The sequence below is a fragment of the Helianthus annuus genome, chromosome 17 (genome assembly GCF_002127325.2).
Source record: "Helianthus annuus cultivar XRQ/B chromosome 17, HanXRQr2.0-SUNRISE, whole genome shotgun sequence".
Lineage (NCBI taxonomy): Eukaryota > Viridiplantae > Streptophyta > Magnoliopsida > Asterales > Asteraceae > Helianthus > Helianthus annuus.
The window spans coordinates 40,479,182-40,623,360 of record NC_035449.2 but is presented as its reverse complement, the minus strand read 5'-3'; the positions used below and the strand labels follow the sequence as shown (position 1 = coordinate 40,623,360).

Genomic DNA, 144,179 nt, shown 5'->3' with positions numbered 1-144,179 from the left:
ACAATTTTTTTATCTTTCATTCGAGTATATTTGAGCATATTTTTATGACATAAAAAAAGATTTAAGATGTCGTACTTTTTTCAATACTACTATTTATTACTATACATGTGTAACATTACGAAAAACCTAAACCCCCCAATCCCACCCCGCAAAAACCTAACCCCCCCCCCCCCATCCATGTTAAGTCTCTCGCCTTTGACCGATTTTTTAACCATAAAAAGCTTTGTGCCTTTATATCTTCTGGTGTCCTTCCAAGGTGAGGTTGGATGTGCTAACAACTTAATTCTTATCCACTAAAACTAATATCAATCTCTACTCCTCCTACACCTTCAAAATTTCCTCCATCTCTCTCTCTCTCTCTCTGAAAATCATAAACCACCATCCTACACCTTCAATCTCTCTTAAAATATCACCAAGATTAAGAACAATCAACCACGGTAACTATTTTCTTCATAAACTCTAATCTCATCCATTAGAAGCAACGAGTTCGTTTAGAGAACCATCAACCAACGAAAATCGCAGTTAAACGTCTTACTAGCCTTGATCAGAGATAAACTTACTATTTAGTATGAATTGAAAATTAAAACCTTAGGCGTACCTTACTATTCATAGAAACTTTTAGGTCTTGATGAGCATTGATGAATATCCGGTAATTGTCAAAATATGGAAATTACAACCAACATTACCTAAAACATATCAAATTATACTATTGACACCCAATCAAACTCAAAACAACAAAAGTTTCCTTGAATGGGTGCTTTAGTTGCAAAACCGACGAAAATGTTACACATGTAACACATTTGGCAACCTAAGACAAATTAATTATAAAAAAATATGTTTAATTAATTAAACAATAGTATTAATAACAATAACAATAACAATAACAATAATAATAATAATAATAATAATAATATTATTTCCAAAAATTAATTAATAAACCTAATAAATCATTTTTTTCTATTTAAAACCCCATATTTACAAACTATAAATTAGCAACAAAATGTTGCTTTGTGGAGTTGTACCATATGCATGGGGAGATTTTAAAAAAAAAGTTGATTTTTCATTTCTAACTCATTGCTTTTCTTCTTTTCCAATTTAATCCTAACACATTTTTATTTTCATCTTTGGCCCCTCGTAAGTTCATCTTTCACAAATCATTCGTTTTACGTTTCGTTCTATATTTTGTAAGTTAACACGACACAACATGTGCATGGGGTTCACCGTTTTCTGGTATATTTTCTTCCTATTTGACATGTTCGTCGCAACACATTATTTTTCCCCGTTTGACTTAGTTATTCTTTTCTACGTTTTACGTTTTGGTCTAATTTCTTGATGCGTGGTTCAACGATTTTACGTCTGCTTTTCATTCGATGTTATTTTTTCCTTTTTTATTTATTTTATTTTTATGAACTTTTCCGGTGTTGGTGTCGCTGGCAATGGTATAGCATTGGTGCTACTTGGCATGGTTTTACGAACCTTTTTAACCTATTAAGTTTTTTTTATCTATAATTTGTTTCGAGTTTACCTCTGTACTTCCTTTACTTAAAAAACACTATTTTTTACGTCCGTGTTTTTATTTACGTGTCGGTATAAATATGATTTGCTCTATGTTTCAAAGTAGACATAAACTTTTTTTGGAAAACGAGTCAGGTCAAATATAATATTTTTTCATTCAAAAAAACCATTTTTACGTGCATATTTTTATGTAATGTAAATTTGAGTTGGTCTACGTTCCGATTGGGAGATGAGTCCGGACAAATATAATATGTATTCGTGCGTATTTTATGTATGTTTCGTAAATTTTGTTTCAAAACATGTGGAGTCAAACTGTAGTTTCCTTTCAATGTATGAGTCAGGTCACATATAAATTTGATTTACTTTATGTTTTGATCCAATCGCAATACTTATATAGGTTACTTCAGGTTTAATCTGATACGTCAAAACGCGCCTTTTCATACGGTTAACCCATCACACGACGTTTGGACTAATCCATTCGATATTTGCGATGTTCTCGCACCGCATCACGCGTGAGTATTATTGCTAGTTTATCTTTATTTCAAACACAACTTGTCCCCTAAGCTAACAACTTAATCCTTATCCCTTAAAACTAATAAATCAATCTCCTCTCCTCCCACACCCTCAAAATTTCCTCCATCTCTCCCTTTAAAAACCATAAACCACCATCCTACACCTTCAATCTCTCTGAAAACATCACCAAGATCAAGAACAATCAACCACGGTAACCATTTTCTTCTTAAACTCTTGGTAAATCTTGTTTCTTATGAATCGAGATCTAAAACTAATCAAATAATGTTCTTGAATATCTAATTTGATCCATTAGAACAAAGAGTTCGTTTGGAGGATCATCAAGCAACAAAATTCGCAATTAAACGTCTTATTAGTTGCTATGCTTTCTTTTCGTTTCTAAAATTCACACACATATTAAAGCTATAATTAATATGTTATAACATGAAGTTACACTTTATTAGTTGTTTATATGTTCATTAGATTCAAAAAGTTTGGTTAAAACACATTTTTGTATGCAATGAACACAGATTGTAATCTGCTTCTAAAACCGATTTTCAATAAATCATTATTTGATGAAAACTAAACCAGTTAGATAGATTTTTGAGTCTAAGTTGTATTTCAAAGAGTTCATTATCCAAAAATATTAGTTTCATAATTTTTCGATGAGATTAAGTCAGCCAAAAACAATTTTATAAAAACTAATGTCAAAGTTGACTTCGGGACACAAACTTTGGGTTATCATACAGAAGGCATAATTCACTCAATATTGGTCCAAACGACCTAAAACCTATACAAAACATAGTTCTATGAGTCCTTGAAATGTTCCAACTAGTCTTGCATTTGTTCCATAAAAATTCGATTCTTAATAATATTTGGCGTAACTTGTCGCTAAAAACCGTTATTACTACCTTTTAGTGTTCCATGTTTTTTCGCAATTTTTATACACACTGGAAAGATATAATAAAATGTAACGCCTCGCTTTTGTAACTTTCCTTATTTAGACCATGTGTAGTGGTTAAGACAAATAATGCCCCTACCATGGGGCGTTTTGCCACACGTGGCAGTCCAGTCAGCATGGGGCATTATTGAAAAAGTGGCGTAGTGAGAATAATGCCCAATAACGCCCATTCAATCATTTCACAATTATTTTTTTTTAATTTAAAACATAAATAACTTCATTAATTTAAAATAAATATTACACTTATTGAAATAAAAAAAACAGAAAATAAAACAGAAAATCAAAACAGAAAATAAAGAAACCGAAAAAAAATAAAGTTAAACAAAAAGAAGATGATCTAGAGTCCATATTTTTCTCGAATTTTTTGGCGATGCATTTGCGCAAGGATCAACGCGTCGCCTTGGAGGTGGTCGATCGGTTTGGACAAAAACTCAATGTCCTTTTCCATTTGCCTCGCCTCTTGCATCTCGTTAAACTTTTTTGTTTCGGCCACTCGTTCTTTCATAATCTCATAACGTTGGTGGCCGAGGTCGCGAATGTCTTGGAGACGACGGTTCATCTCCTCGAAATCTTCCTTCAACTCGAGATCGGAAGACGACTCCACCGTTTTTTTCCTGGTTCGCTTATCCTTTCTTCTACCGGGCAGTCGGGTCAACTCTTCTTCAAGTTCCTCGTCAATGTCCACCACCTCATTTAGATCGACATTGCGGGCATCCGATGTCGGTGTTTCAGGGTCAACGGAAGATGATGTTTTTGACCGTTTAGCTCGACGTCTACTACTAGACGTCATGGTACCTACTAGCGCCCACTTTGGACTTTTTCGTAGTAGATCCCAACACTTATAGTATGGAAAAGGGCATTTCGTTTTCTCGAACTCGTCCAAAGTCTTCGTTAAAACCCCGACGTCACCTTCACCGCTCGGGCGATTATCGTAGTTACGTTGGTACACTTCTTGGAAGGCATGACACTTGTTGTTGATGTCGGTCCATTTGCTAGAAATGGAATCTTTGTCCCGATGTTCGCCCAAAGGGGGGTCGGAATGGATGCATATTTGTATAAAATATAGAAGAAGTAGGAGAGAAAGTGTGATTTTTTTTATAAAAAATAGGAAGAAGTGGGTATTATTTATATAGTGGGTAAATTTTAGAATTAAAAAAAATAAAATTATTAAACAATTGACCGTTGTCAACGGTCATCTCTTGGCCCAAAGCAATTTTCAGCGTTTTTTTTAAAACGCCAAGTTCATTTTTTTTCAAAAATCACGCCAAATAATGCCTACCGTAATGGGGGGCGTTTTTGGGCGTTTTTTTTTTTTGAATTTTTTTTAAAATACCGCCCCACTACGGGTGGTCTTAGAAAGTTTGTCTGTATTCCTATTTATAGAAACTTGAATCATAATAAAAGCTTGATCTTTTTATACATCTTGTTATACATAATTCGTAACTACTTGTTATACATTCATTATACGTGCATACTTGATACAATTATACGCAAATCCATACTTGTTTATACATGCAAAATTCATTTATACATTCATTTATTCATACATTACACTTATGCGTTGCGCTTACACGTCTAAAACGCTTAAAACCGACAAAACGCGCGAAATAAACAAACTTGAATCTTCATGCAACAGGGAATACCCCTCTCGTGCGAAAGGATTCCCTTCCGCACGAAAGGACCCTGTCGCTCGAAATCCCATTCGTTCCAAACTCACTTCCAGCCTATAAATACGAACCCACAACTTCATTTCTCACCTTCCACAACTCCGAAATTCTCTCTAGAATACTGAATTCGAGCATTTCAGTTGAGCACTTTCCATCAACTTTCTAAGTGCGTTTGCAACTCACTGACACTCTAATTTCATCTAATTTCTTCTACTTATTCCATCTTTTTACAAATCTTCATACCAAAACAGCTTGGTTTCTCAGATTGCTTGGGCAATCTGATAACAACACTCAACCATATTGAGGACCAAGCTAAGGATCGAAGTTCAACTTTCAAACTTTTTATAAAATAAACTTTCTGATTTCGAACTTGGCAGAATCATGGACTCACCAAGCTCACAAGCTAGGTTCATAGCTGCGGGTTAAGTGTTAGGGTCGATTCCAGCCAAGAAGATGAACAGTTTAAACAAAACCGAACTGTTTCCATCTCGAAGCAGAGCCTCTCGCACGAAAGGCAGTCCAGTGGCACGAAAGGATACCCCTTTCGCGCGATAGGGACATCCTCTCGCATGAAAGGTGTTGTTTCACCTTAAGCGTTGAATGTTAATCAGATCCTCATTTCCAATATGAACGATTCTGAGATAACAGTGTGTGTGTGAGCCATGGACGCCTTGGCTTCCAATCTAGTTCCACCTCCTCACTTGAATTTGTAAAACGAACACCCAAACAATCTCCCAGACCTGGAATAAGTTAACCTCGTCTAGCCTCCAACACTTGGTTCACTCCTTCCATGTTGAGACGACACACCCAGGTTGTTCTTGTTCGGCTGTTTGGTTATTTACTTTATGTCCTTTACATTCTGTATTCATGACCAACCAGTTACTTAACTTAGTTAACTAACTTGTGCTTTGGTGAACTCTAACGAGGTTATTACCTCCATGCATGACTTCTATGAACTCTTTGACATTTTGGACTGTTACTATACTATATCTATAACTAAATAACTTAACTGGACTCATAAAATAGTCGATTAATGGTTAAAACGTTTGGAACAAAGTTCAGTTCGCACAAAACAAGTCCCAATCGCACGAAAAGATACCCCTTTCGCGCGAAAGGTTCCCAATCGTGCGAACTGTCCAGTTGCCCGAACAGTTTGTGTTGTTTCAGTTTCCGTTTATTCTGTTTCCGTGTTCCTCGTTACTGATTCTGACGGGCAAATCAGGACCCGTAAAATCACAGAAACTCAGTGTCTTAAAGATTGCCTAGACAGAATATATTTTCTGTTTAAGTTATACTTTTACACTATATACTTACGTACTTTGATTCCGAATCCAAAATCCTCCATTCAACTCCAACACTCACACATTCGTTTACACCTGTAGGGTAACCTCGGTGTTCCAAGCACTCTCGTCACCAAGTCAACTCTCGCGGGATTAACTAAAGAAGATTTAGCAAAACCGTGAGTATACTCGAACGCCCTTTTCTATTTTACACTTTGGGTGCAATATGTTTACCTATAAACCTACATAGTTACACTTAGACTTTTATTCAAATGCACAAACAATTCAATACATGCATGCTAATATGTTATACTTGATTCGTGTTTCTAGAGCATTCTTATGTGATAAACTTGTCATTAGCTTCGTACCGGCCTCCCCTTAACATGTATAGCGCTATAGGAGTAACGCACCGCCTTTAGTCTTGTGGTCATGTTAAGTCTTTTATACTTGTGGTAATCAGAGGATTGACTTGAATATTCGCATGCCAGTTTTACGTTAATCTTGATAACTAAGTTTGCCACGTGGATTCGTTTAAACCATTTTTATATTTATGTTATGTATCAAGCTTGTATACTCGCCAATACTTTGTATTAAACCATGTATTTTAAACAAATTGCAGGTTGATGATGTTGAGATGGATGAAATCTACTAGGGATACCTTAGATACCCATTTTGAAATACTAGATTAGGTTGTTGTATTTGATGTATCATATTGAACAATATTGTATTTTACTCCTTGTATTGCTGTTGTATTTTGAAAACAATGTTGTATTTGATTTCGTATGTTGTAATGTGACAATTTGTTATCAATGAATGAAATTAGTTTTTGAGTTAAATATTGGCGCAATAGTGTTATGAAGTCTTGAGCAATCTCGTTTTCGTCTCACTCCGATGTTCCGCCATCGGTTGGAGTGTGACATAAAAACATATTTAAAGACCAAACATATTAGGGACTTGTCATATAATTTTCATAATTTATTTCAACTGTCTGGTCAGTTAATAAAATTTGTGAACATGGCCTTCAAAATTGATCCGAAAATAACACGCTGATCTTGTTTGTTTAATCATTATCGTTAATCAATACAACCCTAATTAGCATATAGTGTTAATACCCTATTACCCTTAGTAACATTAATTAGTCATAAAACATAACATGTAATCTCATAATTTGATATTTAAATACATAACAAATCGTCGTTAAATTCACACCATGATATTTGTGAACGTTGTGTTGTACGTCAACAACACTATCGGGTGAGTTCTTAGCCCATTTTACTATTCTTTTATAAACTATGACGTGGAAAACGTGCAAAATTCTTTTACAACATTCAAGCCATGCTTATTTATTTGTAGTCCAAAACGATTTTCACATACTAGTAATCAAGTAAGTTGATATGTGCATTCAAACAGTTTACAAACGACAAGTCATCCTTATCAAGCTGCACAACCATTAAATTTACGAAGCGCATGGTGGTACATTAATAGATCTATTGGTCAGACAAGCCCATTCAGGATTCCCGGGTAGGGATCTGGGTGTTCAAAACCGACAAGCCAATATCATTACAGTTTGATCTCCCTGTGTCAAGGGGTTACACATTAGGAGGCACATCATTGATGTCATTCAGGGTTGGCAATGAACTTCTTGTATGAGATTTGTTTTACTATTAAGTCTTAAATTTGTTTTGTGATTTAGAACATCCAAATGCTATTTAATTTTTTTTTTATCAAAAAACTAACTTCTCACCAACTATTTTTTAGTTGATGCATTTTAGCATGCTTTTCAGGTGAGGAAAACTAGAGATAGTGACTATTGAACGCTCTCACGTAGATGCATGAAAAGACCGAGTTATTTAAAACTTGAGAACTTACTTTTTTTGTGTTTGTGTTTGATGTTTGAAATATTTGAGTTTTAATAAAATGAGTATTTCTTTATCCCAAGTGCTACGCAATTCGTCGTGCCCTGGCGTTTCTGCCTTAGGCTAGGGTGTGAGAGTACCGTTATTAATTTTTATGGTTTTTGATTTCGACAACGAGTTGGTTTTGATATTAAGAAAATGGGAGTGTTCGTTCATGTTCGTTCGTTTAAAACCTAAACGAGTGGTTCACGAACGTAAACGAACATAGTTGAACAACCATAAATGAACACAATTGAACATTAATTAGTTTTTTATATATAAATTAGTGATCACTTATGATAAGTTTTGTTAGAAAGTTTATGTTTTTATTAATAGAAAGTCCAACTATATATACTATATTATAATGCATGAGGGAGGGGTATTTTAAGATACCAAAGAAATAAGAACTTTCCCCCCTTTATTTATAGAAAGACCCCTAAAATGAGGATAGTTTGGTCTTTAAAACACTATTTATTTTTTAGCCCCTAAACTTATTACACTTAAATCCCTTAGGTTTTAACAAAATTATAGATAATTAGTTACAATTCACCGCTTCACAACAAACTTATAATTTTTTACGTATTCTTGACATATATTATAAACTATACTGCTTAAAAAAATCCAAAGATAACATGACGACCTACACATTTTTTTCGATATTTCGGTAGTTGTCTTGTTCAATATCGACGCACGGATTAAAAGGTACAAGTCGATAATGATTTAATGTACAAGTAATTAATACTTGTGATCTAATACGCCTAATCTACAAAGATGGGCTCCATCTATGCAAACAAAAACAAAAACAAAAAGAATTAAAAGTATCGTAACATAAAATGAAGATATTATGTGTCACATTTTATTTTATTAAAACTGCCTAATATCTATACTTAGATATATATTATAAAATCTTAAAACTAATCACAACAAACTTCCTAAATAAAGGGGTGACAAATCTAAAATTAAACCCTAATGCACTTCCATAAATACATAGCAGGACACCCCTATATCTATTGCTAAACAAAGTTAAAAAAATGGATCCAGTTCTAAATTCAATTGTTGCGAAAAACCAAGCATGCGAGATTGAAAATTCTAATGTCAGTTCTGTTATATCGCAGCAGTGAATAACTGTTTTCTTTTATTTACTTTTATGTGAATGTTAACTTACTTGATTTTTCAGATTCATTTGCATGATGAACATGCCAATTTAAACAACCCAGTTGCCGAACAAGTTTCTAAGGTATTGATTTTGCTGGTTTTTTAAGTATTATTTTTGTGTATATATTTCATATTAACATGTTCGTTATGTTATTATATGTGTGTTTTATTGTAGGATGACGGTGATAAAAGTGTTTATATTATTTCTTATGGTGCAATGTTTAGTCCATACAAGTCTAATCTTCAACGTGAATTTAGTGAAGATGTAATTTTAAGGTTTATTTAATCTTTTTTTAACTTTTGTATTCTATTTTTGTCCTTTTTAAGGATCGGAAGTTTAAGACTCAAAGGAAGAGATCTAAAAGACTATCTGAATGGTAATGGAGTGGGGTTATTAATTTAGACGATTTCGAGGACAATGACAAAGAAGAGGAATTAGATGAAACTGCCGATTCAAGCACAAACCAGAAAACCCGATTAAAAAAATACGTTGGGTGTCAATTCAAAAGCGGAACATATTTCATGCAATCTAATATGAAATCTATCAAGTGTTTTTATGTTTTTTTTTTCATTTTCAGTTGTTATCTTTGATCTAGACGTATGAATAAAGTTTTATTTTATATTTGACCTTTATTTTTGGTGTTAATATAATGCAGTTATTGACCATATTAATAAAGTTCAAAATAAAGTTAGTATCCTAAGTTTACAAGTCAACCGAACTTATATAAGTTAATATCCTAAAGTTGCAATAAATAGATATTGCAGTTAGATACTTAGATATAGTCAAGCTAAAATTATAAAATATTGCAGTTATTCTTGGATATTAATCTAATAATTTGTATTTCTTAATTAAAAAATAATAAAGTAGTAAACTTTAAAGCTAAACTAAAAAACTAAACTTATGATATAAAGTTAATAAAGATATAAACTCTTAACATCCTATTTTTATATATATAAAAACTAAATTTAACAATTAAAGTTAAAGGTGTAAAACGTACTTACGAGTCAACTACTATTTTTTATTTTTATAAAAACAAAAAATTTAAAGTTAAAGTTTATTGGATGAGTACCATGTGGATATTTAAAAAAAAGTTATGAACTTTAAATAATAAAATTATAAACTTTATCATTTAATCAACAAAATAAACTTACTTTACAACTATAACAACTTATCTTTTATTTTTTGTCATTTGATTATTATTTTTTTATTAAAAAAGAAACTTTACATGAGTAAAACAGTTTTTTTACTTTATTTATAAACAAAACATTTTGTTTATATAAAAAAATAATTCTTTTATAAACATTTTTTGTAACAAGTAATATAAATAAAATATTCCAGAAATTTACAATCTTTATTTGATAAATACTAAATTGTATTGCAAATTTTTAGGAATTATAAGTTCAACTATATTTAAAGTTATGAACTTTAAAGAATAAAATTATAAACTTTATCATTTAACCAACAAAATAAACTTACTTTACAACTATAACAACTTATCTTTTATTTTTTGTTATTTGATTATTATGTTTTTATTAAAAAAAAGAAACTTTACATGTGTAAAACAGTTTTTTTTTACTTTATTTATAAACAAAACACTTTGTTTTTATAAAAAAATAATTCTTTTATAAACACTTTTTTGTAATAAGTAATATAAATAAAATACTCCAGAAATTTACAATCTTTATTTGATAAATACTAAATTGTGTTGCAAATTTTTAGGAATTATAACTTCAACTATATTGTTATAGATAATATTAGTCAGTTTCGAAAGAATTCTTTACCAACTTGGCTAGATACATAGTATATCGTGTTGCATATTTTTGGGGATTATACGTTAAAAGTAGACTTATATAAGTAAGATTAGTTAGGAACTAAAAATCTGAACTTAATATGAAATAAAGTTAATAAAGATATAAATTCTTAACATTCTATTTGAAATTGTATAAAAAATATAAATTTTTTATATCTTTAAAAAACGAAATTTAACAATTTAAGTTAAAGGTCTAAAACGTACTTACGAGTCAAATACTATTTTTTATTTTTATAAAAATAAAAATTTTAAACTTAAAGTTTATTAGATGAGTACTATGTGGATATTTAAAAAAGTTATAAACTTTAAAAAATAAAATTATACTTTATAATTTAACCAATAAAATAAACATACTTTACAATTATAACAACTTATCTTTTATTTTTTGTCTTTTGTTTATTAAATTTTATTAAAAAAACAAAATTTTATGTCTTTTAATTATTAAATTTTACAAAAAAACAAAAATTTACATAATTTACATATGTGTAACACTTATGACGTATATCCATCACAATAATATTATCATAATTATTATACGAATAAAAAAACAACAAGAAACAAATGCCGTAATTCAAAGTGTCACCCTCGTCACTTCGCGAGGCACCATACTAGTATATATAATGACTTATGAATTAATTACAATTCATACAAACATACACGCAGATAAACGAACTCAAACGAATGAATATAAAGATACGTTCAAACATAAAAGAACGAATAAAACATACTTTTATGTTCACATGAGAAAAAAAAAAACTGTTCATGTTCACCACCATTCAGCTTACCATTCAATCTTGGTTCAAATGGTTCTTCACTTACTTTTCATGTCCATGATGATTATTCTTCAGATGGGGTTCAACTTTCACCCTTTGCTTTATTGTCTTTTTTTTAATAATTGATTATTAATTAGTTAATGCTGGTTTAAATGATTCTCTATTCTCTACTTTCCATGTCCATGATGATTCTATGGGTTCTATTCGATTTATTCTCATAAGTTGGTCTAGTGATTAGTTATTTGATTTCTCTATTTAAGGTCTCAAGTTTAACTCCTACTAGCATCATTTTAAAGGACATTGGTGGTGACAATGAAGTTTAGAACTAGGCCTCTCTGGAGGTCGCCAGTTCGAAACCGAGCCGAACCGGGTTTTACCGGGCTTTTGGGAGGGCAGATTTTCCCCGGAACTGGTGGCTTGGTGGCTCGGATATGCATCCAACTCTGACCGTTATGGAGGAGATGATGCATTTGCTCGATTAGTGACATCTCAGGATACTTATCCGATGATTTAGTTGGTCGTTCAAAAAGAAAACTATTCGCTTTATTGTTTGATTTTTTTTATAATTAGACAATTCATCTTTAATTAGTGTCATTATTATTTTTTTTTATTATTAATTAGTGAATTAAATTCTTTGAATATTTATTTCATTATCTGCTTAATTATTTGAATGTTATGTGTGTATTTGGAATATTTTAGTCTCCTTTTAGAAAGTGTAATGTTAGCTTAAAGTTTTTTGATTGATCATTTAATTTGGGTTTAAAATTGTAAAATTGATGGAATACGAATATATCGGAATGATTAATAAAAAAAGTGGTATTTTCATCGTCAAAAGACTTCTAAACATATTAACAACTAGGTTTCAAAGAGCGAAAACTGGTATTACGATCGCATATTAATAAAAAGAGGTGTGTGTTTTTCATCGTCAATACTAGACAACAATACAATCATCTTAAGATCACATATATTAATAAAAACAGGTATGTGTTTTCTTTTTAAGATCTCTCATTTATGTTTCTAAGTTGTAGATTATGACTTATTCTAGATGTACTGCATAATAAGGTATTAGTTCATTTATCTGTTTTAAAAAGAAGTCGAAAAACTAGAACAAAGTCGGTGCTTTTCCGCTAAGTAAGTTATTCTCTTTTTCTTTTGTTTTCTACTTTATATGTAAATTTTTGTTGATATGTATTTTACGGCAAGGGCCCCAAATTTCTCATTCGCTTTGGGCCTCTAAAAGGCTTCGGCCGGCCTAACTCGTAAAGAGCAATTGTAAAGAAGAAGAAATTGACTCCGCCCAAGCCAGAACCAGACCGAAAAAACTTAAATTTAACGATAAACAATCAACCTCGATTCAATCGTCCTGAATCGTTTACCGTACAAACGATGAGAGTCAAACACATCAGCCAAAAAAAATGAATTTTGTTTCTCTTTGACTTCAACCTCTAAGACTAGAAGGAGTGGGGGCCGGCTGAGGCCCGGCTAGGACCGGCGCCGGTCCCCCACACCGCCCCCCTCCATCCCACCCGTCCTCACCAGTAAACCCAAGCCGGGCTCGCCGGGCCACCTTTGAAGCATATAGCCGTTAATAACGGCTAGTTTTAAAAAAAAAAAAAACCTTTTTCAATTTAAATATATACCCATTCTTTATACCATTTCTTCAATATTTCACCCATTCTTCTCCCATTCTCATCCATTTTTATAAAAAAACACTCCCATTTTTATACCAATCTTTTATAAAAAAATATCTCTTCATCCACAATGGCATCTAATCCTTGGTGGTCCGCCTCTTCTTCGGATGAAGAGGAGATGTTTTTCGCAACGTTAATGTAACGGACGGTGCCGAAGAGGAAGACGAAGACGAGTAGTTTAGTGTTTTTTTTTAGGAAATGTAATATTTTTTTTATTTTTAGGAAATGTAATTTTTTTTTTATGTTATGAAATGAATTTATTTATGTTGTATTTGTTAATTTTTATAAAGTTTTTATTAAGTTAATAAAGTTAAACTTAGAAAATTATAAAATAATGAGGTGGGGTAGCCCCATCCTCCATCCCCCTCAATTATGAAGGAGGCCCATCCCCCACGTGACGCCTACGTGGAGGCTCATCCGTGGGGATGGGCCAAACCATACCCTTTAGTGTAACTCACACTTTGCTTGATCACATACAATTTTTTCACTTTAGTAGTACTTGATTTTTTTAATTTTTTTGGAACAAGACAAAAATAAAAAGTATTCCCTGAACCGTCCACATCATACACGGAACCACCACTTTTTTTAAGCACCACAATACCATCTTTTCCGTAACCGTCACCTCCTCCACCATCTCAAACTCCACTTTCAAATTACTCTTCAAATTCAAATTACGTTAACGAGGAGTAAACAATTCACCACGAAACAACATCCATAACAACAAACAATTCACTCAATTTTACCTCAAATCAAACGTTTAATCACAACCACAATTCTATTCAATATTCATAGCGAACGACTGAAATCAAAACATAAAATCAACAAACTACGAAAAACAGATAAACAGATACACAAACTCCGATCCGATCCGGTCATGATCACTTTGTGATGGCATAAATCGCGTAAATCACTCCAGGAATCCATCCGAACAGCGTCAGCAACACGCATATCCAAAACTCCACCTGCAAGCAATCAAACACACAAATCAATTCTCACATGCATAAAACGATTCACATATTTTGTAATTCAAAAGCCGCTTCAGATCGTTCTAACTTCGAACATAAGAAATCGATCGAACGATGAGAAAAAGGAGACTTACATGACAACCGAACTTGAAGAAAACACCGAGAGGAGGAAGGATGATGGCGAGGATGATGTCGATGCAGTTAAGAGTACCTTCAGACGGCATCTTCTTCTCTTTGAATTCAGTTACTGTGTGTATTTGTGTGTGTGATTTTGATTCCAGAAGGCTCTATAGGTTTGCTTGTGATATTTTGAAAGTTAGGTGTGGCAATACAACATTTATAGGCTGGAGTGGGAGACTGGGACACGTGTCCTCTCGTTGATGTATTAATTAATGTAAAAGATATTTCAATTTTTGTAAGAAAAAAAAACACGGAAACCCAACGATTTCAAAATTTGAATACGTGGTTTTGAGTTAGCGTAAGCGAGCGAATTGTATTGTGAGATAGATAAAGAGGGATTGACTTTTGCATATTTTTTTTTTATTCTATTTGGTTTACATTCTCTTGAACATGTTTAAAGGTATTGCCGCTAAAAAAAAAGAAAGAGGGATTAACTTTTTTTTTTTTTTTTTGAAAATGTAACTTTTATTAAAACACAGGGACCGAACCAACAGGCCGACCCACTACAACAAAACTACAACATGTACAAAGGAAAATTACACCATTCAACTCAATTTAATCCTTTATGATTCGATCTATTCCTCAACCATAAAAAACCGAATGACTTTAAATCTCCCACTATGTCTTCGAACCTGCCTCTACCGTTAGAAAAAAAAATTTTCGTTTCTCGCCTTCCAAATGCACCAACACCCAACCATAACCAAACCTTTAATCACCTTCCTCTTCTCCTTATCGAGATTGCGAGACAAATGGAATTCAGTGACGTCTTTGAACTCAAACGCAAATAAAGGTGGAAGCCGCACCCATTCGCTGAAGGTCTGCCAAACTCTAATCGCCACCGAGCAGCCCGTGAAAATATGATCCGTAGTCTCCTCGTAATCGCCACAAAAACAGCAGCTCGAGATAGCAACAGGAATGTTACGGTGAATCAAAGCCATCCTAGTCGGGATTTTATTTTGAAGAGCTCTCCAAAAAAATATACCACACTTCGCCGGCACCCAAGACACCCACTCCGAAATGTTGCCGAACCTGGGATCATTATCTTCAACTAAAATCTTTCTAACTGCAGCCGCTGAGAAGAGAGCCTCCTGATTCCCTGTCCACTTCCATTTGTCGGGGCGGTCCGTAATGCAAACATCCTTAATCAGATGTTCCAACTCGACGAGATCCGAACGGTCCCTATCGGTGGACAACTGAACTGACCAGCCCCACACACACTCTAGACGCTGCTCCACCATCTTCAGCCGATCCGCAATGAGACAGAATTTATCGCTTTCCTTATCATATAAATTTGGCCACACATTCATTAACGGTCTATCTCCAATCCAGCAATCCGACCAAAAACGAGTGTGCTTCCCATTTCCCGGATTGCTATTAAAAAAGGACGATAATCTGCTCCCTTTGAATACAGTTACCTCTTCCAGTTTCACAATGTTCCTCCAAACACTAAAAATGGCGGCGTTCAACGGCAATGAAGCCCACTTCTTGCCCGGTCCGTGAATAGCCTTAACCACTAATTTCCACAGGCTGTCTTCTTCGGTTTTGAACCTCTAAATCCATTTCGCCAAAAGAGAAAAATTAATATGCTTAAGTTTACATAACCCTAACCCCCAAGCTTTTTCGGTAACGCCACCCGGTCCCAAGACACCCAATGCATTTTCTTGACATTGTCATTGCCAGCCCAAAGGAATCTTCTCATAAGCGATTCAAGTTTCTCCGTCACTTTAACCGGGATCTTAAACAAGGACATGTAGTATATAGGCAAACTCTCCAGCACCGCTTTAATCAAAGTGAGTCTACCTCCAATAGAAAGAGAAGTAGCCTTCCAAGAAGAAAGTCTCTTTTGAAAAGTCTCCACAACCGGGTACCAATTGTTTATCCGATTCATATTAGCTCCAACCGAAATACCAAGATATTTGAAAGGGAACGAACCTGTCATACATCCCAAGATAGAAGCCATCTCTTCTGTATCTGCTTCATTGACCCCGAGCCCAAACAAATTAGACTTATGGAAATTAATTTTCAATCCAGAACAGATATGAAAAATCCTTAAAATTCTAGCAACTGTTTGAGTATTCTCCTTGCTCCACTCCCCCAGAATGAGAGCATCATCCGCATAAAGAAAGTGCGAGACCACCGGGCCTCCATTGGGGGTGTTAACCCCTTTGAAAAACCCGAGGTTGCTAGCGTTGGTAATAAGGCGCGAAAGAATTTCCATGACAATCAGGAAGAGAAAAGGGGAAATAGGATCTCCTTGTCTCAAACCTTTTTGGCATTTAAATTCAAAAGTGGGAGAGCCGTTGACCAACACCGCTGATCTAGCAGACCAAAGAATCCCCTCCATCTAGCCGGGAACCCCATCTGACCCAAGATATCAATAAGGAACTTCCAATTTACGTTATCATAGGCCTTCTCGAAGTCGATTTTAAAAAGAAAAGCTTTCTTCTTTCGTTGATTAAGCCAAGCCATAACCTCGTTGAACATAAACGGACTATCAAGAATGTACCTGTCTCTAACAAACGCCGACTGAGAGGTAGAAATAACTTTGCCGATAACCTTTTTAAGTCTGTTGGCAGTGACTTTGGAGATTGTTTTGCTGATAACTCCTATTAGATTAATAGGCCTGTAATTTTTGAGATTCGTAGGGTCCTTAACTTTAGGGATCAGAGAGATGAAAGACGACCCACTCCCTTGATTTATCTTCCCAAATTCGAAAAAGCTACTCATAATCTCCCTAAAATCTTGCTCAAAAAGACACCAAAATTTCTTAATGAATATAAAATTCACACCATCCGGACCCGGAGCCCTGTCCGACCCACATTCAAAAACAGCCTCTTTAATTTCGTCCACCGAAAACTGCCGAGTTAATTCCCGAGCGTCATCCACCGAAATGCAATTTAAACCTAAACCACTGACGAGAGGCCTATTAACCCTTTCCTCACTGAACAGCTTCCTGAAAAAAGAGAGGATTTCTTTTTTAATCTTTTTTGGATCTTGAGTCCAAATACCTTCCACGGACAAGCCGTGAATTCAGTTCGAGGCCTTCCTTCTATTAATTGTACCGTGAAAAAAAGCTGTATTGTCATCTCCATCTATCGCCCAACGAATTCTAGATCTCTGTTTTAAATCTTTTGCTTTGTTATCACTTATCACCCCCAAACCTTTTTTGCATTCGGTCTTGATCCATTGTTCTTCATCGTTAAGATTCCTAGACTCCAAAATTTGATCCATTTTTTCCAACTCCTCCCCTAGAGTCGCCTCCTCTTTTGATTCCTTTGCTATCATTTCATCCCTCCATTCCTTTATTCTATTTCTCATAAATTTCAACTTTTTCATCAACCTAACATCAGGCAGGCATCTCAAAGTCAGCATTTGCTTTCAACACCACTTCTTCGAACCCATCTTTATCCAGCCATGAGTTGAATATTCTAAACGGTTTCCTCCCAAAGTTAGTATTGACAGTAGAAAGGAGAAGAGGATTATGGTCCGACAGTTCTCGCGGAAGAGCTCTAAGGCAAGCTTCAGGCCAGTCGTTGAAAAAGTTGTTGCAAACTAAGAACCTGTCAATTTTGCTGAGTTTCGATCCGTTTTCCCCCAAATAGGTGAACTTGCTACCTTTCATGCTATATTCCGATAAGCCTATCTCTTCAATAAAATCATTAAAATCTCTAGAGCTAACCGCATTGAACTTAGAGTTTTTTCTTTCTTCTGGGCCCCTAACAGCATTGAAATCCCCCATCATTATCCATTGACCCGAAGAACTAGAAACAGTTTCCCCTATATCTCTCCAGAGAGCCCTTTTATCAACAGTTTTGTGTGGCGCATAGACGTTTAACACGTTTAACTGGTTAAAAAGTTAGTGGGTGCTTGGTTCACGAAATGTTTTAGAATTAGAATTTGTAATGCACGTTTGGAAACTCGAATTGAGTCGACGTTATTTTTTTCTGTTTTTATTTATTTTGTTTTTATGAGTTTTTTTGTAGTGTAAAAAATATAATAAATACATATTGTATATGTAGTTATGATATATAATAGATATGTGTTATATGATATACACACATATAATTACATTGCAACATACAACTTTATAAGTATATATAAAAGTAATCATATATGTTATATGATTTTCCGAGTGTGTTATACTTTCGTTTTATATGATTAAATTAAAGAAAATAATATCTGCAACCATGAAGCATGTACATGTAAAAATGTATTTACATATAATTAACAATATATAAATTATAAATAAATTAGTGATACTCGTTATCGTGTATAGTAAACTGAAGGCTATTATTTCTGCCTCAAATACATGAAATAAGCGAGTTCATTTTCATGTATATAATATATGATTTTTGTCAGAGGAATATACATTCACTAGTGATGTGCATGTGAAAATTTAATACGTGAGTCCTATTCGCTACCACATGATTTAAATTCCAAAGTCTGTTGCAAAAGTAAAACTATATCATCAAAAAGTCTCGTACATTATAGTTACTGAGATGATATTATCTTATACGAATATATATATATACGGATGGGTCAAGTTATTCTACAAAGGCTTCTAATTGTAAGAAGTGTAAGAAGATTTATAAAGTGACAAGTGTCCAATAACCTAAAACTAAATCCACTACATCACCATCAAAAACCTAAACACCCACCCCCACCACCCAAAAACCTAACCCCCCCCCCCACCCCGCGGCAAAAAAAAAAAAAAAAAAAAAACTATACCTCACCAAAAAACCCCCAAAAACCTAACCCCCCCCCCCACCCCCCAAAAACCTAAAAAAAACCTAACCCCCCCCCCACCCCACCCCCAAAAACCTAAAAAAAAAACTAAACACCCACCCCACCCAAAAACCTAAACCCCCACCCCCTCGGCAAAAAAAAAAAAAAAAAAAAAAAAAAAAAAAAAAAAAAATTAGGGTGGGTGATGTGGGGTGGGGTGGGGGGTTTAGGTTTTTGGTAGTGGTGGATGTTTAAGGTTTTTTTTTTTGTAGTGGGTTTTTTTGTGTAGTGGGTTTTTTTAGGTTATTGGACACTTGTCACTCTATAAATCCTTCTTACACTTCTTACAATTAGGATCCTTTGTATTTGATCCTAATCCATATACGGATAAGCCATGAGAATTCTCGTGATCCATTTAACTATTTTTCTAACTGGAATTCGTTATAGGGTTATCGAAATTTGAAGATTTCTTGATTTCTTATGCGTTCTAGTCTTCTGAATCTCGCACTCAGGACTTTCAATTGTTCTGTAATCGTCTCTGTTTTAATAAATATTAAAGAGATTTTTATAGGTTCAAAAAAAATGTTCTCATTTGAAAAAAAGATAAAAGAAGCACCTGAAGATGATAGCAGAAGGTGAAAACACGTTGCAAGACACGTGGAATCTGAGAAGGAAAAAGACGAGGGAACGATTAGTAAATACCTAAGAGAGATGTAATGTGTAAAAGACACTGACTTTGTGCTTTAAGTTATAGGATAATATTTATCTTTTCACAATTGATATGAAATGTAACTATTACTTTTTAAGATAACTAAAGAAATAATCTATTTAGTTTATTCAAAATATAAATCACAAATAGGGATGATAATGGGTCAGGTTTGGGACGGGTTTAGGTAATCTCAAACCCTGTTAGATAAGGTTGTCCCAAACTCATCCCAAAACCCGTCGGGTTTCTAGCGGGTAAATACCCATCGGGTACACTTGCAGGTTTTGGATAAACCCTTTAATTTAAAAAAAAAATACCTATTTGGGTATATCCGACCCAAAATTCATCGGGTAACTACTAAACAGTTACATTTAATATTATCACTATAGAAATATATCAAATACCTACAATTTATATGAAATAAAATATCTATATGTATAAAAAAATGAATGTATCATATCTATACATATAATAAAGTAAATCATATGGGGTACACATGGCGCTCTATAAGGTGATCTCAATAGTTTTTTCCCGCCTAAATAAATAGATATAGATAATATTTGTTAATAAGATTTAAATAAAAAATATATTATTTTAATCCATAAATTTTATCTTTTTATCTTTTACCCTAAACAAATTGATATAAATAATATTTGTTATTAAGATTCAAATAAAGAATGTATCCTAAACAAATAGATATAGATAATATTTGTTAGTAAGATTTAAATAAAGAATATATTATTTTAATCTATGAATTTTGTATTTTACTATTTTTGTTCTATTTATATTTATCCTGTCTTTACTTTATAATAGGTATTAATTAATAAAACTGAATTATAATAAAATAAGCATAGGTAACTCATGGCATCTACTAATTTTTAGATTTTTAATGTAAAAATATAAATGAAAATACATGTAATAATTTTATCTTTTTATCTTTTACTGTTTTGTTTTCCATTTATATTTATCCATTTTATTATTTGGTATATAAAATTAAATTTATTCAACACGTCCAATACACAGGTTTTTTTTAAAGATAATTTTTTTATTATTTAGTATATGAAATTACATATATTCAAACTGTGCAAGACACAGGTTTTTAAAGATGTAACTTTTTTTATATATATATAATTTTATTTATTCAACACGTACAACACACGTGATTTTTAAAGGTATAACTTTTTTTTATTATTTAATATATAAAAGTACATTTATTCAACCTGTGTAATACACGAGACTTTTTAAAGATATACAAACTTACACTTATTATTTGACATACAAAATTACATTTATTCAGTCCCTGCTTCAACATGTACAATAAACGAGTGATTTTTTAGTGATATAACTTTTTTATTATTTGGTATACAAAATTACATTTATTCAACCTGCATAATACATAGGGTTTTTAAAGATATAACTTTTTTTATTATTTGGTAAATAAAATTATATTTATTCAACCCGTACAATACACGAGGTTATATAATAAAAGAAATAAAATGGGGACATTTTCCATTGGGTTGAGATGCATGTATTGATACCAAGACTTTTCTTTTGAATAAGTAACGCACACAAAATAGAAAAACTGAGTAAAAAATTTTAAAATAGTTGCATGTTTCTTTAGGGAATATTGGATTTCAATAATAACAACTATTCGTCGTTGGCCACCAACAGTCTCAACTTAAAAAATAACCACTGTCCGTCCCAACTATTAACATATTGGCGATCAGACCTTAGATCGGACCTTTAGGAACCTTTTTCCGGCGATCAGAGACTAACAACATTAGGTTTTCGTTAGTCAGAGTCCATTGGATGTTAACAGTTGTGATAACCAGTAGTTATTTTTGAAATTGGAACTGTTAGCGACCAACGGCGAATACTTGAGATTATTAAAATCCAATATTCCTTTCTTTAGTTCAACTTTCCCAAGTTTTGTTGGTGTGAATCTAGATGACTTTGTTTTTTATTTTATAATTTTAGGAGGTTTATCCCCATGAAATTCAATGTTATTAAAGGTTTGTCCCCTGAAATTCAATGTTATTAATGACAACCGATGAATTTATTATATATGTTCAATCAAAACTATCAAGAGTAGATTAAAATTAATAAGTATTTACAAATAATAAATTATATCGTTTTCATTAATCAACCCGTGTAACACACGGGACCATAACCTAGTATATACATATTTAAAAATATAAAAGAAATTATGTCAGATATACAATCGGTTAAACGACTACACTTTATCGGGTCGGGTAAACGAGGATATATCACCAAATCCTAAACCCGTGAAAAAAATTCAAACTAGTCCCAAACCTGATTATCCAACCTTAAATCAGTCTCAAATGTGCCGATTTCGAGTTTACGATCCCTAATGACAAATAGTGTCTAAAATCAAAATTAGCATCAACTTTCTTAGAATAGACGTTGGTTTAGAAAGAGACGTTAAATGTAGTGGTTGGCATCTGGCATGTGGGCCGGTGGATGGGTCTGGTGGGTGGCATGTCGGCCGGATCCGAATTCAAGGAGAAGTTTTCGTTAGTAAAACGCAAACACATGCTTTTGTGCTCTTTCTTTTTTTAATATCCAAATATACTTTTAATAGACTCATCACCCTCGTTAAGTTTAGAATATTATGGTTACGTGTTTTCATATGTTTTGTAGGAATAATAATAATAATAATAATAATAATAATAATAATAATAATAATAATAATAACAATAATAATATTACTAGTATTAAGCCCCTGCGTTGCAGCGGTTGTTATAAAATTGTGTTAGGTAGTAGCAATACTATACCATTGTCAGCAATCACCAACACCGAAAAAGCTCGTAAAAACAAAATAAATAAAAACGAGAAAAAATAACGTCGATCGAAAAGCAGACGTAAAATCTTTTAATCACGCACGCTTGTTGCTGGGAAATTAAACCGAAACGTAAAACATATAAAAAATAACTAAGTCCATCCGGGACCCGCGTATTGGACGAACTTGTCAAACGCAGAAAAATAGATGTGACGTGTGGGCCAGTCAAACGGGAAAAAATATACGAAAAAATGTTGAACCCCAACTCAAATTTAGAACGAAACGAAAAACTTGGGAAAAGTGAAAGTTATGGTGGACCAAAATTAAAAATAAAAAAGAGTTGGGATTAAATTGCAAAATATAAAAAACTTTGGGTTAAAAGTAAAAAAAACAAAGGGTCTAAATTGCAAAGTTGAAGTTATTTATTAATTTTAGATAAAGATAAGGATAAAAATAAGTGATATCTATATATTGGTTATTAATTAATATTAATATTAAAAGAAATTTATTAAACAAATATAAATAAAATTTATGAGGTTGAAGGAGAGAATGTCATGTGTCATTATTTGGAGTCTTTTATTATATGTTAGATATTAGATATACTATTATTTTGTAATATTGTTATGCTTATAGTTGTTGTAAGCTATGCATTAAGGGTTTTACATGCTATTTTTTATTGTGAGTTCTTATGTTTTGTTTGTACTTTGACATAAGGCTTAGGATTTGTACATTCGGCTTTGTATAATTATACCTATCATATAAGGTTTTGTGTTGTGTGATTGGGTAAATTGGACGGTGAATGACTCATATGGCCATTAATCCACGCGTCATTAATCATCACTCCATACGAAAACCTGAAGTATTTAATGGTTACGTGTTTTCATATGTTTTGTAGGAATAATAATAATAATAATAATAATAATAATAATAATAATAATAATAATAATAATAATAATAATAACAATAATAATATTACTAGTATTAAGCCCCTGCGTTGCAGCGGTTGTTATAAAATTGTGTTAGGTAGTAGCAATACTATACCATTGTCAGCAATCACCAACACCGAAAAAGCTCGTAAAAACAAAATAAATAAAAACGAGAAAAATTTATGCTTTAGTTGTTTGTATGGTTAGTCTAGATGATTGTACATTGATATTTACATAATACAAATTGTATACTATTATTTTGTAACATAAGTATGCAGCTAGGAGTTGTACATCTTGCTTAAATGATGCTTTATGCTTTAGTTGTTTGTATGGTTAGTCTAGGTGATTGTACATTGATATTTACATAACTATAATTTATTTTATATAAAAGTACAACTTACATTTATGATACTAAGGGTGAAGGGAGTGGTTAGACACTTGAAATAGGTAAACTCTCAAATCACGCAATCAAACAATGCCACGTCATTTTACGTATTTTGTTTACCTATTGCTCAAAAACGTTGACGGCGTTTAGACATTTGGAATAGGTAAACTATTTTTTTATTTTTATTTTTTAAATTAGTTATAATATATGTAGTAACATTTTTTAATATGGCTTTTTAATTATCTTATAACTCACACTTAAACTTTGAAAAATGTGAATTTCTTATACACCGTGAAGTTAATATAAATTTTACGGGGTTGGATTTAACCGAAACGAGTTCAAGTTAGTTTCGCCTTAAACACATTTTAATAGATGAACCCGCTATAAAATCTAAATACAAACCTTTAAAAAAATTGTTTTTATGGGTTAACAAGTTAACGCATTTATATGGTTGTTTTATAATATAAAGGGTTTTAAAAATAATAAGGGTAAGAACCCACTATAAAGTAACAAATGTTTTAAGAGGAATCAAGTGAGAGTGATAATTTTGCCCGAAAGAGAAAAAATTAAGAGGAATCAAGTGAGAGTGATAATTTTGCCCCAAAGAGAAAAAAAATATACACATGGAAGTCACATTCCTAGACAAGTGCACATATAAGTCACATATATTGTTATCCTTTTCAAAAGAAAAACTCAAAAACCGAGTTGTGTATTACACAATGGACATAACATAAAATACAATAAGTATCAAACTAAAAACTCAATGGAAAGTAGATAAAAAATACAATCAATGACAACAGATAAAAGACACAACGGACAATCAACTTAAGCACAATGGACACTTAACCCTGACGGTTCTCTACATTGTCTGAAAGCTCGTTTGGTAGCTAAGGGCTACTACCAGGCTTATGGTATTGATTATGACGAGACTTTCTCCCCATTTGCCAAAATGCCTTCTGTTCGCATTTGTATTGCACTTGCTGCCATTCATCATTGGCCGCTCCACCAGCTTGATGTCAAGAACGCCTTTCTTAATGGTGTTCTTGAGGAGGAGGTTTATATGGAGCAACCACTAGAGTTCATTATTGAGGAGGAGGCATCCTAAGTATGTAAACCACGTCCTTCTCTGTATGGCCTTAAACAATCTCCCAGATTATGGTTTGGTCGGTTTTCTAGTGTTATGGGAGAATTTGGAATGGTTCGTGTAAGGTCTAAAATTCTTGTATTTAAAACATAATGATTCGACGATAAAATAACCAAACGGGTCGAATAATCAACTTGTAAATTTCTACATTTAACTTCATCATAACTATTTGAAATAGTTTACAAAAGAGTTTATAACCTAGAAGTTTCTTAAAAACTAACATAGTCTATAAACTACAATGGTTTCAACATCAACTAGCTTCCAAGTTAAATTACTTACAAAAGACCCAATTAACAAAAACCATTCAACAAAAGTTTAGACCTATTATCTAGCATCATTGCGGAAGCGCGCGACATGGGTGTGTCCGTTCCAATCAGCGCGAACTATCACGATAATTTACCTACATTCAATATAAATGATTAGTCATTTAAACTCAACAATCTTATAATTTGAACTTCTATTCGGACTTGTTAGAATCACTTCAAGTATTCGTTTAAAGTTCTTACTAACAGAAATTGGACATCATTCTTCTACATTGATTCGTACTTAATTAAACATAAACATTTCCAACTCGACATATTACCCAATTCTACTCATTCGACCCATAGTCATGATACAACCTTGGCATAAGCTCATTGATATGTATAAATTACGAAACTAGGATAACAAATATCATAAACGTTACATACTACTAAAACTCGTAAGCGTAAGAACTTACCTTTATCGTTCTTCGTTTGTGACCCGGATTGGCTTGAGCTTTCTTCCTTAATTCCTACAATCCACAATCACATACTTTAAACTCATGTCGTTCTTTTCATTCCGTTATTAACAACTTCAAATTAACAATCAACAAACTCCCAATTCTAACCATTTAACTTTGTAAAATCATTTGGTCACCTCATTCAAGCATTTTAACAAACACTTAGCGTGTGTACTACTAATTAAGCATAGTGTACAAGTATTATATGCACAACATGGCTAGTTCATATCAATAACATCAAGATCATCAATTTCAATCAAAATTTCATACTACCTTCATCCTAATTCGATTCCACATAGCAACATCTTATTAAGAACATCATCTTACAACATCCTCATGCTAATTTACACCAAAATTTCATGTTACATATCACTACCATTTTACTCTAAGGGGAGTGGGGGTGGCATCACTTGCAAAAATTTCATCACTCACAAACATCCAATCAAGTTCCGCCATGTCATCAACCATTATTCCATCACTCACAAGCTTTTTTTAGTGGCGATGGTTATCACTGGTGATGGAATTCCATCTCTCACAACTTTTTTTAATTATTTTTTTAATTAGAAATTAACAATAAAACACTAAAATTATAAATTTCATTAAAATTAAAACATACTAGTTCAATTAACATACTAGAAATATTTTAGGCTACAATTTAAAAAAAATACTAAAAAAACTCTACTCCTCGTCCGACTCATGAAACTCCAAACCTAAAGAACCTACTAGTTCGATTAAATCGTATCTCAACCGAAAGTGAGTTTCTTCATCACGCAAGTCTTGTTGGATATTTTCTAGAACTTCAACTTGTGTAGGAGGATCCGACACCCAATCCGGAGATATTGCACGTCCGTCTTCTTTGATTATAATAGGAAACTCGACGAATCCGTAGGAAACTCCATTTGAGAAAGATGTAGATTGTGTGAAATGTGTTTGTGTTTTGGTGTTGGTGAAATGGTTTAAAATTGAGAAGTATATATAAAAGGTTTAAAGGTTTTTTTAATTAAAACTTACCGTTAAAAAACGGTCCAAAATGCCAAATGGTCACATTTTGCACAATTACAACGCGTGAACTTTTCCACGTGTTTTAAGTTTAACGAGTGATGAACATAGGTGGCAGCGGGGTGCATTTTGTTTTCACGAGTGATGGTGGTCCATCACGAAACCACCCCCAGTCCCTGTTAGAGCTTATGAGATCGTTGATACTTGTGCTGGATTAGTTTAAATAGTAGTTTGTAGGTATTTTGAATGTTTAGGGGCTTATTTTGTAATTGTTTAGAAGTAGTAATCCTGACTTGGTGTAGTTAAGATTCCAGCAAATTTATAAATTTGCTGGCAAGTCAGGAGTTCACTATAAATACCCCAAGCATTGTAACCTAGCCAAGCTTTTGGCTCTTTGATGAATATTAGTGTTGTTACCTTCTCTTGTTGATCTAGTGCTCAAATCTGATATCCAAGGTTGTTTATTGTTATATCTTATTGTTTGGATTCAATACAACACTTGTTGTATTCATTAATCCATTAGCTTCACCTTCATCTTTGTTTCTTCTTGACTTTACATAACTCAAACACCTAATCAATAGGTGTTGTGGGTTAAAACAACCAACCACTGTGATCCGGATACGTTTTGGGATCTACAATTTGGTATCAGAGCCTTTGTGCTCTTGGTTGTTGTGTTCTTGTTGAGATTTTTCATTGTTTTGAAGGTTTTTCAAAGTTTCAAGGTTTTTCAAATTTTTGAGCTTAAAATGGATTGATTTGGTGTGTTTAATCGATTGGCTGTTGTTAATACTTGATTAGGGAGTCATTTTGGACATTTTGTTGCATCAAAACATGGTTTTTGAGTGATTAGAGGGTTTTAGTTCGTGTTAAACCCTCTGTCCAGCGAAATTAACTTGAAGCCAGCGAACAATATTTGAATGTGGCGAAATTATTTGTTGAAGGCAGCGAACTCAGCGTTGAATATAGCGAAGTAAACCTAATCGTTGAGAGTCTTATCGCATAATCATCAATTTCGCTGACCATTGTTCGAGCGAAATTGTTGATCATTAGCGAAATAGTGTCAATCGTCCCTTGAGCGAAATTATCGAAGGCGACTTCGAGAGCCGTGATAGCGAACCACAGCGTTCTTATCACGGTATTAACCTAACATCTGTCTGTGTTTTGATTTATCAGCGAAGTTACGTGATCGCTCGTGCAGGATTGCATAACTCTCCAGCGAAGGTAGCGGATTAGCTAGCAAAGGTCTTCAATCATCATCGATCATCGGCGAACTTAAGTCTCCTGTCAGCGAATTTAAGATCTGATCAGCTCACATTTGTCTAAAACAAGCAAAGATGTCGCTAAATCAACTAAGTCCAATTGCTCAAGCGGAACTTGAAACTGGAACTACCACTCGCCCACCAAAGTTGAAAGGGGCGGAAGACTTTAGCACTTGGAAAACTCGCATTCAATCGTTCTTCGAGTACACGGACTACAATCTGTGGCTCTCTGTTACCGCTGGACCTCACATTCCAACGGTAGTTCGAGGAGATGCAGTAGTTGCTAACAATGATGCTACTACCTTCACTAATGAAGACAAGGCTCTCATTCAACGTGATCGTCGCGCACACGCTGCTCTAACCATGGCTCTATCAACCAACGATTGCAACATGTTTGAAGAACACCGAACTGCAAATGCACTCTGGAATGCATTAATCGAGTACTATGAAGGAAATGAAGAACTGATCGAAAGCAAGAGAGATATGGTGCAGAAACAATACGACATGTTTTGCGGAGTTCGTGGAGAAAGTCTTTCTGATCACATTAGTCTCTTCTTGAACATGATGACCAAAATGAAGAAGGCAGGAAATCCTGTTACAAATCGTGCTGCAATAAAGAAGCTGCTTGATTCACTCCCCAAGGAATGGAGCCTACAATGCATGATGATCAAGAAGGATTTCCTCAACAATCCTAATCCTGTCACTCTGTCAGATCTGATCAACACCCTAAGAGCCTTTGAAATGGATGTTAACAAAAGAGAGATGAACACTGCTGGATATCAACCTAAGTCAACTCAACCTTCAGCTGGATTGAAGAATGTGGCATTTCTCGCTTCAGGGGGCATCACTCCACAAGCTTCTGACTTAATTTACACGAACGCTTCCGCAAGCGCATCAAAAGCCCCACAACTTGTTGAGAAAACCATCACTGTTGATACTCAAGCGTTGAAAGTATCCACTGAAAATGTGGCACTCTTCAACACATTCCTGAGCAGCTACGAAGCCCTAATGTCTGGGGAACTGAAAAAGGAGATGTTCACTGCTGAAGACATGTATCAAGTTGATCCAGATGATATGGAAGAAATGGATCTGAAATGGCAAATGGCCATGATCACTCTGAGGTTAAAGAAATTTCAAGACAAGACAGGCAAGCGTTTGGGTCTTGGAAAAGCTGGCTTTGACAAATCTAAGCTGAGGTGCTACAACTGCAAGAATCTAGGACACTTCAAGCGCGATTATCCTCTGTTGAAAGAAGGAAACAGTGAAACTACTCCTGCTGTTAAGCAAATCACAGTTGAAGAGAACAAAAACAATGCGTCTCCCAGCACGCCAAAAGCTTTAGTCGTTGAAGACTATGATTGGAGTGAAGAAATCACTGAAGCAAAGGAGCAAGTTAACAAAGCCCTGATGGCCAAGATCTCAGGTGGATCATCTGCCAGGCAGTTTGAGAAGCAGACAGCTGGAATTCCGACTGGAGACAATGCTGCTGACAAGGGATTGAAAAGCATTCTTACTCCTGTGGAGACTTGTGATCAAGCAGAAAAGCATGTTGCTAAAGAAACATCTGAGAAAGGCAAGGATAAGGTCCAAGCAGCAGCCATGAAGGCAGACTCATCAAAAGAAAAGGCTGACAAGGACTTGGTAAATAGTATTCCACTTAGTTTTAAAGAAAAATTATGCTCACCAGCATGCATTGATGTCGTGGCACATTACAAATTCTTAAACCTTGAATTTGAAAGGCAAAAAGACAAAGCTTTAAAATTTAACAACGAGCTTAAACAAAACGAGGCTGCATATCAGAGAAAGTTGAACTCAACTTTGGCTGAAATGCAAACCTTTAAAGAATTTGTGTTTAGAAAAGATTTTATCATTAATGATCTTACAGAAAGGTTAGAAAAAGCTTTGAACGAAAAGAACAAACTTCAAATTATAATAGATAAATGGAATGTCAGTCAAAAGGCCTTTACTGACATTAAAAATTGCCAACGACCAACGTTTGTGAAAGACGGGATTGGATATAAGGATAGGCACGGAAATGAAAGAAAACTTTTCTTCCACCTCACAGTAAAAACTACGTGCCTATGCCGACTCCTCATCCCGAAAATGATCTCATAAATGAAAAGGCCTCAATTGAACAAAATGAAGTTTATGAAAATGAGACAACCGCTAACTGTTCTAAAAGCAATGCAGATCCCATTGAGTGTAAAGAAGATGTGTGCGATGAGGATGGAGACTGCGGCGGGTCAAAAATAGGAATTGGATATTCAGGCGACAGTTATTCCACCGTTAACTGGTTCGTCTGGAATTGTTCTAAGAAAAATAATGTTAAGGATGAATGTAATAATTTAAGTAGGATGGATGACTGTAATGGCCAAGTGCCTAAATTTAAATCCTTGGATGACTGTAAGGGCCATGTGCCTACATTTGAGACCTGTGATCGTGAACCTTATGTGTCTGATTGTCATGATTTGAATTATGCATGTTGTGATGATAAAGTTGCTTGTGAATCTCCTGTATTTGTGCCAGAATTAAAAAGGAATAGCTTTGGAAAATTCCTTACAAAGGAAATTCCCGAATTTATTCCTTCTAGAACAGGTATGACAGAATCAGAAAGGAGCGTCACTGAAAACCAAGATAAAGAAGATTCAAGCGTCACTACCACAGAAGACGAACAAACATCAGAAAGTTCAACTGAAGATCAAACAACTGGTGATGAAAGCTTCGAGTGTTCAAGTTATGAAGCAAGTGAAGAACAAAGTTCGAGCGAGGACAACACGTCTGAAAGCTCACTCGATTCAGACAGTGATGAAGAACATCAAGAAGATGAAAGCAGAGTGGACAAGAAAATGAAGAAAGCAGAAAGCTCAAGACTCTCATCACATACATCATCTTCTCACACCAAAAGACCCAGACATAAAAGATGCTTTCGCTGTGGTCATTTAGGACATACAACGAAACATTGTAAAACCCAAAAGTTTCCTAAACCAGAGCATGATTTTATTACAAACGTCACACATCAACTAAATTATCTTAAGAAATCTGTTAAAAATCTGGTTGAGTCAACTGCGTATCTTTGGAAACAAAAAGAGGTCAAAGTTGGTCAAAACCACGATAGATTTGAAATGAAGCAGATCTGGGTTCCCAAATCAAACTAATTTGTATATTTGTATATTTGTGAATATCAGAATAAACTTCAGAAATGGCTTCGAATGCTCATGGAATACATCTGGCACGTCGACAGCGGATGTTCAAGACACATAACTGGATTGAAGGAACTGCTGAAAAACTTCCGCTTTATTGATGGTGATTTCGTGTCTTTTGCTGGCGACGAAAAGGGAGGAAAGATTGTTGGAGTAGGAGATGTGGTGTCCGAAGCCCTTACGTTAGAGAATGTCAACTATGTTCCTGAGCTGTGCTATAATCTCATGAGTGTCTCTCAAGTCTGCGATAAAGGAATCTCAGTGCTCTTCAATGATATGGAATGCTTGTTCCTGAAGCCCGGTTATGTTGTTCCTGCAGAAATGATCATGCTCACTGCTCCAAGACAGAACAACACATACGTGCTCAACATGAAAAATGCCAAGACAAATGACAACTTGACATGCTTAATCTCCAAAGCTTCAGAATCGGAGTCACTGCTTTGGCATAGACGACTGGGCCATGTTAATTTCAAAAATATGAACAAACTCTCTAAGTTAAACTTAGTTAGAGGTCTTCCAATTAAAGAATTTCCATTTTCTGAAAAATGTATTGCATGCGCCCAGGGAAAGCAGCATAAGAAACCACACAAGTCCAAAGCAGTGAACACGATTTCTGCACCACTTCAATTGTTGCACATGGATCTTTTCGGTCCTATCAGTGTTAAAAGTCTTGCTAAAAGCTCTTATTGTTTGGTTGTAACAGATGATTACTCTCGGTTTTCATGGGTATATTTTCTTGAAGCAAAGAGCGAGACAGCTGAAGTGTTAAAATCATTCATTCCCCTGATTGAGAACATGACCAAGCTGAAAGTGAAGTCTATAAGAAGCGACAACGGGTCTGAGTTCAAAAATCAGACCTTCATATCATTCTGTGTAGAAAAAGGAATTCATCTTCAATCTAGTGCAGCCAGAACTCCCCAACAAAATGGAGTTGCTGAGCGCAAGAATAGAACGCTAATCGAAGCTGCAAGAACCATGCTGGTGGACTCCAAGCTTCTAATTATCTTCTGGGCAGAAGCAGTTAATACGGCATGCTACGTTCTAAACAGGGTGCTCATCGTGAAACCTCATGGAAAGACAGCATATGAGCTTCTCTTCAAAAGAAAACCACTTATAGATTTCTTCAGACCATTCGGCTGTTCATGCACTCTTCTAAACACTCAAGAAAATCTCGTCAAATTTGAAGCAGTGGGTGATATCTGCTACTTTATGGGGTATTCATCCACACAGAAGGCCTACCGTGTTTATAACAAACGAACAAAGATGGTGATTGAATCTTACTACGTGGACTTTCAAGAAGGAAATACACCAACACTGGTAGTACTCCTGATTGGTTCTATGATGTGGGTGTGATCTTCAACAACTTTGAAATTCCGGAGATTGTACCAGACCCTGAGCCAGTCGAAGACACTCAAGTTGAACCATTGTTTGACTCGTCTGACATTGGTTTGACTCCTTTCACCACCCGCTTATCTCCATCATCCGCTGATCCGATTCTGGCTGTAAATGAAACATCTGGTGACACTTCGCCTGAGAACACCCAAGACAATGGTGCTTCTTCTTCACAGGCGAATGTGAATGAGCCAACTCAAGAAGATGATCCACCAGTGATTTACGTAGATGAACACTTCACCAACCTTCCGCAGCAGATTGAATCTCTGACAAATGTCGGATACAAGACAAACAGAAATCATCCTCTTGAAAACGTCATCGGCGCCGTAGAAGAAGGAGTACGTACACGCGGGCAGTCGTCAAGCATCAACAAAGGTCTCTTCGCAGCTTTTCTATCCCAATCAGTTCCACGTGACATCGAAGACGCTATTCAAGACTCCAGCTGGGTTCAGGCAATGCAAGAAGAATTATCTCAATTCAGGAAGCTCAAAGTGTGGGAACTTGTAGATCTGCCTGAAAGAAAGTTTCCAATTGGCACTAAATGGGTCTTTCGAAATAAGATGGATGATCGTGGGGTGGTTATCAAGAACAAGGCTCGATTAGTAGTGCAGGGTTTTCGACAAGAAGAAGGGATTGACTACGAAGAAGTCTTTGCTCCAGTCGCACGATTGGAGGCAATCAGAATATTCCTGGCATACGCCTCATATAGAAACTTCAAAGTTTTTCAAATGGATGTTAAAAGTGTGTTTCTGTATGGAAAAGTAAAGGAAGAAGTTTACGTATGTCAGCCTCCAGGGTTCGAAGATCCACACTTTCCAGGTCGTTACTTCAAGCTAGATAAAGCACTGTATGGTCTTCATCAAGCTCCACGCGCTTGGTACGAGACCTTGTCCACTTATTTGTTGGAATGTGGATATACCAGAGGAAAGATCGACATGACTTTATTTACCAAAAAGATCGGAGAGGATGTAATGCTCATGCAAATCTACGTCGACGATATCATCTTTGGGTCAACCAACGAAGCTCTGTGCAGAGAATTCGAAACAGTCATGAAGGCGAAATTCGAGATGAGCATGATGGGAGAGCTGAATTTCTTCTTGGGGCTAGAAGTGAAGCAAAAGGAGGATGGGATTCTTATTCATCAAGCAAAGTACATTCGAGACATTCTCACGAAGTACAACATGAACGACTGTAAAGTTGCAAGCACGCCATTCGCCTCTCAAACAGAACTCACTCTAGATCCTCAGGGAAAACCAGTAAACAAATCCTTTTATCGCTCAATGATCGGTTCCCTGATGTACTTGACGGCCAGTAGACCAGACATCATGTGGGCAGTTTGTATTTGTGCTCGTTTCCAAACAAATCCCAAGGAATCTCATGAAATTGCTGTAAAGCGCATCTTCCGCTATCTCAAAGGAACTCCGAAACTAGGGCTCTGGTATCCTAAAGATAGTAATTTTGATTTAATTGCATATTCTGACAGTGATCATGCAGGTTGCAAAGTAGATCGCAGGTCTGTATCAGGAGGATGTCAATTTCTGGGAAACCGTTTGATTTCATGGCAGAGCAAGAAGCAAACAACAGTATCCACCTCAACCGCTCAAGCAGAATACACCGCGGCCTACAGTTGCTGTTCACAAGTTCTTTGGATACAAAATCAGTTGCTGGATTACGGAATCAACATCATGAAGACTCCTATATTCATCGACAATGAAGCGTGTCTAGGAATTGTGAAGAACCCCATACACCACTCAAGAACAAAGCACATCGAAATTCGTATTCACGCAATTCGAGATGCTTATGAAAAGGGATATATTCAAGTGGTGCCAGTGGATACAACGCAGCAACGGGCCGACATCTTCACGAAAGCTTTCGACAAAACTCGTTTCAATCAGTTGGTAACCTGGTTGGAAATGGTCAATTTCCTTGACTGGAAATGAATCTTGTGTTGATAAAAAAAAAAACGTTTGTTGAAAGTAAAACAAGTATCGGAAAGCGTTGCTCACCAAAAAGATTTTCTTATTAAAATTTTATTTTCGGGAAAATGGACTCACAAAAATAAAGATTTTAGGTGGGATACATTCAGCAAATCCAAACGATTGCTTATATCTGACTCCTGCGAGAGGAAGTGATAGAAAATTGCTAACACTCTGTCATTTCTTGCTATCACAGAAAACAAAAAGAAATCGGGGTACCAAGCAACGACGTGTCGGTAGATTCAGCAACACCGACGAGTAAACTGCTGTTAGGGAGCAAAACATAATGTCTACACAAGAATTCTGGCTTTTCTCAGGCATTACGCATCTCAGTGGGTAACACGTTGCGGCATATGGCTTAATGGTCTTGAATCTTGCGTTGACAGATTGCCAAAGTCTGAGATTTCGGGTCTTTATATTGGTATTTCATTCGGAGGATATCATAGTTGCTCTTCTGCTGCATCCAGATACATGCTGACCTAGACGCTATGATATTCTTTTAATAATAAGTGCCTTAAAAAAAAGGCCTAACCCTTTCTAATAAGCGCCATTTTTGGCCAAAATCCTTAATAAGTGCCATCTTTGGCCAAATACTTTGATAGATCAGTTTGGTAACTCTGCTGTACGGTGGTACTGACCTGTTCACCGAACTATCTATCTTAACCCTCGATAGCTCCTGGAATCTCTGTTGTACGAAAGTACAGACCTGATCTCCGTTCTATCGTTGAAGAGAATGAAACCAATATACTCACCCGTTATGAGGAATCTTTGTGCATAACTTGATCGCGGGGGTATGTCCTAATGTGGGACTCACGAGGGCGTAATGATTCTATTTTCAGTAGCTTGTGTGGGGGCCATCGAAGACTTGTCAATATTACCGAAAACATGATAAACACGCTCTCCGAAGGTATGTTGAAAGAAGGATGCATGGATTTAAGCGGACAAACATACTGACAGTCTTTCTTGTGCCCTGGTTAGTAACATAATAATAATATTATATAAAGAATTTGACGAGTTTTGGCAATGTGATCTTCTGCAGGTAAGTTCGGTAAGCATCAGATATGTCAAGAAAATCTGAGTTAATGGGAATTTCCCAAAGCAAGAAATTTGAAGTTCGGAGTCAAAATGGCCCAATTTTTGGCATTGTTGTAAATATTTCAAAATAAACAGCTTTTCAAACAAAAATGGGCACGTTTTACGAGAAAGTTTGAAATCAACGAGCGAAATTGAAATTGGTTGAAAACTATCACATGGCGGCGAAATTAAGATACCAGCGAATTTATAAGTTCGCTGGTTATCCTAATTCGTACATATATATAATTTTTTTTTTACCGACAGTTAAAAAAAAATTTCAAATTCATTTCACATCTTCTCAAAAACCGTTCACTTCATCTTCTCTTTCAAACTCCGATCTGTTTCATAAACTCAACACAAGATTTATAACCTATCAAGAATTTCAGGTAGTCTTCTTCTCAAAATTCCGGTTTTCCATTTCTTGATTAAAGTCATCAACTACCAGATCTGTTGGGTTTGTCGAATCGATTCACTGTGGGTTTCTAAGTTTTGATCTCATGAAGTTTTTGTTAGTTTGTAAATATGTGGGTTATGATGTTTTTTTTATTGATGATTCAAGTAACAAATAGAGTTTTATCCGACATTGTTGCAAACACTTTCGCTCAAAATCTGTGCTGAATCAATGTCTGGTCATATGATTGTCAACTGTTAGGGTTTTTGAAAGGGTTTTTCAAGAAAAATATGAGTACAGCGAATTTGCTGATGAATATGGCGAAGTCAGCGATTTTAGGTGGGAGAAGATCAAAAGCCTCGAACGCGAGTTCGAGCAACCAGCGAACGATCTATTTCGCTCGAGTAGCGATCTAGATCGATACCTTCGCTGGTAAATCGTTTCCGGACGACAAGAACTTGTACATCGTTTAAATTCGCCAGCGAAATAAAACCCTAATCAGAATGTGACTAACCGGATAGCTGGCGAATTTGGCGAAGACACGAGCTCGATGCCTGAGCGATGATAGCGAAAATCACAAGTCTCGAACGCGAGTTCGAGCATCCTGCCACATAATCTAAATCGCCCGGATGTCGATACAGGTTATGGTCTTCGCTGGCAAGTCGTTTCGGAAACAAGACCTTGTCATCGCTATGTTCGCTAGCGAACTTAGTATGTTGTCTCGATGACTAGGGTCAGCGAAGACATCTCTTGACCTGGCAGCGAAATTATCATGCATTTGTTTTTTTTAATTCTTTTAATATAATTATGTATATTTCTTGTAAATTCTATTCTATGTACAGTTTATCGGGTAATTACCCATTCTAACTTGCCTCGTTTTCCGTGTACTGTGCAGTATGGTGAAGAATCTGGAATGGGATAAAACGCTAAAGCATAATCAAAGCATAAATCTAGATGAAGTGCCTACTGATTTTGAAGACGTAACCAGATGGGTACGTATCAGCAGGATCGGATACACTGTGGAGACATCTGTTACAGTCTACCCCATACACATTCAAGACTTCTGGCAAAACGTGAAGCTGGAATCCATCAACAACAAACCAGGAATAGTTTCAACCGTTCGTAACAAGAGAGTGGAGGTGACTGAAGACAGGATTCGCCGAGTTTTGAAGTTCCAAGACAGTGATCAGGATCCGTTAAGTCTAAGTCAAGATGATATCCTCGATGGTTTTAAAGGAATGGGGTATGCTGGAGACTTCCGCAGTAAGAAAGAAATCAAGAGAGGTGGACTCACCCGAGATTGGAGATTCATTGTTCATGTGATCTCTATGAGTCTAGCTCATCGAAAAGGTGGATATGATGGATTGAACCTAGAATGGTCGGCGGCCATGTTGAATTTATGCCTAAATCAGAAGTTCAACTTCTCGGGCTTAATATTCAACTACATGCGTGGAAATGCAAACGGAGCTACGTGGGCGATGTACCCTAGATTCATTCAATTGCTTATCAACGATCAACACAAGGATCTCCCGAATGATGGAAATGTTTACAAGTTTCATGTCCCGACTAGCCGACAGTATACTGAAATAAAGACCAATGAATGGGTGTTACTGCACGATTGGATGTACCGAGCAGAAAGAATACAAATTGTCAAGGCAGCTTATCAGAAGTACAAAGAGGGAGTAAAAGAAAAACAGCAGAAAGCTGCTCAAGCTCAAGCAGAAGCAGCTGCAAGAGAAGAACGAAGTAAAGGGAAAAGAAAAGAAAAACAACCTGCTGAAGGGGAACTGCCCAAGAAGAAAAAGACAACAGAAAGCTCTGAACGTTTCATGGGTGCAGCCATAAGGGCAGCTGAATCTGAAGAGCAGCACCGCCAACACATCAAAGATCTGAAAGCAATTCACGCTCTGCAAGAAAAGGAGAAAAGAGAGAAGAGTTTAAAGCGTAAAGAAATATCTCCCACAGAAAGGCCCGAAACGATACCTGAAGAGATTCAAACAATGAATGATTTTGTTGACACCATACTTGTTGATCCCGATGAAGCTCAAGCAAGTCAAGGCCCATCAAATGTGTCACCAGTAAAACCTACAAGGATTTCAAGGCCTCCGGTTGCTCCGCAAAGGCTCCGTCCCTTCCAAGAGTTGTACGACAAATTAATCAAAGACTCCGGGCCGTCAGTGGCAAAAGAAATCTGCTTGTTAAAGAATCAAGTGAATGATACCAACATCCTCAGGGAAAAGATTAAAGACCAGAGGAAGAAAAACAAAGATATGACTGCGTACATGGCGAAGCAGTCCAAATTTATCAGATTCCAGCAAGCAGGGCTGGAGAAAATGTACAGGATGATGCAAGGGATGTGTGAGAAAATGAAAATCGAGCCAATGTTCACGTTCGACGAGATCTTTGACTTTGATGCTTTTATTGAAGAAGAAACATCCCGAAAAGAAAAAGAGGCTGAAGCAAAGAAGAAGCGGTTAGAGTCGGTTGACAAAATATCGGAAGGTGATGAAAGTGATGAAGAAGAGGTAGATCGGGAAGACATGCCATCAAAGTTTATTGAATGGGGGCTCGAGGATGAAGTTCTATACGAGCAAGAAAATGGAAAAACATTCGCTCCGGAGCACCCTGAATGGTTCAAAAAGGAAAGAGAACGACTTCCTGATTTTCATCAAGTTATAAAAGTTGAAAAATCTGAGACTACTGATAAGATTATCAGTTGGATGTATGATAATCTTAGAGGAATGTTCGTGGTAAAGAGACGCGGTGGAGTAATTCAGTACTTTGAAACTGGATTTGATCTCTTCTCTCTTCCAAGGTGGGATCTACGAGAACTTGGGTGTCTAGATCTACTAAACCATGAAGACAGAGGAATTGGGAGGGATTTTGAACGAATAATCGCCAAAGAATGTAACAAAGGTTTTCAAAATCACACTCCGCAGCGCCCTAGACGCAGAGTATCAAAAACCACCATCGATCCTGTTACAGGCAAAGGAAAAGTGACGTGGGTAATCAACCCAGCTAAAGTTGTCACTAGAATTAAGCTTCCAGAAGAAATCTCTGTCGCTCTAAAGGATTTCAAGAAATGGTTTTACGACAGTAAAACCGGTGAAGCTGTAATCAGGTCGAATGACAATGTGGATATTCGCATTTTGGATCCGATGGATGTGTTTAAGTTCGGGCTCTCAGATCTAACCATGTTGAACGCCAGCCGTATTAATGTCGGAGCAGGAAATGCTAACCTGGAAGAGGCATCGTTATTTCAACGAGCGGTAGAACGCGCCTGGAGATTGAAGAGAGAAATGCTTGATATGGTAGATAAAATGGAGAAAAGAAAGGAAAAGGAGCAGAAGAAGAAAGAAGCAAGAAAGAAAAAGAAGCACGAGCAAACAAAGGAAGGAAGTTCTGCTTCAACAGCTGATCCAACCACCACAACCTCACAAACAACACCAACACCTCCGGCCTCATCCACATATGAGGCCACTAAGGAGGACCAACCAACGTGTGAAGCTAATATTACTCAAGAAACTCCGGAAGCACCGACAGAGACCGTGGCACCACCAGAAACAATAGTTATTGAAGAAAATCCAACCGAGCCCGAAAAGCAAGCTACTGAGAATCCAGCGGTTACTACCGAAGAATGAGAAGACAAGTACGCAACGATCTAGGGGGGATATTGTTAGAGCTTATGAGATCGTTGATACTTGTGCTGGATTAGTTTAAATTGTAGTTTGTAGGTTTTTTGAATGTTTAGGGGCTTATTTTGTAATTGTCTAGAAGTAGTAATCCTGACTTGGTGTAGTTAAGATTCCAGCAAATTTATAAATTTGCTGGCAAGTTAGGAGTTCACTATAAATACCCCAAGCATTGTAACCTAGCCAAGCTTTTGGCTCTTTGATGAATATTAGTGTTGTTACCTTCTCTTGTTGATCTAGTGCTCAAATCTGATATCCAAGGTTGTTTATTGTTATATCTTATTGTTTGGATTCAATACAACACTTGTTGTATTCATTAATTCATTAGCTTCACCTTCATCTTTGTTTCTTCTTGACTTTACATAACTCAAACACCTAATCAATAGGTGTTGTGGGTTAAAACAACCAACCACTGTGATCCGGATACGTTTTGGGATCTACAGTCCCCTAAGTGGGTTTTTCACTTCTAACATCAATTTAATACATTTCAAGCAATCATCATGTTCTAAATGGTGATCCTAGTTCATTATCATACTAATTTCATATAAACTCAAAGATTTCTTGAAACCCCATATATCCAAGATCACCAAAACATAAAATTCTTGTTACCTTGTGCTTTAGTAGGCCTAGATAATCAAGAATTCATTAACATGCAAGAGTTATGGCCATGATTAGGGCTTCAATTTGCTCAATTTTGTGCAGATGAGGGTAGTTCTTTCTCCTTCTTGCTCCTGGCGACCCAAACACGCACATATGTGTGTGTTGTGTGTTTTTAGTGTATTTAATAATTTAACTTTCATTATTTACACATTTCACCCCTCATATATGCACACTTAGTTTTAAATGGCCAAAACTTATTTCTTTTAGTTAAAATTCTAATTCACATTCTAGCTAGGTTCATCTCCTAGTTATTTCTTATAACATACTATAGCAAGTTTATATATAAACGCATATAATTAAATTCTGGGGCGTTACAGTTCGTAGTACATATGATCACTCCGTATTCTTCAGACAACATCAAGGACGAAGGATCGTCTTGGTTGTTTATGTGGATGATATCATAGTTACATGGGATGATGAAGAAAGGATTACCGAGCTCAAATAGTTCCTTCAGACTCAGTTTCAGATTAGCGACTCGGGTCGACTTCGGTACTTCCTTAGCATAGAAGTATCTCGTTCCCCACAAGTAATACTTCTCTGTCGACGAAAGTATGTCCTTGATATGATAACTGAGTATGGCTTACTAGGTTGCAAACCGGTTGACAGTCCTATGCTTCTTATGAGGAAGCTCTTTCCAGAGGACGGAAGTCCAATGAAAGATACTGAGCGATACAGACGATTGGTCGGAAAACTTAACTACTTAACTGTCACCCGACCAGATATCTCCTTTGTCGTCAGTGTCCTATGTCAGTTCATGGCCACTCCGTACACGTGACACTGGGATGTTGTTCTCCATGTCTTAAGATATCTCAAGACCACACCAGGCCTAGGGATCTTATATTCTGATCAGGGTCATTGTCGTGTGGGTGCTTTCACATAAGATGGAGATGGACGTATACCTGGATTCTCGGACGCAGATTGGGCAGGTTGTTCTATTTCTTGTCGATCCACCACTGGGTATTGTGTTTTTGTTGGAGGAAACCTTGTGTCCTGGAAGAGTAAGAAACAACACACCATATTCAGATCAAGTGATGAATCAGAATACAAAGCTATGACAGATGTTACATCAGAGATGATATGGGTTCGTCGTCTTCTCAGAGAACTTGGGGTTATCTCTGAGGACTTGATGCGATTGTACTGTGATAATCAATCAGCTATACGTATAGCCAATAATCAAGTATTCCATGAGAGAACTAAACACATTGAGGTTGGTTGTCACCTAATCATAGATCAGATAGTCGGTACTCAAAATGATCCCTCATCGATTCAGCCAATCCATGTTAGGACGAAATTACAACTAGCGAATATATTCACAAAACCACTCCAGAAGGCACAAATAGACTCCGTTTGTAACAAGTTGGGCATGATTAATATCTATGCCCCAACTTAAGGAGGAGTGTTAGTTGTAAATAGTACAAGGACCTAGTTGTTAACTAGAGATCCCTACATGTAATTCTAGATGTCCTTATGCAATTATAAGTGTACCCAAGGTTGGAGAACTCATTAGTCACTACTCGGCCGGTGAGGTGGGGACTAGCGACTACTCGGGATTAATCGGATCGGGTTTTTTTATATGTAATTTTCAGTTTTATGTATACATATACACATTTTTATAGGTAAATATTTTAAGTAGCTAGGTTTTTAACTCTTACTCAACTCATTTTTTAAGTATAGAAGATTAATTGTTGGAATTCACATGGTTTGATTGGAAACTGACCTGAATTTAGAGGTTTTGCCAGGAATATACAGTTTTTTGCCGGAATCTGATCGGAATCGCCGATTTTTGGCTTGTCCGACTAGGTCCAACTAGCGATTAATGGACTGGTTAACGAAAAATTACTCAGTTATTGGCCGACTAGCGATTAATTGCCGACTAGCGATTAATTGCCGACTAGTCGCGATTTTTACAACACTGGGTGTACCCACATGTAATTAGTTATTTCTTTTTGGTTCCTCTTCCTCCCTACATACAGAGGGATCATTTTCTTGTTATGACCATTGTTGCAAAAATTGCGTCGCCGATTAATCGGAAATCAGACCTCTACTGAGTAAATTTTCACTAACCAGTCAATTACTCGCTAATCGATCTAAGCCGGAGCTAGTCGCTCCTAGTCGGCCCAAATCGGGCAACTCGCCCCTACTCGGCCCACCAAAAAAACCTTATGAAATTGGCCCAATTAAAAACTTTTAGCCCATTTTTCTCTCCCTACCCCAATTTCATTACGTCATATGCTGCCTCCTCCTCCAGACTCCAGCAAATCAGCCGCTACATATCCCTCCTCCGGCGATCCTCCTCCGGTGGCGCTGCCCTACTTCGGCTGCTTCTTCCTCCGTCCAGTCCTCGCTGCCTCAACATCAGCCATATAACGGCTCCTTTTTCCTCCGGTGATAACCTTCATGTTAGTTTATAATAGTTTATTATATTAGATTTTTTCAATGCAGGTTACTTTATAGTTTATTATTTACACTGTAGTACCCTGCCCTGATGTTGATTTCTTATGCTTAACAGCTTAAGTTAAGTACTACTGTATAATCAGATTAGTTGATTATAATTTTTAAGTTCTAGTTTAGTAGTTTATACTTTATAACAAATCTGAATTCTGAACTAATGCGATTGATATAGACTTGTAGTTAAGTTATAATTTTTAAGTACATTTTGATATGTACCAATCGGATTTGTGATAAATAATCCGTTGAGTGGATTAAACTCAAAAGAAACAAGACGGAACTAGATAAAATTTAGAGAGAATTTAAGACTTAGTAATATTTTTCATTCATAATTTCATTCATGGAAAAACACTACTTAAATAGATTTACAAAATGCATGCACCAGAGTACGTGGATATGGTCATGGGAATACCTTTCCACCCACTATCTACCTTAATTGAAGGAAACACTAAACAATAAAAACATAAAAATAGGAAACTAACTAACAAATAAAAATAAGAAGTAATATGCTTCTGAACGTGACTAGAGCACATATCACATTTGAAGTATTTGATCTTTAAAGTTTTTGAATTAATATGTTAATGTTTGAATTTTAAGTATATGTAAGCTTGGGTTGAATTTTGAACTACTTTTACCATTTTAAGAATTATATTGATAAGGATGTGTGAGTATATATATACATATTTATAAAAAGTAATAAAATATACATATAAAATTTCGATCCGATTAATTCCGAGTAGTTGCTAGTCCTCACCAAACCGGCCGACTAGCGAGTAGCAAGTTATGACAGACTTAATCAATACAATTTCATATTTCATATTCATACCATTTACAGTTGTTAGGTTTTGTTTGTGATCCGTCTTATATAGTTAGGATTTATGAATTAGTAGTTGTCCAATTGAAGTCTAGGAAACGTATGTTTTGTTGTTGATTTAATGTTTTTATGCATTTTTGTTGAATCTAGGGTTTGTGATTTTGAGTTTTCTTTTTCGTAGATATCAGGATTCTCTCCGTCAGTCTCAGTCGTCAGCATATTCTAGTTGTTTATAATGTCAATGTCAATTATAGCATACAGTCCACTGGTTTTCGGTCAGAGCTCTGGTCTGTCTAGTTTTTGTTGTTTACGCCGGTCAACAATTGGCCCCTTCAGAGCTGTTTCATCAAGGTCCAATTCTCTTTGTAGTGTCTCTCATGTTTGTGCCTATCACTTTTCCTTGATGTGTTATCAACAGAATATGTATAATGACAAAAGATCAAATACAAATAATCTTAACATACTAAACATACAAATTGAAAGAAAACCCAAAAAGACAAGGTGACATTTTTGTAATTACCACCAACTATCAAAGTTACAACCAAAAATACCTAAAAAAACACAAATTTTTTTTTTTAACATTTTTTATTAAAAAAATCGCTACATTTCGTTAGCAAAAAAAAAAAATTTTTTTTTTGGCTGCTACTAAAAGTAGCGATTTTTTAATAAAAAATGTTAAAAAAATAAAATAATTTGTGTGTTTTTTTTTTTTTTTAGATTTTTTGGGGGGTTTAGTTTTTAGCATTTTAGCTTGGGTGGGGGGGGGGGGGTTAGGTTTTTTTTAGGTTTTTTTTTTTGGGGGGGGGGGGGGGGGGTTAGGTTTTTTTTAGGTTTTTTTTTTTTGGGGGGGGGGGTTAGGTTTTTTTTAGGTTTTTGGGGGGTGGGGGGGGGGGGGGGTTAGGTTTTTTTTAGGTTTTTGGGGGGTGGGGGGGGGGGGTTAGGTTTTTTTAGGTTTTTGGGGGTGGGGGGGGGGGTTAGGTTTTTTTTGGGGGTGGGGGGAGTGGTTAGGTTTTTTTAGGTATATTTGTAAAGTAACTTTGATAGTTATTGAATAATTACAAAAATGTCACCTTGTCTTTTTGAGTTTTCCTTCAATTTGTATGTTTAGTATGTTAAGATTATTTGTACAAGAACTTTACCCTATGTATAATATGTGTGTATTATACTCTTTACATATATGATATATTAACCTGAATCATGTTCCCTTTGCTTCTGCTTATTTACAGCAAGTTATTATTCAACACTCGGAGAGGATTTATACGAGGTATAACTGACACACATTACTACCACGAATTAGGGGTGTTCATCGAATTGAATAACGGATTTTCGAATTATTCGAATAAATTTTTTTTTTCAGTAATTTTTTTTAATAATCTATTGTTATTTCATTCATACTTGCCAAGTTACATCAAAACAGAAGGTAGACGGGCAACCAGCTGCACCGCCACCTGTTTCTAAATTGCAAACCCTAATCTACCAAAGACAAAACCCCGTCCCCCTGAGGCTGAGCAATTGTTGTGGATGACCCGTTGGACCCTTGTCAGGAATTGGATAGCTTCTGGCGCTAGGGAGCCAAATGTGTCAAAGGCAAAAGGGACAAAAACATGTTGGTTATCTGCACAAGCTTTAGCGTGCTTATCAACTTTCTTCGATTTCGATTAAAAATTTGTTGGCCAATTCGATTCAAATTCATCTTCGAATTAAAACTTCAATTCGAATTCGATTCATATTCGATTAAAAACTCAGAATTCGAATAGAACTCGGTTTGATTCAAATTCATTTAAAATATGTAAATTTGTTATGAATTATTTGGGCTTGGTACTTGGCTATTTTAGCACTTAGATTGAATTTATAGATTAGTTTAGTATGTAGTCCAATTTTAAATTTTATGTGTGTTGTATATAAATATAAGAAATAAATATGTATAATTTAAATCGAATTTCCAATCGAATCGAAAATAAAATTTTAAATTCGTATTCGATTCACTGGACTTGAATTCAAATTGAATCAAATTCAAATTCTTGATAATCGAATTGAGTTGAGTTTCGAAAAAGAATCCGAATTGAATTCTGAACACCCCTGACAAAGATTCTGTAATTTCTGTTAAATGCTAAGTGTTAATGTGAATCGGTTTTAATGTTCCTGCCTTGGTTTTGTTGCAGAGCTTCTTTCTAATACTGTTACATGTGCAATGAAGTCGTATAAGTTATCTGATCTCACACACAGGGAGGTTGAAAGTCTTAAAGCTCGACCGCGAATAGATTTCACTTCAATTTTCAGTGTGGTGAGTTAGTTGCTCTATACTTATAAGATTGTTAGTAACATGGTTAAACGGACAATTGTTCTATCTCAGGTCCAGCCCATTGTTGATGATGTTCGCGTTAGAGGCGACAATGCTGTTAAAGAGTTTGTGCTTCTTTTTTTTTTACTTTTTTTTCTGTACCCATCTTAATTAATGAAGAACCAAAGTTGATATCGATGAGACCATCAGTATTCACTACTTTGCTGCACAAATGATATTTTGCATGTCCCTTTGCAGATATACTTCACGCTTCGACAAAGTGCAACTAGAAAATATTATCGAAAATGTGAATGAACTTCCAGATCCAGAGGTACTTGTATAGATACATCAATGCATGCACTTTTCCTAATATAATCTCTTAGCCTACAACCGTTTAGAGTATAATGCCGTTTTCATCCCTAAGGTTTGGCCAGTTTTGCGACTTTCGTCCAAAGCTTTGTTTTTTCGCATCTGGATCCAATAGGTTTGAAATCTTGTCATTTTCATCCGGCTCGTTAACTCCATCCATTTATCTCCGTTAAGTCAGGGGCAATGTTGTAGAAGGCATTAGGCGCTAGTCGGACGGTGAGGTACCGCTTAGGGATTAATCCGGATTAATCGGATTGGACTTTTTAAGTATAATTTTACAATTTTTTTATATATATAGATAACTTTATACTTTTTATTAATAAATTTATAAGTTTAGGAGATAACTTTATACTTTTTATTAATAAATTTAAAAGTTTAGGAACCATATGTAAACTAGTGAAAGATAGAGGGGGTTAAATGTTAAAATACCTAAACTTAAATGTTATAATAGGTTTATAACTAAAATTTGGGCTTTAAACCATGGGCCAGGTTTCAAAAATTGGGTTTATTGGGTCAAAAAACATGGGCCCGATTAGTCCGATTTTGACCGACTTTTACCAATTTTGTCTGACTTTTACCGACTTTGACCGATTTTGTCCATAACCGATTTTGACCGACTAGCTTAAATTTAGGCAGTAACCCACCGACTAGCGCCTAGGCGCCGATTAATCGGCCGCCTAGGCCGATTTCTGCAACATTGGTTAGGGGTATTTCCGTATTTTTTGCTAACTTAAAGAGCAATTCGGTCCTTTTCACTTTATGTAAAAAGACTGAATACCCCTGAAAAAGACCAAATTGCCCTTCAAGTTAACAAAAAAGACACAAATACTCCTGACTTAATGGAGAAAAATGGGTGGAGTTAAGGAGCCGGATGAAAATGGCAATATTTCAAATCTTTTGGATCCAAATGCAAAAAAAACAAACCTTTGGACAAAAGTCGCAAAACTGGCCAAACCTCAGGGACAAAAACAGCATTTTACTCAACCGGTTTGTTATAATGATCAGGTGTCTTGAAAGCAATCTAACTTCTAAACATAAAAACTTATATCTAAAGTCTAACCCTATTTCAGCTTGATGAAGCTGTTCGTGAATCATTTGATGTGGCATACAACAACATCTTTGCATTTCATGCTGCACAAAAGCCAATTGAGAAAGTTGTGGAGAATATGAAAGTATGTTACTTAGGGGGTGTTTGGGATTGCGTTTTCAACCTGATTATTTGATTATTGTGTTTTGAAATCGTAAAAAATCTATTTTGAGTGTTTGGTAAAAAATTAATAAAAAGTGATTTTTTTACGTTTTGTAGAGTTCAAAACGTGATAATCCATAAGTAGGTCACCCCTTGCTGCAGGAAAACGTGATAATCCAAAAACTGATTTTTTACGTTTTTACTTATTTATTTTTTTGAAATATATATACTTGCCAAACACTCAAATAGTTGATTATCTGATTATTGTGATATCAAACAACATAATCAAATCCAAACAATGTTGATTATCTGATTATTGTGATATCAAACAACATAATCAAATCCAAACACTATCTTTCTGCAGCACGTTTTGTCACAGCTAATTATCTGATTCTGATTATTCAAAACGCATAATCTATTTTCAAAACTCAACCCCAAACACCCCCTTAGTTGTATAAATTGCGCCAATTTTGTTGTTCACTTATTCTTGAACTTTTGAGTTAGGGGCTGTTTGGCAACTTCTGAATGGTTAAGTGCTGAATCAGTAAGAGGTCTGAACCATTAAGTGCTGAACCAGTAAGAGGTCTGAACCATTAAGAGCCAGTATAATGCTTAACCGTTCAGAGGCAAATGTCTGACCAATTCAGATTAGATGTCTTAACCATTCAGACTCAGTATAAAACTTAACCATTCAGAGGCAAATGTCTGAACCATTCAGACATCTCTTGCGAAACAAACAGTCTGAACCATTAAGTGCTGAATCAGTAAGAGGTCTGAACCATTAAGAGCCTCATTAAGAGCTAAACACACAACCCCTTAGTATTATTTGTTTTCGAGTTTTTCAGGGTGTGAGATGCAAACGAGTGGCAAGGAGCATTGCTTCTGTTGGTCTTTATGTTCCAGGAGGCACTGCAGTTCTACCATCAACAGCTCTTATGCTTGCTGTTGTATGAAAAAAGTTATATCTTGATCATCATATATATCTATGTGGCAATTTTGACTCGATTACTTATGAAAGGGTTGATTTGAGTTGTGTTTTATTAAATCAAACAGTTTTGCTAAAAGAAAAAAACGAGTAAAACATGTTGAAGGTCACCCAAAGTTTTTGTTTGATATCATAGCTATTGATAGCGAATCGCGGATGATAGCGACAAGCTACCTATAGGCTATACGCTACATAGCGATAGCGATGAAATAGCAGGCGCTATTTTATGTTTAGCGACACACTAGGAGAAAAATTTAGAAACATTTTATATGTATGTTTAACAAAAACCTAAAATCCTGCTATTTTACACCTATACAATCCCGCTATTTATATCAATGCAAAAAAAACTAAAATCCCACTATTTGCCTGATACGGAGGCGCTAAAATTAAATAGCGACACATGAGTGCTACGCTACGCTATTCGCTATAGTGCTCCTTATGAGCGCTATTAATAACTATGATATATACAACTTTCATCGATTAATGACTTTTTTGGTTATAAAAATCTAAAGAAATGGACAAAAAGTGTTTGCGGGTCAACACTACTCGAAAAAAAGTGACTTGTTTCAACCCGACCCAGTTCGACCTGTTACCGGGCCGCCCATCTTGCCACCTCATTATATCCAAGCTAGGTAGTGTAAGCTGACCTTAGTTTACTGTGTACATCAGCCAGCTCAGATTGCTGGATGTAAAACGATAGTGCTTGCAACTCCTCCTTCTAGTGACGGAAGCATCTGCAAGGTATTTGCTTTAACCTGAATGAGATAGTTATTTGAATATTGGTTATTTAATTTAATTAAAAAGTGCTGCATGACATCATGTAGGAGGTACTATATTGTGCGAAGAAAGCTGGTGTAACCCACATTCTTAGACCATGTGTAGTGGTGAACAAACATAATGCCCTCACCATAGGGCATTATCCGACACGTGGCATCCTAGTCAGCGTTGGGGCATTATAGCAAAAGTGACGTAGTGGGGCATTATGCCAATAACCCCCATTCAATCATTAAAAAAAAAAAAAAAGAAACCAAAAGTGGCGTACACAATCACATGCAAAAGTGGAGTTGTCAGGCCACTTGGTCCCTTTCCATTGGTCAGTCAAAGTTCTCATATCCATCCAAGTTGTTGTTTGGGCGTTTTGAATAAAACGCCGGAACCCTTTTTTTTCAAAAATTTTGTAAAATAACGCCCCATGTAATGGTCTTTGTGGTTTACCAAAATTTTGGAATTGGTCCCTAGCTTTCCAAAAGTACATGGATGGTCCTTGTGGTTTGCACTCTGTAACACATTTAGTCCTTCGACTTGCTGAAACCTTCAGATTTGTTGGCTATGGACTAAATGTTTTACAGAGTGCAAACCACAGGGACCATCTGTGTACTTTTGAAAAGCTAAGGACCGAATCCAAAGTTTTGGTAAACCACAAGGACCATCTGTGTACTTTTGAAAAGCTAGGGACCAAATCCAAAGTTTTGGTAAACCACAGGGACCATTTGTGTACTTTTGAAAAGCTAGGGACCAAATCCAAAATTTTGGTAAACCACAGGGACCTTTCGTGTACTTTAATTTATAGTAGCTACCATAAAGCGTCTTTGACTATTTTGTTTGGCAGGGTCTGTATTTGTAGGGCAGTGGACCCCTGAGAGTGTGGGAGACTATGCTAGCGGGACTAACCACGTGCTTCCGACTTATGGGTATGCACGCATGTACAGTGGGGTGTCACTAGACTCTTTCTTGAAGTACATAACCATCCAGTCTTTGACAGAAGAAGGGCTTGCAAAGCTGGGGCCACATGTGGCAACAATGGCTGAGGTCGAGGGGTTGGATGCCCATAAGAGAGCCGTAACCCTTCGGCTTCAAGACATTAAAGCGAGACAGGCAGTGTAAGTATTTTTTTTGTCCCGCATTCCCTACCAAGTTGGGTGTGTTCAGTTTTGAGATTGAAGAATGTTCAGTTTTGAGATTGAAGCTGTCAGCATTATGTTGTTGATCTGGCTAACTTCGATCTCAGTATTTAATAAATTTTAAATGGTGGTTACTGTGATGAAATGAGCAAATTTTGCTTAGCTGTTGACATAGTTAATAATGGTGCTCATAGCGAGCGCTATAGCGAATAGCGTAGCGTAGCACATAGAGGTGTAAACAAGCCCAGAGGCTCGAGAGCTACTCGTGATCGGCTCGGTTAAAAGCTCGAACGAGCCGAGCCTTAACGAGCCCGAGCTCGAGCTTGAAATACAAAGCTCGTTTAGGCTCGCGAGCCTAAACGAGCCCAAACAAAATTTTAGTTTTTTTACATATAATATAATAATAATGCTGATAACATTGATGAGCCGAGCCTGAGCCGAGCTTTTAGCTCGTTTGAGGTTGTTCTCGAAATATCTCGAGCTGAGCTCGAGCTTTGGGTTTTACTCACAAGCCGAGCTCAAGCTCGAGCTCAAAGAAGTAGGCTCGAACCGAGCCGAGCTCGAGCCTAGTCGGGCTCAGGCTTGGCCCTGCTTGTTTACACCCCTAGCACACATGTTTCGCTATTTGATTTTAGCGCCTCTATAGCGGGATTTTAGGGTTTTCTTTTTCTGTTTTAATGGGAATAGCGGGATTTTAGGTTTTTTTATTAAGCATACATATAAAACAACGTATAGGTACCTAGCTTGTCGCTATCGTCCGATATTAGCTATCAATAGCTATGGCTGTTGATTCATAATAGAAACAAATATCTATGCATATGGGCAAAAGGAAGAAAGCTAGCTAGAGCAGGTTAGAATTTGGAAGCTGCTTCAACATGATTTGACCAGCCAAGTCTGATTATAACTTGAACCTGAAGTCTTAATTTTAGTTGAGCCGAGAGATGAGCTTGCCGTGCCCAAGACTTTTTGTATAAAAACTACAAACTTATTAAGTAGCACTCCCTCAAAAAGAAACCACAAACAATGAACACAAAGTTATTTTTGAGGCACGCTTTTTCTACCAAAAGCAAGAAAAGTGCAATTTTTGGTTTTATTTTGGGTCCGAGTGTGCAACTTGTGTATTTTGGGTGTTTTTATGCACTAAAGTGTTGAACGATAGGTTTTTTGGCTTGTACATGTAGGTTAGGTAAAATCATATATAAACCTTATTATAGCTATCACCTGGACAAGGGATGCTAAAAACCCATGGGATATATAATTTTTTTATATAATCACCTTGCGCCTTGGATACGAAAAGTCCGCCGCTTTTGCGCTTTGCACCTCAGTTTTATACCTCGGCACTTTTGTGTGCCTCTCGCTTTTTAAAACCAAGCCAACGCCTCATTCATAGGGTATCTTTTTAAAAACCAAGCTTGAGGTATTAAAAGCTTTAAAAGGTTAAAAATGTCTATCGTAACTATGCTCAGGTTTAAGAATTTGAATATCTTGAAAACACTGAACACTGTTTACCAAAAGTAATATCATACATAGACGAGGCTTTGACCAAAAACATTGGCTCCCTTCAAATGTAGGAAGTGCAATTTTTAAATGATTAGCGTAAAACCGTTCAAACGACCAAACCACAGGGAGCAAAACCGAAGTTTAACTCTATTTTTAATCCATTGCATTTTAGAAATAAAAAACCCTTTATTTTGTGTTTTTTGTCTATTGCATTTTAGAAAGAACACTTTCTTTTGTGTTTTTTGTCCATTACGTTTTAGAAAAAAAAATCAATTTTGTTTTTTGTTCATTGCGTTTTACGCATCTAGGTTTCCAATTTTTTTTCAAAAGTATAGCAATAGTATAGTCGGTTTTAAAGATTAAAAACGTTCGTTTTAATGGTACAATTTTTATAAAAAAATAATGTCGTGTTAAAGAGTTATTAACGTTTTAAAAACACGGGGGATTGGATGAGAGATAAACTATTTGCTTGGATGGATTAGAATACCCTTAAGCAAACCCATAAGCCTCATTTTTTTTATTGAATTCCACCCATTTAATCTTAGCCATTTATTTTAGATCTAATGGATATGATTGTTTCCTAACTTTCCTAACAAAAAACTATATTCCTAGTATATCTTGACCCTATATATATATGGCTAGGAGTTGGATACAAAGTCCAAATTTCCTAAAAAGTGTAAAAAGTAATAAAACACCATAATTTCAACCATAAAACACACCAAAAACCTACAATTAACATAATGAAGATTACTAAAACATCATATATGTAGGTTTTGTGTTGTGTTTGGATGATAAGGCTTTGATTATGGAATGACAAACATTACTGTGTTTTTTATGTTGATTAGCATGTTGTGTTTTATATTTATAGATCTACGATGGTGTGTTTGAAGTTTTTATGGACTATTAAAGTTTGAATATGATGTTTTAGTAATTTTCACTCTATTATCTGCGGGTTTTAGATGTGTTTTATGACTGAAACTATAGTGTTTTATGACTTTTTTACACTTTTTAGGAAATTTGGACTTTGTAGCCGAACCATATATATATATATATATATATAGGGGAGGGTTATCTTGAGAACGCTAAATATTGCGAGAACCGTGAGAACGAATGAAAAAAGCAATCAAAACCATTTTTTTTTAATACAAACCTCATTGTAATTAAGATACATCTTCAAAACAAGAATTTATAACATCAAATAATTCATTTCTCCTTTCAAAATCACTCTTTTTAGATTTTTTACACATGTGTAAATATAACAGATTTACACATGTGTAAATGGCAAACTTACACATGTGTAAATTTTCTTTATTTACGAATTCACGTAAATTTAAACGTGTAAATTGAACTTCTAACATTGTATTCGAATAATAATGATAAGTGTAGAAAAAAAAAATTGAATTTGAATTGTTTTTGACCAAGTTCTCATGGTTTTTTTATTTGTTCTCACGGTTCTCACAATATTTAGCGTTCTCATTTAAACCCTCCCCTATATATATATATATGGGAGGGTTTAAATGAGAACGCTAAATATCGCGAGAACCGTGAGAACAAATGAAAAAACCACAAGAACTTGGTAAAAAACAATTCAAATTAAAAATTTATTTTTACACTTATCATTATTGTTCAAATACAATGTTAGAAATTAAATTTACACGTTTAAATTTACGTGAATTCGTAAATAAAGAAAATTTACACATATATAAATTTGTCATTTACACATGTGTAAATTTGTTATATTTACACATATGTAAAAATCTTGTAACAGTGATTTTGAGAGGAGAAATGAATTATTTGATGTTGTAAATTCTTTTTTGATGTTGTATTTTAATTACAATGAGGTTTGTATTAAAAAATTCGGTTTTGATTGGTTTTTTCATTCGTTCTCACGGTTCTCGCAATATTTAGCGTTCTCAAGATAACCCTCCCCTGTATATATATATATATATATATATATATATATATATATATATATATATATATATATATATATATATATATATAGAAAAAGTATATCGTATATTACGGCTTAACGTACTTCACGTACAACAACGTGCGTGATTTGTTATATAACATGCGTGATTAATGTTTTCAATATGCATGATTATTGTGTTTCAACATGCGTGATTTTGGATTTTTGAGTTATAACGTGCGTGATTTTAAAATGAACGTGCGTAATTACCTGTCGTACGTGATGTACGTTAAGCCGTAATGTACGTTAACCTTCCTCTCTCTCTCTCTCTCTCTCTATATATATATATATATATATATATATATATATATATATATATATATATATATATATATATATATATATATATATATATATATATATATATATGGGATGGTTAATTGGGGAACACTACAAAAAATGGGAAGTCGGGGAACACTCTTAAAAATTCAACTTAACATGTTAAAAATAAAAAAATTTTAAATTGTTTTCGGCGCTTTTCTTTGTAAATACATGTAAAAGCATTTTTAATGAAAAAAAATCCAAAACTAAAAATACAAAAAAAAAATTTAAAAACAGTTAGAAAAAATATATCTTATAAAATTAACTTAACATGTTAAAAATCATTTTTTTAAAAAAAAATTTGAACGCTTTTCCTTATAAAAATGGTTAGAAATTATTCTAATAAAAAATCATTTTTGTAAAAAAAGAAAATTTTAGCCTTTTTTAACTATTTTTTTATTTTTAGTTTTTAATTTTTTATTAAAAATGTTTCTACAAGTATTTATAAAGAAAAGCGCTGAAAAAAATTTCAAAATTTTTTTAACATGTTAAGTTGAATTTTTAAGAGTGTTTCCCGGTTCCCCACTTTTTTAGTGTTACTCAATGAACCTCACATGTATATATATATAGGGAGGGGCTCATGCGAGAACTCCATTTATTGTGAGAACCAATGTGAACACAACCTAAAATAGCTAAAACAAACCTAAAAAAACCTAACCCCCCCCCCCAGCTAACCCCCCCCCCCCAGCTAACCCTCCCCCAAGCTAAATGCTAAAAACTAAAACCCCCCAAAAAACCTAACCCCCCCCCCCCCCCAAAAAAAAAAAAAAAAAAAAAAACCTTGTTAGGATCTGAGTTTGGATTGCTTGTGATTTGTGTTTGAATTAAGATGGAATTATGAGTGAGTTGTGCAGCGGAAATTAAATGGAACAAACTTTTCACAATCAAACAGAAGAAATGCTTTCAATCATACATTTTCAACACAGAATCAAAAGATTAAATTTATTTCAAACTTTGATTACAATGCATGTATGATTCGCAAACTCCCCCTCAGCCCGAGCTCAGTGTTTGTTCGTGCAGGAAGAAGATGGTGAATGAGCTAAACAGAACAGTACAGAGTACTGTTCTATTTATAGGCACTTGCAAACCACTGAGCATTTAAGCTGACGTCACCATGAAAGTGACATCTAACCTCCTAACAAACTCTAACCTCTGATCTATACAAACACTGCTATGCTAACTACTGATATTACATTTTAATACATAAAGCAATCATAAACTGCTGCTGCATCCTTCCACTGCTGTGAACCCAGCAGTACTTGTCATGATCAGCAGTGCTTGAAACAAGGCAGTAGATTGAGCAGCAGAGCTTTAGTTCTTCAACAGACTTTTGACTTGATCAACAGTTGTAGGTCAGCAGATTGCATGATCAGCAGATAGGAGGTTAGCAGATGTTGAAACCACTTTCAAGGGGAGAGACTTGCAACCAAACATCAGCTTATTCTGGATCCACTGCTCTGATCCAGTTTTGGCTTTCATTATCTGTTCCTTTGGCAGTGTTCAATCCCAACAAACCTAAACCCCCCTCCCCCACCCCCCAAAAACCTACCCCCCAAGCTAAAATGCTAAAAACTAAACCCCCAAAAAACCTAAAAAATTCTAAAAAATATATAAAAAAATCTAAATTTTTTTTAATATTTTTTATGCTCAAATCGCTACTTTTAGTGGCAAAAAAAATAATTTAAAAAAAAAAATTTTTTTTGCTTCGAAAAGTAGCGATTTTTATATAAAAAATATTAAAAAAAATTGTGTGATTTTTAACTATTTTAGGCATTTTTGGTTGTGTTCGCATTGGTTCTCACGGTTCTCGCAATAAAAGGTGGTTCTCGCATGATCTTCTCCCTATATATATATATAAAGTTATAAACTACCAAGTTGCATATGCATTTATGGTTATATGTTATGCTTTGCGGCTTTTTTTTCTTTTTTGCTTTTACTTTTAACCCCTATACTTTTTATCTTTTACAATTTGACCACAACACTTTTCACTTTCAACTTTAATCCCTTATATTTTTCATCTTTTATGCCTACTTTTATTTCTTTTCATTTTTATATTTTTTTGTTTTATGAGCTGTTTCGGTGCTAATTGTCACCGGCAGCGATGTGGCTTGGTGCTGCTTGACACAATCTTATCTACAGGGGATTAATACTAGTGTTCTAAAATCAGTGGCGGACCTAGAAGAAAAATTGAGGGGGATCCTCAGTTTTTTTACTTGTGGTCGTTCTTGAGAATTAAAAAGCCTGTGCGGGTAGTAAAAATGGGCCCTTAGTTTTGTTTTTTTTTTTTTTTTTTTTTTTTTAACCAGGGTCTGTCCCTTGAGAATTCAAGAGCCCTTAGGGGACCTCAGCGGCTAGTAAAAATGAGTCTTAATATATATAATTACACATCTGTGTGTTACACGGGTTGAAATTATGTATTGTTAGGTATAGACATATTTATATCGAAACTATTTTTGAAAATAAAATCGTTAATTATTTCTTTATAATCCATACTCTATAATAGAGTGTTACTCTCTAATAAAATGTGAGAACAAAAACTATTGACTTGCAAGATCCGAATATAATTTTATTTCTATATACATTGATTATCATTTTTTACTAATGAGTGTATGAAACACACAGTAGAAGGTTATAAATTATTTTTATAAAACTTTAAATGTTATTAAGAAGTTTTATAGATATAATTTGTAATAAAAATATATTCAACAACAAAAAGAATCAAAAATTAAAAAAAAAAAAGTAAATCTAATACTTTTTTTGAACGGCAAATTTGGATAACTGACGGACCACCGGAGTATCATCGTGCCAGTAGCGGAACCACCCGATCATATCTATCTCCACTAGGCATAATATACTTAATAAAAAGGATAAACAAAGAAATAAAAAAAGACAAACATATAATGTTTACAGTAACAAATTAAATATACTAAATGTTTAGATATTAATTAAAGTAAATTGTTTTTTTTTCTTGGTAAATATTTGCTTACAACATTTTGTGGTTTTATTAATACTGGACTCTAAGAAAAAATAGAGTAAATGGTTAAATGCAATAGTTTGACTATTGACTTGGATATAACTTCTGGCATCCCAACTTGCTTTGCTTTTTATGTTTCCAATGCTCCTCACTATTATTATTTATTATACTTTATCTTTTCCATCTTAAACAATTTTTTTGGAGGTCGACCGGAAACGTTTCCGTTTCCGTCGATGGAAAATTTTGATTTCATTTCATCTTCACCTATTTTCACCTTAGGTAGTTGTTTAGGGTGTCCTTAGTATAAAAATCGAAAAAAAAAATAAAAAAATTTACACTACCGGAAAAAAGTTGAACCGTAGGCCGGGCTACGCCTAGACCTACACTAGGTCCGCCCCTATCTAAAATATACAAACTGAACCAACTTTCTACCTTCTTATACGCAAATTGTTTACCACGTTCTCTTTTCTTCATGTATTCATATATACTTAACTTTATTTGCAAGTGTATACTTTGGTTTTTAAATTTTGGGTCTAACTTAAGCATTGTAATACATGAATGGGATCAAATACAAATCATATTTCATATACAAACTGTAAGAACCATTTAAAAAGTATCATGTGGTATTCAACTAATTATAGAGAAATGGTAAAATGATAAACTAAATAATATCAATTATCTTGAATCCTTATAATTATGCTAACAAGCAATTAATTCTTTGTTTGGATCTTTCTTTTGTTTTTAATGTGCTTATAAAAAAAAGTGCTGATATCATTTTACATATGTGCTAAAATCAATTATCTTGATTAATTTTCATGTGCTAATATAATTCAAAAGTGTTACTTTTGTGCATGTATTGTTTTAGTATGTGCTAATTTATTTTTTTTAAGTGCTAGGATCTATTCTTACGATTTGTAGAATGAATATGGTTTGTACCGGAACCAACCCCTTGTAATACATACATTATAATACACGATAATAAAATGAATTAGAAAACTTATATCCTAATGTATGGCTAATCTAGATAAAATGAATTAGAACTTATATCCTAATGTATGGCTCTTAAATCTAGAACTAAAATTTTTATCTTTTTTAAGATATGAAGCTAATGTATGGCTCTTAAATGAGTTAAATCTAGAACCAAAAATATTATCTTTTTTAGGATATGAAGTATGGGCTTTTGCGTTGCCGTGTTGGTTATATTTATGGAGTATGGGCCTTTGATTTGAAGGTCCCACTTATTATTTGAAGGTCCGTTTTGGACGATGGATATTTAAAAGTTTTGAATAATAATGACTATTTGTTTTAGTTTTTTTTTTCTTTTCTAATGACTATTTTGATATATTATTTGTTTTTTTTAAATAATATGACAAGCCTGTGAATTTTCCAATGTTTGGTGGGAGTTTCACCTTCTCTAATGGTGCTAGCGCAATACCTAGTATAAATTTTTATTGTTCTGCGGTTGCTACCGACGTGTAGACCTGACTGTAATCGTGTCCCACTGACGGATTATAAACTGTGCGGGGGCATGGTCTGTGAGCGGCATGGCTACCATGAACTTTGGTGGTAGGATACACGCTTGTGTTGATTGCGATATCATAAGTTTATTCGTACGTAGGGTAGTAAGAATCATCGACTTCTTTGGTGTGCGTGTCTCATTCTTCAACGAGAATATTTCGCTATTGCAGACGCTTATAGACTAGTGTTCTTGCACATGCGCTGCGCGAAATATTTATGGTATGGCGAGCATCCCTATCACTAAGATGAAGTCGATCCCCACTTGTGTAACCAGCCAACACGTGTGTCAATGCGCGGTAAGGAGGTGGGGAACCGTAGCTTAAGGTGCGCGCAGTTGGTCCTTGTGGAGTCTGAGCAACCATCTGCGCGTACAGAGCGGTTATTGTTGTTTGCTATTTCATGAGCCAGGAAGCGAGTGTTTCACCTTCTAGTAACAATGATAAGAGTTGTGCAGTTTGGTCCATGTTTTGGATGGACGGGTCAGGGTTTGCGCGCGTAGTGTTGTCGAGATGATGGAGGGTATCGTGTCCTACTTGTTCGTACCGCTGTCAAGGGCGTCGGGACCGTGCGGGGTGGTTCCTATAACCGCGGACTTGGTTATCGAATCATAAGGTGGGACTAATTAGTTTGCATTAGCCATTTGACCGAAATCGAAGAGAAAAAAGATGAAAAGTAGTAGTAAGAGCGGTGGACGCCAATGAAGAAACACTAGGCCTAAATTGTAGGGTTTAGGCTTATGGGTGATGTAGTCTCGACAAGATGGCTAATCTTTAGTCTCTTCTTGATTCATGGCTAGACTTGTTCCGAGAATTTATGTGTCTGAAAGACAACATAATATTATGTATAAAAACCCGCATTTTGATAGTTGTTTGTTGTAAATACTGTTTGGAATGGTTTAAATGTTTGTTTATGAGTATTTTACCGGTTCCTAAGGGAAATAAAGGATTTAGGGCCAGTGTCACACCCCGAACCGCAACGGATAGGTATGGGGGGAATTGATTGTCATAGCTCATGACACTAATTAAAGTTACAATTTTTATACTATGAAATTTTCAAATATATAATTCTTAATAATTCAATATTAAAACCTAACAATATCCAAAAATTCTAAAAATTAAAACAAACTATCCTAACATGATCCTAAATAATACCCCATGTTCAATTTTATCATAATTGCATCCTAAACCTAAAAGACACAAATTTAGAAACGAAGAACCCTAGCTTTTCTACATTCTCAATTCATATAGATGATGCCCTCTAGGGCTGCAAACGAACCGAACGAACACGAACAAAACCTTGTCTGTGTTCGTTTGTTAAGAAATATATGTGTTCGCGAACCGTTTACGAACACTTATCGAACGAGATTTTATGTTCGTGTTCGTTTGTTAAGTAAATGAACTTGTTCGTGTTTGTTTGTTAATTTTAGGCAACGAACGTTGACGAACACAAATGAGCACAAACGAATGTTCATTAACACAAATGGAAACAAACGAACACAAACAATCGTTCATGAACAGAATATATAATACATCGACACTTATCAGATATTTAATTTGTCGGAATTTGAAGTATTTAATTAAATATAAAAACTAAAAACACTAATAAAGTATCGAACACAAACGAACACGCTACCGAACGTTCACGAACATAAGCGAACGAACACAACCTATGTTCATGTTTGTTCGTTCAATTAAACGAACGAAATTTCTTGTTCGTGTTCATTTGTTTAGTAAATGCACAAACACAAACAAACTTCCCGCAAAATGATTTACGAACTCTTCATCGAACGTTTGGTTTGTACCCCTGATGCCCTCTACCACATAAATGGATAGAGGACTTTTGATGATCACCCGGTGTGCCAATAGATTCCCAAAACAATCCATAGAGGAAACAGTGGGTACTTGAAAAAGAAGAATATTCCTCCATCCATTACGATTTCTCATTCTCATTCCTCTGTTCCAATTCCTATTATTCTGATTCGTCTCCAATCCAATATTCTGAAAATCCACAGACAGATATGATGATCATCATCATCTATTTCCAACCCTTGATGTCTGTGTAAAGAGATGAAATTCGGAAAAGAATTGGGCATTCATCTGGAACAAACCCTACCTGAATGGAGGGACAAATACCTGTGTTACAAACTTCTCAAGAGCTTCCTTAAACACATCCCTAATCCCGCTGACGACGATCACCCTCATCTTCCGCCGCCGGCCGATGCCGCCGTTGATCGGAACTTTCCTCCCTTGCCGCCCCACTTGGCTGAACTCCAGGAGTGGTTTGTCAGGGTTTTAGAAGAAGAAATTGACAAGTTTAATGATTTTTATGTTGACAAGGAGGAAGAATTCGTCATCCGATTTAAGGTTTTCTTTTTTATTTTATTTTATTTATTCTCTTACACTTGGGTTAGGGGGACTGTTTAAGTCTGAACCACCAGTAGAGGTCTGAACCATTAATTAAGTCTGAACCAGTAGAAAATAGAAGATCTGTGCCCTGTAGACTGCTTAGAACCTATCGAATGATAAGTGTTTGCAACTTAACTTAGTATACTCATCTATACGTTAGTTATGTTACTGGATACATGGTTTATTTCTTAAAGGTAATTAATGCCCTTATACTAGAACCATTATGTGTGACAGCTTCAAGGATATGGAAACCGTTTTGTTCATCACGAGACGAGATGTAACCTGTAAACTTTGATACTGATCATTTTTAAGCTCCTCAAACTGGTTTTCATTTTTGGCATTTTGTGGGTTAACTGGTTTTTCTTGAAGATTGAATACGTAACTGTCGTCTACCTACAACTCAGTTTGATGAATTCCGAATCATATATGTCTTGATCACTCTGCTGCCTGCATCACGTTTATTTCATAACTCGTTGATTTGATCAGGAGTTAAAGGAAAGAATAGAGAGAGTGAAGGAGAAAAGCTGGAGAGATGGAAACTTTTCATCGGAAAGTGAATACAGTGATGAGATGATGGCGATACGCAAAGACTTTGTCACTATCCATGGGGAGATGGTGCTTCTCAAAAACTATAGCTCCTTAAACTTTGCAGGTACCTACCCCACTTTCAACTTCAGAATATTTATTTCAAATACATTTTTCCTATTTCAAATGCTATAGCTTCCTTAAATGTTTCAAGAATAACAATTACCTGCTATAAAATATCGTTTAAAGTATAGGTGGTAAAATAAATGGGTCGGGCGGGTTAACGGTCAAAATGCGAAATTTCGGCACGGATAACGCTTTTTGTTTAAAACTTTTAACTTTTTTTTTATATTAAAAGTTGTTTCAATAATAATTTGTTTTTCAAATAAAACAACTTAGAAGATTACATGCTTTAAAAATATACATTGGGCAACTTTTTTATCCGTTCGACCCTTTTCTAAAAGCAAATTTTAGCCGTTTAATTTGTTAGCAATAAAACATACCCAAATCAACCCGTTCGTAAATGGGTTGAAATTGACATCTCTGTATAACCATTTTTTTTTTTTTTGTAATGATTATGCATACATACATACTCTGAAATTCCCGTATCCAACACTGCGAGTAATCCTTGCATCCGTTGGTTTTACTCATCAGGGATTATAAAAATCTTGAAGAAGTATGACAAACGAACCGGAGGATTATTACGCGTACATTTCACACAACTTACCCTTCGCCAACCCTTTTTCACAACCGAACCACTTACTAGATTGGTCCATGAATGCGAGGAAAATCTTGAACTCCTTTTCCCTTTAGAAGCTGAAGTAGTGGAAGAATCATCTAGCAAACCAGATAATGCTGCAAATACAATAACCACCACATCAATTGAGGTAGAAACTTCAGATGTATATAGAAGAACAATAGACGCGATGAGAACAATAAAGGGTCTAAAAAAGGAAAGTTCAACGTCGAATCCGCTTTCGTTTGCATCTATTTTCGGCAACCAGGATGTTGACACGGGTGCTATAACTAACGGAGACTCGCCTACAAACTCATCAACTTCTTTTCATGATGAAACAAGAACAGGATCGGGATGATCAAGTTATCGATAGATCCTAGTAGATTTTTGGTTTTTGACAACTTATATAATTTGTTTTTTGCATTATAATTTTTGTATATGAGAACAATGATTTTGTACAACTATGTGTGTTTGTTCTTATACGACTTCTAATAATACGAGACTGTGACTTTGAAAGTGATCTATTTGAAATAATTATATAGTATTATCGTTGAGTTTTTAAAAGAAAACTGATTTTTATATTAAAAAATATTACGTCAATTAAGTGTAGTTTTGTAACGAAGTATATAAATCAAAAAGCTTTTGCAATACCTTTTATATTATATTAATTATTTTTTTAGAGTTAATTACTGTTTTCGTCCCTGTGGTTTGTCAAAAATCACTATTTCAGTCCATTAGTTTAAAAATTGTGATTTCAGTCCTTGTGGTTTCACTTTTGTAACCATTTCAGTTCACCTCGTAACAATTTCAGTCCCTGTACTTACAGAGTAAATGGATTGAAATGGTTACGAAAGTGAAACCATAGGGACTGAAATGGTTACGAAAGTGAAACCACAGGGACTGAAATCACAATTTTTAAACTAATGAACTAAAATAGTGATTTTTGACAAACCATAGGGACGAAAATAGTAATTAACTCTTTTTTTTATTTGACATATTTATATTATTCTTTTCAAATTCAGACAATGAAAATAAGGGGTATATTATATATGTGTGGACCCTTAAGGAGTAAAAGTGAAATTGCACTAATTTTAACATTATTTTACTAATTTCGTGAAAATAATGTTAAAAGTGATGACGGTCATGCATCATATGATGGCGTTGATAGCTGAAAGACAAAGAGGTACATGCACTAATCGGCCTTTGTTCGATTGTGCTTTCTATAACTGCAGATTTCTTGGTGAAAATTTCCATACCAATTATTGGCATTGGCCACTTAGGTTATGGCTTAGTGGTTAAGAGGAGACCAAGGTTCAATCCTTGGGAGGTATAAGTATTTTTTTTTTTTTTTGAACGGCCAACAAAATTTTATTCATCAATAGAACTAACAACTCGTTAGTTCACACCATCATACAAAACAAAAAAATAAAAAGGCCACCATTACAGATATTACAAACTCATACAAGACAAATCGAATTCGCACCACTGTTCCCATGTAATCACTTGTGCCCTTGCTCTATTCCGGATCCAGATATACCCCAAATGTCTTATTTGTTCTTTCACACCAATGATATTAGGCTGTTTGTTATTAAATATCATGTCGTTACGGCATTTCCATATGCACCATACCGCGATCTGGATAACCGAGTAGACTGTCATCTTCCATCTCCGAGTACCGACTTCATGTTTATAAGCTTCGAAAAGGTCCTTAATCCCAAAGATAAAGAACCTCGGACACCTGGTCCAGCTAGCCACAAAGTCCCAAACCGACTGAGCAAACTCGCATGCTACGAACAAATGCTCGACAGATTCATCTTGACAGTTACAAAAACGACAACGAACTGAATCAATCTGCACATTTCTTCTTACCAATGCATCCATGGTTGGGACCCTATTAATAATAACTCTCCAGCAAAAAAAATTCACCTTAATAGGCGTCCACTTGTTCCACACGTAAACGATACCGGAATCCAAAAATCTTTCAGATTGAAGTCGGCGTCTAAGACTCCCCACAGAGTACACCCCGGAACCTTCAAGCGACCAGTTCCAGACGTCTTCTCCTTCGCCAATCTGGATATCCCATAGCACCTCCATGAGGTCTTCAAATTGTATCAGTTCTTCTACTGAATTTAGTTCTCTTGACCACTGAAACTTGATTGTTATGATGCCGTTCACCTCACAAACTCTATCTGCCACAGTAGCCTTCTTATTCAGATCCAAGTTATACAACAATGGAAATTTTGTGTTCAACGAGTCCTCCAGCAGCCACTTATCCCTCCAAAAGTGAATACTTTTTCCGTCTCCCAGCTTACATTTGAATAAAGACACAATATCCACGGCGTACGACTCTAAATCTTGAGATACTTTAGCTATCTGTTTCCATGGACCTGCAACAGACAATTTGACCGGGATAAAATTCCACGCCCGCGACCCGTGATGTACACTCCAGATGACCTTCCACCATAAGTTGTTACGTTCCGATTTGAACCTCCACCACCATTTTGCTAACATGGCGAGGTTCGCCTCTCTTAACGAACCAATCCCCAACCCGCCCCGGTCCTTTGGAGCCATAGCGTTATGCCAAGCGACCCAGTTTATCTTCGATTGCTCCTGATTTGCTCCCCATAAAAAGTCTCTTCTGATCCGTTCCAGCTGGTCGATGATTTGAACTGGCGCCCTATATAGAGAGAAAAAATATGTCGGGAGGGAGTTCAAAACTGATTTAATCAGTGTGATTTTCCCCCCAAACGAGACTGTATTTCGCCTTCCAGTTAGACAACCTTTGCTTGAAGGTATCCACCACTGGCTTCCAGTTCCTGCTCAGATTCATGTTGGCGCCGACTATGAGCCCCAAATGTTTGAAAGGAAGATTACCTGCTCTACATCCAAGAATTGCAGCCATGTCTTGTAGTTGGGAGTCTCCCACACCAATGCCGAAAACACTGCTCTTCGAGAGATTTACACGCAACCCGGATGCCAAGTAAAAGCACCGGAGTAACCGTTTAAGGGGAAAAATTAGCGGTTAAAAAAATATTGGCATTGAGTTGATATTAATGCCAAAGTTTTTTAATACAACTAATTTGAAGAAGTGCTGCTACCTTGAGGGAGGGAAGTGTAGACTTCTTCATAGTGCATTATTGGAACATTCATTGCAAGTCAGCTAACTGCCCAAAGTAGAAAATCATCGCATGGTATGGGTATGATTTCATTAGGTGGTTCACCCGACCCGATGATTTAAACTTGGTCTCTTAATATTATCAAGGCAGGCAACCTGTTTGATTTTTGAACTCATCACCTTTCTTTATGTTGGCATGACTCATGAGCAATATCTAACAAGCTTAGATTAGCAGCCATTGCTTCTTTATATGAAACATGAACATCATGGATTTTTAGTGGTGTGGGAAAGAAGCATTTTGATTTTCTTTTAAATAAACCACGGACTAATGTTTCGGAAGTTCATTTTAAACCTCACCCAGCTCAAGAATCTCGATTTGCAATTACACAAGTCAAACGATCTGTTAGAATTTTGCAACGGGAGTACATTCAATTTGTAATAAGCCGATGGAGGTTTACGTAAAATTAGATGTAGTGACTTTTGTGACACGGTGTATTTGTATTTGTCATATTATATCTTTTACTAATATAATAATTCGTAATGTGTAATATTTATGTTTCGTTTATGAATTTATAAGGAGTATATGATTAAATTCTAAAAAAATAATCGTGAGTTGACCAATATTTTAGTCAAAATCTTTATACTAAGTGGAGATGCGGGGGATCGAACCCCGTGCCTCTCGCATGCAAAGCGAGCGCTCTACCATTTGAGCTACATCCCCGTTGTTAATTGCCTTCTCCTTCTATTTATTAATTCTTAATGTAACTATAAATATTCTCCATTTATATAACCTATTACGTTTACTTTATTTTTAAGTATATGTTTTTTAAGAGTGAATTGAGATTTTGGTCTCTGTTGTTTGTAACCCATTGAAATATTTTACAAAACCGGTTTCTGTTTTATTGCACTTTCACTCCATTAGACTAACTACATCAACCTTCTAGTTAAATCCTACTCACATGAGAGGCATGTAATGGGCAAATACGTAATTAACCATCTGTTTTATGTGTGTATATGTATAGTTATTAATATCTATAAAAATTATGAAAAATAACTAAATTATATATAAACTAATAATTATATTTAATATAAATTAATTAGTAAATAATAAATGAGCCAAGCTTGAACTTTACAAACAAAGTTCGAATCGAGCCGAGCTCGAACTTTCAAAAGTTAAACGAGCTCGAGCCTAGTCAACAAGTAACATACACAGATAATAACGTATAGATTAGAAAGGTTTTTTTTTATTTATTTTTGTTTCCTTCGATTTTGATGGTTAATTACATATTTGTCCATCACATGCCTCTCATATGACTAGAATTTAATTAGAAGATTAATAGAGTTAAGTCTAGTGAAGTGAAACTGCAACCTTGGTATGTATTACAAGACATTTAGATTTTATAAAATGTAATAACAGCCTATAAACCATAGGACCAAAACCACATTTTACTCTCTTTAACTATCGTCAAATCAACAATTTATATAAATAATTTCAAGTTCCAAACAATTTGGTATCGTTTCAATCTCAACTATCTAGATACAAATTAATGATATTCAGAAAACCATAACAGATTAACAGCAACAAGCATCAATCCGAATATACAATAGACACCAAGTTATTACCACCCAACATAAATAACAAATAAATAGACACACAAAACAGCTTATTTTTCAACCACAACAGACATTAACACTTTCAAACAAAAAAAAAACTTCTTTGATCCACAATAAAGGGCACACTTGCAGTAAAAACAGACCAATAAACAAACAAACTCAACTTTCAGCAGCTACTTCAACTTGAAGTACAAGATCAAGATGATGGCAACAATCAGTATAGTGACCATGAAGCCAATTATCCACTTGTTTCGATTCATCCTTCTCGAGATGTTTGTCATAATCTTTTTACTCTTTCCTACGTTCTCATCAACTCCATGAAGCTGAAATATCAAAACATAATTAATAACTGTTTTTTTAAACCTACCCGTATTTAAGAAAGAGTAAAATGCTATTTTCATCCCTGAGGTTTGCGACTTTCATCTAAAGGTTTGTTTTTTCGCATCTGGATCCAAAAGGTTTGAAATCTTGTCATTTTCATCCGACTCGTTAACTCCATCTATTTTTCTTTGTCAAATGAGGAGCATTTCTGTCGTTTTAGACAATTGTTAAAAAAAGTCAAAAACAACGAAGGTACCCCTGACTTAACGTTAAAAAAATGGATTGAGTTAACGAGTCGGATGGAAATGGCAAGATTTCAAATCTTTTGGATCCAGATGCGAAAAAACAACCTTTAGACGAAAGTCGCAAAAGTGGCTAAACCTCAGGGACGAAAATGGCATTTTACTCTCTATGAAATAAAGTATGATTTAACAGTGTGTAGAATCGTACGGTTCCATGGGCATGCAACAGAGACTGTCGTTGTTGATGAAGATCTTGAAGAAGTGAAACACCAAGTTCTTCGGTCTCCAGCATGGTCCTTCTGCTGTCCCTAACTCTGTCACTTGACTTGTTTAATCTTTCAGTTGACATCATTAATCTTCCTCTTTGATCTGCTGACACCTGTCACATTCACCGTTTGTTGGTTATAAACATATATATAAGTAGTCAATGTCTAACACTTATATAAGAGATAGCTTGATTATCATACTGCAGCAGCATCGGCCATTCCCGACTCCAATAGTTCATCACGGGCAGCCTGGTTTAAGTTTGTTGATGCAATTCGTTTAATTTCACTTTTCAAATTATTCAGATCAGATTTGTACTCTCTTAATTTGGCAAGGAGCACAGCTTTTACGTTCGGTGGCAAGTTTCTTGCTTCAATGTCCATTTTCCGTATCTGGATTAATAAACCAAGATTTTTTGTATCAAAACATAATATGTTCATGAGATGTTACAACAATAATCAGCTGAGACAATACCAGAGATTCAGCTTCATCAATTCCTGTTTTTACTTCAGCAATTTTTTGCTTCTTTTGCTCTGAAATTAACAATAAACATCAGTCTGATATTAATGTGGGATTTTAGTATCATATTAGCAATAGCCTCATACCCAAAAAGGTCCCAACTTTTTTCTATAACTGTCAAAAAAACTTATTAAAACTAATATGACTGAAACATACTAATGAGTAGAATACACTATGCACCAACTAAACTAGAAAAACCTACAAACTGAAGTGAGAGATCTAACATTCGATGCCCTGCAAACAACTAAAAGCATATCCAAAATCATCATTAGATCATCTCCGCTTTCTAGTCAAAACAAAAACTACTTATGCCTCTACATCCCAGTTTTATCTCACAACAACAATAAGAAGCACCAACAATCCTCAATATTCAGGAAACATGCAATAAATCATTAAAAAAAAATCACTTTCCACATCATGATCTTCGGAACTTTACAAAAACTATCGTCTTATCTTACAGGACTAGTATCTGAGTTGGTTGCAGACCAGTGGCACACTCCCTTCCTACAACACTAACTTTTACCCATCCAAGTGTCCTCACTTTCTACCTTCAGTTCCTCAATCATTATTATAATAGCATCATAAAGAATGCTCAAACTCCATATTTTCTAAAAGAAAAACATTCTTACAACAATCACAACTAGCTTCAAGTATTAATGAACTTTAAGTCCCAAGATAATCCCTAACTGTGTAAAATGTTTGATAAGTGAAGCCAAACACAACAGTGATATCAATTTAATCAATAAATACCTAAACAACTTCATTTATGCATCAAAATCTTCAACATAGCTTCAATCCATAACATCATCACATCAACAATTATACATATACTGTAACTGTAGCTATCCAAATGTCTTCAGTTTCTACTTTCATTTCCTCAAACATTATTATAATAGCCTCATACATTTTCTATAAAACAATCACAATTAGCTCTAAATATTGGTAAATTTCAACTTATAAACAATCCCTAACTGTGTAATCCTAACCCTACACATGTATACACCTAAACAATTCAATCAACAAAAACCTAAACCAATTCAATTATGAAACAAAATCATCAACACATCCTCAATCCATAACATCATCACATCAACAATAATACATAAACACTAACAGTGATTGAGCCTAGGGTTTTGACTCACCTCCATCGAGTAAACTAGCGGATGTACACTTTTTCGACAAACTCGCCGAAAGCTCGCAGTATTGGCGTTCGTAACCTTCAAATGTTTCACTCATATCGTCGCCAACAACTCCTCAAACAAATCTAGAACAAAATCACAAACTGATTTGAAACAATTGAAAATAGCAGAAGAATTGAAATCAGATCTGAATTATAGGGATAGATAATTATATTAAATGATTGATCGATCGTGTAGGTGTAGAGAAGACGAACCTGCAAATGATCGGAAAAGTTTCAGGTGGCCGGTAAATATGGCGGTGTGCGGTGAGGGGATTATTTGATGTTTATTTTTGTAGTTTTATTATTGGAATGGTGAATGGTGCGAAGACAATGATGAAACGACAGCGCGTTGACGGTACGCTCGTTCACCCGCGATCTTATCGGTTCTAATACTCCATGATTATTGTCACTTGGGACATTACTTTTTCTTCAATTATAACTGGGTAAATATAGACGAGTTAAATATAATCTTAGTCCTTTTGATTTGGGTAATTTTATCAGTTTGGTTAAAATGTTTCATTTTTCGTTTGTGGGGTCAAAAAAGGTTTCATTGTTGCTATTATAATCCACTATGTTAATTTTCATCAATTTTTTCTGTTAACGAGAAAGTCAATTTGGTCATATAAGATGACCAAATTGCCCTTCTCGTTAACAAAAATAACGGATGAAGTTAACCCAGTGGATTAAAATGGCAACAGTGAAACTTTTTTGAACCCACATGCAAAAAATAAAACTTTTAGACTAAACTGGCAAAATGACCCACATTACAAGGACTAAAATGGAATTTAACTCTAAGTTAAAATTTTATGAGTACGAATTATGTCACAAGATATGATAGGATGAGTAAAATCAGTAGTTAGAAAACGGTAAGAATTGTATAATGTATAGAATAAATTACAAGAATTGTCCTTTGTCTTTATGGCTCTTTAAAGGCGGTGTCCTTTATGTTTAAAATTGACGAGTTTTGTCCTTTATGTTTAAAAATCATGCACGGTTTGTCCTTTAAGCCTAACCTAGTTAGTTTTTTGTGTTAAATCTGGTCATGTGAGTTGCACATGAGGGCATTTTTGTCATTTTACATTTAAATGACTATTGTGTAAATAATTTAATTACCTCATCATTATTCTCTCTCTCCTTCCCTGGGGGTGTTTGGGATTTCTTCTTAAAAATGACTTATTAATTTATACTAGCGGTAAGACCCGTGTGTAAACACGGGTCGTTTCTTAGAAAACCATGCATAACATATATTGACAGAGAGTAAAAAAATAATTACTGCAGACTTACAAAATTGATATAAATTAACGATCAATAGCTTTATTCAACAGCAATTCCATTATGTTGAGAGCAAACTACTTTACAAAATTACTTTAATGATAGGGTGACTTGGGATTTTGTAAAAATGTTTGTTTTTGTACTACTTTACAAAATTACATAGAATTCAAGAAAACGAAACAACAAACTAAACAGATATTGGGTTATTCAAAGTTCTGTTGAATACTAAATGATGTGTTGACCAAAATTAAACCAGATGTTGACCAAAAGTCAATCAGATGTTGACCAGTTAAACAGATGTTGACCTTAAACAGATGTTTGGTTTAACGCCACAGATCTGTTTATGGCCAAACATCTGTTTAAGTCCAAATATCTGATATAGAAGGCCAAACATCTATTTAAGGCAAAACATTTGTTTAAGGTGAAACATCTGTTTAAGTCCAAACCTCTGATATAAAAGGCCAAACATCTGTTAAAGGCCAAACATCTGTTTAAGGCCAAACACCTATTTAAATCTGAACAGATGTTTAACTTAATCAGATCCACTGTCTTCTCACACTGTTTTCCTCTTCAAAACACTGTTGAACCTAACATGGGTTTCCATTAACTATTGACCAAAAGTCAAACAGATGTTCAAACCACTGTTTGTTATTGTATTTCCATTAACTATTGACCAAAAGTCAAACAGATGTTCAAACCCTGGTTTTGACAACATGAAACACAACATCATCATGCCAAATACAGTCATATACATCCATCCATTATTCTGAATTCATAAACCCATAAATGCAGAAGAATGTCACATTTGCGATTAATAAATCAAGTTTCTACTAATTGCAGTTACTATTAGCAAAAAGAAGCATGATATCATCTATATATAAAACATAAAGTGCTAATAGCAGTGTTTTATCATGTTAGCTATACATAGCAGCAAAACATCAAGTTAATAATTTAAAAAAAAAAAAACTTACAATATCACCATCAAAAAATTCATAATTATAATATCTGATATCAGAACATACTTAAATGTCGTTGTTAAACTGAGGTAACTTGATTTAATATGATCTTCTGTTCCGAAGACACGTATGTGAAGTGCAACATATCACCAAACCTCAACTTATTCTCAGTCATAAACTTTCGCCAACCGTCCAACGCATAACGTGGCTTCAAATCATTTAACTCCGACTTAACATCATAAACCTCTACAACTCCAACCATGTTTTGAACTTTCAAAGGATGAAGATCAACAGAAAGACCTGCTCGTCTGGCAACTTCAACAGGAAAACGGTACATGTATTGTGTGGAAAAAAATAATAGTCAGACAAATAAACATAAATCATTAGTTTGTTATAAAAAACGGTATACCAGTCTATAGTCTCCTTTGTGATCAAAATGAAAGAACTCAGGGTCGAGAAGATGTCCAGAATGTTTTTTTGCAGTCTTTATAATCTTATTTCTACAGATAAGCTTTTTCTGAACGTTGGCGGCTCTTTTCCCCTTGATGAAAAAGTAAACATATACATGTGAATTAAAGGAATGCTGAATATATGAACAAAAAAAAAACAGTTTATATAAGATATACTGATTAAGTGGCGAGTATAGATACCTTAACTTTGTGAGCAGACGAAGAACATCCAATATGATCACTTGTGTCGACAGGTAAGGCAACATTTCCCTTAGTCATATTCTTGACCGTCTCCTTTCTCTCAGAAGTAACTTTACCTTTCTTCTTAACCTGTTGTCATAGAGTAACTTTAATAACCATAGTAATATAACAATCTTTAACACGGTAAACTTACATCTTGTGTTTTATTCAATCGTGAAGACATGCGTCTCTTCGACGTGCATTCGGCATTCATTCGTAACTTCTTCTAAATAATACATTATTGGATAAATGTAACATCAGTAAACAACATTACTAATAGTTGTAAAAACATTAAATTCTTATATGTGTTAAATTAAAAATAAATAATTTTAATAATTTAGTAAATACCTGAGTAACGGTTCTTCCTTCACCTACAGACACTACTTCTTCATCCTCATAGATGTCCTGGTCAACATTAATGAAAGAATTTGTATAATGCTAAAATAATTAAAACCTTTACTGCTAATACTAAATACATACGTACCTTGAATACATTCTCAACATAATCAGCCTTCGATATCTCAAGCACACTATCATCATCAGATTCAGGTTTATTCGAAAAGCAAATCTTAGTCTCATCTCTATAAACTACTATGTCAAAAACAACATCATCAATTCTGCTAAACACAAGCAAATCATCCTCCAGTATTCCAACATCTTTACACATTTCCGGACATCCTCTAGCAAATACAAAGTTCGTATCCACCTTAGACACTTCAACATTCCAATAGGAACCCTTATAACAGATTTGAAATTTGCCACTTGGTGGGCTGTTTTCGTAAAATTGTTTAATGAAGCAGTCTTCGATTACCTGCATAAATGAATACTATACGTGAAGTATGTGACTTATGAGAATAAGCATTGACAGATTTAAGATGCAAAAGGATTCAAGTTAAGATCAATAGTCATACCGTAAAACCAAATCTTGCATAACGATTAAACGTGAAATAAGATTCACCACACATGCCATCAACAAAACATGAAAGTTCAAGCCCAAAATCACCTAACACTCTGAAAACCAACAAAGTATCCCTCGGCAAATTGAGATCTTTAACAACACTGTCCCAACCATCAGTTATTATTGGCGTTGAATTTTCTATTCTGGCCCTCACAAACCACTTTTTACCAGACTCATGATAATTCGCAACTTATTTTTTTTGGCAACAATCTCCCCACTTTTGATTAGCAAAGGCTATAGGTACATCCTGTATATAATTTTTAAGTAGTGTAAGAAAATATAAACTATAATAACTGTTAAATATATATCTCAATAAAAATAAATTATGTGTATAAAAACATGTCATACCAGTTTCAAAGATTCTGGGTTATCAATAAACTTGACAAATGTAGTATGCATGACAAAACCTGAATCAGTAAAGATGTTAAAACATTGAAATTAAAAAGTTGGCTTCGAAGATGAACATTAACTTTTTGTATTAACAGAGTATCTACTGAAATTAATCATAGAAACAGAGTATGAGTTAAAAAATTTCTGCAAATAATAACTATTTTAACATGTTATCAACAAATGATTCAAACACCTAACTAAACCCTTCTTGAATGTATAGCAATAAACTTAAAATCGTATTTGTAGCAAGATAGGATTTGATTTTTTTTTTTTTTGAATTAAAATCGGTTAAACAATATAAAGTATTACAATATGGATTTACATACCAGTTGTTGAAGAAAAAACAACAAAACATCCAGTGATTCAAGTGTAGAAGACGGAGAATAAGAAAGTTGAAACCCTAGAAAATGACTGGGAAGAAGAGATTTTTGAAAGAAGTCAGATGACAGATGTTTGATGTGTAATAATGCTAAAGAAATAATGACAGTTGTGTTTTCGTTTTCCCATATTTTCAACAAATGAAAAATATTTACACATACACCCCTTATTGAATTTGTTATTTACATTTACAAATTTAATAAAAGATGTCTAACAAAATGTGTTTGGAAACCTCTGTTGGTCGTTGGAAACAGTGTAAGTCAAACAGTTGTTAGATAAACAGAAGTTATGACAACAGATGATAACTTTCAGCAGTTGTTTTATTTTTAGCTAACATCTGTCCACGTCAGAACCTCTATTATCATAATGCGTGACAGTCAGTAGTCAGCACTATAGTAAATGAACAGTCATTAGGAAAAACAGAAATTATGATAACAGACGGTACCATTTAGCAGTGGATGTGTTTTTAGGCAAGCATAAGTTTCAAAAACAGTTGTTTTCAATCAGTGTAACTCAACAGTGGTAAGTCTAACATCTGCTATTAGCCTAACCACTGTTAGGAATGACTGAAATAATTAAAATGAAGATGCGACAACAAAGATTAATACTATATAAATTTATGTCATTTAGTCAACAGTGGTAAATCAAACAGTCGTTAGCATACACAGTTGTTTCATCATCAGCAGATTCTTCAAAAAACTACTATCAATGGTCAAATTCTGAACATTTGTTTTATCTTTGCACTCATCTGTTCACCATCATACCAACCCCTGATGCTATTAAACCTCTGTTGACTTACCAAGCAGATGTTCAGACATAATTCAACATCAACATAATCTGTTAACCATCAAACCAACCGTTGATACTATTAAACCTCTGTTGACTTACCAAACAGATGTTCAGACACAATTCAACATCAACATTATCTCTTCGTCATCAAACCAACCCTTCATATTATTAAACTTCTGTTGACTTACCAATAATTAAACTAAATCAAACTAAAAAACTAAATAAGTAAAACTAAAAGGCAATATAGATTCATAAGTTTAAAATTTATTCATTTATTCATGACATTAAAAGTCCAATAATTACATCACATACTGAACAACATTAAAGTTCAAATCTAACAATAACAGCAAGAATGAAGAAACTTTAGCTTCAATTCCATCGATTGCTGAACCTCTCGATGTATGTCCTTCAGCATCGCCATGAACTCCACGTCTCTATCACCGCACTCTATATTACTAACAACACAAAGCTCACGAACGGAAGTGAAGGCATGCGCATAAGATCTCTGGAAACCTGCTCTCTAGTGAACAGGCCAACCTGCAATCCATCAAAACATCTCTTCAACTCTTGAAGAGTAGCCCTGTCTTCATACGCCTGTTCCTCGATTTGCCTGACAAAACGCTGCTTGAAATCATCCGATTTTGCATCTGTGAATGAGGCCATTTGAATAAACTATATTACTCGACTTTCCTGAAAGTATGATATCTTCTTAGGAAAACGTGATGAAAAACAGGTGAAGTGACTATGAGTTTATATACTGAACTTTGTAATTATGAAAACGTGTAGATTTAATATATATAAACATATAAATGTAAAATTCAAAACAACAGTCTTTTAATGCAAAAACCTTTTCAAAACCCCAACTTTTATGGGAAAACCTAAAAATTAAATACCAAGAAACCCAAGGGACAAAATATCGAAATTCAAAGAACAAAAGCAGATTATGAAAATTAAAATTAAACGATTCATTTACCATGTAAACGCGCTTTTTAAACTCTATAAAAACCGATGATTAGTTTTGATTCAAAACATCAACAACTCGTCCTACAAATCACTTTCTGTCAAAAATAGTTCCAAATCAGAAAACCTACAAAAAATCTACATGGCAAAGTTCAGTTTCTACCACTGGTCAGACACCAGCGATCTTAAAACATAATTCTCGATGTGGTCACTCAAAGAACAAACCAAGAAGTAAACAGGAAAGTCGACATAATCAACAACACTAATAACAACAAAACCTGGAACAACATAGCATTGCTCGATGAAGTCCTCCACTCTCCTCCATCAGACTTCTAGAAGAATGCAGAAGAGTTTCTTACACAACTTCTAGAACAGGATCAGAAAATCTGTAACATGCTAACTGACCTGAAATTAAAAAGAGAGCATGAAATCACATGGAGAAAGGCTAGAGTCTACGAAATCTTAGCAAGTGTTAACCCTAGCGTGTAATACTTTATAAATATTTCATTAAATTCCTATTTTTCTCTGTAGTAGTTCATTATAATAATATAAACATGCATCTTAACAGTTAATAAAAAATAAGAAACAAACCTAAAATGCAAAGGTCTCTTCTCAACTGGTGTAGCACAACTGACATTTTCACGATAGAAGATACATATCGTCGGTTGAAGTTGCAACTCTCCCATCAAAGAATGTAACACATGCAACTTTTCACGATGTTGCAACAATTATATTGCAACATCGACATTGAAAGGTTGATGTGTGATGGCCAACATCATTGAAACGACGATGTTGGAACAATGATACCGGAACGATAACATGTAAACAAAATCATTAAACATTCGAACGAAATTGTGTAATCGGAGAATAGCGGCTGAATCACGAGAGTCGAGAAAGATGCATTTGAGAGAGAGAGAGAGAGAGAGGCTTGCAGATATCAGCGAGAGAGATTTGAATGTGCAGCCAGATAATTATGTCTTATTTATAGAATGGTTTGAATTTTGAATGTGGAGCCATAATTTGAATTGGGAACAGATGTTTGATTATAAAATGTTGAGGACAGATGTTGATTAGAGAGAGTAATTGATTGAAGAAGATGATATGTTATATATCTGGAGCCACTGTAATTTTGAATTTTGAATTTGGAGCCATAATATTGAATCGTCAGAAGTTTTGAAGTTTGAATTTTTAATCATCAGTGGTTTGGTTACAGTCGTTTGATTACATTCGTTTGAATGGGCAGACTTTGAATGGACAATGGTTTTGATTATAGTGGCTTGAATGGACAGTGGTTCGTATTATAACAGACATTTTGAATGGGCAGACCTTTGGAATCTAAATGTGGGCCAACTTTGAATTTTAAAGTCTTTTAATATTAGGCTTTATGATGTAATAACGAGATAAGAAAAGCCTTGTTGGACACCCTCTCCTGCCGACACATCAGCTTTTCTTATGTCACTTGGATTTCTCCTTTTATAGAAAGTATAGATAAGTCATAAGTGAGAAGTTAGAAATTCTGACTTCTCAAAAGTGACTTCTCAACACACAAAATCTTCCAAAATAAGCTAACCCAAACACTCAAAAAACAACTTATTAACTTTTATAAGTCAATAAGTCATAAGTTGCTCCAAAAAAAGCTAACCCAAACACCCCCTCTAAACTCTCTTTAAGACCACAACAAAGCCTCTCCAGACATCGCCAAAATCACCCAACCCTTTCAATTGCAAACCAAAATCACCCAACCTAATTTAAAACCCACAGTATCAAAATCACCATAAACTTTTCCATTGCAATTTGCAAACTAACTGTAACCAAAATCAAAATCACCCAATCCTTTTAATTCAAGACTCCAATCACCATCTTCAACCCTTGCTTACAACGTTCAGCATCACCACTTTAACGCAAACCTGTTTCAGGCGACGAGTTTGTAGGGTTATTCGATGGTGGTTCGCCAGAACCACTGCTTAGATTTGTAGGGCTAGGATCGACGGTGGTTCGTCGGAACTTGTTTCAGGCGGCGGAGGTGGTATTCGCAGTATGTTTTGATGAGTTTGAGACTGAGTTGGGTCGGGAGGTTACTGGGTAGCCTCGGCAACATTTGATGCATCATATGAATAGAAGTTTAAGGGTCTCTGATACACCCTCTTGGTGACGAAAGGTCTCGTTTGATTTTAACAATAATCCAGTTCCCGATGATAAGCAAAATGCTGCAAATGATATATGGTGGGTAGGTTTGGCGTCGGTTGTGGTGCTAGGTGGTGGCAGGTGGTGTAGGGTGCTTGGTGGGGTGGGTTGCAACGATGGCAGGTGGTGTGGTGGAAGATGGTGGTGGTAAGTGGGAGAGATAGAGAGAGAGGTGAAAAAACAACTCTGAATTTTCTTTTAATGGAATATATCTATGTATCCATACATATACAAGATTTTTAATTATTTTTTGTTTATTTATTAACATATTTTAAAATTAATGATGAAAAAGACTAAAATACCCTTATGTGATCTGACTTAACAAAAAAAAAAAACTAACTAGGTTAGCCTCCAAGGACAACCCGTGCAGGATTTTGAAACATAAAGTACAAAACAAATCAATTTTAAAGATAAAGGACACCTCCTGAAAAGAGATATAAATATAAATGACAAATTTTGCAATTCAATCTAATATATATGTAGATAGTGTTTTGCTGATGTTATGAAAGTTAGAAAAGTATCATAACAAAAGCTGCACATGGATCGTCCGCTTCACGCCCGTTCTTTATTTAAAGGGTAAATTACACTTTTCGTTCTTTATGTTTGTATCGGTTTGCAACGGATGACCTTTAACTTCAATAATTACAATCACAATCATTTATTTGGAAAACCCATTACACCATAGGTCCTTTAACATTAATCTGGTTAAAATTTTAAGTTAATTCTAATCATGTACCTTGCACATGAGGGTATATTGGTAATTCGACTCATTTATTTACAAAATAAAAAATATACATATATAAATAAACATAAATCCTCATCTTTTCTCTCAGCCAGCCATTGCTCTCCCTCTCCAACCAACCTCCACACTACTAAATCCAGCCACCACCACCTTGTTTTGGCCGGAACTGAACAAACAACACCATCACTGAAGACAAAAACCCATAACAAAAGAAGTTAGAACAACATTGACCTCACCGTTTGATTAGAAGCCCTACACCAGAACCACCCATCTGCTAACCCATCTGTTTTGATTGCAAATCTGACTGAATAAAGCCATAATTTGAACTTTAAATTCGTTATTCTTAAACATATTTCTCTTCGTCATTACTCGTAAACTGCTATAATTTTATATTTTGAGTGTTTATTACCTGATTGAATTAGGTGTAATGGATTCTGACTTTTAAAAATAGGAGATGTTGACTTTGATTTGTAATGTTTGATTTTGAATTTTTATTAAAGGTGAACTTCTAATGGTGATCATTGTCACATCCGTATATTGCGGACCCTATCCAAGAACGTGGGCCCAGATAGCGGAGCCAACGCTGGGTTAACCAGTCTTGGGTCGAAGGCTTTCCCCCTGAAACCGTACTGCCTCCACACGATTTTACTTGCTGGAGTAACAGCCGGATGAAAACCGGAGTAACGCTCAGGATCAAACCCTCCTCGGTGGGTTTTTCACTATCATAGCGCACATGTCACACCCATATACCTTTGCCGGATCAAACCGGAGTTTCACAAGGAAACAACTGGTCCAACAACCAACTGAGCTGGAGGGGTGGACATTTGATTTTGAAAATGGTGGTTGGATTGGGGTTCTAGCAGAGAAGAGAAGAGAAGAATAAAGAAAGAAGATGACTAAGAGATTTAGATGAGAGAAAGAGATATATATTATAAGTTTTTAATTTTGTTTTTTATTTATAAAATATTTTAATTAGATTGGTAAAAAGACTAAACTGCCCTTATATGAATGGACTTGACTTAAAATTTTAACCTGGTTAGAGACAAAGGACGTAGGGTGTGATAGATATTCCAAATAAAGAACTGTGACTGTAATTATTTAAGTTAAAGGTCATCCGTTGTAATCCGATACAAACATAAATGACGAAAAATGTAATTTACCCTTATTTAAAATAAGTTATGTATTAAAAGACCCTCTATACAATTATAAAGGACGAAAATGTAATTTACCCTTATTTAAAATAGGTTATGTATTAAAAGACCCTCTATATAATTAATATTTGGAATACTATAACAAAAATCCCAAAAGGCACTTATACATATTGCTTTGGCAATATAACGAGAGAGAGAGAAAGGCCGAGGTTAACACATCAAAAGTTACCGTAAAAGCAAAATATATATGTGGATAGAAATAAACCTATACTATATAATAAAAGAAATCATTTTGAGGACACTTGTCATCATATTATGTCATGTTTTATAGATAAGTATTGTTTTAGTTTAATTTTTTTCTAATTAATTATAGATAATCATCCTACTAAATATTATTTAGTTTAATTTCTTATGGATAATTATTATTTAGTTTAATTTCTTATGGATAATTATTATTAATTTAATCTCCTCCCCATTTATAATATTATTTATTTAACTAATAGAGTAAATTATGATTTTGGCCCCTGTGGTTATATCACTTTTACTCTTTTAGCCCAAAATTTTTTTTAACATCTGAGACCCCAACGTCTTTTTTTCTAATCTTTTTGGTCCCTAACGTCTTTTTTCTAACCCTTTTGGCCCCTAACATTTAATGGACGGGGTTAGTGTTAGGGGCCAAAAGGGTTAGAAAAAAAGACGTTGGCGGTTCAGATGTTAAAAAAATTTTTTTTGGGCTAAAAGTGTAAAAGTGATATAACCACAGGGGCCAAAATCGTAATTTACTCTAACTAATATTATTTATCATTTATACATTACGGAATTTTTAATAATGGGTTAAATTTATTGAGACTTCCTTAACAAATTTTGCTACAACAAAATAATCTATTTATATCAATCTAAATTTTTATCTATATTATATTATATAATAAAACATTAATGTGTAACACATGTCGTTCATTGTAGGTATTTATTTTATGATTTTCTTGCCTCACTTCCAAACTTATCTTATATTAATTAAATAAATAAATGAATAATGAGCTAATATTAAATTTTATCCTACTTTAAATTTCGAATACCATTCTTCTATTTTTCTAATAAAATATTATCCAAAATTGTTAATTTAAAACATTTTAAATAAAATAAATTATTTATCACGAAAACCAAACTTTGTATTAATATAATAAATATTTTTATTTTCACTATACAAAATTACATTTACTAACTTTATTATTATTTGGTATATAAAATTACATTTATTTAACTCGTGTAATAAATGAGGTTTTTTAAAGATGTATTATTTTATTATTTGGTAAACAATATTACATTTATTCAACACGTATAATACATGTGGTTTTAAAGATATAATTTTCTTTATTTGGTATATAAAATTACATTAATTCAACTCATACTATATGGTTCTTATATATATATATATATATATAACTTTTTATTAATTAATATATCAAATTATATTTATTCAACCCGTATGTTTTATTATTTAGTATATAAATTTATTTACTCAACCCGTGTAATACACGGGGTTATAACCTAGTAGTTTGATATAACAAAGAGTTAAGTGCCATTTTAGTCTATGTGGTTTGGGTCATTTTGTCAGTTTAGTCCGAAGGTTTCATTTTTAATTTGTGGGTCCAAAAAGGTTTCACAGTTACCATTTTAGTCCACTTGGTTAACTTCATCCATTTTTTCTGTTAACGAGAAGGTCAATTTGGTCATTTTGTATGTAATTCTGTTAACTAAAAGGGTAATTCAGCCATATAAAATAACCGAATTGGCCTTCTCGTTAACAGAAAAAATGGATGAAGTTAACCCAGTGGACTAAAATGACAACTGTGAAATCTTTGTGGACCCACAAGTTAAAAATGAAACCTTTGGACTAAACTGGCAAAATGGCTCAAATCATAGGAACTAAAATAGCATTTAACTCTATAATAAATAACAAAACTAATTTTTATGTAGTAATTCATACATTGGGATTTGGGAGATCAAATAAATTTCATTTTGTCTAATTAGGATTAGAATTTTTTTTTTCAAATTAATGGTTAACATGAAAATATAGGAAAAAAAAAAAGAATATAAGGGTATTTTGAGAAAATCCTATTTATTGATTTTCTTTATACATGTATATTTCACCATATTTTTTAAACGTTCATAACTTTTTTATATGACATTATTTTTACATAAAAATTTCACCATAAAATCGAGCGTCTTTTTCTCTTTAATTTGAGTACCATATTGCTATATAAAATATGACGACTAAAAAAACCCACAAAAATGTGTTGTATTTTTACGTTGTATAACAAATTTTTTTGCTAGATTTTGGTGCTATATTTTTGTGCTAAATTTTTGTGTTGAATTTTTTTATCTTAAATTTTTTTTCCTCAATTTTTTATGCTGAATTTTTGTACTATATTTTTTGTGCTAAATTTTTTTACTGGATTTCTTTTATGTATATTTTAGAAAACAAAAAATGATCACATGTTATTTTCACACTCCTATTTATAAGAACTAAAATGTTTTAGTACCAAAATACACTTCATTCCTAGTTATAAGAAGTGAATTCTTCTTAGGCTACTAATGCAAAATCCACTTTTTAGTGGATCTTTCCCCATTCATACATAACTTTTAAACTAATATATTATATTAAAAATAAATGGTTTGATATGATATAATAAATAACTTGTTTATGGTGTGATTTTTGAAAACCGACGAAACTAAAGACGATGCACCTTATGATGTAACACAATGTTCAAAAAAATACAAAGTTTATATAATGTTTCGAGGACTATATCTCCTTTTGATGGACCAAAAGGCCAACAAATGTAAAAGATCAAAACCAAAACAAAAGACCAACACTTATACAAACAAACTACTAAAGTATACAAACATAAGAAAACCTGCTCAACTATAACTCTTTCCTCATCCTGCCCATCAAAATTTAAACCAAACCCACCTCACGGAACCACTATGTTAACCTCAGGAACCGCACCAGCAACCACGGTTCGTGGTTCGTCATCAGGGAACACCTCTGACTGCACCGAAGGTGCAAGATCTTTTACATGTAACCAAGTCTGCTCCCATAGCCCGTTCGAAGCGTTTGGTGAAAGTACTCCGGTCGATTTCATGACAAACAGTGTGTTTTTTAGAAGCTCAGGCACTAATTCATGAATTTTCTCACTTCTTTTGCCTCTAAATTTGACCTTTGTGTAATGCTCCATACAACTTAAAACACCTACCCATATTTTACTAAACAATGCCGAACTGGATACACGCGGTAACGAATGTAAAAACGATTTTGACAATAGTTTCAAGGATAAAATAAGTGTACCTTCCATGTTTCGGTACTCTTTCGCCGACTTTTCTTCGACAATTTCTAACAGTTCGGTTAGTAACGGGAATACTACCGAATCAAAACATTGTACCCACGCATCGTCTTGCAAATGAATACCGTCTAAACCCGTTAAGCACTGTTGCAGCATCAAAACCGCATGGTTCCTGATTTCTTCTCTGGAGTCGATACATACTTTTCTTAAACTTTGAACCAACCGGACCCACATCTCTCCAATATCTTGATAAAGTTGAAGCGCGGTTTCAGGTTCTTCCCCAACCGCTTCACGAGACCACTTGACCAGACACACTGACGAACCCGCCATCAAATCCAACGACTTGGTAGATCTTGAAACATCACCAACCCGAGATTCAGCAAACTGACGGGCTGCATTGACACAGAGCACGAAGTTAGCGGGTAACAAGTGGGCTCCATCCAGCATGATGAATTCGAGAGTCTCGAATCCAGGTTCGGAAGCTTCCGGATGACGGGCTGTGATTGATAAGAGAGAAGTGATGGTACGCCAGCCCAAATGAGACTTTATTTGACCCGCGTTTGCTTTAACAAGATGCATAATTTCCCGTGTAATGTGTTCACAATACGCATCCGCCACCCGCGCATCGAGTTTTAGAATAAGTTGAAGTGATTTAAGAAGGTCATCGGTTAATTCTTCTTTATACGGAAGCAACCGTCTACAAATTCTGATGAGCCCGAAAACCGCTTTTTCAACTAGAGTACTCGGCATCACGGCTGACTGGACAATATTAGCTATGTACTCGTAAACATTTTGCCATAAAAGCATAATTCGATCGCGGTTGTTTAACGTAACCGTAATCAGCAATTCCAGACAAAAAACCGCACCGTTTTCATCTTCGTGTGAAGCTAGGATCAAGGCACGCGAAAGATTTAAAAGAGACTCGGATTGAAGAAATTTACTCTCGGTAAACACACTATCGATACGACACTCGTTAACGATTTCCGTTGCCCGTTTCTGAGCTTCAACCTGTTCTTCAGAAGGTTGCGGAGCGGGTTTTTCCATATCGTAGTATAAAAACTCACTAAATCGGCCCATGAGCCCGAATGACTTCCGGGCTGGGGGTAATGCGGGTTTGACTGGGTTGACTAATGAAGATCTTACCGAGTCATCGGAATTTGACTCCAACTCATCAGCTGCATCACGACCTAGACGAGCAGAAAGAAGACCCAGTTTATGTAAGCTTAGAACGCAATCGAGAATGTTTCGCCAGCCCGAACGTATATAATCACCGTACGTATTTGCTATAGTGAAAACCGCTAAGGTTGACTTTTGCGCTTTGGAATCGTGACCGAAAGCAAGAATGGAGTCTTCTATCGACATCGGAAGCAAAAGCGTTGTGAATTTAGAGAGAGAAACTAAAAGCCCGTCAAGAACATCATCAAGATGATAACAACCAGCAATCTTAGCAACGTTTAAGAATCCGTCAATACACGTTTGCAACACCGTTTCTTGATCTACAAGATCCAGAACGACAGAGAGAGCAGCAACAGTCGGGCCCGACAAAATAGCAAACATTTTGTTGTTGATCTGTTCTCCCGACCCGCATACGATAAACGGAGCGGTTTGTCTCGATTTGTGAATCAGCCCGACCCAGTTATCATGGGTCATGGCTGGAAACCCGACACCTTGTTCTGGTGTCATTCGAATCTCGTTTTCGCAAATCGAGTGGTAAAGCTCAGATAAATATTCGCGCGGGAGATCATTTCCACCGTTTATCCGCCGATTATTACGGATAAAATCGTCTTCTGTCATCTTTTTCTTCACCTGTGTATTGTGTTGATCTGTATTAAGCATTATTAAAGAATATGATAATAATAAAGCGGCATCTTTATTGGCAAAAATGTTAGGTGACTGTTCATAATATCTTTCAGCAAACGCCTCCACAACTCGCTGTATCTTTTGCGATTCTCCCGGTAATCTAAAAGTTTCCAAGAAAACCCGCAACGCAGTGTCGAGATTCATTTCTTGAAAATCGAACGTTTTTGCGTATTCTTGAAGCACATCGACACAAAACTGATCGTGATTCCCGAGATACTCTCCAACAAGATTCTTATCTAACCCACTTGCGTACCTTAAAAAACACGCTACACTTATCGGGTCAAGCGTTTCTGGCAATAAGCACGATCCTTGTAGAAACTGAAAACCTTTTTTCGGATCCCGGTTAAAATGGTCAACCCCGATCATTAACTTCTTCTTAATGTGCTTCATCTTATGAATATACGGTACCCAACAGTCTGAATTTTCATAGCTTTCACATTTCACATTCCAAAACGCTTCACGTTGTTCGAGATTTGAAGCATCCGGTTCTAGAACCGGAATCTGATCAGCGTCACCCATGGTTTCCGCCATACCACTAATCATTGCGATTAACCCTTCTAAAGCAAGAACGTGTATGGCAGAAAGCGGGCTATTTACCGGAAACGCGCTCTTCGATAGCAAATTTGCGAGATCTTCAAACAAATTGCTACAGGAAATATCGCAATCGTAATTAGCATACATTTCATGAATAAAACTCGGCTGCCTGCAAAGATCGACAAGTGTTTCCATCGCAACTTCCTGTTGTTGATACGAAGCTCCGTGTTTGTTAACCGCAATCTTCATAAGAACACACGAGAAAAACGCTTCCAGCTGGAGTTTGAGTTTAACCCGCATAAGATGATAAAGATTCAAAACAATGCTACAAACTGTAGAAAGAATTAACGGGCTTGGAGACAGCCCGAACTGCATTAAGCTATGGAATAAATCGTTCTGGACCAACGCCAACATTTCGGGATGGTGGCCCAAACTGGGCCCACTTAACTCGATGGCTGAGTTGATTAACCCGAATGCGAATAACGGGACATCTTCATCGTATGTTAGAGAGTTGGATCTGGGACCCACTCCAACATGTTCTACAGCGTTCAATAGGGAACACAGAAAGCTGAATATTTCCACCATGCATGGAACGCCATAGGGTTCCGCCACTTGATGGGTTTTACTCTGATCAACGTCACCGGTGGATTCGTGATCCATCTTAACTTCGGGAATATTGGTGGAAAGATTTAACGGACCGCCAGCCAACTCGATTTTTGAACCGGTGTAACCGTTATCCTGTGGTTTACTTGCTGATGAGTGATCTTTATCCGGAATGCTGGCCTGTACAAACAGAAGTATGTGATAATCAAATGCCAGCTCAACACCTCATAAAATCTGTTACGTCTAGATGTAACAGTTTTCCAATACATTATGTGGGTTGATCAAACGGGTAAAACTAAAAATAAAAGAATAAAATGCCAATTACGTCCCTGAGGTTTGGCCAGTTTTGAGACTTTGGTCGAAAGGTTTGTTTTTCCGCATCTGGATCCAAAAGGTTTCAAATCTTGCCATTTTCATCCCACTTGTTAACTCCATCCATTTTTTCTTTGTTAATCCAGGGGTATTTTCGTCTTTTTTGTTAACGTAAAGAGCAATTCGGTCTTTTGCACTTTATGTACAAGCATTTAGCATAGCGTACAAGTATTCCAAAAAGACGAAAATACCCTTAAGTTAACAAAAAAGACGAAAATACGCATGCCTTAACAGAGAAAAATGGATGGAGTTAACGAGCCGGATGAAAATGGCAAGATTTCAAACCTTTTGGATCCAAATGCGGAAAAACAAACCTTTGGACGAAAGTAGCAAAACTGACCAAACCTCAGGGACGAAAATTGCATTTTACTCAAAATAAAATATTGATTATTATCACAAACATCAGGCAGACCGCAGATGCATAAAAAATACACGGCATCAGATAAAGTTCGAGTCAAACAATCATCATCATCATAATACTCAGTAAATCCCACCAATAGCAAAGCTAAGGTAGGGTCTGAGGAGGGTAAGATGTAGACAGCCTTACCTCTATCCCGTAGGAATAGAGAGCCTGCTTCCAATGAGACCCCCGGCTCGATAGTAGTTTTGCATCAAGCCTTGGACATAAGGCACATAACACTCAGCAATTAAGACAAAGCTCAAGTCAAACAAGAAACGTTAATTTACCTCGTCACCAGAATGAGATCTGCCTCCCGGAGTAAAATCTTGATTATTATTACAAACATCAGACAGATGCATAAAGATACATCTAATCAATTCATGCATTGTGTGTCGAGCTGTTCTCTGTAACAATTCACCTTTGGAGCCCGCTTGATGAACGATCTGGAAACACGTGTTCACTATGTTGCATACATGTTGGTTACTCAAATTAACTGACGCCTTACTCTTCATACACGCCAATAAAACTTGAAGTATTTTCATCAACACCACCTCTTCAGATGCAGGATCAGTTACCTCAAACCGACAACTAGTCACAGCATCAACTATCAAATGCAACGCATCAGTTACATTAACGGTGTCCAGATCAAGAACTTCAAGGGTTAAGAATTTGTAGATTGATGACAATGCAACACCGGTTATTGGTGCACTAGTTTCATCTGATTGAATGACATCTAAAAAGGGCTGCAGATACATAACTGGACTGATGGTGTGCCAGTGATGCTGCCAGGAGAAGACTTGTTTTCGTATTTCTTTGAAAGATGTGATGAGAGGGTGGTCTAGTTGATCTTCATCTGTTGTGTAGTGAAATCCCCACCGTACGTTTCTTCTCATAACAGCCAAAACTGCACCGATTTCTGAATTTACCATAAATGCTGAAGAAGTTTTGGGAGGTGCACAGGAACAACCTTTAGTGTCTCCGGAAACTGCGACTACTTCAGACTGTTGATTTGGGCACCCCATTTTTCAACCTTTTGATAACACAACTCTATAAATGAACTTTATACCCAGCTACAGAAATATACGATTTTGGCCGATCATAAACACCTTAAAAAATGAGACATGGAGATCATAAGAGATGTTAAATGAGCAAACCAAATTGAAGACCAAAAAAATCAGTAAATAATCAACACATCAATGTTGCAGAAATCGGCCTAGGCGGCCGATTAATCGGCGCCTAGGCGCTAGTCGGTGGGTTACTGCCTAAATTTAAGCTAGTCGGTCAAAAAAATCGGTTATGGTCAAAATCGGTCAACGTCGGTAAAAGTCGGACAAAATCGGTAAAAATCGGACTAATCGGGCCCATGTTTTTTGACCCAAAAACCCAATTTTTGAAACCTGGCCCATGGTTTAAAGCCCAAATTTTAGTTATAAACCTATTTTAACATTTAAGTTTAGGTATTTTAACATTTAACCCCCTCTATCTTTCACTAGTTTACATATATATGGTTCCTAAAGTTTTAAATTTATTAATAAAAAGTATAAAGTTATCTCCTAAACTTGTAAATTTATTAATAAAAAGTATAAAGTTATCTATATATATATATATAAAATTGTAAAATTATACTTAAAAAGTGCAATCCGATTCATCCCGATTAATCCATAGGTGGTACCTCACCGCCCGACTAGCGCCTAGCGCCTTCTACAACATTGCAACACATGATAACTTTTCTACATCCTATGTATCTCCCTGTGAATCATCTGATCAAGATAGTAGTCTACTAGTCTTATTTGTTGACACCAATATAATGAAACCAAATTAACATTCTAGCTGTCAACTCATGCTTACTCATCCCCTGCCCTAGATTCAGTTTTAGTTTATAGATCAATATATCAATAACTTGTACAAATTTTTTTATATCTCATTTTTTTATAGATTAGTGGCAAGGTATCCACCATTAAGAACACGCCTCCTGATATCTATGATAAAACTTAAGCAAAACTAGTGGGCACTACTATGACTCTACATGCTATATTTGTATCATAGAAAGTTTCACCAAGTCTCCTACACTCCATCAATTTCTAGTGCACAAACTATCAACTATATTTTGGGATTTGTGGAGGCTTCGACCTAGGGGGAGCTAACCCTAATACTCCAAATTAGTTCATTTGGAAAGTTGCCTAAATTTAACATTTCTTAATCTATTTAGGGTATGTTTCATGTTTGGCAAAAGTGGCTGGTGGTTGAAAGCTGGAGGCTGGTAGCTGGTGAGTGGTGGCTGTAGCTTTTTAGATATAATTAGGTGTTTGGCAGAGTAGTTGGAGCTTTTAATAAAATATATAAAATGACTAAAATGGACATAACTAAAAGAAACATAACTAAAAAGTTCATTATCTTTAAAGGTTAAAATAGTCATTTTTTTCCTAAAAGCTTGTAGCTCCTTCTAAACGCTACTAGTAGGAGCATTTAACCAAAAGCTTCAAGCTCTTAACCTAAAAGCTTCAAGCTCCTTCAACCAAACAAGACTTTTTATTGAGTAGGAGCTTTTTCTTAAAAGCTAAAAGCTCCTAAAAGCTCTTAAAAGCTTCATACCAAACATACCCTTAGTATATAGATGTGTAGCGCCTTTGTAATTCATTGAGCACCGGAATAAGAATTATAACCGCTAGTTGCAACCATGGACGTAGGTCACACCAACCAAACCGCATAAATCTTTCTCCGTTTAATTCTGTTTTGTGCGTATGTTTGTTTGGTTGTGATTTGCTCTCCTTGACCAAGTTTTGGCCCTAATCCTTAAGTGTTAATATTATTATACTAACAATATAGCATATAATACAATAACATAGATGCATCCTCATCTTCTTTCTTCTCACATACAAGTTATTCTCTAGCAAAATGCACTTGCACTGCTAAATCAATACCTAATTTCTAATCTCTTTCTTAAACCTGCTATAACTAATCTTCTTCGTCATCATAACAACACTGAAATCCTCTGTGTGTTTTCATGAAGCCTAAAACCTACTCAAAATTAACTCAGATCCAATTCACACAACTTCAAAAACGTAAAAACAACTCAAATCTTCACCGAATTCAGCTTATGGAGACTTCAATTCATCACAATAATCAATCGTAACAGATTTGAAACAAACAGTAACATATAAATCGCGTGAATGAGATGCAATTGATGAATCAAGTTGAAAACGTGATGCTGTTGATGAAATGCATAATTGAATTCAGTGGATTAAGGAGGAAACAGATCGAAGAGGAGAAATTAAAGTTTACCTTTGTGCGCATCATTCAGAGTGAGTGATGAAGTTCCTTGTGGGGGAATTGAAGATCACAAAGGGGGAGATCGTTTCTGAGGCATATTGTCGTACAGGTTTGGGTTTTTACGTTTTATTTATTTATTTATTTTTTTAGATATAATTAAATAAATCTCACCCAAATTATTTTATTTACAGGAAAATTACCAAAAGTCAAAGTTGATTACAAAAGTTCAAAAATATACATGAAAAATTAGCGTTTACTAAAGTAGTAATTATCGAAAGCACGGGTTGAACCGGCAAAAACACGAGCTTAGCCGGCGCTTTTGCCAAATGGTGGATTGAGCCGACTCTTTTCATTTACAGAACGAGCTTGGTCAACATTTGTTAGATATTTTAGTGTAATCGGGGTTAATTTGGTGAGCAAAGGAAATTATAACATACATCGAATAAGTTAGGAGGTGTCGGAGTGAACGTTTGTTTGAGTTGTTATAATTCAAAGTGTTCGGACAGAAGGCCCGAATGGGGGTTCCAAGGGGGCAGCGCCCCTAGGAGCAGGGTCCAAGGGGCAGAGCCCCTGGCTGGGGTCGATAACTGCCTGTTAGTAGTTACCTGCAAATCATCCCCAAATTCAAAATTAGGGTTCTTGGTCACACTCGGGTCCATTCTCGAATTCCATAACACACACATGCTGTTTATTCGATTTCTCAATCAGAGTTGTATCCGACTGAATTATTCGGGAGAACCAACGAAATACTTTGATCTGAGAGTGACTACACGCCTCTCTGATTATCCGTGTTTACAAAATTTCCCCAACATCACTTTTCACCAAACTTGTAGACTTAGCCGACGCTTTTTACCAAAAAGGGTAGGCTAATCTTGGCCGACGAAGCTTATGTGACAGCTTCTGACTGCAGAAAATGAAGGGTTATTACTTTGATAAGGGCTAAAATTTCATATCTAGTTTAATTTTTTTTATCAACTTTGACTATTTTAGTAATTTTTCCTTTAAAATATAATATAACCTATATTTATAATTTATACATTATAAAATATTTTCTCTTTAACTATAAAACTAGCAATTAGACTCGCGCGCATTGCGGCGCGGGTGCATTACAAATATTGAATTGATTAGTCCAAACGTTATATGATGTGTAATTATATGAAAATTTTCAAAGTTGAGGAGTTGTAAAAATGAAGTGATAGTGCAAGGAATAAAAATGCAAAGTTTAGAAATTAAGGGGGCGATGGCAGTAAAAATGGAGTAATAACGCAAGGGACAAAAATGCGAAGTTTAAAACTTGGGGGTAATACTGCAAGGCGTAAAAAAGCAAGCTTGAAAGTTGAGGGAGTGTCGCCGTTAAAAATAGAGTAATAGCGCAAAGGGTAAAAACACAAAGTTTAAAACTTAAGGGAGTGGTAACGGAATTCAAACCTGAGGATTAAAAATGCAAAGTTTAAAAGTTGAGAGGTAGGTAAAAAGCATATAGGCTAAAATGTAAATTACCAAATTATGGGTAAAAAATGTAAGTTACAAAGGGTAAAAAGAAGAAAAAAGATTATGGATAAAAATGTAATTTACAAAAGACACAGGATTTGAGTGTTGTTATGATCGCCAATGTACAAAGATCTGATTAATATATAAGGTAGTGATCATCTCTTCATTGCTCACTAAAAAGATAGCAATCACATTACAACTTTCTTCTCTCGAAGAAGGATCTCTCTTTATATGGGAGTTCTTAAAATATAAACCGGCGAGTCTACTTGTATTTACCTAATGCTATGAAAGGATGCAAAAGGACAGTGAAGGAGTGACTCTTGTTCTTGGGTTGGTTCAGCTACAACAACCACTTGGAGAAAACTTGTTTGGTGTGAATACTTGTAGAGAAAGCTTATTGGCTCTTTGTCATCCTACTTGTCCTTAAAAACACACTTCAAAGGTTGTTTACCTTAGAACATTGTATGCTTGTTTTTATGTGACTTCTTAAATCATACACACTTAGAATCAAATGATGGTGAACAGCGCATTTTAAATGCGCATAGCATTCATTTCAAACAAACTTCAAAACCAGGGGCGGATCTATATGTATCCCAGGGGGTGCACGGGCTACCCCTCAACTTTCTCGGTGAAGATGTTCGCGTCTAGGCTTCTTGGTCTCCGGTAGAGATAGATGATCTTTGTGGAGAAGAGATAGTTCAGAAAAAGGGCTTTATCTCTGATATAGATGAAGAAGATAACAAGTACATCTAATATATTGTAGTCAAATTACTATATTACCCACAATTTAAAAGTGGTAATTACTATATTTCCCTCAATTTAAAAGATGAAGAATGAGTCAATGTACTTTAACTAGTTTTTGCCCCGTCCGCGTTGCGGGGCAATAAGCCGAATATTTCTCTCTCATAACATGTATGTCTGTGTTTCAGTTACTTGTACATACTACTCATAACACGATATCAAAAAAAATTACATCGAGTCAACCAATTAAAACAAAAACACTACCATACTTTTACTAAAAAAAATTAAAACGATAGAAACACTATAATTTTATACTGGGAGCAAAATTGTAATTTTTCAGGACAAATGAGCATGTACCAGGCATGCCTTGACGAATTAAAATTACACCTATACTCGCCCGCGTTGTAGGGCGTTAAATCAAATATTTCTTAGTTTCATAACATGTATGCATGTATTTAGGTTACTTGTACATACTACTTATTACACGATCTAAAAAAATAATCGAGACAACCAATTAAACGAAAACACTACCATAGTTTTGCTAAAAAAATTAAAACAATACAGGTCTGTAATTTTGAGCTGGGGGTAAAATACCAATTTGTCAAGACCAATGAGCGAGTGTTACACAACTGCTTGACACAATAAAAGTTATATTCAGTCAACCAAGAAAAATAAAATAGTACTATAGTTTTGCAAAAAAAAAAAAAAAGTAAAACGATGGCAAGATCATAATTTTTAACTGGGGGAGAAATCGTAATTTTTGAAATGGGAGCAAAATCATAATTTTGAACAGAGGGCAAAATCGTAAAAATATTTTGAATGAGTGCAAAATCATAATTTTGAATTATGGGGGAAAACATAATTTTATTTTGATCTGTGGGCAAAATCGTAATTTTGAGTTGAGGGAAAATCGTAATTTCGAGCTAGGGGCAAAAACATATTTTTTATTTGAACGGGGGCAAAAGTGTAATTTTAGACGGAGGGCGAAACCATAAATTTAAATTGGGAGTAGAATTAGAAATGGGTTTTTGAACTGAGGGCAAAAGCGTAAATTTTGAGCCATGGCAAAAGTATAATTTTATTTTGAATTAGGGGCAAAAACGTAATTTTAAACAACGGCCAAAACCGTAATTTTAGGCTGGTAACAAAATTAAATTAAAAATGAGTTGATCCAATAGGGAAGTACCAGGCAAGTTGTCTGACACTATTTCCTGAACTCCTTTTTGTATAGGGTAAATCGCAAGAATGGCCTTGACCCGGTCAAAATTTCCAAACTAGCCATTCGAAACGTCTTGCTGAGACGCCACCACACCCCTGTAACGTCTCAACTATTGACCAACGAAAGGGCTGCACGTGGCAGACAAACTTTGACGTCTCTGATCAATCATGACTGGCCTATTTTCCCAAAGTAAAGTTTGACGTCTCTGACCAAACTTTGACGTCTCTGACCAACGAAACGTCTTGGATAATAAAATAAAATAAAACTAATTCCCCATTAATGAATATTAAAATGGATCTGATGTGTTTCTTGAGATAATGAAATAAAACATTAAGTTCTCACTGCTGAAAAGCACACTACCAAGACTTTTAGTGAAATGTTTCTCTCTCATCTTTATCTCTCATCTGTTTCATCTTCTTCACCCCGAGCACCACCACCACCCTCACCAAGCACCACCACCCTCACCGAGCACCACCAACCTCCACCCACCACAACCACCACAGTCTACCACCATCACCTACCGAAGCATGTATTTAAACAAACAAGAGCGCCAACCTGCAAAAGTCAGTCTTCACCATGGCCAACCTGCAACTTCGTTCATCACTTGTTAATCAGACTAGAAGAGTTGTAACTTGTCCATCCAACTTCATCATCACTTGTGCATTCATCATCATCCGCTGATATAATAACTTCTTTCTCCGGCTCCTGCTCCGGCTCCTTCTCCGACTCCTACTCCGGCTCCTTCTCCTTAGAATTTCGAGCCTTAGAATTCACACTTACTGTAAACTTGAAAGCAAGAAATAAAATCGTACAGACAATTATTGAAATGCTGATAATATTATTCAGGAGCTTACTCATTGTTTGAGGGTGGGGAGAAGGTGGAGGAGAGAGAGGAAGCCATGGTTATGGTGGAAGAGAAGTTGCAGGTGGGGTGGATTGGGAAGAAAGATGAGAGATAAAGAGGAGAGAGAAAGGTTATGGGAATTGGTGAAAAGCAATACAACTTGCAGCCCTTTCGTTGGTTTGACGTCTCACAAAAAGTCAAATAATCACAGGCTAGGTAGTTGAGACGTTACGGGGGGACATCCACACTGGCCTGAGACGTCAAATGACCTTGCCACGTGCAGCCCTTTCGTTGGTCAATAGTTGAGACGTTACAGGGGTGTGGTGGCGTCTCAGCAAGACGTTTCGAATGGCTAGTTTGGAAATTTTAACCGGGTCAAGGCCATTCTTGCGATTTACCCTTTTGTATATGTAGGGTTTGTCTGGCACTATTCCCTGACTCCTTTTGTATATATAGGGTAATGTTGAGTTGACAAACTCTCTTTAAAGTCATATATTTTAAACAATATCATTGGTTGAATTTTATTTTTTAGTTTCAATCTTACAGTGAATTTTATTATTTGGTTTCAATGTTTAGGCATAATTAATCTAACATTTAAATTTAAATATTTAAATATATTAACATTATATACATTATGTCAATCTATTTATCTTTTTGATTTAGGTAAAATTGTGGTGTCAGTATGTTCTATGGTTGTTTACAATGTACATGTAATATAAATTTTAAGTTTTTTAAAAATATGTTGTTGAAGGGGTATGGCCCCAAAAAAGCTGCACAAACCTTCTTCAAGGCCGCGCGCGAGGCCATACTCCTTATTCAACAATTCTCTTACTGGTAACCTCGCGCGAGTCCCACCACTTCCCATGAAGAGGCGCGAGGCCCAATCTAGAAGAGAACTGCAATTTCGACACTTAGCAATCTGATAAGAGCCTTCACTACCTGTAAAACCGCGCAACCTGATTTCATGCCTAGCATCAATCACATAAAGGTTGCGGCGCGAGACCAGAGTAGGAAGGTACAAAAGGTACAAGTGGCAGGAAACAGGAGCCAATGAGCATCCTGCAGGCTCTGTTCAATCGTGCGCCACGATCGTCTGAGGTGCAAAGGATGAAAAGTACATAAGGACGCCTATGTGGCACCAATCAGGGGACAGAGACATCTGTCCCACGAACTCCACTTGTCTGCTGATGGCAGAAAGACAGCAAGGCCGACAACAGTGACACGTGGCTCCATTCAAGGCGCACCAGCGCCGGAAAACTTCTAGAAGCCACTAACGGTCGACACCAGTGAGACAAAGAGCATATCCACTATGTTGTCGCCTTCCGGCCCAAGGCCCATCAGCCCATATCCTCTTACACCTCTCCGGCTATAAATAGAGAACTAAGTTCACAGGTTAAACATTCCATTCCCTCTACTCTCACTCTTAATACTTAATTATCCTCCCCAAAGCAGTCGCTTATTCTCACGCCGGAGCCCGGTTAAGAGGGAAACCCCATATTCCCCTCTTAACGAGTAACGGTGTTCTGTTTTGCAGGATTAGACATTCGAGACGAAGCTCAGATAAACTATGGAAGATTAACCATCATGGTAGAAACATAAACCCAACAGATTTGCCTCATAATTAGTTCCGTGTTTCTTCATTGGCGCCCACCGATTTTCTACAATCACTTTCATCTTCTTTTTCTGAGTTTTTCGTCGTTTTTGTTCCTTCGATCATGGCTGGTCAAGGAATCGTTCCCGAGTTTGGTTTCAGAGCAAACTCGAACACAGTGTTGGGCGAGGGTAATCAAAATATCCAACCCCATCACATTGAAGAAATTGGGGAAATCGAAGTAACAAACACTGGCGGACCATGCGGGAGCATCACTCGCATTACTCAGACGGTCACCCCAGGAAACAATGGCGAGGGACCTTCAAACCCGGCCCCACCTCAGAACGTTTCAGCGTTACTAGGGCTACCAGAGGGTGAAACTCCAGCCTCGTGGTACGCCAAGAATATTGCAACCATTAACGCAGCGTATCAATCTCTGATCGCACAGCAAGCAGTCTTAATAGCAGAACCGTCCTTGGTCACTCCTCAAGCACAGAGTCAGGGGGCACGCAAGATACCCCCACAGCCAAATCTCCAAGAGAGAATCAATAGGCCTCCCCTCACCAGGCGACTAAGCGTGCATGACACGCGCGATACAAGGGGAGAAACGGAAAGTTACTACGACTGTCCATCACACCTTCAAAGAATGGAAGGAGACTGACCCGAACGATCCAACTTGGGAAGATGACGAGGGTTCGTCAGTCTTCAATCGCTTGCAGAAATATCATGAGTACTACAAGCCAAGACAACACATTGGGTACACTGAAGAAGCGGAAAGAGACTTCCGCCTCGCTTATCGGCCAGCTGAGGCTGCGGAACATTCAAAGTTCATCCCAAAATTGCGCTTGCGCCACTTTCAAGAGAGAAGTTACCTCCGACGGTTAGAAAGTTTAACGGATTGACTGATCCTGATGATCACGTCAGAACTTTCACAAGCGTAGGTTGCATATGAGGATGGAACATGCCTATGCGGTGCCATCTGTTTATTCAAACTCTTACCGGGGCTGCTCGCGCCTGGTTTGACAGCCTTCCTCCAGGAAAGATTAAGTCATGGGTAGACTTCAAGACGCAGTTCTTGAGTTACTTCAGCCAGCAACGACGATACCAGCGCGACACAGCTGAGGTAGAAGACATTTGGCGAAGAGATGGTGAGGGTTTGGAAGATTTCATCACTCGCTTTAACAAGGAGTGTCTGGAAATCGGTGGCGTAAGTGAACAACTCATGCGCTGCCATTTCAAGAAAGCCATTCGCTGTGATAGTCTCATCAGAACTATCACTGGCAAAGACGGAATGCCCAAAGAATGGGATAAGCTAATGGAAGCCGCAAAAATAGTCGCGCAAACTGAAGAATCACTCGCTGGAAACAAGAATTATTATTCTGAAGACCGATTTTCCAAAGGGAATTCGCGCGATCACAACAAGCGCAGCAAGTACAAAGGTAATGATTGGAAATCTGGAAGATCAAGGGGCCATGACGAAAGGCCGCGCTATAGAGAAGATGCGCGCGACACAATTGATAGAATCGGTTACCGAAAAGCAATCAAGGATGATAACAGAGAAAAGCACTGGACTCCGCTCATAAAAACACCAAAAGAGGTGTTGATGACGGAGAATCATGATTTCAAGGCTCCAAGGCCTATGACAAACAAGAAGGGGCAAGACCCCAACCTGTACTGTGACTTCCACAAAGATACAGGGCACCTGACAGATGAATGCTATAGTCTACGTCAAGAAATTGAGAAAGCGCTAAAAAGCGGGAAGCTAAGTCACCTGGTGAAAAACGTGCGAAAAGAAACTCGACAGCTTCAACGCCATGATGAGGGAAGTCACAAGAAAGTCCGGCGCCTTGAAACCCATATGGTCAACGGACCAAGATACAGCGCAAAAGAGAAAGGCAAGCGCCCTTACGAACCTTCATGGCAAGAGCAACAGGTCATTTTCCCGGTAGTGCGCGGTGGTCCTCGCGCCACTCGACCCGTCGTCATTACCGGTATTATCGGCCATTATGAAACGGAATATGTCTTCATTGACCCAGGAAGCACAGCTGATATCATCTACGAACAGTGTTTTAACCAGTTTGATGAAGATGACAAAGCAAGACTCGAGCCAGTTGATTATCCGTTGTCTGGATTTTGCAACGAAATGGTTTTCCCACTAGGCCAAATCAGCTTTCCCGTCACACTCTCTGACGGAAAGCATTCAAGAACAACAAATGTAAACTTCATGGTGATGCCTGTCAAATCGAGGCACGACATGTTGATTGGGAGAGAAACCCAGGGCGAGCTAAACATGGTAACTTCCACCCCCCACTCAGCGATAGGGTTTCCAACCAAGACGGGGGTGGCGATCATCTATGCCAAAAAAGAAGTAATGTCAATGGAAGAGTTGCGCCCAACGAAAGCGGCGAAAGTTTCAACAACTGAGCCAGAGAAGTGGGTGTTAAACCGTAAGTACCCAGAGCAAACGGTAACAATAGGCCACGCCATTTCGTCAGATATCAGAACGCATCTGGAGAAACTATTGTTCAGGAATATGGATATCTTCGCCTGGACCCCGACAGACATGACCGGTGTCCCGCGCGACATTACCGAGCATTGCTTAAACACCTACCCCTCTGTTGAACCAAAGCTCCAAAGAAGGCGCAGCTTAGGGGCAGACAAAACAAAAGCAATGAATGAGCAAGTATGTGAACTACTCAAAGTTGGAATCCTGCGGGAAGTCCGTTATCAAAGTTGGGTCGCGAACCCAGTAATGGTGGAAAAGTCGAGCGGACAATGGCGAATGTGCGTTGATTATACTTATCTCAACAAGGCATGCCCTAAGGATTGCTATTCTTTGCCTGAGATTGACAAAAAGATAGACTCCCTCGCGCCATACAGGTGGAAGTGCTTCTTGGATTGTTACAAGGGGTACCATCAGGTTCAGATGAAGCTCGAAGACGAAGACAAGACAACTTTCAGAACCTATCTCGGGATCTTCTGTTATACAAAGATGCCCTTCGGTCTAAAAAACGCTGGCGCCACGTACCAGCGCCTGATGGACAAGACCTTCGCTGGGGATATTGGGAAGCACATTGAGGTTTACATCGATGACCTGGTAGTAAAAAGTCCCGAAGAGGACCAAATGCTGAAAGACATCGAGAAAACTTTCAACTCGCTGAGAAGCGTGAACATGAAATTGAATCCAGCAAAATGTTCCTTTGGTATGGAGGAAGGGAAATTCTTGGGCTTCATAGTCACCAATGGCGGATTTAAGGTGAATCCAGAAAAGGTCCAAGCAATAGAGCGCATGGCATCACCCAAAACAATCAAAGAGATGCAACGGTTAGCCGGCCGCCTAGCCGCGCTTAACCGCTTCCTGTCAAATCACGCCGCAAAGTCGTACCCTTTCATAAGTACCTTGCGCAACTATGTAAAGAAGCAAGAATTCAGATGGACGCCTGAAGCAGAAAGCGGTTTTCAGCAAATGAAGGAGTGTTTGATCGAACTCCCAACATTGACCGCACCATTCGAAAAGGAGTCGCTCATCTTGTACTTGTCATCATCAGACAAGGCAGTGGGTTCGGTACTGCTTGTAGAAAGAAACGGGGTTCAGACTCCGATCTACTATGTCAGTAGAATGCTCACGGATCCAGAAACAAGATATTCAACGATGGAGAAACTGGTGCTAGCGCTGCTACATGCCTCTAGAAGGCTGCGCCGATACTTCACAGGCAACGTCATCACAGTACTGACCAATTTCCACATTGGGACGATATTACAAAAACCGGATACATCCGGGCGATTAGCGAAGTGGGCGATCGAGCTGGGAGGCCACAACATTTTGCATAGGCCACGCCCAGCCATCAAGGGTCAAGTCCTTGCAGACTTTATCACAGAAGTCCCAGCGGAAAAGGTCAAAGATTGTGAAATCGTCGAAGCTCCCACATGTCACACCCCGATTTCCACGTGTCTCACCGGTGGGCCCGGTGGGGGATTACCGTGACGTAGTTGGCAACATTATAGTCAAACCACACAATATATATGAATGCACAGCGGAAGCATAAAGATAAATATATATTTCAACTTAAGTGTAATATCAAAGTATCACCATTGTTGAAATAAAATCCACAGGGGATCAAATAATAATATTAAAAGTATTGTTCAACAGACTTCAGGCATCTTAAGCTTGCGAGACTTCTAATGATGCTAAGGAGAAATCCCAGCCAATTTCGCATAGTACCTGCATTTAGTCTTTTTGGGGAAAATACGTCAGTTTACACTGGTAAATACATTCAACTGACACTTTTGTAAAATGTTTGATAAAATTGGTTTAAATGCTCAAGGCACAAACTCTTTATAACTTGGGATAATTTATAATCAAATCTTGTAAAGAATTACATGTTACTATGCGTTCGGTCGCCCGGGTCGTGCTGGGTTAAAGTTTAATAGACACACCACATAGCATAAAACCGTGGCGGGTAACCAACGGCTACACTTTTATAGTTATGGACATAATGCCGGGTGTACGCCTACACCGGGATGTCAAGGTCATGGCTATTCGTAAATGCTGCCAAGGATATCCGGGACATGGTCATTAAGCCCCCAAAGGCGTAAAGCCAACAAAACAAGTTTTTAAACGGGTCACATTGATAATACCCAACTACTAATGAGTTGGGGTCAATTGCCCGACCAAGCGGTATTTTAGATACCGCAACCCAAGCCCGTATAACGGAAAATAAGTTAAAAGTATTTACCTTTGCAAGTATAATTCCTTAAATTGAAATAAATTGCAGATAGCTTTTACTGGTCCCCTAATTTGGAACGAAGGTTTGATTTAACCTATTAGAATCCTAACGGGTCTTTAATTTAGCCGTAGCTTAGACCGGTCAGTTTCAATGGATAGTTACGGTTTAATCGCGTGAAAGGCGAAAACTGTGAATTGAGCGTGATTTTGACCCAACAAGTTTGAAGACTTGTTTTATATAGGTATAATAATCATACTCTGGGTTTTGGGGTCAAAACAATATGGTTTGACCCGTTTCGGCTAATTTATGTAAACTAGTTACATAAGTCGAACCGTGCGCGCAAAAGGCGCAACGGGTAACCGTAAGAGTCCTACACTGTTTTCCTAAGTCAACATGCTTTAAAGAGGTTGTGGTATCAGTAGGATACCTTCCATAATGCCCGTAACGAGTTTAAGTTCATATTATGCCCCGTAGGGGTATTTCGGTCTTTTTAAAGATTATAAAAGAGATTTATGAGTTCTACAGGAAATCTGAGCTTCCCGAATAGTTTATAAAGTCTAAAATACTTTATTTATTAATTAAAATCAGTAGAAACTGGAATCGGGTCAAAAGACCTTGTAGAACTCAAGTTATGGCCGAAAAGGGTATATTCGGTATTTACCGAACCGTTGCCATAACCGCAGGTTATGAGCAGGTTAAAAATAATTAAAAATCCCAAAATATTATTTTACATCAGTGAGTAAAAGGTTTGGTGTCGAAATCCGGGTTTAGATAGGCGTTATGCTAATTGCGCTATTTAATTCTTAAAGTTTCGCAATTTGCGCTATTTAGCATAACTCCTATTCTGGACCTTGGATTGACATGAAATTTTAGGGACATGCTTAGAAATCAGTAACCAAGGTTATGATCCTTTCACATGTCCGAAATTCTCGTTTTAATTTAAAAAGGGCGTTACGGTCAATTTTTAAGCATTTAACGGAAATGTGTAAAAGACTCGGACAAACAACGAACCGGTCACAGAGGGTTATACCATCATGTAACCTGGTCCTAAGAGAGTCCTAAGGCATATCTAAATCAAACTTTAACGGGTCAGAACTGAAGTCAATGCAAAAGTCAAACTTTTGCGACTTTCGGCTCCGTACCGGGTCTGAACGGAAAATGGTCAGATCAAACAAGCTTAGATTAGTTTATATACTTATTATCATGTTTTATGAGTGTTCAAACAGGTTACATATCATCTACATTACAGATTATGCAAGAAATCACAAAATGACACTTCTGTTGACTTTTTCTAAGCACGTTTGACTCGATATTTGATGTAGTTAGAGTGGGAATCAGAGGGTGCCCTTTTAGGGTTTTAATGCCTACATGATTACCATCATATAACTATCTTTGATTCGACAAATCACTGGACCATTCGTGATTTATCGCAAAGTCAATCGTTAATTACGACGGATTGACTTTTAGGCTAAAACTATGGAAAAACGAAACCACAAAGGGTTAGGCAACTTACAGAAGCTTGGTGCACGACTAAGAATGATAGAGGAATGCTTGAGAGCTCCAAGAATGATCAGAAGGCAGGTTTTGAGGTGTGTTTCACTTATGCACAATGTATGGCCTTTTATAGTAACATTTCATGCATAAGATCATTACACATCAACCTACAAGGCATCATGGATGTTCAGCAGGTGGCCCTGGGTGCTAGGGGGCATGTAGAGGGCGCCCATGCTTCATTTATTGCTCAAATGATCGTTCACAACTTCAAACAACAAGTCTGTCTAAGAATTCTGCATCTGGGACTTGTACGCGACCCGCATTAGATTCAGGCTACATGCACGCGGGCCGCCTGAATCTTCATGTCAGGAAACGTATCCACAGGTGGCTCGCGGCCCGCATTAACTTGCTTATTTCACTCAGGCGGGCCGCCTGAGGCCTGATTTCCAAGATTTTCAAATCTTTTGTAATCATTAACCTGACCTTTCGGTTTCGAAGGGGTAACTTTGCGATTTGGCCCTCGATTATTTACCGTTAAGGGCCTCGTGCCTTTTACCCGTACTGTTAAGTCCCCGGTTAGTTTAATTACTATCCGAAAAGCCTTAACTTTTATTGTTGACGCTTTTAACCCCTCTCATACGAATTTGATCATAACTTTCTTGTTTTAAAACGGAACTTCGCGAAATTTATATAGTATTCTCTAGTGAGTATATTTTACTGTTACAAAGCCTCAGGTTCGTCAAAGGGTCACTCAGAGGTATAATTAAACATGTTGACACAGTTAACCCCTGTAGCTTGTAATCTCTCACTTTCTTCCGCGTTTCGCTCCGTACGATCCATGATTTATTCGTTTGAAGGTACGAGCATCGTTTAGGGTTACTATACAGTATATTTACTCTTTGTTGACATTTAAAACCCTCGAATTTACATACTTTCAAGGTTTGTCAACTTTAGTCCTTTATTTAATATTTAATGCCACGTGTAAACTCATGACACGTGTTAACACATTATTGGACACAAAATTTCGAGGTGTTACATCCTCACCCCCTTAAAATAAATCTCGACCCGAGATTTACTGAAATAAGTAAGGGTATTTTTCTTTCATCGTGGCTTCAACCTCCCACGTGAATTCGGGACCTCTACGGGCATCCCACTTGACCTTTACTATAGGTACATGCTTCCTTCGAAGCTTCTTTACCTGTCGATCTTCAATCGACAAAGGTTTTTCCACAAATTTCAAGCTCTCATCTATATGCACATCTGTGTGTGGTATCACCAGTGATTCATCAGCGAAGCACTTCTTTAGATTGCAGATGTGGAACACATTGTGAATTCCATTGAGCTCCTCCGGTAAGTTTAACTTATAGGCAACTGACCCGACACGTTCGATAACCTCGAAAGGTCCTATGTATCTCGGGCTTAGTTTGCCTTTCTTACCGAAACGCATCACCCCCTTCCAGGGTGATATAAGTAACACTTTTTCACCTACTTCGAAGTGAAAGTCTTTACGCTTTGGATCCGCGTAACTCTTCTGCCTATCTCGGGCAGCTTTGAGACGGTCTCGAATCTGGACAATTTTGTCCGTCGTCTCGAAGACTATTGATGTGTGTAAAATGCAACATATAAAACACATCAATTAAGGCATAAAACTAACCCTTTTTAAGTACTAATGTTGGAAAAAGAGTGTTTTTGTCTTCCTTTTGTATTTTCAGGATGAAATGAGCTCAAAATCACAAAAGAAGCAAAAAGACTACTAAATCTACCATAAATACAAGAAAAGGAACAAAAGTGAACTGCCCGGACCCTCAACGGCACCTCCCAAGACAAAGAGAAGAGAACAGAGCCTGAACACGCCCCGTGTCCAGTGAACACGGGGGCGTGCCCAGGAAGCAGCAGAAAAGACAAACCAGTAGAAGCTTCCATTGCTCACCACGGGGCCGTGCCCAGCGGACACGGGGGCGTGTTGAAAGTACAGCAGGCGCATTAATTGTAATTCGCAATTACAATTAATGAAGAGAGAGAATGTCAGACGGGCACGGGGCCGTGTTCAGCGAACACGGGGCCGTGTCCAGCGTTCTGTTCAGCCTATAAATAGAGGAGCTTGGCTTCATTCTCTCTCATCCCTTGGCACACCACCTCTCTCACACTTCATCCACCACCCACCACCACCATAACACCATCATCCACCACCATCATCCATTGTCCATCATAGAGTGTGTGAGTCGTCTCGGGATCCAAGATTGATCGTAAGAGTTCTTGACAATCAAGGCCATGTTTGCCTAAGTCTCTTACATCACTTGGTGAAGACAAGTGTTTAGTATAATACTTTTTATTTTTAATCTTTTGCACTTTTTATTTGGTTTTGTATTAATGACTTTAATAACTAGTTACTTATGTTGAAGGTGATCTTTCCTTATCGTTTGTCCGTGGTGTCTTGGCATTATTTTACTGTCTATATAAAATAAAAGATTTTCACCATTCATATCTCCACGGTCTATATGGAGGTATGTTGGCTACCTGGTCGGGGGTTAAGGGAACGGTTTGGTAAAGGTCTTGCCCTTGTTCAGCGTTTAGAGGTCCTGCTTGGGACCTGGGTCAAATTTAGTAGGATCTCCTTCAATGCCCATAGGTATTGGATGGCGGGGATCCAAACTCTTTGACCCCCTCATAAGCTAACTACTATTAATACTATAACCCGGCTATTTAGGACTGTATCCCTGCTGACTCAGACTACTTAGCCGAGGGTAACGTCACCGCCAAAAGCGGGGCCTACCATAATTTGCATTAATAACTTAATTCATTATCTTTCAATAATCCAACCCTTTAGGATTGTATCCTTGCTGACTCAAACTACGTTGAGGGTAACGTCACCTCCGAAAAAGGGGCCTACTACAATAACTAAGATAATCTCTTAAACAAGTGCAAAAGTGCGAAAATAATCAAAGGTTATACTAATACACTTGTCGGATCCAAGTGATTCATCTTGTCTATCTGTTTTTATTTTATTTTATTTTTCAGCATTTAGTTAGTTTTTATTTTTCTTAGTTTAAAACATTTTTCTAACTTTTTGATTTGATTAGACGTTGAGGATAAACCGGTATTAAAAGCTCTTGTGTCCTTGGACGACCTCGGTATCTTACCAACACTATACTACGTCCACGATGGGTGCACTTGCCCATATGTGTGTTTAGTGTTAGTAAATATCGTGTTTTATAAATTTAAAACTTGGCTAAAAGTGTAAAAAGGGCTTAAAAATATATCTAAAATTATATACACACTGACACGCATCACTATCTCCGGTCCTGATAATTGGACATCTCCAACTTCCGCCCAACAAACAGGCGATCTACACTTTCTACCGTATAATGCCTCGAAGGGTGCAGCCTTAATGCTGGTATGGTAGCTATTGTTGTAGGAGAATTCGACTAATGGTAGGTTCTTATCCCAACTACCACCCAAATCGATAGCACATGCATGTAGCATGTCTTCCAACATCTGAATAGTACGCTCACTCTGACCGTCTGTCTGAGGATGGTAAGCCGTACTAAAATTCAAACGTGTGCCCAAAGATTGTTGGAAACTCTTCCAGAAATGCGACGTGTATCTAGTATCCCGGTCAGAGATAATAGACACAGGTATGCCATGCAATGCTACAATCTTATCAACGTATAACTGGGCTAACATATCGGAGCTATAAGTCTCCTTGATGGGTAAGAAATGCGCTGACTTAGTAAGCCTATCAACGATAACCCATATTGTGTCATTTCCTTTCCTCGTCTTGGGTAACTTGGTAATAAAATCCATAGTTACACATTCCCACTTCCATTCAGGAAGTTCAGGCTGTTGTAGCAAGCCAGATGGCTTTTGATGCTCAGCCTTGACTTGCACACAAGTTAAGCATTTTGCTACATAAGCGGCTACAGACTTTTTCAAGCCTATCCACCAATAATTTGCCTTTAGATCCTGATACATCTTATCAGCTCCCGGATGAACAGAATATTTGGAACTATGGGCTTCCTGGAGGATAACATCTCGTAGTCCTCCATAAATCAGAACCCATATTCGTCCATTCAATCGTAAAATTCCGTCCTTGCTAAGAGTCAACTGCTCCTCAGTTACTCCCAGCTTCTCTTGAGGATAGTTAGCTTCCAACACAGCTTCTTGCTGTGCAGCTAACAACCTTTCAATTAAATTATTCTTCACTTCAATGCTCTTGGCATTGATTCGGATGGGTTTCACCCTCTCTTTCCTACTTAAGGCATCAGCGACTACATTCGCCTTGCCGGGATGATATCTGATTTCACAATCATAGTCATTTAAAGTCTCCATCCAACGACGTTGCCTCATGTTTAACTCCTTCTGATTAAACAGATGTTGAAGGCTCTTATGATCCGAATAGATCACAAACTTGATACCATACAGGTAATGCCTCCACAGTTTTAGTGCGAACACAACGGCACCCAGCTCCAAGTCATGGGTGGTGTAATTCTTCTCATGCACCTTTAACTGTCTCGAAGCATAGGCAATAACCTTGCCTTTCTGCATGAGCACACATCCCATGCCAGTGTGTGATGCGTCGCAGTAAACTACGAACTCTTCGGTACCTTCAGGTAACGTCAGCACAGGAGCGTTGCTCAACTTTTGCTTCAGAATATCAAAGGACTCTTGCTGCTTAGGGCCCCATACGAACTTTACTTTCTTCTTGGTCAAGGAAGTTAAGGGCGCAACAATCCTTGAAAAATTTTCAATGAAACGCCTGTAATATCCTGCTAACCCCAGGAAACTACGAATCTCTATAGGCGTCTTTGGCGCTTGCCAATTCATGACAGCTTCTATTTTAGCGGGATCCACTTGGATTCCACGCTCGCTGACAACATGTCCTAGAAATTGGACTTCTCGTAGCCAGAATTCGCACTTGGAGAATTTGGCATAGAGTTTCTCATTATGCAGGAGTTTGAGAATACAACGAAGGTGTTTCTCATGGTCAGCTTGGTTCTTAGAGTAGATATGAATGTCGTCGATGAAAACGATGATGAATTTATCTAAGTACGGCTTGCAGACGCGATTCATGAGATCTATGAACGCAGCCGGTGCATTAGTGAGCCCAAAAGGCATCACTAGGAACTCGTAGTGACCGTAACGAGTCCTAAATGCGGTTTTGTGTACGTCTTCATCTCTGACTCTCACTTGATGGTAGCCTGACCTCAAGTCAATCTTCGAGAAATAACTTGCCCCTTGTAACTGATCGAACAAATCGTCGATCCTCGGCAAGGGATATCTATTCTTTATCGTGACCTTATTAAGCTCGCGATAATCGATGCACAGACGCATCGATCCGTCCTTCTTCTTAACAAACAGGACAGGTGCTCCCCAGGGAGACGAACTAGGTTTGATGAAACCTTTAGCTAGTAGTTCATCCAGCTGGGTCCTCAACTCCTTCATTTCGGTTGGTGCTAGCCTGTAAGGGGCTCTAGCAATAGGTGCTGCTCCAGGGATGATATCGATCCTGAATTCCACTTGCCTATATGGTGGCAAACCAGGTAGATCTTCAAGGAAAACTTCTGGATATTCCGAAATGACGGGAATGTCTTCTATCTTCGGTTTAGGCTCTTCAATAATCACCTGTGCCATGTAGATGACACAACCTTTCTTTAGACATTTTGAAGCCTTGAGCATAGTCACTTGCTCAGGCAATCCGTACTGGGTATCTCCCCGAATGGTAAGCGATTCACCAGACGGAGTCTTTATCACTACCTGCTTTCTGTTGCAGACGATTTGGGCCTGGTTGTGAGATAACCAGTCCATACCCAATACTAGGTCAAAACCGGCCAATTTAAAGGGAAGTAGAGATAGAGGAAAAGAGTGGTTCTTAATGGATATCACACATCCATCTAACACAGTGGAGACGGTTTCTATGGTGCCATCTGCTAGCTCTATCTCGTAATTCACATTTAAGGTTTTGACAGGCATATTCAGCAATTTGCAAAATTTATGATCTACGAAAGACTTATCAGCGCCCGAATCAAAAAGTACTCTTGCAAAGATATCATTTATGAGAAAAGTACCTGTGATCACGTTATCATCTAGCACTGCTTCCTTCGCCTCCATCCTGAAGACTCTTGCATTGGTCTTCTTGGCCTCGTCAGGCTTCTTGGCATATTTAGGGCAGTTGCTTTTAATGTGCCCCTTCTCGTTGCAGTTATAGCAGGTTGCATCTTTTATCTTCTTGCAGTCTACGGTCTTGTGGTCCTTGGACTTGCACAACCCGCAAGCATACGACTTCGACTGAGTCTGCGAGTTTGATTCGAGCCTACACTTTCCAAAGTGATGTCTCCTGCAAGTTTTGCACTTGGGCTTCTCACCAGACTGTTGCCCATCCTTCCTTGACTCCGACCCCCTCTTGTTATCACCGTTTCCACGGTGCTTCTTGCCCGACCTCCATGAAGTATCATCTTCACGCTTTCTTTTTTCAGCTTCTTTGTTCCTTAGCGATCTTTGTCGGACCGCATCCAGAGTAAGGGACAAAGATATGTCGGCTACAGATCGAAAGGTCGCTGGCCGAGAGGCCTTCACGCTTGCCTTTATTTCGGGGGCTAACCCACCGAAGAAACGAGCGATTCTCTTTGGCTCCGGGGTTACCAGATATGGAACCAACCGGGACATCGTGTTGAAGCTCGTTAGGTAAGCTTGGCAGTCAAGGTTTGTCATCACCAAGGACAGGAAGTCAGTCTCTATCTTTTCAACCTCATGTTGAGGGCAGTAATTCTCCTTGATGAGAGAAACGAATTCCTCCCATGTCATGCTGTATAGAACAGCCTTTCCCGAGGCCTGAACCAACGACCTCCACCAAGCCAGGGCCTCGCCCTTGAATGATTGTGACACATACTTTACCACATCTCTTTCTGCACAGCCGCTGATGTCCACCACGGTGTCCATCTCGTCTAGCCATGTCATGCAGTCAACTGCGCCTTTCTCCCCAGTGAAGTCTCGGGGTTTACAAGATACAAAATACTTGTAGGTACAGCCCCTGGCGCGAGACGCATCAGTATACACTCTCTCCTGACGGACACTGTTTTCATTGGACGAGTGTTTATCATCGTCCTTTTTAGGCTTGGACGGTGGCTTGCTGTGTGATTTTGAGTGGGTTTTCGGCTTGGAGTGTGGTTTGGATATGGTTCTGCTCCGAGATTCAGTATATTCCTCGTATTGTCGATCCAGAGCTGCCTTAACAGCATTGTCGACAAGAGCTTTCAGTTCTGCGCCCGTCAAATGAACCTGGGCGTTATCATATTCGTCTTCTTTCGAGTGGCTATTTTCCCCACTAGGATCAGCCATGGTAACTTGAATCTGTTATAGAAGATAACGGAAATTTTATTTAGGAGTTTATTATGGAATTGTCTTTTATGGCAATTCATTAACCATGGTAAACAGAGACCATATCTGGTTAATTTGTTACTCACTTTTATTTAGGATTTGAATATAACTTATCCTAATTACAAACAATATTGCTAGTGGCATAAAAGCCTAGTCACGAGGACGTTTTTATAATATTAGCCGAGATTACAGAGAATCAAGGTATGAAGGTTTGAACCGTAGTCCTTTTACCCTTTCTGACAGGGAGTCATAGACCACCACTGTCTTTTGTCTTATATGACAGTAATTATGGCCTGTAGGCACTACATCACTAATGAATGTTTAATAAGTTTGGCCCGTAGGCACTACATCACTAATGGATGTTTAATAAGTCTGGCCCGTAGGCACTACATCACTAATGGATGTTTAATAAGTTATCGTCTTCACTGACGATTTAACCTATGATTGATAAATCATTAATTTGGGCTTTGGAATCCTTAGAAGGATTCTTATACAAGAATGACGCGTGCGATTTTGACGAATCACATCTGCCATGAACGTTAACATGATTACAGAGGTTAACAGGGAATCTGAATCTTTTAATCAGGTCTTACCATCTTGGCCGGATCTTATAAAGATACCTGGCTAGGTTTCACTCTTAAGACTCTTTATTTAGGCAGATTTAAATTTAAAAGGAATGATTTTCGACTTATTTCATATATAGTAATAACAAAAATGAAATTTATAACATAACATTCCATAAACTTCAAATACGATTACACGCTGCCCTAAACGGGACTTTATAATTAAATAATTTCCTACGCAGAGGTTTATAGAAAAACATATCCACGCAGGGACCAAATACAAGATAGATGTCCGCACAGGGACTAAAAGATAAGTCCGTGTAGGGACTGAAATACGATAAATGTCCACGCAGGGACTAAATTGCAAATACAACATTACATAAGGAGACTAATGGTCTCGTTTCTTCCTCCCTTTCAGTAGGTTTGCAAGGCCCTTGAGAAATCCACGATTACTCTTTCGTTCTTGTTCGAAGTCTCGTTCCACACGGTTTAAACGGTGGAGTATTTCTTCTTGCTCCGGTGGAGAAAAACGTGGCTGCTGCGACGGTTGCTGAACCGGAGGTCTAGGAGGTATTGGATACCCATGAGCTGAGTAATCTGGTCTCTAAGAGGTTCCATGGAGGGCATTATAATTAGCCGCTACCACATATGGATCGACATCATAGTTATAGTTGTAGTGCGTGTGAGTCGGCTGCTCAAACGGATTGTACGCCGTGGAAGCGCTGTACGCTGGTATCGGATTGTCATATCCGAATGGTGGCGGAGGTGGTGCAACTGGTGCAGAATTCACCTCTGCAGGGTGACCAGAAGGTTCCCCTAATTGTGGTTCTTCTTCAGGTACTGACGGAAAGCGACTCGCACTCGAGTGGCGAGGGGTGCTGAAATGAAATTCTCCTCCTCGGGTGGACATCCGTGTGCCTGATCTTCTTCGCCTTGGCGGATCTGGAATTACTGGTTGAACCGGTGGCGGTGGCGGTGGCGTAACGGCCACAAACCGCGAATCCTCAGAAGGATCCTGTTGTTGCTGTTGATCATGAGGCGAGAAGTGATGTGAAGGTGTAAAGTACCAATTATATTGGTCAAACCTCGCCTGATAGCTGTCGGGACCTTGATAGGGCGTTCCATGGAAGGATGACCCATCAGAGATCTCGATTGGATGATTGGGAGTACCCCTTGCAGGTTCGACGGGGTCTGTATCCTCGTCCATATCCACTGCATTATCTTCAGAAAAGTGATCCTCTGGTCCTAGAGGGTTATACCCTATTGGCTCTTGTACATAATCCGCCGGGTTAAACTGTCCTATGAAGAAAGGTGAAGGATCGCCATAAGATCGGTGCGAAGCAGATCGCTGTAGAGGTATAAAGTATGGTTGAGGGTTATTGGGATTATTTTCCGAATCTGGTCCAAATGAATGGCGGTATGAGGGTGTTGAGCTATGCGAGGTAGAATGTCTCGCAGGTTCAAAAAGGTTTCTTCTTCGTCTCTGTGGTTCCTCACTCCTTGTACTGGAAGGAGCTCGCATGTTCGAAGGTCCAGCTTCGTGATCATTGTGAGTAATGATCGTTCCTCTGCCTCTTCCTCCTCTTCCTCGTCTGATTGCAGGTGGTATATTCCTGCTTTCAAAACTTTAAATAACAATAAACAATGAAAAGACAAACTGGAATAACAATTCGAATTTGTCCTATGTTCTTGTCTAGACTCAAGTATGTGCAATTGTGTAACTGAGATTAAACACAAAGGCTAGTGTTTAATTCACTCAGTGTTGGCTCTGATACCAACCTGTCACACCCCGATTTCCACGTGTCTTACCGGTGGGCCTGGTGGGGGATTACCGTGACGTAGTTGGCAACATTATAGTCAAACCACACAATATATATGAATGCACAGCGGAAGCATAAAGATAAATATATATTTCAACTTAAGTGTAATATCAAAGTATCACCATTGTTGAAATAAAATCCACAGGGGATCAAATAATAATATTAAAAGTATTGTTCAACAGACTTCAGGCATCTTAAGCTTGCGAGATTTCTAATGATGCTAAGGAGAAATCCCAGCCAATTTCGCATAGTACCTGCATTTAGTCTTTTTAGGGGAAAATACGTCAGTTTACACTGGTAAATACATTCAACTGACACTTTTGTAAAATGTTTGATAAAATTGGTTTAAATGCTCAAGGCACAAACTCTTTATAACTTGGGATAATTTATAATCAAATCTTGTAAAGAATTACATGTTACTATGCGTTCGGTCGCCCGGGTCGTGCCGGGTTAAAGTTTAATAGACACACCACATAGCATAAAACCGTGGCGGGTAACCAACGGCTACACTTTTATAGTTATGGACATAATGCCGGGTGTACGCCTACACCGGGATGTCAAGGTCGTGGCCATTCGTAAATGCTGCCAAGGATATCCGGGACATAGTCATTAAGCCCCCAAAGGCGTAAAGCCAACAAAACAAGTTTTTAAACAGGTCACATTGATAATACCCAACTACTAATGAGTTGGGGTCAATTGCCCGACCAAGCGGTATTTTAGATACCGTAACCCAAGCCCGTATAACGGAAAATAAGTTAAAAGTATTTACCTTTGCAAGTATAATTCCTTAAATTGAAATAAATTGCAGATATCTTTTACTGGTCCCCTAATCTGGAATTAAGGTTTAATTTAACCTATTAGAATCCTAACGGGTCTTTAATTTAGCCGTAGCTTAGACCGGTCAGTTTCAATGGATAGTTACGGTTTAATCGCGTGAAAGGCGAAAACCATGAATGGAGCGTGATTTTGACCCAACAAGTTTGAAGACTTGTTTTATATAGGTATAATAATCATACTCTGGGTTTTGGGGTCAAAACAATATGGTTTGACCCGTTTCGGCTAATTTATGTAAACTAGTTACATAAGCCGAACCGTGCGCGCAAAAGGCGCAACGCGTAACCGTAAGAGTCCTACACTGTTTTCCTAAGTCAACATGCTTTAAAGAGGTTGTGGTATCAGTAGGATACCTTCCATAATGCCCGTAACGAGTTTAAGTTCATATTATGCCCCGTAGGGGTATTTCGGTCTTTTTAAAGATTATAAAAGAGGTTTATGAGTTCTACAGGAAATCTGAGTTTCCCGAACAGTTTATAAAGTCTAAAATACTTTATTTATTAATTAAAATCAGTAGCAACTGGAATCGGGTCAAAAGACCTTGTAGAACTCAAGTTATGGCCGAAAAGGGTATATTCGGTATTTACCGAACCGTTGCCATAACCGCAGGTTATGAGCAGGTTAAAAATAATTAAAAATCCCAAAATATTATTTTACATCAGTGAGTAAAAGGTTTGGTGTCGAAATCCGGGTTTAGATAGGCGTTATGCTAATTGCGCTATTTAATTCCTAAAGTTTCGCAATTTGCGCTATTTAGCATAACTCCTATTCTGGACCTTGGATTGACATGAAATTTTAGGGACATGCTTAGAAATCAGTAACCAAGGTTATGATCCTTTCACATGTCCGAAATTCTCGTTTTAATTTAAAAAGGGCGTTACGGTCAATTTTTAATCATTTAACGGAAATGTGTAAAAGACTCGGACAAACAACGAACCGGTCACAGAGGGTTATACCATCATGTAACCTGGTCCTAAGAGAGTCCTAAGGCATATCTAAATCAAACTTTAACGGGTCAGAACTGAAGTCAATGCAAAAGTCAAACTTTTGTGACTTTCGGCTCCGAACCGGGTCTGAACGGAAAATGGTCGGATTAAACAAGCTTAGATTAGTTTATATACTTATTATCATGTTTTATGAGTGTTCAAACAGGTTACATATCATCTACATTACAGATTATGCAAGAAATCGCAAAATGACACTTCTGTTGACTTTTTCTAAGCACGTTTGACTCGATATTTGATCTAGTTAGAGTGGGAATCAGATGGTGCCCTTTTAGGGGTTTAATGCCCACATGATTACCATCATATAACTATCTTTGATTCGACAAATCACTGGACCATTCGTGATTTATCGCAAAGTCAATCGTTAATTACGACGGATTGACTTTTAGGCTAAAACTATGGAAAAACGAAACCACAAAGGGTTAGGCAACTTACAGAAGCTTGGTGCACGACTAAGAATGATAGAGGAATGCTTGAGAGCTCCAAGAATGATCAGAAGGCAGGTTTTGAGGTGTGTTTCACTTATGCACAATGTATGGCCTTTTATAGTAACATTTCATGCATAAGATCATTACACATCAACCTACAAGGCATCATGGATGTTCAGCAGGTGGCCCTGGGTGCTAGGGGGCATGTAGAGGGCACCCATGCTTCATTTATTTCTCAAATGATCGTTCACAACTTCAAACAGCAAGTCTGTCCAAGAATTCTGCATCTGGGACTTGTACGCGGCCCGCATTAGATTCAGGCTACATGCACGCGGGCCGCCTGAATCTTCATGTCAGGAAACGTATCCACAGGTGGCTCGCGGCCCGCATTAACTTGCTTATTTCACTCAGGCGGGTCGCCTGAGGCCTGATTTCCAAGATTTTCAAATCTTTTGTAATCATTAACTTGACCTTTCGGTTTCGAAGGGGTAACGGCCCTTGATTATTTACCGTTAAGGGCCTCGTGCCTTTTACCCGCACTGTTAAGTCCCCGGTTAGTTTAATTACTATCCGAAAAGCCTTAACTTTTATTGTTGACGCTTTTAACCCCTCTCATACGAATTTGATCATAACTTTCTCGTTTTAAAACGGAACTTCGCGAAATTTATATAGTATTCTCTAGTGAGTATATCTTACTGTTACAAAGCCTCGGGTTCGTCAAAGGGTCACTCAGAGGTATAATTAAACATGTTGACACAGTTAACCCCTGTAGCTTGTAATCTCTCACTTTCTTCCGTGTTTCGCTCCGTACGATCCATGATTTATTCGTTTGAAGGTACGAGCATCATTTAGGGTTACTATACAGTATATTTACTCTTTGTTGACATTTATAACCCTCGAATTTACATACTTTCAAGGTTTGTCAACTTTAGTCCTTTATTTAATATTTAATGCCACGTGTAAACTCATGACACATGTTAACACATTATTGGACACAAAATTTCGAGGTGTTACACCACAAAAGATACGTCAGATGGGCTATGGTTCCTATACACAGATGGTGCCTCAAACGAGGACGGCTCAGGAGCAGATTGCGCCTGGTGAGCCCAGAAAAGCATGAATTTACATACGCTATCAGGTTGGATTTAAAAATACCAACAATGAAGCAGAGTACGAGGCATTTCTGGCAGGCTTGCACCTCGCCATTAAAATGAGAGCTAAAAATCTACAAGCGCACGTTGATTCACTTTTGATCGCCAGCCAAGTAAACGGATTCTATGATGCAAAAGGCGACGTTATGGCCTTATATCTGGATCAAGCAAAAGAGCTGTTGTAGAAGTTCACGACATACAGGGTCGTACACATCAATCGCTCTGAAAACAAACAGGCAGACGCCTTAAGCAAGCTCGCGTAAACTTCCTTTCAGCACCTTGCAAAGGAGGTAAGGATTGAAGTGCTCAAAAATCCATCAGTCCTGCTGCGCCAGGTGAACGTGATCGAAATTGGGCAGCCATCCTGGATGACCCCTCTAATCCACTATCTACAGGAAGGGATACTCCCAGAGAACAAGGCAGAGGCAAGGAAAATCCAGCACAAAGCCCTGCATTATGAAATGAATGATGTTATTCTGTATCGGAGGTCCTTCTTGGGCCCCTTATTGCGCTGCGTAGACCCCCAAGACGCGAATTACTTAATCAGAGAAATCCATGAGGGGATCTGTGGTATCCATGCGGGACCACGCATGGTTGTGGCAAAGATCATGAACGCCGGATATTATTGGCCAGGGATGCATGTCGACGCCCTGAAGGAGCTGCGCAAATGCGACTCCTGTCAGCGGCACTCTCCATAGACCTTGCGCCCCAAAAATGATCTTATGCCAGTGTCCACTGCTTGGCCTTTCCAACAGTGGGGGATTGATATGGTGGGACCCTTCCCAGATGCCTCTGGAGCCGTAAAGTTTATAATCGTGGCTGTCGATTATTTCACCAAATGGGTGGAAGCCAAAACCCTCGCATCAACCACTGCCACGATGGTGCACAAGTTTATCTGGGAGCACATCATTTGCAGATTTGGTCTTCCACTCAAAATCGTCACAGACAACGGTACCAATTTTGCCTCGGAGGATTTTCAAAAGTGGATGAAGGAAATGAAGATAGAACATACCTTCTAATCCGTTGCGCATCCTCAGGGCAACGGTCAAGTGGAAAGCGTAAACAAAAGCATCGTGGAGGGGATAAAAGCCCGACTGGGCATGAAAAGAAGAGGCTGGGTAGATGAGCTCCCAAGCATCCTATGGGCTCATCGAACCATGGCGAAGACAAGCATCGACGAAACTCCTTTCAGCCTAGTATACGGCTCGGAAGCAGTTATCCCGACAGAAGTTGGTCTCCCCTCACCGCGATTGACAGTAGTCAACACGGTTGATAATGAAGCAGAACGCCGTCTCGATCTGGATCTCTTAGAAGAAAGACGCGAGATCGCGCGTATTAAAGAGGCGAAATACAAGACACAACTGGAAAGGTACTACAATGCGAGAGTCCGCATTTGTACCTTCACTCCAGGAGAATACGTTTTCCGTGACAACGAAGCTTCGAACGCCGAATGCCCTGGGAAGCTAGCACCCACATGGGAAGGCCCATACTTGGTCCATGAAGTGATAGGAAAAGGGGCATACAAATTGCGAACGTTAGATGGGCATATCATCCCGCGCACATGGAACGCGCAACAACTGCGCAAATGTTATATGTAACTACCCCAAGGCCATGTGCCATTTCTCTCATAGTGGCCACGCGCCTACTTAATCTCTATGTTGGCTAAACGCCTTTTATGTTATTTATCAGCAATGTACGATTGGCCTAAGTGCCTGTTTTTCCAAGTTAATGAAAGCATACGATATGTTTCCTTACTACCATATTACTTCATGAGTTACAAATGCATGTTAAACTTTTGATTAGCACGAAAACACTTCAGTGAATCATCTAACTCTTGAGCTACACTTACATTTATTCGCGCTAACTTAACCAAAGTTTCAAACAACAGTGCAATAATTGTAACGAGTCAGAATAAATGCGGACATAAACATAATATTCAAACAAGCGCAACGCGCAATGGTTACATAAACACTAACATCCATTAGATCTAGGTGAAGCACGACCGCGCAACACTGTACATTCAAAAAACTAAGCAAAACAAGGCACAAAGCCTCCAATTCCTATTCAGGTTGATCACCATCTCCGCCGTCATCATCGCCTTCATCATTGCCTTCCAACTCCTCCTCATCAGATACTTCAACTGTCTGTGGTGGATCAAGGATGGCCTTTAACCGACGACACCAGTCGTCATGCTTCAACGCTTCAATAACCAAATCCATCACTGGCAGAGACAAGTTATCGTAACCATGTTCAGCGCGAGTTAACTTGGCCTCAGCTTGATCAATCACTGAGCAATGACTAACGTCGAATTCTTGACCAAACATCTCTGAAGCATGTTGTGCACACTCCAAGTAACCACCCCGGTGACCAACTGCGCGCGAAGCATCTATCAAAGCAGCAACAGCTTTATCTAACTCCCCAGCATTCAAGACGGAGTTGGCCATCTCCAACAAACGCAACATATAAGACAACAAGTTTTAATAAATTGAGCCAAAGTCAGGAGAAACCATACCAGAGCTATTCCTCGGGCGCGCAGCCACTCAACTTCAGCGACCAAAGTATCCACGATGCCTTGGGCCTCAGAATAATTATTCTGCGCCACATTGAGAGCAGTGGTACTAATGGCGCGCGCCTCCTCGGCTTTTTGCTTGGCTTCCTCGGCAGTGGCAGCTTTTGACTTCTCGGCTTCCAGATCAATCTCCAAGGACTCGCTCCTCTCGATCTGCTCGTGCAGACGACGCTTCAATTCAGCGATTTCAACGTCCTTGGCAGATAGATCTCTATCCTTGCCAGAGATTTGCGCCTTAAGCTCAGCCTACAGAAAGCAAGACTTAGAGAACTTTTTACAAACTAAAGCATAAGCAAGAAAGGACAGTTAACATACCTCAGCCTGTTCCTTCACAGCTTGCGCATTCTCCACCTTCTTCTTCAGTTCCGCAACCTGACCTTCAAGTTCAGTGATCTTGGAGCGAGCCGCGTACATGCGCTCGTTATCCTTTGCGCAAATAGCCTTCCAATCGGCACGTTCCTTTGAGAGGAGTTCTTCAGCGGCACGGAGTTTGCCTTTAAGGCCTTCACGACCCCACTCCTCAGCTTTCTTATCCGTTTCAAATTTCGCCTTCTCCTCGTCAAAGGCGACCTTCGCCTTTTCAAAGCTTTTCACTTGCTTCAGCAACCGCTCACGATACTTCTCCCACTCTTCCCTTTCCCTAACCATAGTCCGCCACTCGCGAACAATCTGATGGTTAGCAGTGCGAGTGTTGGCTTCACCAACCACATACGCATGATAGAGCGCGCTGTGAGTTCGCTCCCTTTGACGGTTCACCTCACCAGGAGGAATGGAGTTAAGAAGCCAATCACGGCAGGGAGCGAACTCCAAGAAAGTATCCTTCTGTTTCAGGCCCCATGGCGGTTGATGTAGTGCTTCCCCTCGACTTTCCTCAGTATAGGACTTGTAGTAAACATCTCCTAAAGTGTCCAGTGGACCGATAGGAGAGTGAAGCATCCCACCCTGTTTTCCCGAACCAGCTTGGCTAGCAGCAAAGCCAGCGCTACCACCAGCAGCAGAAGTAGTCTGTTCCTTAGTCGCCGGACCGGTTTGAATGGGAAACTCGGTCGGCGAGAGCTCAACAGGTTTCTCCACCTCCAAGTTTTTCCCCTTCTCAGCGATGGGCTGGTCAAGCCCAGTAACAGGAGTTGGCCCCAAACCTTGCGTCGTATCAGTAGAAATGGGGGCAGTAATCTCGGGCTCCTTAGGCCCAGTAGGAGGCTTGTCAGAAACTTTCTCTCTCTCAACCTCTTTTTCCCGAACAGGTTTCTCAGGACCCTTCTGTTTCTCCTTATCAGCAGATTTTGAAGCAGTGGACGGTTTGATAGTGACCTTAGTAGCCTTGGGCCTTTTCTGCGCCGGCTCCAAGGGCTTTGTGATCGTGATGCCCTTATCAGTTTTCTTCTTTTCAGCCTCTGCAAAGATAGAATATTAGAAAGGAGAATACAAGTACAAGAAAACAAAATACTAACCAGGAGAGAATTTGTAAAGTGAGCACAAGTTGCTTTTCTTTCCAATCAAAGGAGCACCGCCCGGTTTCGATAACACATTGGCCCCAAGCGCAGCCTCCCGTCTCCTTTTCCTTATCAGCTTCACTGCAGGCTCTTCCTGCACTTCTTCTTCATCACCCCCTTCCTGCGCAGCAGAAGACGGCATGGTCCCAGCATCCGGGTTGCGAGAACCCGCGCTCCCTGAGCTCTTGGAGCCTCCCGCTCCAATTTTCTTCTCGCCTATACGCGATAAACCTTCAAATGAATCACTGATAATAACGTAATCTTCCAGGTTACTTTGACGAAGGCAGAGAGTACCTTTATCGGCAGCAACATCGGTTGCGCGACTACCACCGGCTCCCTTGCTGATCACCTCTGGATCCAAGGTGATAACCTTCTTCTTTTTCATAGGCTTTTTCTTCTTGTATTCAGGGTCTATCCCCAAGTAGCGCAACACACCTGCAAAGATTTGAGACCACGGGCTTAGCTCTCCATTCGACGATCCCACAGATTCCTCGCTGGAAAGATAGACAATCTCTTTCCTAGCAGAAGTCACGGAGCGCAAGGGTCGAGGGTTAGGTATATGCGCACCTTCAGTTGCAGTAGGCGGTTCGGCGAACGCATCATCAGTTGGGTACATGAAATTTCCTTTTATTTGCTCATACCAGTACTCCTCCCCATCCTGGAGCGGGCGCACGCCCATAGACCCACTAAAGGTAGAGAAAACGGCTTGATACAAGTGCGCCTCTACACGTCAAATCGTATAAATAAACAAAGTTATGAAGCAAGAAATCAAAGAAATCAAGGAAATTATTAACCTCGATCGTCAATCATCAAGATGGGAACTTCCTCGCTGTCGGGCAACCATCGGTCACTCATGCGTGCAGCAACGAGGACATTCTCCCCGAATACTCGGTTAGGGGTTGGAGTAAGCTGTTGATACCACCTTTCATGCTTGGGAATGGGAGGATCTTCTTTCAGTATTGGTTCAGACCAGTCCCGGAAGGGCATAGCGATCGAGAGCACCTCCTCACGAATGAAGAAAAATTTGGGTTTCCAGTCATGGAAACTTTTAGGAGGATTTAGCAATATCTTCCTCGCAGCCCCACGACTAGCAAAAGAGAAGAAGCCCATATTCCTGATGAGCTGATAAAATGCAGAATATGAGCCATAAAGTGTGTCGTCGGCAGCCGGAAATTCCCCTGGAGGAAGAAATCTTCAAATAAAGTAATATAGCCCGGCGGCGCATCGGCGGCCGTTTGATTCTGCCCAGGGTATCTAGCATCCCATTCCGGTGGAAACCGGAAGCTCCGTACGATCTGCTCAAACAATCCTAAATCCCACCGGAGAACCGGGACAGGCTCCTCTCCGGGATTATCTTCAATATGTTCTTCAGCCATCGGCGTTCTTGGATAAACTTTGAATATTCAAGAACAAACTTGAAGATATGAAGGAGAACTTGAAAAACTGCTATAAAAAGTTTGAAGATTTGATGAAGATGATTAGAGAGAAAAGGATGGAAAGAATATAAGACGAGTAAGCCCTTCTTACCTCGTCGAATATATATACCCATCGCATTTAATGCGATGGGTAAACGTGCCGCATCTGCCGTTCATGTGGCCAACGAGATGACGCCACGTAATGCATAAAACCCGGGGAGACGGTTACCACGCGCGCGTGGGCCTCACTCTCCTGACAGAAAGTGGAACCGTCAGAGCTAGCATGATGACATCCGTGCCAGGAGTCAACTCAAATGTCACAATCAGAGACAATCTCACCAAACCGTCAGAATTCAAATTTCGAGGAACTTCCCGCCCAAATTCCCTAACGCTTAACAAAGAAGTTACCAAGGGGCGCACAATATACCTGGTACCCAGGATATCCGCGCGCTATCATCTCTAAAAGACAAAACATCAGTTAACAACACCTGTACGCGCGCGCCTACAAACAAAAAATGAGCAGCCTTTGCAATTTTCTTTTTCTAAGTCCAGAGCTCTAACCACTTGCGTTGCGCATGGTGCAGCACTAGACTGGGGGGACTTGAAGGGGTATGGCCCCAAAAAAGCCGCGCAAACCTTCTTCAAGGCCGCGCGCGAGGCCATACTCCTTATTCAACAATTCTCTTACTGGCAACCTCGCGCGAGTCCCACCACTTCCCATGAAGAGGCGCGAGGCCCAATCCAGAAGAGAACTGCAATTTCGACACTTAGCAATCTGATAAGAGCCTCCACTACCTGTAAAACCGCGCAACCTGATTTCATGCCCAGCATCAATCACATAAAGGTTGCGGCGCGAGACCAGAGTAGGAAGGTACAAAAGGTACAAGTGGCAGGAAAAGGAGCCAATGAGCATCCTGCAGGCTCTGTTCAATCGTGCGCCACGATCGTCTGAGGTGCAAAGGACGAAAAGTACATAAGGACGCCTATGTAGCACCAATCAGAGGACAGAGACATCTGTCCCACGATCTCCACTTGTCTGTTGATGGCAAAAGGACAGCAAGGCCGACAATAGTGACACGTGGCTCCATTCAAGGCGCGTCAGCGCCGGAAAACTTCTAGAAGCCACTAACGGTCGACACCAGTGAGACAAAGAGCATATCCACTATGTTGTCGCCTCCCGGCCCAAGGCCCATCAGCCCATATCCTCTTACACCTCTCCGGCTATAAATAGAGAACTCAGTTCACAGGTTAAACATTCCATTCCCTCTACTCTCACTCTTAATACTTAATTATCCTCCCCAAAGCAGTCGCTTATTCTCACGCCGGAGCCCGGTTAAGAGGGAAACCCCCATATTCCCCTCTTAACGAGTAACGGTGTTCTGTTTTGCAGGATTAGGCATTCGAGACGAAGCTCAGATAAACTTTGGAAGATTAACCATCATGGTAGAAACATAAACCCAACTGATTAGCCTCATAATTAGTTCCGTGTTTCTTCAGTTGTAGTTGTGGGTAAATAATGCTAGTGTCTTATGAAAAGTATATAAAAAAGATCATATAATAGATTGCGCCTTGCGTACTAAAAACATTGTATTTTTCTGTCTCGGTTTTAGACTTTGTCGCTTTTGTATCATTCTCGCTTTTTAAAACCAACGTTGTGCTGTAAAAAAATTGGGATACCCCTGAATTTCTCTTCTAGATCCGCCACTGTTCAAAACCTTTCTACAAACTTTCCATTATGATTAATGGATCGAAGATCATAGTTTATCTCGAGAATTAAGTGAAGTGTTGCGGTAGCAACATTGTTTTATTCTACCCGATACATATTAGTACCTGTGAGCACCACGATATGAGATGTTGCAAATGTAATCTTTACCTTAACTAGAGAGTATTAGTGGCCTCTATCAAGATTATGGATAAACAATTATGATCTCTATAAATTTAGAGAGAGGAACATACATGTTGATATTTATCCTCAGGGAGAATATAATGAAGACCGAAAATACTATTGAATTCAGTGGCGACACTTGAGATTTTCGACCGGGGTGTCGAAAACGTATATACCAAAAAATTTCTATACGAAAACTACACACTCTCCACTACTGAGCGAAACAGTTCGGGGGGTTGCCCGCCCCCACTGTGTTGTGCCCCTGATTGTTGTTGGATCAGGTGAAAACATAAAAAGCATACAAGTTGAGTAAGAAACTTCTTAAGTCTAAACCATCCGCATTTTCTCCATAGCAATGAAGGAAGAGCAAAAATGCTCACATACAAATTCATTGTACATAAGACATCATTATCATCACCACCATCATGCATTATAATACTTTTAGAAAAAGTCGCGAAGTGAAGTAACTATTAATAAACAAGTGAGGCAGGCCCAGACTCATAATGAGTCGGCAAAAACATCGGCTCTCAACAGTACAGACGGAGCATAGTACAGTACCCTAATAACAGAAACAAGTAAACTTAGTATTTACAACAGCCTAGCTTTTCATCACCGTTTGAATTCAGGGAGAAAGCTGTTCATCATACTATGATAATCACGATCATGATGATGATGATGCTATATTAACCGCTCACTCGCTCTACAGGACACGAAGCTGAGCAAGAAACGCCGCACAGAGGTCCAAAAACAAAAACTGTGGTCCTTGAATCCTCTGTAGATCCAGCAGATACTTGTCCTCGCGGGTTTTGTAAAGCTGCAACCAAATGTTTCAGTCATATTAGATTAGACAAACTGCATTCACACGGCGTTTATGATTCAAGATGCGCAAATATTGGTTGTTACCTGGACTTCAAATTTGACCACATTGGGAGTGGTCAAAGCACCGTCGGTCTCTACAATACTCGACTCATCTCCAAAGTAAGGATTACTTTGCATAGAGTTGTTGCCAGGGGCCCACCTGCATTTCATGTTGTAGTGGCCTATCTTTTTCCAGCACACGTTCAGTTCTTGCAAAGCTTTAAGAACTTCGGTCATTATCTCACGGGGATGTGCTCTAGACTGTCAAAAGTCAAACCATGCAAAAATAATAACAAATTTAATTATTAATTATAATCTATCTATATTTTTTCGGGTTTTACTTATTTTAGCGAAAACTACCTGAAGCCCGAGAGCCCATTTTCTCTCGACTTGGTTTCTAAAATTTATCCCTTGATAATCCATATAAGCCGCTGAGCGTTGTGGCATCATTGAAGCACCAACCTCGTTTCGGTTAAATCCATCCTACAATCACAAACCAGTAAAAAACAACATTTGGATACATCAGAATCGAGTAAAATGCCATTTGCGTTCCTGAGATTTGGCCAGTTTTGCGACTTTCGTCCAAAGGTTTGTTTTTCCGCATCTGTATCCGAAAGGTTTGAAATCTTTGCCATTTTCATCCGGCTCATTAACTCCATCCAATTTTCTTCGTTAAGTCAAGGGTATTTCCGTCTTTTTGGTTAACTTAAAGGGCAATTCGGTCTTTTTCAGTATTTGGTCTTTTTACATAAAGTGAAAAAGACCGAATTGCCCTTTAAGTTAACCAAAAAGACGGAAATACCCCTCACTTAATACAGAAAAATGGATGGAGTTAACGAGCTGGATTAAAATGGCAAGATTTCAAACCTTCTGCATCTAGATCCAGAAAAACAAACCTTTGAATGAAAGTCGCAAAATTGGCCAAACCTCAGGGACAAAAATGGCATTTTACTCATCAGAATCAGAATCTTTTCATCCAAACACTAAAAACCGATAATTGCTAATAATCATTCCTAACTGGGTATCCAAACACCCCCTAAATGAAGTATTCAACAGCCAGAAAAACAATCTAACCAGAGGTTTCTGGAATTCAGCTCCGAGATAGCCACTTGAGTTACGAAATCTGTTGTCCAATAGCAAATAATATGCCACAGTACCCTAGATAACACGCAAGAATTAACAACGATGTAATATCATATACTCATATCCGTTCACATACCTTTAACGAATAAAAAGAAAACAGAAAAAGGCTTACATCATTTTGCACTCGGTTACGAAGCGACTCCAAGAGTGCGTCTCTGTCAAACCCCATTTTAACCACCTCTAAAAGTATATCTTCATCAGTCTGTATGCATAAAACTAATTTAGTCACCCATATGCTACTATATATAATAATTGTAAAAAAAAAAGTAGAAAAAATTGATGCCTTTTTTGCTTGCTGCATAGAATCCGGTGGAGGAACAGCTAGATAGCGAGGAAGATGAGCCTGAAACCAGGGGTGCACACGAATTTCGGGAATCGTTATTCGTTTCATGGGGTCCACCACAAGCATCCTCGGGATTAGATCTCTTGCACCGGGTGATAAGTGGCTAGGAAGTGTGTATATCCCACCCTAAACAAAAACCCGACATGATTTTTAAATAGTTAATAACTGTTTCCACACTTTGAACGAATTTTTAAAACTTCCGTGTAAAAAACTAAATTTGAAAGCACCTTAATCTTCTTGAAGAGGTTTGGAATATTTTCATCGTCAAAAGGAAGCGTCCCGCAGAGAAGAGCGTACAAAATAACACCGCAGCTCCACACGTCAACCTCGGGTCCCGCATACAGCTTGCCAGATATAACCTAAGAGTAAAACATAAACATATTATGAATTATTAATTATTTTAATTCGGGGAACACTAGCTACAGTTAGGGCTGTCTATTTTTATCCAAAACCCGAAACCCGACCCGAATTCAAAGCCACCCGAACCCGAATTAGCGAATAACCGAAAAACCCGAACCCGACCAACCCGAACTTTAAATGGTTCGGTTATCGGGTCACTTTTTCCAGGCCAAAAACCCGAACAACCCGACCCGAAAAACCCGAAACACAAAACCCGAAAAACCCGACCCGAAAAACCCGAAACACAAAACCCGAAAAAAACCCGAACATTTATTGTTTTTTTTTCTTATAAAAGTGTTTAGATTTGGAGTCTTTAATAGATGGAACACTAAGTTTTGGGACTTTTAAATACTTTGATCATATTTTTAAAGTAACAATATGAATTTTGATGATATTTTGTAAAAAAAAAACATTTATTTTCATTTTACATCTAAACCCGAAAACCGAATAACCCAAACCCGACTAACCCGAACTTTAAAATGGGTTGGTTATCGGGTCAATTTTTCCCAGAGAAAACCCCGAACCCGACCCGAAAAACCCGAAACCCGAAGAAAAAACCCGATGAACACCCCTAGCTACAGTGTTCCAGTTTTGTCTTTTAGTGTTATTTGTTTTTTAGTCAAAGTTTCATTCACACCCCTTCAACTTTAATAAAATTAACTTTACCCTCTCTACTTTAGTTTAACTTTCGGTTGACACCCCTTGCAATTTAGTTGGTTTATTTTCCCCCTTATACTTTAGTTTAACTTTTGTTTGCACCCTCTGCAGTTTAGTTGCCCTCTGCAGTTTAGTTGGTTCGTTTTTTTTTTTCATTTTTCTTTAATCGATTTACACTACAACCGTTGAACTTTAATAAAGTTATCACTTTGAGTTCTTTGCACCCCCTGCAGTTTAGTTGGTTCGTTTTTTCTTCTCACTTTTCTTTAATCGATTTACACTACAACCGCTGAACTTTAATAAAGTTATCACTTTGAGTTCTTAACAAAATTTCTGTTACGTGATTTTTTAAGGGTTTCGTTTTTTATGTCAACGTTCCACGCAAGTTATTTTTATCTACGTTTTTGCAACGCTGTTTTTAGACCGACCAATGTTTTTAAGGTTTTTAAGGTTTTTTCAACCGCCCGACGATCATCTCTAAATACACCATTGCGACGTGTTTTTTATCTCCGATTAAACCGATCTATTGTAATGCGTGACCGTCGTGTTTATCTTTATATATGTTTTGGTGTAAATTTTGTTCGAATAACTTGGCTTTCGCATACAACGACGCAACTTTTCTGTGATTTTCGAATATACCGTCGCCATGTGGTTTTTTATCGTCATGTTCGTGATTTGCTTATTTTTATCTACGTTTCGAACCCGCCGCGGAGCGCGGGTGGTAAGTGGTAACCCACTAGTTATACATTATTATTGACTTATCAACTCAATATCATAAACCATACCTCAGGGGCAGCGTAATTTGGACTTCCACAACTTGTTTTGAGAAAATGACCGTCACGCATGATATTGCTTAGACCGAAATCCGCAATTTTAACGTTGCACTTAGAATCCAACAGCAGGTTCTCCGGTTTAAGATCTCTATGAGCCACCATGTTCCGGTGGCAGTACTCCACACCAGAAATTATCTAAAAATTGTAGGGCCCACTTTAAAATTAGTAGATATTAATACCAACAATGACAGCATATGTTAAGAATTTATTTAATCACCTGCTGAAAGAAATTACGACCCTCGTCTTCCTGCAACCTGCCTTTCTCAACAATGTAATCAAACAGCTCACCGGACTTCACGTATTCCATCACGACATATATATCCGATGCTGTCTCTATAACCTCGTAAAGACGGATAATATGTGGATGCATAAACAATCTTAGTATCTTGATCTCCCTTCTAACTGCAAAAAGCAAGAACGCGTTTTTAAATGAAAATATATAATGAAGCGATGAAAAATAGTGTTGTTAATATGTTTCTACCTTTCTCATCCATGTCCATGTTTTTTATCTTGCGACGGTTAAGGATCTTTATAGCGACTTTGTGACCCGTTAGAGCATGCTCTGCGACTTTCACCTTTCCGAAAGAACCGATACCGAGTGTTTTCCCGAGCTTGTAGTTTCGTAAAATCATGTCCACGCTACTCCCGTGGTGTCTTGATCCCTCCATATCGTATCCTGAAGAGGTGATTAAAATATCAAACGCTTAAATACACATGGTCGATAAAATTGTGATTTATAATTATATAGGAAATAATATGGTCTATATGTGTAGGTGTCAATAACTGATTCAAAAAGAAGTGCTTTAATCATACACAACAATAATCAGAATTAGGTTAAGTTAACACTTAACACCAAATGACATCTCACCGATTGACATTTAACAAACCAGTAACATCAAACACCTTTGCCCACCTAGCCACATCATCAAACTTTAAAACACCAAGTGTCGTGCAGGGCCCGATAAGTAACACAAATCAAGAGAGTTAATCATAGAAAACCATAATCCGATTTACGTTAGGTTAACATCAAAACAAATCTCACTAATTGACATCTAACAAACAAACTTTGCACACCTGTACAGTAATCACTAATCGTTATCGTTCGTATAAACGTGTTATAAAGGTTAATTAATTATCAAACACTCTTTCCCAAACTTCAAATAAAAAAAAAAAAATTTGCTTTCACAGATTTATAAGAAATCTCATCAAATCACAAACAAATGTCTAAAAGCAGAATTCTTTAAACTTCAAATGACCACAAAAACAATAAAAAACCGATCGATTTGAAAAAACCCCCAATTCAGAAGATCTAAATCCCTCATCAACCAACAAGAACAAAATTAACAACATAACTAGACATGCAAATAATAAAAGAATTAAAATACTAACCGAGTAAGCAGATGAAGAAGCTGGATTAAACCCTAGGTGATCAGTGTAACCTGCGAATTTGGTGATAAATAATAATAATAAAGGGGGTGTGATGTGAGATTAATAATAGGTGTTGGTGAAATGCATATGATTGATGAATAAGCATTGAAATAGAGACATGTGTAAAGAATATATATAATGAAGAAAGAAAGTGAAAAAGATTGGTGAAGAATACAGAATAGAGAATACCTACAAGGAGGGTTTGAAAGGAGGGATGAAGAAGGAGGAGAATAATTGAAGAGATTCACTACTCTTTTCTTTTCTTTTCACTCTATTTCGACATTTGGACTTATTTATATGCTTAAAATGTTTATGACGTCACCAATTTACATATATATTGGGAAAATAATAAAAGGTATAACAATAAATTAAAAATAGGTTTTTTTTTTAAGTGAAGGCCCGACACCCGGGATCATCTTTCCATCCGAAGAACATAACGCGATAACGCGTAGGAAAATCCGGAACAAAATTTGTCCCTGTTAAGACTCTAACCAATGATCTTCCTGTTTAAAAGTTATGGAGCATCACTTAACCAGAATGCTTGATGGTAATTAACATTAGATAGGTTTTTAATAAAGTTACATTATTTTAGGTAGAACCAAAACGAGAAAAGTTAACATTGAAGTTTTATATACTTGTGATTGAGTGGTTTGTGGTATGGTATCTTACCTCTATCTTTTTTTTTTTAACGGCAAAGAATCTCACGTGTAAACCCACCCTGCTCAGGGTTATGTCCAAGGTCGACTTCTCGACCGTCTTGAGACCGTGCCCCCCGATGCGCGAGAACCGGATGGAATCCGTAAACCCTCGCCCCCCAGTCAGGTTCGAACCTAGGATTAAAGCCCCGATTCGTCCCTTCACCCAGATGTCCCTTGAAAATGGCTTAAGTGAGAACCGAACATGCGTCTCCAGTAGGGAGGGCAGACCAATTTACCACTAGGCCAAGTTCTCAGGAAGCCTTACCTCTATCTTTAATAGGTGGAAGGTTTAAATCCTGTAAGGTACGATTATAGGTGGTTAGCGTGAGTATTTAAGAGTAGGTTAGTTTTTCATTCAAAAAAACATTGAAGTTTTATTTGATATTTTTTTGTGCCATTTTTTATGTGAAGATATAAATACAAACTGTGTTATTGATAAAAATCAGTGTTGTAAGAATCGCTAGGCGCTAGTCGGGCGATGGGGTACCAACTAGCGATTAATCAGGATTAACAGAGATTAATCGGAATTAATCGGATTGAGATTTTTATATGTAATTTTTAGTTACATATGTACAAACACTTTTATGTGTAGTTTTTTTTTTTTAAAGTAGACATGTTTTAACCCCTCATTGACCATTTTTTAAAGTATTTGGAAGGAATTTATAAGGTTTGGTCGAAATTTGGCTGGCGTTTGGCCAAAATTTGGTCAGAATAGGACCGCCATTGACCGCCTAGCAATAAATCGGCCATTAATCGGTGAACCCTCAATTAGTGATTAATCGCCGACTAATCGGAGACTAGTCAGAATTTTTACAACCATGATAAAAATACGCTTTTATTTTAGGATCTTCATTATGGTGTTATGTTTGATAATATTATGAAATGTGAAAGGGAAAGGATATGGATATGAATTTCTAGGTTTGTATTTGAAAAATATATTACTTGATAATTTCGGTGATACAAATTAAATAAGTAAAGACTTCGTTTTATATTACTTTATATTCATTTTGAGTTTTTTGTGGGTATCAACCTTATTCATACAATTTTCTTAAATCAAACACATTAGAAAACTCATTATTGATGAACTTATTCACATGTCCGTGACAACTTAAAACTTGAAAATATATGTTGGTTTTGGATTTGAGTCCTAATGAACGACCCTACATGATGATGGTTCAAAACAAGATTGTTGGTTAGAAGTCTATTCTAAACGGGTTGCTTAAAAAAATCTTAATCGAGACTTAAGTATCTAGAATTGACAATAGAATACTAAGGCCTAAGGGTATTTGGTTCTTATTCCATTTGATCGAGACTTGAGAAATCTTGAGTTAACATAGAAAGTAAAGATATCTTGTCCTGATACAAAAATCTCAATTTTTAATTATGGATTATGATCTAAAAAGTTAATTAAATGTTTTAATACCATATGTAAGCAATATTACTAGTAAAGGTTTTTGTGCTATACAAGTTTCGATATATGATACACGTGGCATGATACATGTGATTGCTGATGAATTTAATCGGTTACTTTGACTATAGCTCTCCCTTTAAGTGCAAAGTCTTGATCACCGAGTAAAGAATGACGTTGTGTTGAACACGTGTTAACAATCATTCAACGCGTGTTATACCAAAGAAGGCGTATAATATATGGAATAATAACTCATTGATCATTCAAGAAGCTTGTGAATAAAGTGGATGTAAACATGAGTCTTTTTGATTTGAGATTCCAATATAATTATGCGAAATCATATGTCTATAAGTGCTTAAAGTAATGTTCTCATGACCGAACTAGGAACCGGGTACATTAAGCCTCTTTAGAATTAGTCTCATTTGAACAAGTCGGTTATCTATCGAACTCAGTGAACCGGACCATGTGGTTGGGCCATATTCCAATTGTTTTCCTTCAAAATCCCATTTATTGATTCATACTCATTTACATATAGTTCGAATTTACATCGAGATAGCTGGTAAACGGGCAACAAGCTGCGCCGCTACCCCTTTTTGAATAGCAAAACTAAGCCTTTTAAAAACTACGTCCATAAATATCGGGGTCGTAATATTACTATGCATGACACTTTGAACTCGAGTAAGTAAATCCACAGCCTCTGGCGCCAGAAAACCAAAGGTATCAAAAGCAAATAATATTGTATGATACATGTGGTATGGTATACGTGACTGGTGATGAATTTTATTGGTTACTTTGACTAAAGTTCTCCGTTTAAGTGCAAAGTCCTAATCATCAAGTGAAGAATGATGTTGTGTTGGCCACGTGTTAACAATCGTTCAACGCGTCTCATGTCAAATAAGGCATATAATACATGGCATAATGACTCACTGGTCATTCAAGAAGAACTTGTAAATAACGTTGATAGCAACATGAGTCTTGTTTCTTAATTGATGTGATATTCAAATATTATTACGTGAAATCATGTGTCTATAGGTAGGTGTATAAAGTAATGTTCTCATGATCGGACTGGAAATTGGGTACCTAGTTGATCCAGTTAAACCTCTTTTGAATTGTTCTCATTTGAACAAGTCGGTTACCGAGTGAATCAAATTGGACGGTTGAACTATATTTCAATTTTTTCCTTCAAGATACCATTTACTGATTCATTTGATACCACAGATTGGAGTAGGATCAAATACAAACCATATTTCGTATGCAAATTATAAGAACCATTTAAAAAGTGTCATGTGACATCCAACCAATTATAGAGAAATTGTAAAATGATAACCTAAATAATATAAATTATCTTGAATTCCTTATAATTTTGCTAACAAATAATTAGTTCTTTATTTGGATCTTTCTTTTGTTTTCAATGTGTTGATAAAGAAAAGTGCTGATATCATTTCACATATGTGTTAAAATCAATTATCTTGATTAATTTTCATATGCTAATATAATTCAAAAGTGCTACTTTTATGTATGTATTGTTTTAGTATGTGTTAATTTAACTTTTTTTAAGTGTTAGGATCTGTTCTTACGGTTCGTAAGATAAATATGGTTTGTACCGGAGCCAACCTACCACAGACTTGATACTTTATTTGTTTAATTCTTCATATATATTATTAAACTTACAGATCCATGCTAAAAGTTTATATTAACTTTTTTTTGTATTTTCGTATATATGTCATGTCATAAACCTAATTTGATTTCACTATTAAAAGATATCTAATTTGAGAAATGGATACACCATACATTTCATATGCACACTTCAATTACAAATCCTAAATAATTACACTAAACTGTGTTGTTGGGTAGGACTTCTTAAACTCATAGATGGCTTACTAGTATATGGCAAAACAACACCCGAACCTAACGGGAAAACTTAAAACATTTGAGACAAGTAATGATCAGGATATGGGAGCAGTGATGAGATTACTTTTGTGAAGTTTTTTCATGATACCCACCCAATTATCTGAACTTGTGTTACCCAAATTAGTATATTATATAACTTAAAATAACGTATTAAAGGCGTGTTTGGAATTGAGTTTGGAAATGACTTATTAACTTATTGAAGCTAATAAATCAATAAGTCATTTGGAAAACTATAAATCTTGGCTTTTGAAAATGACTTATTGGATTTTTCAAAAAGCTAATAAGTTAATAAGCCATTTCCAAACTCAATCCCAAATACCCTCTAAATAGTTTGTTGAAGACATCTTCAAATATATCCATAATGTAGCTACGATGGGATTTACCGGTATGGTTGTTGTTGTAGCATATTAAAGTTGTTAGAAACTTTAAATTCTCAAATTTTTAAAATTGTTGAAGTATAGTTTATTATTGGATTTTGAGTAATAGGCATCCCAACAAGTAAAATTTAACCATATAAGATCATAAAGGGGTATATTGGTAAATTTGATGGCCCGCACCTTAATTTATGTTATATGATATTCGTTTGAAAGATCACATACACATTATTACAAGGGGTATTGGATTTTAATAATTCCAACTATTCATCGTTAACTGCCAATAGTCCTAACTTAAAAAATAACCACTGGCAGTCCCAGCTACTAACATATTGGCCTTCACTGGACCCTGACTAACAGAACCCTAACGCCATTAGCCGCTCGAAAAACGTTTTTGGCCGTAAAACTCATTTTTGACAGGAAAACTCATTTTTGGCTAGAAAAACTCAACCTTTTCGTCACAAACTTCTTTGTAACCTTAGATTGAATATTTATGAACCTTTTTCTAGTAAAAGGCTCAATTATTGAGGTTGTCGGAAAACTCCTTTTTGGTCGAAAAACTTCTTTTTGGCCGCAAAACTCAACATTTTCAACCCAAACCTCTTTGTAACCTAAGATCGGACCTTTAAGAATCTTTTTCCAATAAATGCCCCAATTATTGAGGTCACCGGAAAACTCCTTTTTGGCCGGAAAACTCAACATTTTCATCTCAAATTTCTTTGTAATCTTAGAACGGACCTTTAGGAACCTTTTTCCTCCCAAAAATGTTTTTCTTGCAACCGATGACTAACGACGTTAGGGTTCCGTTAGTCAAGGTCCAATGGAGACCAATATGTTAATAGTTGGGACTTTCAGTGGTTGTATTTTAGGTTGTGCCTGTTGGCGGTCAACGGAAAATAGTTGAAGTTATTAAAATCTAATACTCCTTATTACAAAGTTATTGTGTTCATGTAAAAAATTGCATAAATTGTGTAAAAATAAATACATTATTATTTAGGTTTCTCGAAAAAAGGTATGAAAAATCCTTTTAATTCCTAACATAGCTGATGACTTTGAAATTATATAAAGTCATATCTCATAAACATGTACATATTCAAAAGAAAACTGGGGGGGGGGGGGGGGGGGGCGGGGGAAGTGATTCCATAGCCAAGATATTACACCTATATTTGTAAACCCTTTTTATATTATTATTTAGGTTTCTCGAAAAAAGGTATGAAAAATCCTTTTAATTCCTAACATAGCTGATGACTTTCAAGATTTGACGAAGTTTAAGTCAAAGTTTTATATCTTGTGAACAATCCAAAACATGGTAGCTTTAAGTTGAAACCAAACATGGTTATGAAAGTTTATCAATCAAAACATATATAAACAAACTTACATAAGATTGTCTTGATCTGATCGATTATTTCAATTCGTAAATTCAACTTGGGTGTTTTACCTCAAAGTATACTATCATAATAAATTATCAAAGTTAAATGAATACATACTCTTAACTTTAAAAACTCAATTCAAATAATTTGGGAAAATAGTTATGAGTAAAGTCATAATCAAATCAGGAGGCTAGTGTCAACTTATGCTAAAGCAACATCAGTTAACCATGTCTCTTTCAATGTTTACTTAGTGTGGAATAATTATGATACGAATTTTCTCATTTTTATATCAAACACTCAATTTTCTTCCATTTGTGACCATATATAACGCATATAATCAAAATATCTCACAAAGTATACATAAGAAAGTCAACTTAATACATTTCCCGCTTCTATACATAAGACCATCATCGAGGTGTTAAATGTATCGATAAACTTGTGAGTCAGCTGTTACATCAGATTTTCATAAATGCACAACATCTAACACTCATTTTCATTCTAACCCTACAAACACTCTTACCAATGCATACATTTCCACGTTATCATCCCCTTTTATATATTATATTTTTAATACTTACACTAGGGAGAAAGCTCGTGCGATGCACGACATGCATAATAGCTATTGTTTGTTCGTGGTAAAACGTCTAACACGGCCGGTGCATAACATGTAAGACAATACGCCTACAAAGGGGCGTGCTTAAACTTTATTAAACCATGGACCATAAGTTGTTTCCTTGGCAAAACTTGCCGGCCAAAAAGAAGTGAAAAAAGATGTCTTCCAAGAAAAAAAAACATGAAACAGAAAAAGGAAAAACGCATAAACTCTCGCACGCCTTCCTATCTTATTGGATAACACATAGACCAAACTTTAGCTAACGTATGCCACCATCATCCCCAATTCCATCACCAGCCAACTGACTGCAGTGAAATAACGAAAAGAAAACTATTAAAAATGGTATACTATGTTTACGTATATATGCATCGAAAAGTAGTACGGGTTTTCATTACTAACACTAAGTGCAGACGGTATACCTTTCATGTGGGTCACTGTCAACTGTTTCTTCTGAATCCGAATCTGCATAAGCATGCCTGGGAAGGAAAAGCACGAAACATTTACGTAGACGGTTATCTAAAAATAAATATGCACAATTACATTGTTTATGGAAATCAATCAATTATAGTTGAAAGTTTTTTTGTTGTCTTTCCATTTATAACGACACCAAGTTTATTTTTTTCAAAAGCCAACTTCTCCCCTTATATGTCTTTACACATTCGAAGTGATGCGTTACCAAGTTTTTTTATTCCTATTTTTTTAATGTAGAACAATGCACTTTTATATTTACGAACTCAAGTTTCCGACTATTGTAGCCTCCTAATTTTAAAATAGAGTAAACATATACCATGTATGTAAATAACATTTCAGATCGAGTAGAAAGGTAAATAGCACATCTTTAATTAAAATGGTTTATTAAACAGGGCACGAATAAAGTGTAAGCCGATATATATCTTACGACCGCTTCAACGCGCTTAACTGGTATCGGTATGGGTAGCACCCCTTTGTCTTTAGCGGGGATCAATGGAGGTGTGGAAGAACCAAAGGGCTTACAACCATCCCCATCTAGCAAGACATTCTTGTAGTTGAAGGATTCAAAATGGCCATGATCATAATACGTACACGAATCAAGCTGGAGGGTCTGAGTGCTGCCCACAAGAGAGTGCAAACAATTCGTCAGTGTTGAAATGCTTCCATCAGCGTTCCTTACCATCACCGGAGTGAACTTATCCTGTATGTCAGTGGAATAAAGGTTGTAGACGCGTGACAGGCCAGACTCTGCTGTGAGTATACTATGAGCAGTGGTCTTTGTCAAGCGTTGGGCGGTGTCTTCAAAGCAGACAACGACAGCTTCGGCTGTTGAGTCAAACACCTCGAGTTCTAGCCTGAAACTATGCAAGGTTTGTAATTTATTTTCAGTTATAAGCCTGCATGAGAATGGCTACAAATTAATACAACTAAACATTTTTAGAAACAAACCTTGCTCTCGGGAAGACAACGGGGTTTTCGCACCCATCACACCACATATCGTTGTCTTCACGCCCCACACCTTTCATGCAATTCCCACCGCCACATGTCAGCCTGGACCACTCTTGGCTATTGCGTATGCGTTTGACTTCAACACGACAGGTGAATTCAGGACTCTGTATATATTACTAGCATAACTATAAACTTTAACCATTTGATTCAAAAATGATAACCAATATTGTGCTTATCCAAAATGACATATCCTAAGTGTATATTATATTCTAATACAAACCTGATTTGACCTTAACCAAAATGACCAATGTTTACATATGCTTGGTTCACCACGAACTACGTACACTCTTTATCTACCCAATATTTAAATTACATTTTATGTTTTCAATAAATATTTATAAACGTGAATTCGGTATTAAAAAAAACATTACTTTTTTTTCGGTATTAAAAATGTGAATTCGGTATTAAAAAATATTTATAAATATTTATAATTGTTAAAAAAATATTTATAAATATCTATAAATGTGAATTCCGTATTAAAAAATAGATTTCTGTATTAAAAAAAAAAACTTTATTTTTTTTTCAACCGCAATATAGTCCTCCTATGTGATGTGGATACAACCAACAATCGTGTGGGGTCAGCTTGGTCGTCACAAACTATACGAATTTGGATTTGGTTATTGCCTGTCAAACTCGTAAATTGACTGTTAGGTTTTAACATACGAATGTAAGTCCAAATAGATGTTTGATTTAATGTATTAAAAAAATAAGCTCATGCCTTCATATAACAATCAACTCATACATGCATATGAAAATTGTATGATCATATGTAATAACAATCAACCTGTCATGAAGTCATTTCTTGATTTATAATAATACCATAAAAGGATGAATGTATATATATACTGAACATATGGTTCTTTTTGAGTCTTAACTAATCAAAAACATCTATATTTATTTAGTGACAATCTTGCTGTCTAACCCAAAATGTATGATAGAAAATCTAGCACCAAGATCCCACTAAATGCGTTTTTGGTTATTGGGTTACCTTTGTAAATAATCCTTCAAGTATCCTTTTAACACAATTAAATTAATTAACTTAAGATCAAAATAAAAAATATATAAACTCATTTGGGTCATCATATTATAATTATCCATAATTAAATATTTAGCATATATAGTTAAGTTAATATTAAATTTAAAAGTATATATTTCTTTAACATTATAATTTTATAAAAGAGATGGTCGAGATAACAAATTACGGAGACTGGAATCGTGTCATGCGTCCTCCATAATATTATGTGTAGAGATAGAGATATATTGTCCTTTACTCTTCGATTTCGATAAAGATACATAATCTAAAATGAATATTCTATATATACTATGTGTAGAGATAGAGATATATTGTCCTTTACTCTTCGATTTCGATAAAGATACATAATCTAAAATGAATATTCTATATATACAATGTAGTTTGTAGGGGGCTTACCATGTGATGCTTGTTTCTTCTACCGTGGGTCAAGATGGCTTCTAGTGTGGTCCATTTTGCTGAATACCTAGCAACAGAATCGTTCCTTGCCATGGCCACACGTGTAGACAGAGCGGTTATAGGTTGTTGGAGAGAAGGCGGGTATGGGCTGCAATATGGACAAAGATTTATAAAGCCATTTAGATGGTCTTTTGGAATGGACAACATTAATTAACACAAAACTAAATGATGATTGTCGCTTACTTTTATTAGAGTGAAACCCAGAAGTTAGGGGTTTGCATACAAAGGGACATAACAATTATAGCCACATTAATATAATAAAGTATAATTAAAAACATCATTAAAGCTGTGTTTATGAAGGTAAATATGTAGTTAGGGTCTGGAATCAATGTCCTTTAATTGATGTATGGTTAGAATATAATTTAATGTCATGTTAATTTAGAAACCATACATGCCGTAAGGAACATGTATAACAATATATCACTAAGTAACATTAACTATTGAGTATTTTTAAAATATGGTTAAGAACACATAGTAAATTAGGTGATATATACAATTATTATTATTATTATTATTGTTGTTGTTGTTGTTGTTGTTGTTGTTGTTGTTGTTGTTGTTAGATGACATGGATAAGTCAAATGACATAATGTAAACCTATGTGCTATTTGAGTAAATATTTATCAATGATTCATATGATAGTAAGATGGTGTAACCTAAGCGAAGCCCCTCTATCATGATACTTAAGGGGCTGTTTGGTAGCCTCTTAATGACCATTCAGATGCTACCTCTTAGTGGTTTAAAACCTCTGAATGAATAAGAGGTAACCTCAAGTCTAAATTGTAAGATTAAATATGTTACGTATTAATATTTAATCTATAGCCATCATAATCATTTACATTATAGAGATCAAAATATATTAGAACCTATTAAATAATTAGTTGGTAATTGTTAATGGACCATATTACCCTTATTAACTAATTAGGTTTCCTCCTGGGTGCTTATATAAGGAGAATTAAGTGGAGGTTAAGGGGTTACTCAGTTACACAATTACACACTCCCCATTAGCCATAACATCATCACGAACGACCTCCTCTCCTAGCCGATATCCCTTTTCGGTTTTCTAAGTCCCCATCATTAGTCAGCACCCTAAGGAGGAACCAGATCACGATGACAAGCATGTCGAACTCCATTACTGGATTCTCCAACGCACTGTCTGCTATAACAGGTATGTTTTACAGTTTTCCTTCATGCACAAACAGAACTGAACCAACATGTGGTATCAGGGCATATGTTGATTAGTCAGTTCTGTTTTCGTATCCATAATTCTGGGATTGAAACTTGGAAAACGGATTTTTTATAACTTCAAAACCGTCACAGCCGGTTTCGAGTCATGAAGATCGACTCGAGATCATTGTTTTCGGAAAAAGATTAACCAAAAGTTCATTCAAAATTAAATGGATTATGTTTTAACCGAAGTCTGTTTAGAAAAATTATTAAAATTCAGGTTTCGGGTTCCAGAATTTATGTTTTATGTTTTTAGGGTTCATAATGTTCTTGGGAAAATTCGAAGAATTTTGTTATGTTTTGGAATGTTTTAGGATTAATGAGTGTTTTTCCATGTTTGATCCAATTTTATCTATTAATTTTATACGAAACTGTTATTAGATAAACAGTTACCATATTTTCCGAAATATGTTGATAAATTAGATCATCTTAAAACAGGAAATAATATCTCATAATCCCTTAGATTTCGAATTTTCAGTTATGTTATCACAATTAACAGCTGTTGACAGGAAGCTTCGAGACCATCAGTCTCGACTCGAGACCATAGGGTCTCGACTCGAGACCACATCTTTCGCAACTCGATTCCCTCATCCATAAGGACAATGGGAAATACGAATCCCTAGGACAATGGAAAACTTTATACCTTTCCTTTAATGTATAGATCGCCCCTGACTCTCTCTCTCCATAAAAAAAGCCCTTCTTCATTCTTAACTTAATAAGGCTTCGGCCCTATGGAGTAGACGGAGGTCTAGGAGCTTGAATAGCTTACTGAATTAGCTCAGTAAGGCCTACAGCTTCTCTCGACTCGAGACCATAGGGTCTCGACTCGAAATCATCAGGTCATTAAAACCTTCACAACTCGAGACCAACAGATCTCGACTCGAGACCATAAGGTTTTGACTCGAAATCATAAGGGTTTAAAGGTCTCGACTCGAGACCATAACGTCATCACTCGAGACAAAGGTTGCGACTCGAGACCATAACGTCATAACTCGAGACAAAGGTTGCGACTCGAGACCATAACGTCATAACTCGAGACTATAAGGTTGTGACTCGAGACCGTGGTTGCGACTCGAGACCTCATCATGACTCGAGATCTCATAAGATATAGTAGTCGAGACCATGGTTCCGACTAGTGACAACAAGGTTGCGACTCGAGACCTCATAACTGACTCGAGATCTCATAACTCAGTCGAGACCTGACTCGAAACCTCATTATTTTAGGCTATTTTAAATGTGAACTAAGAATTTTTTTGGGGCTCCGCCCCGAACCCCGGGTAGTTCGATCCGTGCTAACGGGTAGTTTGCTATTAAATAATTGGTTTTGTAGTTATGTAGTTAATTAATCAGAATCAGATAATGTAATGTTTTGCAAAACCAAAATAGCTTAACTTGAATGAGCTTCTGATGTATCATTTCTGGCCAATGCTGACTTGATACATCTACTTATCATTCAAGTATTACGAAAGCTATGTTAAGTGTGCATCATAAGCATGAATGTTTTAATATCTGGCCAAAGCTGATTTAATTCTTTCATAGATGGCATACTTAGCAAATGCATAACTAAAGTGATTGTTTCAATTTCTGGCCAAAGCTGATTTGTTACAACCACTTTGCACATATGCTTAAATGATTACACTTCTGGCCAAAGCTGTTTTGTTTTCGTTTAAGTAGAATTTTTAACTAAGTCTATTATTTTGATGTTAGTAATAGACAATATCACAGCTTCATAATATAAAATGGTCATTATTTATGCTTGCCTTAGTTTAACGTGCCCTTAGATCACATTAGGACTTCTTCCTTAGTATCATAACTTGCTCATCTTATTTCCACTATCAGCGCCCAATCAGGGGATTCCATCTTTGACTGGTGATAACTTTGCTGCATGGAAGGATGCTCTCATGCTTACGCTTGGGCTGCTGGATTTTGATTACGCTCTTAGGGAGAATAAGCCAGCGGACCTTACCACTCAGAGTACTGCTGCTGAGCAGATACTTCATGAAAAGTGGACTAGGTGTAACCGCATGTGTCTCATGTTTATGAAGCAGTCCATAAGCAATGCTATCAGGGGAGCTATTCCTGATTCTGAAGATGCTAAAACCTACTTGGCTTCTGTGGAGGCGCAGTTCAAGGGGACGTCTAAAGCACACGCTAGTACCCTTATTCTCAAGCTGGTGACTACTAAGTATGATGGGAGGAGCGGCATTCGCGAGCACATCATGATGATGAATGACATGGCCAATAAGCTGAAGGGGCTGGAAATGGAAATCAGTGATGGTTTCCTTGTTCATTTCATCATTACTTCGCTTCCTTCGTCCTTTGAAGCATTCAAGATCAATTACAACACTCAGAAGGACAAATGGACAATGAGTGAACTGGTCGCTATGTGCGTGCAGGAGGAAGAGCGTATGAGGATGGATCGCCATACTGATGTTGCAAACTTCACTACCTCCAATTCTAAGAAAAGGAAGAACAATTATCAGAGGAAGGATGCTTCAAAAGTCCAAAGGCATAATCCTAATCATAATACAAGTGCACCTTCCAGCTCTAAGAACTCCTTAGGCAGTATCCGCTGCAAGTTCTGTAAAAAGACAGGACACATGCAGAAGGAATGCCCTGACTTTAAGGAGTGGCTGGCTAAGAAAGGTAACAATTATTTTATGATACTTGAGTCCTATAATTTAAGTGTTCCTGCTAATTCTTGGTGGTTTGATTCTGGTTCTATGGTTCATGTTACCAATTCTACTAAGGGATTCCTTTCAATCCGGAAGCTGGAAAGAAACCAAAGAACGCTTAAGGTTGGGGATGATCGAGAATTAGAAGTGAAGGCCATTGGAACATTACAATTAGTTATGAAAACTGGTTTATGTATTAAACTTTATGATACCTTATATGTTCCTGAGGTAACTCGGAACCTTGTATCAGGACCAAAGTTAGACATGGACGGTTTTATTGTTTCCCATGGTCATCGCAAACTCTCTATCCTATATGGTTCTGTTCTTTATGGTACTGGTATTCTAGATGGTGGTCTCTATAGATTAGAACTAGAAGATAACTTTTCCAAATCTTTGTTGTCATATAACATTAATGAATCACTCACAAAGATGGAAGAGAAACGAGACTTAGAGACTTCATCCATGTTGTGGCATCAGCGTTTAGGCCACATTTCAAAAGAACAATTAAATCGTCTCGTAAAGGATGAAGTCTTACCTCCTCTCGATTTCTCTGATTTTGGAACATGTGTCAAATGTCTTAAAGGTAAAATGACATTAGCGAATAAGAAAGGTGCCACTAGGAGTTCTAATTTATTAGAACTCATTCACACTGACATTAGTGGTCCCTACCAAATCGCTGGCATAACAGGACATACTTCATTTATCACTTTTATTGATGATTATTCTCGTTACATGTACTTGTATCTTATTAAGGAGAAATCTGAATCTCTTACAACTTTTAAAGATTATAAGGCTGAAGTTGAAAAGCAATTAGATCGTCAGATTAAAGTTGTGAGATCAGACAGAGGCGGTGAATATTATGGAAGACATACTGATGTGGGTCAAGCTCCTGGTCCATTTTATGAGTTTTGTAAGGGCCAGGGGATTGTGAACCAAAACACCATGCCTGGTACACCTCAGCAGAACGGAGTCGCTGAAAGAAGAAACCGTACCCTTATGAACATGGTGCGCAGTATGTTAGCCAACACTAATTTACCATTATTCCTCTAGACTGAAGCGTTAAAAGCAGTTGTTCATATACTCAATAGAGTTCCTTCTAAGTCTGTCCCTAAAACTCCTTATGAACTTTGGACAGGAAGGAAACCGAGTCTTAAATATATGAAAGTATGGGGCTGCATTGCTGAAGCAAAACTTTACAATCCTTTCCTAAGGAAACTTGACCCTAAAACAGTTACCTGTTTCTTTATCGGGTATCCTGAGAACTCTAAGGGTTATCGTTTCTATTGTCCTTCCCATGTCACCCGTATTGTTGAAACCAAGCGTGCCACGTTCCTGGAGGATTTCAAGGTCAGTGGGAGCAGTACCAACCCTTACGAAGAATTGCAAGAACGCGGGGGGGAGAGATTCGTCGCTTACCATTACTCCGATTACTCCTCTTGTACCCAATGCAACTACTGTATCTGAAGCTACTGCACCAACTCCAAATTCACCTCCACAATTAGAACCCATTATACCTCATGACGAAGGCACATCAAACGCTCAAAACCAAGACAACGCTGAACCCGATAATCCACTCAGGAGGTCATCTAGGCAAAGAAGGCTTACTAATTGGGATGATTATGTTACCTACCTGACTGGAATGGATCCCGGAAAGCTCAATGATCCTATCTCTTACAATGAAACCATTAGCAGTGATCAGTCTTCTGAATGGAATAAAGCGATGATTGGTGAGCTTGAATCCATGAAGAAAAATGACGTTTGGGATTTGGTAGAATTACCCAACGGAGTCAAACCCGTAGGATGCAAATGGGTGTTCAAAACAAAACTGGATCCGAATAGGAACGTTGAACGCTACAAAGTGAGATTGGTTGCGAAGGGTTACACTCAGAAAGAGGGAATTGATTATCAAGAGACATTTTCACCTGTCTCTCGTAAAGATTCATTAAGGATCGTCATGGCCCTAGTAGCTCATTTCGATTTAGAGCTGCATCAGATGGACGTTAAAACCGCTTTCCTTAACGGAGATTTGGACGAAGATGTTTACATGAAACAACCTGAAGGCTTTAAACCTGTAACACCCTAACACGTAATTAGCGAAAG

The 144,179-nt window shown here is 37.0% G+C and overlaps 5 protein-coding genes, 1 long non-coding RNA gene and 1 other non-coding gene across 16 annotated transcripts; 2 read left to right on the top strand and 5 right to left on the bottom strand.

Annotated features, from left to right (window-relative positions):
- Positions 1 to 13,969: 13,969 nt before the first annotated feature.
- On the bottom strand, positions 13,970 to 14,700 carry LOC110922164. Its single transcript, XR_002582932.2, has 2 exons — positions 14,358 to 14,700; positions 13,970 to 14,220 (listed from the first exon to the last, which is right to left on the bottom strand). It is a non-coding gene; the product is annotated as an uncharacterized LOC110922164 (long non-coding RNA).
- A 28,007-nt stretch (positions 14,701 to 42,707) lies between these two features.
- On the top strand, positions 42,708 to 50,653 carry LOC110922560 (histidinol dehydrogenase, chloroplastic). 7 transcript variants are annotated; one of them, XM_035986987.1, is made up of 11 exons: positions 42,740 to 42,877; positions 43,936 to 44,105; positions 44,981 to 45,018; positions 45,917 to 46,038; positions 46,108 to 46,160; positions 46,294 to 46,366; positions 47,475 to 47,576; positions 48,439 to 48,540; positions 49,248 to 49,319; positions 49,403 to 49,671; positions 50,188 to 50,653. In XM_035986987.1, the coding sequence occupies exons 2-10, from the start codon at positions 43,990 to 43,992 to the stop codon at positions 49,535 to 49,537; spliced, it is 813 nt and encodes a 270-aa protein (XP_035842880.1). In that variant the 5' UTR covers positions 42,740 to 42,877; positions 43,936 to 43,989; the 3' UTR covers positions 49,538 to 49,671; positions 50,188 to 50,653. The 7 variants fall into 7 exon arrangements, with proteins under 7 accessions (XP_035842884.1, XP_035842885.1, XP_035842880.1 ...); XM_035986986.1 differs by having other exon boundaries at positions 42,743 to 42,891; XM_035986991.1 differs by lacking the exon at positions 43,936 to 44,105 and having other exon boundaries at positions 42,708 to 42,877.
- A 9,952-nt stretch (positions 50,654 to 60,605) lies between these two features.
- Positions 60,606 to 62,950, top strand: LOC118489255 (SPX domain-containing protein 4-like). The gene is made up of 3 exons (XM_035986985.1): positions 60,606 to 61,127; positions 61,656 to 61,821; positions 62,349 to 62,950. Exons 1-3 carry the CDS (start codon positions 60,831 to 60,833, stop codon positions 62,786 to 62,788), a joined length of 903 nt encoding a protein of 300 aa, XP_035842878.1. The 5' UTR covers positions 60,606 to 60,830; the 3' UTR covers positions 62,789 to 62,950.
- A 3,243-nt stretch (positions 62,951 to 66,193) lies between these two features.
- On the bottom strand, positions 66,194 to 66,266 carry TRNAA-UGC. Its single transcript has one exon. It is a non-coding gene; the product is annotated as a tRNA-Ala (tRNA).
- Positions 66,267 to 67,079: 813 nt separating this feature from the next.
- LOC110920688 (vesicle transport v-SNARE 13) lies at positions 67,080 to 70,107 on the bottom strand. 2 transcript variants are annotated; one of them, XM_022164882.2, is made up of 6 exons: positions 69,899 to 70,107; positions 69,648 to 69,769; positions 68,461 to 68,519; positions 68,190 to 68,378; positions 67,931 to 68,101; positions 67,080 to 67,482 (listed from the first exon to the last, which is right to left on the bottom strand). In XM_022164882.2, exons 2-6 carry the CDS (start codon positions 69,739 to 69,741, stop codon positions 67,333 to 67,335), a joined length of 663 nt encoding a protein of 220 aa, XP_022020574.1. In that variant the 5' UTR covers positions 69,742 to 69,769; positions 69,899 to 70,107; the 3' UTR covers positions 67,080 to 67,332. The 2 variants fall into 2 exon arrangements, with proteins under 2 accessions (XP_022020574.1, XP_022020572.1); XM_022164880.2 differs by having other exon boundaries at positions 69,648 to 69,787; positions 69,899 to 70,100.
- A 12,776-nt stretch (positions 70,108 to 82,883) lies between these two features.
- On the bottom strand, positions 82,884 to 90,666 carry LOC110920955 (ARF guanine-nucleotide exchange factor GNOM). The gene is made up of 3 exons (XM_022165203.2): positions 90,547 to 90,666; positions 87,552 to 88,370; positions 82,884 to 86,672 (listed from the first exon to the last, which is right to left on the bottom strand). The coding sequence occupies exons 2-3, from the start codon at positions 88,284 to 88,286 to the stop codon at positions 83,127 to 83,129; spliced, it is 4,281 nt and encodes a 1,426-aa protein (XP_022020895.1). The 5' UTR covers positions 88,287 to 88,370; positions 90,547 to 90,666; the 3' UTR covers positions 82,884 to 83,126.
- A 32,919-nt stretch (positions 90,667 to 123,585) lies between these two features.
- On the bottom strand, positions 123,586 to 129,159 carry LOC110926112 (SNF1-related protein kinase catalytic subunit alpha KIN10). Of its 3 annotated transcripts, none has more exons than XM_022169858.2 (12): positions 129,032 to 129,159; positions 128,800 to 128,849; positions 127,892 to 128,086; positions 127,628 to 127,812; positions 127,363 to 127,545; positions 125,749 to 125,880; positions 125,462 to 125,647; positions 125,291 to 125,380; positions 125,110 to 125,193; positions 124,396 to 124,518; positions 124,081 to 124,296; positions 123,586 to 123,991 (listed from the first exon to the last, which is right to left on the bottom strand). In XM_022169858.2, exons 3-12 carry the CDS (start codon positions 128,076 to 128,078, stop codon positions 123,878 to 123,880), a joined length of 1,500 nt encoding a protein of 499 aa, XP_022025550.1. In that variant the 5' UTR covers positions 128,079 to 128,086; positions 128,800 to 128,849; positions 129,032 to 129,159; the 3' UTR covers positions 123,586 to 123,877. The 3 variants fall into 3 exon arrangements, with proteins under 3 accessions (XP_022025550.1, XP_022025549.1, XP_035842877.1); XM_022169857.2 differs by having other exon boundaries at positions 129,028 to 129,123; XM_035986984.1 differs by lacking the exons at positions 128,800 to 128,849; positions 129,032 to 129,159 and adding an exon at positions 128,279 to 128,303.
- Between the last annotated feature and the right edge of the window lie 15,020 nt (positions 129,160 to 144,179).

Excerpts from the sequence above, each read along its gene's own strand:
- LOC110922560 (XM_035986987.1), top strand. The coding sequence starts at position 43,990 with ATGTCAATGTCAATTATAGCATACAGTCCACTGGTTTTCGGTCAGAGC. Across the intron at positions 46,039-46,107 it reads TCACTTCAATTTTCAGTGTG|GTCCAGCCCATTGTTGATGA; the intron begins GTGAGTTAGTTG and ends GTTCTATCTCAG. Across the intron at positions 46,161-46,293 it reads GGCGACAATGCTGTTAAAGA|ATATACTTCACGCTTCGACA; the intron begins GTTTGTGCTTCT and ends GTCCCTTTGCAG.
- LOC118489255 (XM_035986985.1), top strand. The coding sequence starts at position 60,831 with ATGAAATTCGGAAAAGAATTGGGCATTCATCTGGAACAAACCCTACCT. Across the intron at positions 61,128-61,655 it reads AATTCGTCATCCGATTTAAG|GAGTTAAAGGAAAGAATAGA; the intron begins GTTTTCTTTTTT and ends TGATTTGATCAG. Across the intron at positions 61,822-62,348 it reads TAGCTCCTTAAACTTTGCAG|GGATTATAAAAATCTTGAAG; the intron begins GTACCTACCCCA and ends TTTACTCATCAG.
- LOC110920688 (XM_022164882.2), bottom strand. The coding sequence starts at position 69,741 with ATGAGTGAAACATTTGAAGGTTACGAACGCCAATACTGCGAGCTTTCG. Across the intron at positions 68,520-69,647 it reads CGCTAGTTTACTCGATGGAG|AGCAAAAGAAGCAAAAAATT; the intron begins GTGAGTCAAAAC and ends TGTTAATTTCAG. Across the intron at positions 67,483-67,930 it reads TGTTGCATGCCCATGGAACC|CTTCATGGAGTTGATGAGAA; the intron begins GTACGATTCTAC and ends TTGATATTTCAG.
- LOC110920955 (XM_022165203.2), bottom strand. The coding sequence starts at position 88,286 with ATGGGGTGCCCAAATCAACAGTCTGAAGTAGTCGCAGTTTCCGGAGAC. Across the intron at positions 86,673-87,551 it reads GATCTCATTCTGGTGACGAG|GCCAGCATTCCGGATAAAGA; the intron begins GTAAATTAACGT and ends CTGTTTGTACAG.
- LOC110926112 (XM_035986984.1), bottom strand. Across the intron at positions 125,648-125,748 it reads ACCTCTTCAAGAAGATTAAG|GGTGGGATATACACACTTCC; the intron begins GTGCTTTCAAAT and ends GTTTTTGTTTAG. Across the intron at positions 123,992-124,080 it reads TGGTCAAATTTGAAGTCCAG|CTTTACAAAACCCGCGAGGA; the intron begins GTAACAACCAAT and ends ATTTGGTTGCAG.